The sequence below is a fragment of the Gasterosteus aculeatus genome, chromosome 5, assembly GCF_964276395.1.
Source record: "Gasterosteus aculeatus chromosome 5, fGasAcu3.hap1.1, whole genome shotgun sequence".
NCBI lineage: Eukaryota > Metazoa > Chordata > Actinopteri > Perciformes > Gasterosteidae > Gasterosteus > Gasterosteus aculeatus.
The window spans coordinates 11,556,974-11,671,983 of NC_135692.1; the positions used below are offsets into that span (position 1 = coordinate 11,556,974).

Sequence of the window (115,010 nt, forward strand, 5' to 3'; positions counted from 1 at the left end):
GCCTGCCTCCTGATTGAACATCCCAAATGGAAAATGAACTTCATTCTGTAATCACCGTGGCTAATTTTAAGCATCCTCTCGTTTGATGTCTGCGGTAAAATCCGGTCTTGGGAGTTTCGAGGTGGAAAAGGCTCTGATTATGTGAGCTCTGCTGGAGCTTTTATGGATCACCGGCTTATTCTGACAACAACACCAGCCAGCCTTCCTTCTCTCTGAGCCAGCATGCAATTATAGGAGGACCTTAAACTCACATCTCCTCCTCCAATGGTTATTGATCAGAGGATCACACACACACGTGTCATCACCTCAGAGCACTGGGGAGGTGGACATGTCAGAGCTTGTAGTTATCGCCATACTTTTTGCAGCTCTGCACTATAACCAGTGACTTGTAGATGTCCTATAGACGGGACAGTGTTTTAAATAATAGGTTTAATCCATAAGTGTGTGTGTGTGTGTGTGTGTGTGTGTGTGTGTCTCAACGGGGGATTAGTGTCTCCGCATTGCCACTGCAAAGGTTGATGTCTCAGACTTTCAACTGCTGCACCAATGATGACTTGATCTCCACGGGGGGGCTGTGAGAACCGAGTATTCAAAACAAGGCAATGTTTGGAAAACCGTAGAGCCGAAATACAAGAAACTGGCTTTGAGTACCAACACACCTGTGAGTTTCCGCTCTCAGATTTTGCACTCTTTTTAAAAATTCATTTTATCATGACGTAATGTGTATGTACCCTCTATGCAGAAACACGCTGCCATAGTTGTGCTTGAGGAATGATGACAAGGAATGATGTGAAACGTTTGAAAAGAGGATGGGTTTATCGTTAACATGAGGTGACGTTCATTAACTGTAAGAAATTGTAAGACAAATTTGGGACCAAACTTCTCCCATATGATCAAAACACAATCCCAGTGAGACACAGAGGGTGTGGATTGGGGGGGGGTCAATGTGCACGGCATGCAGCGTAACCGCTGTGATGGCGTGCACATGTGTGGGAAGACACAGGCCCCAGACGAGCTCGCCGTCCGTTAAAAGGCCAATCGCTCCTCCAGAAGTCGGTCCAGCCTTTGAAGCGTTGAGAGTGGCCAGCCTGGAAACCACAGCGAGTCGCCATGCGGCGTTTGGCAAACCAGCTCCTAATCTCTCTCCCCACCACAGATTAGCCTCTCTGCTGGCTCTGTGGACATCAAACAACCGGATCAGCAGCAGGGGGGGGGATTGAAGTTGAAAAGTTGTATACTTTACGAGATTTTGCGTCCATGCATTTGACAATTAAGCACAAAGTAGAAGCATTTCCTGGCAGTCCATCCAATAGTTGTCATTTCACTCAATGAATGCCGAATGGACTGAATTTAATCGCAATCCATCTAATTGTTGCGACTGATGTTTGATATTAAGACCGCACTGCTTCGGTGGCTGAGGAATAAAAACATTTTACATCAAGAATATTGGTGCCAGTGTTGGCTCTTCTTTAGGTGAAATTTAACTCAGCAATTCTGATAGAACTGATTGTAAAATGTGCGTTAATCTCTTTGGAATGCAGCACTGTCGCTTATACTGTAGTTGCCTCTGTGTTTCGCATCATCACACACAGAAACCACAGTAGCTGCCGGTAGCACGTTGACACTTATTGGTTGGGTCACTATAGACGGACACATGCGTGTTACTTTGAGCACGACCACGTGGATTTTTTTTTGTGAAATGTGACCCTGTAATACTCGCGGGATCTCGTGATATCGCGAGAATTGAGATGCCAGCAACAAAATTAGACCCAAAAAGAAACAGAATTCTGACTTAATATGTGTGAATAAAAAGTTTAGGAGAGTATCATGCAAATAATTAAAAGGACACTTGTTTTTAATTGGGGAAATTTTGCATTTCTCAAAATATTTGCTTGATCTGTGAACCGGTGAAAGTAAATGAAACAAAGCACTAATATCTCTTCAGGTTACAGGCAAGCAAATATTAGGATCCTTCACAGCTCATATTTTTTGCACCACTATTGGCAATAAAAATGCAGAAAATCCTTAATCCAGATATATTAAAAGCCTTCCACGCGCTCACACAGGGGTTTGAGCTTTGTGCTGATTGGCACTGTGCCCTAATCACAGGTGGTTAGAGTTTTCAACACTAATTAGATATCTGCGTAGATTTACCTAAAGCCAAAGGACCCTTTTTTTTGCTGCAAAACTACTGAAAATATGATGTCGCTCCCTGGCTGGTTTTCGAATCATTTCATTTTCATTTCATTTTTTACTTTTAGTATCTACTGTATCTGCTCTGAAAAAACACAAACTTAGCAAAAGAAAGTGATCACTCCAAAGCTAAGTGAATATAAATAAAAACCACAGTGAGGCGGGATCTGTAAAGTTAGCAGTGTGAGGAATGCATGCATTGGAAAGTGCTAGATGAACGTTATGCGCTAAAAAGACAGAAAAGAGATGAGAGGAGAGCTGTTGATGAACGGCTTCTGCTGCTTAAGCTCTTGGGTGTCAGGAAAAGTCAGGTCTGCAGCCCTGGAGAGAAGGAAGCGCGAGACACAGCAGACGAGATGGTTCCGTCTCAGCCGGGACGTACGATTTCTTCATTAGGTTCCACCTTGAACTCTTTCCCTCACATCTGCTGCGCACAGCATTGTGGGTCAGCATAGCCAGAGAAGCCTTGCTTTTCTTGCAAGGTGCAAATGCAACCCCCGTGCAGAAAGACCCCTTAAGACATCATTGTGATACGCTAAAAGAAGTCTGGCGTGCTCAAGCGTATGGTGGCGGGGTTATTTGAACGCAGAGCCTGTATTAGATTCAGAGCATCGCCATCACTACTAAATCTCCAAGAGCACAACTTTGAATTTCAAATGAAAAAATATCAGATTTCCTGAGCTTTTGGGTTCGTTAGGCTCCTTTTCGATTCCCGCCTTTTCCCTTTGAGCCGTGGTTCGCTTCTTGCTCGGGGGGAGGGGTGGGGGCAGTTGACAGAGCCGGTTGAGGCCAACCGTGATCGAGCCGTGTGTTACGGCCACAGTGCCACCACCCACCTGAAGATCGACACTGGCTCCTGGGGGGGCGCAGACGGGGGCCAACTCGGCCGGCCCGCTGATGTCGTTTCATTACCACTTGGACAACCTTTTGTTCTGTTTTTCTGCTGTATTTTGTTTTTTTGGATGAATCTATTAGGTGTCGTAGCTGTTGCTTCTGTGTTTTTTGAAATGTACTGAATGTACTCCATTGTATTTGGGTGAGACATTACTACAGTGAATATAACCAGCGTAATTTATCATGAGACCAAACACTGATTTGGTGGTTTGGGAAACTGGCTGCCTTCATTGTAAGATTTCCCTTTTACGTTCAGGCAATTCATTCTTTTTACTCAAGTTAAAACCATAATCTATGCTGTCAAAGCGTCACGTGTGATGTAGTTGCTGAACACAAACATAATCACTTTGATTTCGAGTTTGTTTCAAGTCATCCGTCTACCAGAACCCCAATTGAAAACCACATTGTCAAAATTCAATATTTCCATCACCACTATTAAAGCCAAATATCCTCACGTCATTATTCAAAGACGGGAAGCAGCAGTCTTCGTCATCATCAGCGCAGTCATGAACTGTTTGTCATCTCAGCCATCTGCAGCAGCATCAAGCCAGTGGTTTAATAAATTAGGATGTACATAACAAAACACTTGAGGCAGTCAACCCAGTTACCATAACTAAATGAGGTATATTACACTCAATTCACTGAGACCTATCCACAATAGTTCAAGCTTATTTTGCATGTGAAGAAGCACATTCTATAACACTCAAACCAATACAGTGCTGCATAAATTACCCACATATTATATTGTATCATATTATATTGTTTTATGTTTAGCTTGTTTTTCATCGAATAATCATCGTGTGAGAAAAATGACTAATCTACATCGGTGCAAAACATCAGCAAAAATTACAATGGAAAGCAGGATGAGGGCTGTGTGGCAATAAACAGAAGTGAGTAAGGCAATGATCGACCATATCTATACATATTCATATGCCGCTGTGAACGGCAACATTTAAAACCATCATATATTACAGAATTAAGGCGTCGGCCGTCTTGGAGTGTCACACAGTGCCGCGCAATGCATCGCGTGTCCAAGACAACCAGTTCTCCTCTGTGTTGTCATAGAACATACAAACACAAAGCAAAAAAGAATCAATTGTTCATTTCATAAATATTTGTATCTATCTTCTCTTATGTTTTCAGAAAAATGAACTGCAGCTACTAATATTTGGCTCACTGGGCGTCATTGATCACATTGTAATACATACAGTGTTCTTATTTTTCAGCGATCACGTACCATGTAAAGACATTGTGCATCCGGCATGATATAACGACGGCGTTAAAGCACCTCTATTCACAGCAGGTCACCTCAATAACAAGTGGAGCCCAGCCCTCTGATGCAGAGCTGCCTATCTTCTGATACAGAACACACAATGAATAAAATAGGTACAATAGATCACACGTTGTCAGTCAGGAGGCCTCTTGAAATTAGGTCTTCAAGAACACCTCGGACTACTTCACTTTACAAGCAACGGGACTAAATAAATATACATAATATCTATGTATTCAGATAGATATCTATCTTGCATCCTTTTATAGCGATCCATCTCATTAAAAATACATACACATATCTCCCAAACGTTATCAGTAAAACAGAAGTGACTATTTCCGTCATTGCTGTTACGTATCATGTGATGCCATTAGTCGTCATGTGATCCCTCTGCTAAGTGAAGGCCATATAACACGTTTTCTTCACTTTGGCCCCTGTAGCCAAAAGGTGTGAGAAAGCATAAAGGAGTCTCTGCAGGTTCCCCCTCTCCGTGAGCACAAACCCGGCAGTTAATCACGCCTCACTTGACCAAACAACCTGAGGGGCACACGTCATTCATTGTGACAGCGAAGGCAGCCGGTTTGAAGGCCTTTTTTTTCTTCAAAACAATGTGTTTACCCACGTGAAACAAAGAAACTCTTGCTTTTGTATCCTTCATTGGCCCAAACACTACAAAAGACAATACTACTACAAAAATAAAATTAGTTAAATTAGTATTGTATTTTACCCCATCAAGTCTGAAATAACCTGAGCCTAAATGCGCATCAGGTCTTGTTTTGGTTAGGCTAGTTTTCAGTGCTACATCAACATATCACTTGTCACCTACAAACACTTTGAGTGAACTAAAACAGACGTACGGCAATTTCCTTTTTTTTTAAAGATAATATGACTATATACCAGATTGTTGTCAAATGATGACAAAATATCTTACATCACACGGAAGAAATCCCATAACGAGGCTACAAACTTGTCCTTCTTCTCGGGTGAGCACGTCCGTCTCTCCAGGTGGATGTGAAGTCTGCCGTTGTCTCATTGTCCTCTCAAGCTCACTGCACTGATGTGCTGCTCTGGGAACTCAGTGTGCAGCCGCAGTGGTGTGCAAGGATTTCCCCTCGTCCGTGGTCACGTTTTTTATTTATTTTTTTACGCTTTTTAATTGATTTGGCTTGTCGGACTAAACTCAAGCAGACGTGGACGGGGAACAACCTTTTAGTTCTCTTCTTCGTCTAAAAGGTAAATCAGCCTTGTATTTTCCGGGCCGTCGCCCCGTACCCGTCACTCTGCAGCGGGTATGCTGTGTACCTGGGTCTCGTGGCCGGGCCCCGATGCGTTCATGGAGCTGCGCTTCAGCAGCCTGTTGATGATTTCGCTGCACGTCTTCCTGTACTGGTGTCGGAGGAGGGAGTACACAAAGGGGTCGCATGCCGCCTTGCTGTAGGTCAAGCACTTGGAGACAATTCCCCAGTGGGGGTTGATAGGCACCGCTGGAAATAACTCCACAATCCTGCAGGCAAGCATGAAGAGAGAGCGTTTGTCAGAGAGGGAGATCAGGAGGGAGGGTGAGGTCAACAAGCTTGAAAAGGCGCGCACGCCCTGAGCTTGTTATGTTTAACCAGAAATACATACACAACTATCTTTTCTCCTGCAGGTATGCAAAGATTCTGTCTTGAATTATTGTTAATGTCAAAATGTAGGCAGGAGTGACAGGGAAACTACACGCATATTCACCCTGCTTCGCTCATCCGTGTGTTTTACAACGTGAGGCTACTTTTCATCTGACCGGGTCTTTTGAAGCCCTCAGCATGAATTTCAGAAAAAGAGAAAGACCGAGCCATTGGAAGAATAAAGCAGAGCCGTCAGAGGCAGTGACAAGTATCTGGAAACCAGCCAATTAACTTTGTAAGATTGTTATTTAATACACTATTAGACTTAGGGCTAAGCAGAAAACCACCAAGAACCGACGACAGGGAGTTCTTCCAGCAGTCCTGCTGTCTGCATCACAAAATGAGCCATAAATACATCAAATGCGTGCTTCCACAAACATTTTTTCTCAAGCATAAAACCAGTTTACCGCACGTGGGGTCATAAAAGAAGAAGAAAAAAGGCTGATCCTCTTCTCTTGCACTCTGTGTGATTATTCTGCTCAAAATCAAGCTCTGTCAGCACATTAAAACTAGCCTTAGACGGGCCCGTAGCCATCGCTGGTATTTGCCAACACACTCCACAGCACCAGAGTGAACAGCAGGTTAAGTCAGCTGCCACAAGCAGGGCTTCTACTATTCACATCATTACCGTGACGACAAATCTGCAGCGTTTAGCCCAATATACGCACATTGTAATTAGTAAGCTGCCATTTGTAGAATGAGAGCATGCACGTTGCTGCCGTGGTCACGTATCACCCACAGTTCACTCAGAGTGCATGAAAAACTTGACTCATGGCAACTACGATGTTATTTATAGACGTTTGCAAGATAAAACTCTGCTGGATTAACTCATATCCTTGTGAGTCATCCAATCTCCATCTTTTTGCCATTTGGTTGAAATGATTACATAAAGAGTCAGAGACAGCCTTAATTACTAAACAAAACAATTGTGAGCCCGCCGTACTACAAGTATACTACAATCAGACAGCTTCAACTTCAGAGAGAATACTACTCTTGCACAGTGCCTTGCCCAAAGGAAATGGAGCTTCTCAGCGCTGTGAAATAATCCGAATGAATTGTGGATGTTTAACTCACAGTGATCTTCTGAAGTTGAGGTTTGATAAACATCTAAAGTTGCACATATTTGGTAATATCCTCTTAACACAAGGCAGTAAAATATATAAATCATTTGTGTGCTGGCCTGGTCGGGCGCAGCTGGAGAGGGGACGGAGTGGGGGGGGTGAGAGGCGTGTGTGGCCTCAGCTGTAATTGATTTGGACTAATTGTGTCCTTCCCCCATATATACGGAGGACTGACCGAGGACGGACAGTGGGGAGGACAGTGGGGAGGACCACGGCAGACGAGACACGCAGCCTTTATAGTCGGTGCACAGAAAATAAAACCCCTTTTGGACCAATCTGTAACGAGTGATTTCTCGTCTTCACGCTGGAAGAGAACCCAACGGGGAACAGGCACATGTTACAATTTGCTATAGTGGCTATTAGTTAGCAAGATATCAAAAGACCTAATTGTATTAGTAAAAATAAATGACACAATAATTGAAAACTATTTTCAATTTTCGAGTGCAGACTAATCTGGTTTTCTGGGTCAGCGTTTTGGGATACGCATACCTCTTTGAGATATCTGCCCCCACCCAAATTCAATGGAGGAGAATGCAATTTCTTTCACTGCTGCTGAGAATATTAAAAAGAAATGTTTTTCAATGGCAGCGTCGTCTAATAAAACTATCCCTGTTACTCTTGATAATCCCTGGAACTGATTGTTCTGCATAAAATAGAAGCGAGGGAAGAGAAGTGAGGGATTAGATATTACAATCTAGGTTATTTCTTTCCTCCCCTTGCAAGTATAATACATATTTACATATTTACATTCTTTGCATGATTCTAGAATTTTTTTTTCCCTCACATATTGAAACTAACATTCACATCCTCGGGGCCTCATGTGACCTCTTCTCTTTCCCAGATGATGTTTGTGTATTACCCCAAACAATCTCATGCACCCAAAGAGCTTGGGGAGAAAAGTGCTAATGCAGCTGCAACAGCAGAGCCGAGGCATATTACTTATCACAAGGTCAGCCAATCTCATCTTCCAACTCTGGGCGGTGTGGATAGTAAGCTTAGAGGAGGCAGAAATGAGGAGGAGGAGGAGGTGGTGGGGATGGGGGGGAGTAACAGCAGAGGAGGGAGGTTTTGGGGGGGAACCAGCAGAACAAAAGTGTCGTGCGCGCCGCAGTGTGCCGACGCGGTTTCCCTCTCCCGCCTGCACGGGTCTCGTTCTCACCTTGTAATCACATAGGGAGCGAAGCACAGCATGAAGGTGCCAATGAAGGTGCTGATCTTCCTTGAGGCTCTCTGTCGTCTCCTCTTCTGCTCCTCCAGGCAACGCTGCCGAACACTGGAAAGCACAGGCGGCATCACAAAAACGAAAAGAAAAAAATCCTAAAACAGCTATACAGCAGGCGCCCTTCTGTTATTATTTCGGTTTTGCAGGGATTAAATATGGAAGGCTGAGCGCCGGTGCGCTCATGCGACCCAATGTGTGAATCCCCACTTGTCACGAATGACAATTTCAACAATTTTTGTGGTGAGCAGAAGTGCAACGAAGCTGTAAAGTTATGACTAATTAATTAGAGTAAAATGGGGGTCAGCAGTATGAGTTAAGACAGGAGGATTTAGAGCACCAGCATGCACCATATATATATATATATGAGAGAGAGAGAGAATTATTGCTCCAACTTAGTTACACATACTGATCAGTGGAGACAATACTCCCTTTTTGGTTTAGAGGCGTTTTTTTCTAAGCTCACTTTAACCAAATTCTCTTATTCGCTGTCCAAAATGTGAGTACAGAGCAGGTTGGTTTAGGGTAGAATGCAGAAGCGATACAGATCAGGAGTCAAAAGCGCTCACCTGGGATGTATATCCACCAGCAACACCAAAGTTTGCATCGTAATAACGTCAATCCGCTTACAGTGAAACCTTGCCACCTTCAGCACTTTGAGGTATGTGACACACAGCACTATAAAAGACAGGAAGAACGTGAAGGCGTGGAAAAAGACGGTGAAGATAACAAACTGGGTCCGACTGCTCGCCCTCGGGTTGAACAGGGTGCAGGACGCGTAGAGCCGGTGGTAGCCCACCCAAGAGAAGCAGGTGGCCACCGTGGAGAAGGACACGGAGTGCGCCCACGTGTACCCGAGCACAAGAACCGCGTCCCTGTGGCGCATTTTGGAGTGGTACCTCAGGGGGAACACCACGGCGATCCACCTGTCGATGCTCAGCGCTGCCATGCTCAGCATCGAGTTGGTGGACAGGAAGGTGTCCAGGAAGCCCACGATGTGGCAGAAGCCGTCTCCCCCCGGCCGAGCCTCACTGACGAGCCCCACCAGCGTGAGCGGCATGTTGGACACGGTCAGCAACAAGTTGCAGAAGGTGAGGTTGAGGTTGAACAGACCGGGCACCTGCTTGCGGATCTCCGGGTTGTACAGAAAGCAGATCAGCACCACCACGTTGGACAGCAACGACACTATGATAATCACAACCACCAACACGGAGAGGATCACCTGCGCAGTGTCCATCCTGTGGGCCCCCCCGAAACTCACTTGTCCCCACTTTTTGTGAGCATATCCAGTCTTGTGTGGCGGCGGCGGAACGGCGTCGGATCACCCGTAACCGTGCCCATGCATCCCCAGATCCCTCCACCGGTGGAGTCCCCCCCCCCCACCCCCTTGTTTTTTCTCTCCGCTACATCCGTCTCTGCACGCGAAGCCAGCAAAGATGATGATCAGGAGGATTTCGGCATCATAGTAGAGAAGTGCACATTCGAATAGAGGATCTCCACCCGTTTTTGCCTTTTTTTTAAACTACAAGAAAGCAGCTTTCGTGCCACTCTGTTCTCGCTCTATTCTGCCACCGCGTCTTGCAAGGGGGGGGGGGGGGGGGGGGGGGGTGTCGTCCTATGATGCGCTCGGGAGGCATTACCCTTCCGCCCACACTGCACAGTGTGTGTGGGCTACTTGATCTCTTGAACATGCACATTTAGTTAAGTGTGTGTGTGTGTGTGTGTGTGTGGGGGGGGGGGGGGGGTTGCGGTGATTCCCCTTGGAGAGTCTCCTTTTCACAAAAAAAATGTAGAAAAACATGCAGGAAAAAAAGTCCCAATAACTTGATTTTGAAAAAATGCAAGTTTCCATCAATATTCTATAAATAATTCCTGCACATTTGCTCTTTTCAAGAGGACTTTCTTTCTTTATGGCATCCATTGGATTTATTTCCAAGGGAGACCTTGATGCTCACATTCACCTAAACCCACCCGCCACATAACATCCAGTTGAGCAGAACATGTTTAACTTAATAATAAAAACAATTGATGAAAAAAAAAAAATTTCATGTGATATTTATTTTTATTCCACTCTGGCTCATTTAATTAACTACATTCATGTCCAAATCAAACCTCATGCCTAGAGTAAATATCTACAACTCATTAAGTCTGTTTCCATCAGATTGATGAGGAGCACTTCCCCCGGAATGGGAAGCCGGATGACGCCCCCACACTCTCCCCCTCTAGACTCCAGTGGAGAATCTTTCCTCTGATGCGTGGTACCCAGCGGAGTGTGCTGGGAGCAGGGTGAGGTGCTGGATGTGGCACAGATAAGCAGAGAGGGGGGGTGGGGGGAGGATAGGGTGAGACCGCGTGGGCGGCAATAGTTACTGTTACTGCTACACGCGTGCACATTGCATCTGGCTGTGTGGAGATGCAGGCCACCGTGTTCTCTGCATTCTCTCAAAAGGTGAACGGGGGAGAGAAAAAACATTGTTATTTTCCTTGAAAAAAAAAAAAGCCTCATTAAAATGCATCCTGTAAGAGAGTCCGTGGAGTTTATGGGCTCATGTTTGCTCCTAATCAAAAGAGAAGGAGGCTTTGGGGGTGGGGGGGGTGGGGGGAGACAACTGTGCCGGCTATACTGGGTGTTATCGAGATGAAATGTAGCACCATCTCTGCTTTGGCTCTGATGGATACATTATCAGAATTACGCGAGCACATGCGACGTCGCCATCGGCCTTTGGAGACGTGCACGCTGTCATGCAACTGCTCTGCTGTCAGTTCATAGGCCGTATCAAGCACAAAGCCACCAGTTCAACTCAGGCCCTTTTTTATCGGCATCCTTTTCATTAATTATTCTTTTCAGAATCAAATGCAAACTCCACAGAGAATAATGTCTGTCAAAAAAAAAGTCATTTTAAAAAACACATTTGGGATTTGTGTGTGTGTGTGTGTGTGATGGATCCCTACAAAGAGTGTTTACGTTAGAGATGCAGCAATTAGAACAAAGCCAACACCCCCTTTAAGCACCGTGACACATAACACAGACGTGTATGGAAATAGAATTTTTATAAATATGTATGCTGTTTTCCCTCCGTCATTCAGGGGGGAGCATTATGTCTCCGCAGATGTCAATGAGGCCTGACCGGAGGTGGACACATGGGCTTTGACGCCTGGTTTCAGGTAATATCACATTGAATGGATGCAGCACAGCACGTCTTTTGTCTCTATGTTGGTCACGTACGTGCCTGTTTTTAGGGAGAAAACTTGATTCCAGGTAAACAACCCTTTTCTCAAACTGATTTCATTGTTGGTACATTACAAAACATTGAGTTACAAACTGATATTAAAGAGTTGAGACTAGATCTTTTAAAAATAGTTGAAGAGTATGAGGGTCTGATGGTGGTAGATTTCTTTGTTCTTATTTACAAGTTGACTTTAGGGCTGCGACTAAAAACTATTTTTAGTTGCTAGTTACACACCGGTAAAGTTTCAGTTGGATCCAATCTGCAACCTCAACCATCAGATGCCTCGAAGTCTTACAAACTAGACCTTCAATGGCGGCTCACCTGTGTTTGATCCAGGTGAAAGACTCCTCCTATCGATTGTCTTCTTAATTGTGTGAACATTTAAATATGGATTTTTGTATCACTGAAAATCAGAATTTTCCTTTTCAGGGAATCCGTGCTCAAATCTGCAGGTCTGCACTTTGAAGATAATACATCTTGTCAGAAGATTTAACAAGTGCAGGACTGACTGTGAGAGACGGCGAGGATGAAAGAAAGCCTGCAGCACACCTCCTTTCTGCTGTGAGGGGATTTGAATTCTCTGCCAGCTCCAATTCCACCCTAGACTTCCCTCGGACTGGCAGGCGGGCGTGCGTTTTGAACATGGATGTTTGCGTTAGCTAACGTTTTCATGACTCACCTTCGAGCATTGACTCGTCGTTCATATTTTGAAAAATATCTCAACTGACGCAAGATTTTCTATACCGAGTTGAGGGGAACTTACACTTTTCCATCCGATGTCCCTCTCAAATACAAGTGTAACTCCAGCTATAGTGAGAATACTGATAAAGACGTTGCTCACATGCCAAACTGTTTTATGTATCATAAAGCATGACCTAAAATCACTTAAACCTAAATCCACCTCGGCCAGCTACGTCAACATCCTGCAGTAACAATGTTCCAATCATGTAGCAACGTGTATTGTCAGATAATCCTTCCCGATGAGAGGCTTATGTCCATGTCCTTATTCCCCGCTGGGCATTTCACCATCAAAGCCTCTTGTACAATTTTAAGACCTTTCCCTTTTCCATTTCACATTATTAGTGATGTCGAGGATACACAGAAAACTGTTAACACAGGCACTGGGCGATGGAGTGCACGCTTATTTTCATTATGAAATTCATTTAAGGCAATGCAATAACAAGCAGACCACAGAAATTGTGTTTTACAGCACTGACGAGTTAGCCCCTTGCTAATAAGTGGACCACAAAGGCAATGGATTTTATCTTTAGATGGACAGTTTTCTGTAGATATGTTCCCCTCCTGTAGAATGGAGGCAGATATATATCACAGATTGATGTGTGATTATGTAAAACCCGTTGAACCTAACAGGAAAGAGACATATTTTGGTCAATGTTGACAAAAGAAAAATGGGCCACTGACTTTACGGAGGGATTTGCACGGCATTAGAAAATAAAAGATGTTTTTGCACATTCACCCTTGAAGGCGTCAATCCAGGTCATGTAGCAACTCAAATGTGAGGCTCTCTGTCTTTCATCCGTCTATTTCACAGATGAGTTCACGGTTTCATTATCAGCTGCTCTTTGGTGCCTGTGCTACACCAACCAGCTCAGACAAACATCACCTGTCGCGTATCGATCAATTCCTCCTCTATGCTGCAGTGGGGAATAAATTCATTCTACCTGACACCAGGTGGATCATTTTGTGATTCAAACACATTGTGTGGTGGATTTTCTGTTAAAGTTATACAGTAATACAAATTTTTAAAACAACGTGAATTGACTAGTTGGAGATAAATGCCCTGCCGTTGCTCAACTAAACATCATGAACCACAACATTGTGAAAATGTGTTCTTTGTTGGAGACAATGGTGAATGTTTCCTGAAGAAGACTAAATAAAAAATTTAAATAAAGCAATGAAAGATCATCATAATCATTAATCTTAAGTTGTATGTTTAAAGGAAAACAACATTGTTCTGGCACGCTCTGGTGCACTTAAGAAAAATTGTGATGCAGTCCGTCGTGCATCACTTTAATAACGATACAGAGTTTCTGTTTTTTTGTGAGAATGCCTGGAAAATATGGTGGTCGGGGGAAACCGCATCGCAGGAGAGCGCGTCACTCAGAAGATAAATCGATGTGCAGGAGCACCCGCGAGTAAAAGCCATGTGCACTGAGGGGCTAAGGGCACTTCTCTTGTCTTTCTGAGATGGGAAATATGATTAATATGAATAATACGACTCATGTTCTGGATCCTACACCCCCCCGCCCCTCCATGTAAATGTACCACATGTGGACGTATTTAGTTAAACAGGAGCTGTTTCCATCCGTCCTTGAAAATCAAGTGAGCTCAACAACCTGTGTGGCTTTGTTTTATACCAATCCTGCCTACTTATCCCCTGCTTTGTGTAGAAAAGTCCTTTTTCCTCATTCACTCATCTAATTCACTCCAAGGATTAATTTACTCTTCTAATTTGATTTCACAGTAATTGAATGAATCAGAGAAAATTTCCATTAACGTTCTATTCACCTTTGAGAGGAACCTTAATTACAAACGCTAATGCGCAATCATCTTTTTAATTCCGGCTTATCATAGCCAGCGTGAACAGAATGCAACAAGAAGATGACAGCAGATTTGGCTTCAGAAAATTAATTTCACATTAGCATGATTACACAAATGTTAGAGTGTAAATTGTTTGGCTCCCTGTTTGCAAGAATGCGCCCCGTCTACAGGAGCTTTCAGGAGGACGGGATTCATCTTTGGTGATGAAACAATCATAAAGGTTTGTGTCTGTATATCAGATCCCTTATAGATAAATGGTATTAAGTCTCTAAAGGAATGTGAGGCAGCCTGCTAGCAACAGAAAAAACAAACTTACTTGAAATTGACCAGCAGAGCAGGCTGAGTTCCCTCTAATTGGGACTCAGAAATCATGCTCAACTGCTCAGCAATCACTGTTGTCCAGATTGAAAAGCAAAAGCTGTGACTGTTGAAGTGTTTGGTTTATAGAAGCATTTATCTCAGACGTTTATTGCCACGAAACAAGCGCAATCATTAAACAATCCACTCCTGCCATCTTGTGAAATATTGCAGGAATAAATGCAGACCCACAGCCTTTGTTGGTCCCTGAAAGAAGGATGAATTTCCACTGCAGGAAAAGGAAAACAGTGGTTCCTCCTTGTGGCAAAGCACCGTCAGTACCACTTCAATCAAATCCCTGCTGTGTATAGTGCACACTTCCTTGAGTGGCATTTGTAAGGTGCACACGTGCTTGTTGGTATCAGAAACGTTATAATGTAATGTGACCAAAAGGTCAAAGACTGGACTGTAGGTCACCAGCAAAGAAGCTGTCTGACAAGCTAGAAGACTATTAGCAAGCTGTTCTTTTCTAGATTAAATAACAAGTTGCTGTTTTGTTTTTTTCCAGATATTTATACCACTTTGTAGAATATTGCGCTTCTGCAAAGCGATTTAAAATAGAAAAAAAATCCTGATCATACGGACAAAGTAATGATAAATAAAGGGGATTCCACTTTTAAACGTCACAGTTTAGAGTAAAAATGCCCAGGAGAACTGCATTTAATCTCTTCAGTGTTTTGGGAGCCATTGTCCTGCTCCTGCAGCTGGGAGGAAGCCACTTCACTCCTTGTTGAGATTACCGGCGGGCACACACGTCGGCCATTAATGTTGAAAAGCCACTGCCTCACCTCTTCCCCAGTGCTACCCCGGGAGCCACTAGCTCTATAATGGCCCTCGCTCTCTGAATTAATGGTCGCTCAGTGGCCAAATGAAAAAAACGGTATTTTAATTATAGGCCTCCATGTGAACGAGGGCGACGAGGGAAACCTTTTGTGCCTCCAAAGGCCGCGTGCAGACGAGACAATTCAGGCTCTCGTTGGATGCCGCTCACATGTCTCACTACCAGGGAAATAAAATAAATATAGGAAAACATTATACAGTTATTATATAAATTATACCCAAGATAAGATGCAGATTGTTTTCAGGTTATATGCGATGATCACGCTAGAAAATATAAAAACATTGTAGAAATGATGTCAGTATGAACAACATCTTATGAAAGCAAATGTATGTCTTTTCCCTCAGTAAAGTATAAAAAAGTAGACTTTGGAGTGCTTTAAAATACATTTTTCATCAAAATGAGAGTACCATTAAAAACATAATACGGACATGCATTATTTTTGCTTTTCTCTTTTAGCACTTGTCCGGCCTTGCAGCCCCTCGCAGGACCAACGGCGGCCTCAGGATGTCCGGCAGAATCCGCCCCTTCGATAAATGTCCATAATCCACTGTAAGCAGACGTTAAAGTGAATTTTTTGTGAAGTAGTTCTGTATCTTGTGCCGAGTTAACCTCGCGGGTCAGCAACAACAAGAAGAGAAACAAACCAGCGTTACTTATTTGTGTGCTGGATTAAACCCAGATAGACAAACAAAAGGGTTTTTAGGAGGCTCTTCTGCAGCATAATTCAGATAAAGCAGACGCATTAAAGGTAAACGTCCTGCAGAGAGCAGCGGGAGACAGCCGGTCCATTGAATATCCCTTTCACCTGAAACCCGAGGAGCACCTCTTAAAGAGAGTCACTTGCAATCAGAAAAGCCTCCATTTAATTACAACACACAGGAAATTACCCAGTGAATGGGTCAGGCGGTGATAAGAGGCTGGGCCCCGGGGATGACAGCTCCCGAAACCCGAGGAGACCCAATCTCAAAGCAGACTTATCACAAAAGCCAAGTCTACAATCTGATTGTACTGTCGTCCAGATTCATAATTAATATATTTATCAAATTAATTGCTGAAAAGAGCCCCGGCCTCCTGAACAGTGGGCAGATTATTTTGCTATTGGCTCAGCTTACCGCTAATGACAGTGTTGTCAGGGAAATAAGGCCAGAGTGGGTCGATGCCCCCGGACCTCATGACAGACAAATTGCTCATCTGTGTAGGGATGATATGGGGAGGGGAAAGAAAAAATGGCATTGTTTGGTGACAACCACAATTGCACCCTTGTTTCAGATTGTGAGTACTAAGTTGGAGCAACATGAAAGGGACGTTCTCTGTTTGCGGAGAGCTGGAAATACCTGTTGTTATACGTCTGCTTGTACAAATCGCTCATCGCAGGCTCTGTCCCCTGCCGTACGTCGTTCAAGTGAGGAGGAATGTTTATTTTAGCGTTTCATCACCCGAATGAAAATGAAACATTATACAACCTCGAGCTCTAACCGCAGTTATGTAAACAGAAAACGTGTACAACTCTGCTAAGCCTGCAAAAGCCACAGTTTATTATTTATAACTGAATAATGATATGGATACACATTGATACATACATTCAGGTAGAATTTGTACAGGTGCAGTAGTTCATGAGAATATGGTGGTGAAGTCGGAATTTGCTAAAATGAAAACACTCATCAGTCGAGTCAGACGGATCAAGTAAATGTTTCTAAAAATACTTTTTAGAACAAATGTCTGTCAGCAGAAAAAGACGGTCAATGGAAAGAGAAAGAAAGAAATCCAAACAAATGAAAAGATCTAAGTTTGTTATATCGAAATATTTTTTTTTTTAAATGTTGCTTTTAAATTGTGCTTAATTTATTGAACTTGTGGAAAACACATATTAAACATGTGAAACTACTCCTAAGTCTCCTAATTGCACCTCAACCACAGCCGCGCTGCCAAAAAAAAGGGGGGCGCTTTAAAAGATTGTACAACAAATGTGCAGCAAATGTCAACTCGAGTCCCACGGCCACATTAGAAGTCGCTCCCCGGGGGTCTAACGTGACCACATGACACATGTAAACCAGAGCAGCTTAACTATTCTCACAGAGACTGCTTTTCATTATCTCCAAGTTCACATGAAAAAGAAGAACTGTCTGTAAAAGCCCCAAATGATCTTAAGTCATGTGTTGTTATTGTTGTTGTTGTTATTGAGAACTGAGTGGCCTGTAATAGAGTGGACATTTTCTCTATCAAATACATTATATCACCCCTCTTTGTGTAATTACAAATTGGACACATGTGGTCCAATTTAGCACGCCATTGAGAAGCTTAACAAGCTGCTGGGTGAGAATGAAGGGGCCCCTTTTGTCCTCAGGATTCCCATCTGGGCCCTTGAGAAGCATGAAATGGACCGTAATCATTGGTCATCATCGGTCCACTGATTGTGGAGCTGTAACTACATGATAAATATATTATAGTTATGACATGCATCCAAAATAGACGCCATTTTTTCCCTGTTTAACAACTCCCTGTTTAGCCCAGAGTACATGCAGGCATATCTATAAAATGCAATTAATTTGGGACGTCATGAAAAATGCTCATTTATATGAGGTAGTTCCATTAAAACAAGCTTCTTTTTCTGCAACAAATGCTCAAGTAATCTCTAGTTTTTTTTCTTCATTTAACTATAACAATGTTGTTTAAACATGTTGTCCTCCTCAGCACTCGTACAGTTGGTGTTTATGCTGTCCGTCAGCAGCTAGTGGAGGTCCTCCTCCACCGCCATCACCGGCCCAGCCTGTTCAGCCCTGCAGGTTGATTGAACCGCCTCTTCACTGCCAGCGGCGGCACCCGGCGGGCAGCGGAGGCCTTACGGCGGCGCCGGCCTGCATCAATCAACTTAGTGAGAGGGCTCTTTGTGTAATTGCCTGGCTGTTACAACATGTGGAACGAGGGCTTCAACGCTATTTTGAAAGATGATGAAATGGCATCGAGGCCTCCTCTCGCGTCCGGTGATAATTGAACAATTAAACTTTAGCATAAAAATTACCTCTTCATATGGCACGGTTAATTACTGCGTCAGGCCAATCACAATGAAGGGGGGTCGATACCTAAACAGTATTTTATGCTTGACGCTGTTTCTACTACCTCAGCAAGATTATTAGTTACTCCGTTTTTGGGGTTATTTAAAAAAAAAGGATTATCTCAGTATTATTCTGAATATGTCTTTTCAGGACCCATGCGTTTTCAGGTGAAATGGTCGTAATTATAAAGGTTATTGAGACCTACCGTTTACTCCAGGTCGCCCATCTGCAACCCCTATTAAACACCTCGATCGGACAGGATTTAAATCACCTGGCTTGATTGGGGCAGTTAAGCTCTTCATACTCTTCAGTGTAAAATGCCAATTCTCTCCATAAAGGAATGGACAAGAATCCTCTGAGAGCACGTGGAGAATCTCTCACGTTAATAATTCAAAGGAAACGAGCAGAAATTAGTGAGCAGCGCGTCAGTCATGTCGTGTGGCCATTACCTCTGCAAATGAGATATTTGATTTGAAGGATTGAAAATGGAAATATCACTAGTGTAAGAAAAATGGCCGTTTTTTGATAGCGTTATGAATTTGCTTGTGCAAATTCATAACGCTATCATTCTTCAGATTATACTCACCCTTTTAAACTCATCAAACACACAAGGATGCGTTTCAGCACGTGACACTAAGCCTCCTGCAGCCGCGGCACACATAATGACACCAAATAAACAGCTCCTAATTCATCTGGGAAATACTTGATGCCTCAAATAACTGAACCTATAGCCGGTGTGTAAAGTTTGTATGAGACAAACAGGTATTCATGACCATGTTTGACACCATAACCTCCTCTTCGATGGACAGCCAGAGATGAGCCAGATTAGGAATTTCATATCAACTCCAAGCGAGAAGGCCAAACTGGGACCACGAGGCACATTTAATATCTAAACACGAAGTCATTTGCAAGTTTCAATACAAACTGATCATTTTGTTGATACGTGAAGGAAAGAGATGAAAATGATTGTGAACGTAACATGAAGCTGTGATTGTGGACAATATTAAACTGCACAAGGAAGCTTTTGTTCTCAAATTTCTGCAGCAGTTCAGCGAGTATTGCCTCTGCTTTAATTTAATATCTCGTTATTTTACTCCATTGTATGGGCTTTATTGAGGTTGCGCCTGCTTTTATCGCCCCGATCTCGACCAGAAGTGAAGGTCAGAGAAGGCAGAGTGCCTCTGTTTATTGGCTTCCATTGAGCGCATATGAGCTGATTTGGCTATCCGCTCTCGATATTAAGCTCTTTCATGGTATTTTGTGATATTCCGTGTGTATTTACTGCGGAATTAAACATTCTTCATCCCTTTTCTAATATCCTCTCAGCAGGCGCATGCAGGATGTGAGGATTCTGCAGGAAACATCGAAGAGATAAGTCTACTCTTCGTACTCCCATAGGTTACCTGTAAATAACAACGTTTTTCTTTTATTTCACCTACATTTTGCAAAGCTACAGCCTAAAATGAATTGTCTACCTTGGAGTTATTGAGTTATTCTTCAACTAGCTCAATGTCGATCCAACTTTACAGATTAGCTCTCAAAATAATTATTCTTTTGAGGCCAGACAGAGAAATATCTATTTGACTTTTCCATCTTTCAGAGTTTGTTGAGGCACAGATGACTCATGTTCTTTGATTGTAGAAACCTGTAATGCTGTGAAATGTTTGACATTTCTCCATTATTTTTATCAAACACAAAGCAACAACTGCTGACAAAACGGTTTTAAATAGTGTTGGAATTCTATTCGTTAATGTTTGGTGTTTGCTTGAATATGATACTACAGACTTTTATTCTAAGGGGATAGAAGTTTGAATCTGAGCATGTTTTGTTCTTATATCACAATCAATTCCTCCGTCCTCTTACCACGGCTAGTTCTAACTTTTAGAAACGTCTTTCAATATCTATGACCAACTGAATTATACTCAAAATGCACCAATTTTTGAGATGTATGATATATTATCAAAAGCTCAGGAACAGCTAATAAATGGACCTGGTCGTCGGACATATGTCATAATCATCAAGCATCACATTCAGAAGGGGACTTTTAATACCCGAGCACATTCACACACACACACACACACACACACACACACACACACACACACACTTTCAGTTGGGCCACGTGAAGGTTTTTTCCACTGCGGAGTTTTCTTCCACCACATCTTGTCAACAACAACTCGTCTCCTTTAAATGCGCTCAAAGTCAAAGTGACGCGCTCTGACGTCATGTCCCCCACACACGCGAAACATGACGCTGCAGGTGTCCCCACGTGGTGGGTTGTTTACGTCTTCCAGGAACATTGGAAGAGCTGCCGGCGAAGCAGGGGGGAGGCTGGAGGGGGGTCGTGACACGGCGTTCCTGGGTCGAGTTACGGTGCTCAGCAGTCGGAAAGACACGCGGAGACTTTAACGCTGCGGAAATGTCCAGCTGAATGTCCTCGTCTCCCTCCTCAAACGGCTCTTTAAGCAGCAAAAGACTCCAGCAGTACGTATTGTTTGTGTTTCAGAGATCTTCTTTTTTCATTTTTTCTTCTTCCCTACAGGCGCCTGTAATTCAAGTGACGTCATCAACGCTTTAAAGCCCGAACGTAGCAGTCGGCGTGCTTTAGAATAAGAATAAGAATTTAGAATAAGAGTTTGTTTTCAGTAGACACAAGTTTGATTTGCCTGGAGCAACATGTTGAGTAATGTCTAAACACCACGTGACACCATTTTGTTACTTATTGTTTTTTTCCTCCCAGATAAATTCAAGATGCCTCGGCTTGGAAGTCTGTTTACACAGTTCCACCTCAGCTCCAAAGCCCCAGAAGGTGGTCCAAGCCAAAGCCCACACGCGACCCCAACGCTACCTGACTTTGTACAACATGTCAGGTGAGCAGTGCGCCTGTGTAAAGTTGGATTGATACGTCCATCTGTACATCTCGCTGTGTACTTCCCACCAGGCTGCACGGCACCTGTCAGCTCATCGTTTGGGTTTTACAGACCCCTCTCACTGCTCCGCTCGGGTTTTCCCTGAAAGAAGACCTCCGTACACTGGAAGGCCCGACGGCAGGCAGACAATGTCAGCAACTTGCTGGATAACTCAGTGCAGCATTTAGCAGCTAACGCAGCTAGAGGACTGGGTGGAGACTAAAACCGAGCTAAAAGGAAGGGGAATACTGCACTAGCATCAGTGTAACGGATCGAAACACAACTCCGACTGAATGCTGATGTTGCTTCGTGTCTGTTGGACGTGCACAACACATTTTCTGTGGTAACTCTATAAAAAGTGAATATTTACGTAGTTTATTCCACGGCTCTTCAGGGGCCAAATCTATTAACGCAGGTTCAGGAGTGTTCTTTTTGCACAAAATACCTCTTATTGTCTTTTTATATTCTTGTCTTTTCCGTATGTACTTTACTCGTAGGAAACTCACCGGGATTAGAAAGGAAGACGTCTACAGCAATCTGCGTATCCGCGACCAGTTTCAGGCCGCCAAAAACGAGATCGACATGGTTATCCTCACGGGTTGGTATCCACAATAAAACGGCATTTCATGAAATATGTGTGCAGTAAATTGCAGAGTTACTGGAATGGCAGTGACACACTGAGTAGAGCCGTTATTAACTTGATAATTTATTCCTGTGTTTACCCGGCCGTGTCAAGTCACAATTGTAGCGGAGAAAAGGCTTTATTAAAGTGTTCCTGTAAGCCGTGACGGAATGAGCACCAACACGATTAAACTAAAGGCACCAAATGGAATCCAGTCGTCCGTATAGTTTTGTTACCCTTTGTGACGTGTCAAAACATCTTCATATTCACATTAAAGTTTCGTAATCCAATTATTTATATATCCAGAAGTAGTTAAGCAAATTAATTTCTATAAAATGTTTTATATCATAATACAAAGTGCTATCGTGATATCAAATGGACATTGATGGAGGATTTTACCCATTTTTCCTAAAGGTTTTGGCTACAGAAATAACAAGAGTTTCTATTGTATTCTACTCGTATTGTGTCTCAGTAACTCTTCCCATCGGGTTTTCTTCTCTTTACCAAAAGGCCAGGGGATCTTCTGCGTGGATGTAAAACCCTGGAGAGGCACAGTGTCTGCTCGCACCCACAACTGGCACGTGCAGGTGAAGGAGGAGGAGCAAAATCTTACCAATACTTGCATTGAGCAGATTGAAGATCCCCTCAAAGCTATCATGGTAAAAAAAAAAGAAAAAATACTGAAATAACATATTGAAAGCCTGAATGTCAAACGGTCTGGCCCTCTTGTGTCCAAGGTGCAATCAGTTGTCCAGGACATTGTTTTCAACCCAAACTTCAGCTGGGTGAAGAGATTCTGAGTCACCATAATTATAATTTATATGGAAATTTGAAACACCACAATGGGGCTTCCCAAACTTTCCGAGTGGCCGCTCTTCATTTGAAAGACCATAATTATGGTCAGAAAGGGGAGCGAAAGCGAGCAGGTGCCTAAACACAGCTGTCACCTTATGTGCGTGGGTCTGTCAGGAGTCGTTCATTTCCATCTCTATAGACGCTCCGTTTGGACTGATGGCAAACACACACACACACACACACACACCGCATTGTTCACATAGTTCCGCACGAGCATATTAACTTAATTATTCCATACAAAGCAGACACAGATTCTCCGTCTGTATGATGTCTTTCAGTGGGTCTTTTTTTTTTCCCCAAACTGAAAAGCATTTAATAAAATAAACTCCCAATGTTGAACTGGTAATCAGATTAATTGATTTGCCAATGATTAATTATCCATGTTAGTTGAATCTATTTATTTGAAGATCTAGAAGCCCCTTAAACACTGTGCATTTTGACACGTTATAGCAGGGGAAACATTGCAGGGGTGCAACTGTTAAATTAAATGATGATCCCATTCAATGTGATGTGTCAGTCTTTGAGTGCGCACAAAACCAGGGACATCATTTGTGTTATGAGTTACATCTGCGTTCTCCCCGCAATGACTTGTTCAAATGGCTGCTGTCAAAAGAGCCCTAAACAGCACTAACACATTTTGATTTGTTACAAAAAGTATCCATGTTCATTGTTTCCTTAATTCGTAAAGACGAAATGATAAAATCCGAAAACTAACATCATATTACTTATTATTTTTTTCCCCTCTAGACCAAGACCGCTAACCTGCGCGGCCATTTGAAGAGAAGTGGAGTGTCTGTGCGGCAAAGCCTCTTCTTCCCCAGGGTGATCTTCCTCTCTCCAGACTGCCAGCTAGACGAGGAGCTGAGGAAGAGGAGGGAGCTGATCTCTCACGGCCAGACGGACGACTTCCTCCGATCTTTCAGGGAGGGCTACATGGCCTGGATATCCGATGCACTGACTCCATCCTGGCTCTCCGGTGAGCGGTTGCATAAAACATTAACACTTGGGAGTATATTCAATTGATGCTCGACGAAAAGGAAGTGCAGTCTCCAAATCACTTGTTTGAAAATAAGATCAAATTACAATGGCGTGAGTAATAAAGGTTCAAGATGTTTTAGTTGGTAATCCCTCCTTTTTTTAAAACGTTTAATCATCCAGGTTGTTTCTATTGATTCTAGTTCAGTGGTCTGCCTTGTTCTCTCCTGAGTCTGACCTTTTGTTGGGCGTCATCCCTCATTTCCCATTTTCTCTTTCAAACCAGTAAAATGAACGCTCTAAAAGTACTTAAGATGGCATTATAATTTAAATGACTTTGCCAATGTTTAAACCGACCAAACGGGATTTTTACATTTTGAAAAACGCCTTACAGGAATGCAACCCGGTCGCCGTTCTGCTCAATGTTTCCTTTGCTCTTCTGTCCTGACAGGTCGTCTGTCGTACTCACAGATGGAGTCCGTGCGGGGGGTCCTGAGGAGGGTGGGCACATGGGATCTGGTGAGTCTGCACTGCGGCGAGCAGCTGAAGGGAGACTTCCAGGGCTGCCAGTACATCGCTCTCGACCGACAGGAGACGGAAACACTGGAGTTCTCCAGAGTCGGGGCCCTGTCGGCTGACTCGCTGTGGGCCCTGCTGGGTCACACCCCTCAGGTCAGTCCACCGTGATCAACCAGAAGTACGGGGTGTTTGAACGCCCCGCTCGAATGCCGGGTCAACGGCTCCAAATACAAATGCAAAGCGAGAAGGCCTGCGTGAATGTGAAGACCAGCAGGTGGCAGTAGTACTTTGTGATGGTTTGATTTGGGCTGGAGGTTAAAGAACATCACAGCGACAATTATATGAAAACTGTAAAAGGGTTCTAAAATAAAGGTCAAACTACTTCTGTATCAACACTCGATTCGAAATTCAAAATTGCGTGTTTATATATTAGAAGTAAAGTAATAAGACTGAGCGCAGAAAAATAAAATCTAAAAGAAGAGGTTTCACACTCGTACGCGCTGGCAGTTCATTTCCAATTAACACCCCTAGAGTTAATTACTGCCTTAACTCTTCAGTCTTTTTATTGCGGTAAGTGACTCTGCCGGCCTGCAAGGCAATTGAATGCGAATTAGCATCATTTGAGCGTACTCACATTCTCTGATCTGATTGGTTGATAATTATTGTTTATGCTATTGGAAGGCAATGATTTGGCTAATTGGTTACACGTTGGCCCTCCCAGTGGCATGAAATGGCATCTTAGTGGTCAATGTTGCATTGAATGTAAGCTTGATATTTACTCACTTTTTTTTAATTTATTTTTTTTTATACTTGAAATCACTCACAACCATTAAATTTTACGTTGTTGTGCGATGGTGCTTCAATACCACTTGTTAGAGAAATTCTCTGAATGAAGACAAAGGTCAGAGGTCTCTTAAGGTCCGGTGGGTACGGCTCCTGGTCAGCATCCATTACGGATTCCTCACCCACCCTGAGCACCAAAACACTCGTGGTTTTCCTTTCACACTCCACTCAGGCTTTAGTTCACCCCCCCAAACATCCAGACTGTATGTAGTCTCGCCTCCAGCTGCTGTGTATTTGATACATGACCCAACAATCATTAGACAGTCTCCAGTGGGCCCTTTTCTCGCCCAAGGGGACACACGCGGCGACAACAAAATATATTATTTTCAAAGATATATTTGTAAATGGAGGCGTAGCCGTGCCCCATACATCATCCAGAAACGAGACTATATGGTGAATATCCCATCACCATAACATGACATGTTCAATTACAGTAGACAGGTGCATATGTTTGTTTCCCTTTTTAAGATTCCAGGCATTGAGCCGCGATATCCACAAAGAAAGTTAGATTTTCACCCTAGATTTTGTACGAAACGTAACATTTGCTCTTTGAGGCTTTGATGACTGTCTCACCCACTCTTTTGAACCCCCCCCCCCTCCCTCGTATCTTCTCTCGTGTGCAGCAGCTGCGAGGGGAAGCTCGTGGGGGGGGGGGGGGGGGGGTGGCAAAGGAACTTGATAGCTCCCCCAGGCGTATTTTCAGAGCCCAGAAATAATGCATGCTTTTGATTTGTTACTTGTAAACACGCAGGATAGAAGATCTGCGATATGAGCCACGGTTTCACTCGGGCATCTGTTTGGTCGCGAGAAGCGGCACCAGATGCAGCCACCAAGCCACCGTGGAGGCACTAGGTGTGTTTTTCCTGTGGCCTCCGTCGATTACTCTGAGGAGAGCGGGACGTCTACATGTCCCCAAAGTGGAGAATGATTGAGTAGAGTGGCTGTAATTTATTAATTATGGTCTATATTCTTAGACCACGGGTCTGGCTTCATTCAATTTGTATGGATTGAGGGGTAATTACGTTGGGTGTGCGTGTTTGGGGGAGAGAGAGAGAGGGAGAAAGGGCTAAAGATCTATTCATGTCATAGTTTAAAGTGCAGACTACTTATGTTGGTCATCTTCATGTCATCTCCTCTTCTGAAATTGCGACTTCCTTCTACCAGTTCATATAATCCAGTTCCTCGAGGAGGAGGATAAACGGGAGTCCCGCGTTGAAAATAAATAAGTAAACTAATCCTCCTTCCTCTCGGCCCCCGCGTATGGAGTGTCCAGTAATTGCAGAGCTGAGAAAACAACAATTGAGTTCCTACGAGCGTAACTCGACTACCGCAACCACGTCAGCTGATTGATAGGAGAGAAGCCACCGGGCGATACAGGCTGACAGATTCACAGGCCGACATCTCGGCTGACCAATGATCCGACTGCCGGGTCGCCGTGGATACTCGCGCTCGTCTTTCCGACTGCCTTACAGATGCCGCACAGATGTGGCTTGTTCATTTTTCCGGCATTCCCCTCCGCGCGGCCGTCTCCCGGGCAGCACGCGCCACGGGCCTGTAACGAGGGGGTCTGTCGGGCAAGCGCCCCCCCCCCCCCCCGGTGCTCGGCACAGAAAAGGCAGAAAGGGGAGACATCAACTGCTTTGTGGTGGTAATGAATGGAGGCGCACAAAGGGCCAGGAGCCGGACGTTTACAAAGCCCTGCAAATTCTGCTGTCTAAATAGATAATGTTGGCAGCCGCTGCAGCTTTTTGCTTTCTTTTTATGTAGAGGGGGGGGATTATTTCCCCCTTGACAGAAAATATAGGTAGCCCCTATTTATATTTATAAAACATGCCATTCACCTGTATGTCAGAATCCTTTTATATGCTCTATAAAATGTGATTTTCTTAACAAATGACTGTACGAACGTGGCAGTGCCTGTAATTACTTTAAAAGCCTGTGTACTTGTGAGTGAATGCTGCTGACCACAAAAACAACACAGAAATGTGTATTTTCCGTTACCAAAGATATTTAAGTTGTTTCTCGCAGTAAGTGCACTTAAATCAGATTTCCAGTCCCTTAGAGTTCAGCGTTCATCGGGTTCATCAAGAACCCGACTGGTGAAAGAATGATTTTCTGTACTAAAGAAATAAAAGAAAATTGTGGGGAGATAAGCGGGATGTTCAGTTTTCTGTGATTGCAGCATTGCTCTCTTCGGAAAACTGGAATTGGAAATAATTTGCGGAGTGTGTGTGTGTGTGTGTGTGTGTGTGTGTGTGTGTGTGTGTGTGTGTGTGTGTGTGTGTGTGTGTGTGTGTGTGTGTGTGTGTGTGTGTGTGTGTGTGTGTGTGTGTGTGTGTGTGTGTGTGTGTGTGTGTGTGAAGCTACAGAGGAAAGCTAACCATGCAATTACACATGAGAAGGGTGCTGCAGTATCACAAGTGTCCGTAATGAACTAGTGAAGACACCAGCACTTACGCAGTGGAAGGCAATGATAAAAGCTGCCTTGTAATAGCGTGTGATTAAACTTGGTAAAAATCTATTTTTTCACTCAAGCACTAAGCCACAGTGAAGAGTCCCGTGGAGAGATTCTGCATCTGTCAAATTGAAGATGACTCGATGTGTTTCCTCCAAATTCCCACCCCAGCACGTAATACCAGGCGTGTTTGAGGGCTCTTCAAGCGCTCTTTTGTTAATTTAGTTAAACATCAACCAGTAGAGTTCATGTTTTACACATTCCTACTTAACACACGTGGAGATTGCGTTTCAGGAAATTTGAATACATGTTTAAAATAAAGGCCCAAGCCATTAATATGCTTTGAATGTGAAATGAGCTGCGGTTTTGCCAGACACCGGTAAATGTCTAACACCAATATATATCTTGTATGTTTGTAAGGTTTATTTCATCGTGGTGTACAGTACAATAATATAAAATTGTAAAATATACTATTTCATATTATTGCACTGTACTAATACAGTAATATGACAATAGAGTTTTTCACTAGTAGTTGGATAAAACAAGCGGTAAGATGACTTTGGGCTCCGGGAAACTGATTTCAGCATTTCTACACTATTCTATTGACAAAATGATTAATTAAGAAAATAACGGGCGGATTAACTGGTAATGAAATAATCGTTAGTTGCAACAGTGATATGATCATAGCCTACTAATATGGCTCCACGTGAGTTCAATAAAGGATCCTATTTCATTATTACCCAGACCTTTGCTCTGATATATTTAATAAGACCAAAAGCTGCATACAAGATTTTTCCTATTAATGATTCGCTGACCATCATCCAATTTAGCATCAAAAGCTAGATTTAGTATCTAATGGAGACTTTTCTTTGGTCACTGGCCAAGATGTTCATTTTAACTCGGGCAGCTCAGCTATTTGTTTTGGGGATTCAGGATATTACAGCGGTCCCCACAGTGTAGCTTGTAAGATATGATCAATGGGGAGTCATGAATAATGAAGAGGCCGAGTGGAGCAGAGACACTTAATTACAGCTTCAAAAGCCATTCTCGTTAATTGAGGAGAATAAAGGTGGTGAAGTGGACTGGCAAAAATTTTATCTCTGACTTTTTTTATTTTATTTTATCATTATTAAATAGAACCCCTCCCCCCGGTGATATCTGGAAAAAAAAAAAAATACGTCTTTTGGTAATGGTAAAAGTTCTCGCTGTTTTCTCATAATGACGCATGTTCGACATTTAACACGGTAGTTTATTTTGCCCGCCTAGTTCATTTCCTCTGACAGCAGACTATCGTTCTTTTAATGTGAAGGCTAATACGCTGCATATCCAGACAGTGTGTGGCCGCTGTGCGCGCAGCAGATACAGCATGTAATTGACAGCCTTGCCATCTGTTACAGTTACGTGAAATTATGGATAAGCTAGTTAACAGACACTTTGGCCCATTGTCTGTTGTTTTGATAATCACCCTTAATAACGGACGGCATCAATATGGTCTTTAAACCCGATTTGGGAGTTAATGGAGTCAGATGGGGGCAGTCACTGTATGCTCTGGGGGGTAATGCTGTTAGAGATGTTCGTAAAGAGCAAATTAAATCAGTCATAGATTGTGCCCCCCCTCAAGTCGGCCAGACAACCAGACCCATTGAGGGAAAAAAAGGAGGGGGATTCATATTTTAACCTCCCGCAGAAAATGCACTTATGTGGATGGAAATAAAGTCCGAGCCGGGTGAATGGATGTAAATGGTTGTTGCCGACAGCCTAATGGCTTCCTGTTAGCTGAGGCAGGTTGGTTGGAAGCAGAAGTAGCTATTCAGTACTTAACCAGCAATGTTTCTCGTTCATCGGTTTAGACAAATGTATTTGTTGACGTGGTCGGTCATGTCACACAGTTCCGGCGTCTTGATAAATGGGACACACCTGGAGCTCCATTTTGACGTTTGAGGATTTTGTTCAGGTGATTTGTTGGACAATAAGTTATTGGACTCATACTAATTAATTCCTCCTTTTTCGTGCTAAAGTGCATTTTTGATGAATAAAATGAATGAACCCATGAGGTTGTTTTTTTTGTTAAGATCTCACTGGTTGCAGACCCACAAACGCAGGGATTTCCTGCTTTTCGCTCCACATCTGGAGCTGCTGCTTTTGATCACATGGTTCATTTAAAACCAGCACTTTGAAGATCGCGATTGATTTACTTTCAGTTAATAAAAAATGAAAAAAAGAAAGCATCCAGAGCGATTGATACATCAGCCTCTTTGGCACCCATCTTCACTCTCTCAGCACGTTGTTAATTTAGTCCACACTAGTGTTTACCTAATTGCCTGTTTAAATGCGTCCCAAAACCGCCGCCCCTCTCGGCAGCTCCCATCCCATTTGGCGCGTCGTCACACAGGTGTGTTACCCGGTGTTCCTCCCCGTCTGTGTCTGGTGAGACACGGCCCGGAAACAAAGAGCGCGCCGTCTGAAGCCGGTGTGGCGTTACGCTCGCTCAGAGTTCAGCTGAAACACTGCACCCATTGCTCCAGGTGACGCCCCTCCACCCCCCGCTGACTGATACCCCGCTGGGGTTCTTTGGCCTTTATCAGCAGGGGAATCTGAACTTTATGAATGGCAATACACACACAGGTGTTGACACGTCCCGATACCCAATGACTGCGGTTCTCCGCGTTATTGGGGTTCGTCAGACCTCTGATCGCAAATTAATTGCTTTTATAATTAAATAATTAAGATGTGCGAAGTCACAGCGCAAAGACGTCCCTACAGGGAGACGACGGGCGAACCGGCGAGACCCGTGTGAGCCGGCAGGTGAGGAGACGTCAGAAGGAGCTGTGCTCTGGAGTTGAAGAGGGCAAAAGGTGAACGGTGAACCAGAGGCAGGATTCACGACTGTTAGCAGACGGTAAATAAGAAGACGGAGTTTGTCTGGCTGAAATGTGAGGAGTGATCTCATTCACCCCCCCGCCCCCGACACACACCGAAAGTGAGAGGCGGATCGGGGGTAGACTCCGTTAGGTGAGCTCTTAGCCCTTTGTGTGACACCCAACCTTCGCCCCAAGGGACCTGCCTTCCCCATTAGGTGTTACACACACATTCAGGCCTGTCTGTGCTTGTAATGGTAATGATTCTGGTACACTTGTGGACATTTCACTGTCAAAAGGGAGACATTATTTTCCCCAACTATTGATTTTTCTTTGTCTGGTTGATGGATGTGCAGATGTGGCTGCTGCCGTTAGCATGCAGTTTGCACAAAACAAATATATATATATATAATTTTAATGTAAGCTACTCCTTTTACACTTTATTCTGTTGTCATTTAGATACATTATTGTCTTTACCCTGAGACACTTGGCTCAAGTGACTGAGACTGAGAACGCGCAGTGACAGTTACTGTACCTGACACACACACACACACACACACACACACACACACACACGCGTGCTCTGCTCAACAACAGCTGCCGGGCGACCTCGACCACACAGAATTTGAGCTTCTGCCAAAGACGGCTGCACGCTTCCTTCCTGTGTGTGGCGCAACACGGCCGAGTCCAGCAGTTAATCACATCACTTCAGGTTCCCTTGATTTCAAAGGATACAATCATTTATGTTTTGGTTAAAACATCTGGGTTTAACTGTGTGGTTCACAGTGAATATGTTGGTATGTAATACATCATTTTAGCCCCAAACTGCAGGTTCCGTGGGAAACTCCCAATAATATTAATAATACTAATGATCTGATATTTATTATTTGATGTTCAATCTGATATTTATTTACACATCTGTGCAAACTAACTACATGTGTAGTTAGTAACTAATTACAATAAGATTCCATATGCACATATCAACTCTAAATGATTTAGCAATTTGATGGCATTCAGTCCTTCAGTCAATGCTACAAAAAAAATAGAATTCAATTCATCCACAATGAATCCTTGTACAAAAACATGACATCCTCCGACAGGAATTCGATGCTGTCCAAAGCAGATCAGGAGTTCACACATTTTTCTTTAATTCTTTAATCATGGAGGTAAATGCTTCATGATGCTTTCCCACGTAGGCAGCATGTGTGCTTCATAGCCTCTCCTGCTGCTCTGGCTATACGTGAATATTTTTTCTTCTGCCTGTCAGGTTTTTTTAATGTGATGCAAAAACAGTATTGTGTCTGTGCCACAAAGACGGACGCACTCAACTTTACTTACCATCAAATGAGTTAATTGCAGATTACTGCTATTAGGTTTGTGTGTGTGATTTGATAGAATAATCCCTTTGTGGTGTCTTTGTGTTGGTTTATGTGCCTCCCTGCCACCAGCTGTCATGACCACATTTTTTTCATGCATTCTAAATTAAAAGACACTCATTCTGAAGTGTCTGATGCTATTGTAACACAAGCCATGTGGCATTCGGCCATGGCTCCGTGGCTGCAATATAAGACACAATTGTTCCGGGGGGTTTCCTCGTTTTCTCCCTGTTTTAATGCGCAGTAATAAGTAAGTAAATGGTGGAAAGATGTGTCTGAAATGGCACCGGCCTTTGTTGCAGATAATTAGGTTAGCAGCGAGAGTGCGCAGGTGTTGAGGGTGTGCTGTGTGCTCGTGTTGTGTTATCGACTTCGCTCATATTCGTAGGCCGTCAGGGGTGTCGCACTTCCCATCAGCCCCAAAGCTCACCAACCTCTTCACTATTAAAATGATCACTTTCAATAGCAGACAAAGGAAAGAGGGAACATATCTAGTGCAGGGTATTCTCCCCACCTCTAATGCTTATCTGCCTTTTGATGTCGGTGTAATAAAAGGCCTATTGGGCTCCCACAATGACCTGCAAAATGGACAAGGGCCGATATACTGGGCTCTGACTGTCGCTACCATTAACTAAAAGGCCCAGACATTATGGAAAGCCGCGGATGAAAGAACATGGAAAAAAAATAATTGAAAAATTGCCTAATGCTAAAGTGAAAGAAAATGGAACTGTGAAAAGGCGCCGTACTATTCTGTTATGCCCTGTAAATGCAGCCAAACAAGAGATGCAGCGAGGCATTCTTTTTGAAATGGATGTGGTTCAATTACCTGCATGTCTAAATCTAGTTAAGGCTTCTATTGTCAGGCTCAAACATAGCAGGCGGTATTGGTGTAATGTTAAAGCGTATTATGGCCTACAACCTACAGAAAAATCAAGAGAGGTGTCTCCATTTGAGATATGGAGGGGAATTAAAAAAAGCTCAGAGTGAGAACGAGGTTAATTTAATATTTATTCTGTTTCAGAAAGTCGTTCCAAAATCCTTTCACAAAAATCCTGCAGGGTTGTGAAAAATATTCCTTTTTTTTAACTCTATTTCAGTGGATGACTAATTGGTTCCTAAGGAGGATCTTTGTTAAAGCGTTATCTTCCAATAAAAGGGAGAAGGCATTAGTTTTACTCTCTAATATATTTAGTAGAAAACTAGACACACGTTTAAAACTGTAACGGACCCTCAAATAAATAATAATCGATTAAGTTTGTCTAAGAAGAACATATTTACCTCAAATCAATATTAGTTCAAACTAGAGATTGACGGACGTTTTAATTTGATCCGCTCTCAGACCTCATGATCAGTGTTTATGTCGATCTTCAGCCGACAAACCCACAGACAAAGCAACAGCTCGTCCACGTAGAGGTCAAATGTGAAAGTCGTGAGCGCCTGCTTTGCTCCAGGCCGAGGTCCCGGGGGTCGCCTCCAAGAGCCTTGTTCTGTATCCAAGAACAGCACCCCTGCTTCTGTATGACGGTTCGCTTTACGATCTCAATGGTGACCCGATCTCTGTGCTACTCTGCAGGTGACCGTCAAAATGTACAAGCGTGGATCTCAGGGCTGGCTGGGTAAATCCCTGAACGCCTCCATCACCATCCCCTCCAACACCGCTGTGATCTTCAGAATCAGCGGGGAGGAAGAAGATGCCAAAATCCCAGCAAACACCATTCACAGCATCTTCCTCAGCAACTGACAGCGTGTGTGTGTGTGTGTGTGTGTGTGTGTGTGTGTGTGTGTGTGTGTGTGTGTGTGTGTGTGTGTGTGTGTGTGTGTGTGTGTGTGTGTGTGTGTGTGTGTGTGTGTGTGTGTGTGTGTGTGTCAGTCAACGAAATGGCAACCGAGGTGGCTCTCCGGGGAGAGGAAGCATTCTTAATTACAATTATTCAGATGCAAAAAAAAAAAAGGAAACTAATTTAGCTCAAACATACGTTTTCAGTGAGCATTTATTGAAAGATCCCCGATTCTGCAGTGGTAATATTATGTTAATACCAAATGGTTTCAATTAGGCTGATTAACTTTCTCTTGTTTTGAATTTCTAGGGCCGGCCCACACTTTACACCAGCCATTAACTAATCATTACGCCAGCTGATTGTGTCACATCGCTTCCCGAGTGAAGTGTTTCACGTGTTAATTGTGGCGGTTAAAAGCCGGTGGCCTCCACCTGTACGATTACCCGCCTGCGTGGGTTGAATGTGCAGTGATTTACGGTCTGTTTAGAAAGTGCAGCTCTGAGGTGCTTTATTAATATGCTCCGTCGCACAGGGAGACGATAACAAATTAAAGAGCGCACAGGCGCAGCCTCCCCGCTGCCATTGACTGTCGGAGCCACTTTCCCTCAGCTACCAGGCGCGCGGGGCCGCGCTAACAGCTAGCAATTGTATTTTCTTTGCCTGGCAGCGGCCGAAACGAAGTTATTTACATGGAGATATCGGTGCCTTTAGCTAATGCAATAGAAGGAGCTCTCTTGTGTTGATGGTATCTCTCTGCATGGCATCTTTCTACCTGAAACATCATTACACTGTACTCAAGCCCCTCGCGTTTTTCAAATGTCTGTTTACTGTTTTTACCTGAGGGAGAGACTGGACAAACGGCACCGTTGCGTTTGTAAGTGCACGTTTTCTACACCGGCTGTTTTCGGATATTGCTTGAATGTTCCGATTAATTTATTGCCTGCAAACATATTTGCAAAATCTGATTTCTAATGATGGTCCTCAGCTACTGTCTTCGCCACTACACTTATTTACAATATTGACAATTTTATAAAATCTGGCATAAGAGGCGTTGTGAGACATTACAATATGTAATTCTTTTTTTCAATTTTTTTACTTAAAGCACTTTCAAGCCAACTTTTACAGTTACAACCATACCCTTGAGTTGATTCATTAAAGCACGGTTGATGTGGCATCTACAAGTGATTTTTATGGTGTATAAATTGTATTTGTACACGTGTGTGAAATAAAAAAAAATCTGATGATTTAATGCTTGTTATTCATAGTCACTGAGCCCGGAGGTTTCTTCAAAGCATCCTTTGGAAGATGGAGTGCAGCCATCAACTGCCGGCTCTGCTCTCTGAAAGCATGCAGCTCGTCTCCCGTGCGGTAAAAGTCTGGATATTAGGAACGGATGACTGACCACGGGGACAAAGAGAACTCTTGTCGGGCAGCGCGCCGGCGAGAAGGAGGGGAAGCGGAGCGGAAATGGACATGGAGATCAGACCAGAACATTGTGCGACAAGGTAACAAGGTAAAGTGATCCCGGGCTGCAATTCCTCTGGAAACCAAATCAATGAGGGTTCTGTTAAAAGTGCTCCCGCAAATGGAGTTTAGGATGAATCTATTGCACAACACAATCAGTTGTAAATATGTTTTGGTTTGCAGTAAACATGTGCTTCATGTATTATCCAGAGGATCTCTAGGTTACATGTTTTGACGTACAGAAAGACGTGGAGAGTGATGAAGTACAAGTCTTGACCCTGCAACAAGACCCACTTTGACCTCTCGCCGTTCTGCACGGTCCACAGGGCTGCCGGGTCAGGGGACTGGTTTGACCTCCCCTTTGTACAGGACATGCAACTGTAGAGCAGCCGGGACATAAAGGACAGATCCCTCTCAAGTGACATATGCGAAAGAATGAGCCGCCGCTGCCTCAACCACAGTGCGGCATTCATACGGGTTCAGTACTCAAGGACATAACTGTTTATTCCCCTCTCTAAAAATGCTTCGAAACACTTTGAATGCTGATGCAGTCTGTTTAAAAACTGTTTGACCGTATTATGTGAGCCCCCATCTTGTGCAATTTTGCTTCTTCAGCGTGACTGGCTCAAAGGTTCTGATCAGACGGAGGTCAACGCACTCTTTTTAACTGTAATATTGTCTGAGATGGAAGCCCGTTTCATCTGTAAAGGGCCCTAGAAATGAGATTGTGTTGTACCAAGGGTCTGAGCTGTGTTTACTGTAAGTGGGGGAACTGTTAGCAGTGACTCTTGGCTCTGGTTGTGCCCTTACACAAACACAATGCGAACAGTCAAATTCACTGCAGCCTTGAGTGCATTAATATCCAGCATCACCTTGCTTCTCTTCTATCCAGTCAGCCCTGGTATCTAGACAGACATGCTCACAGTGACACTACTAACATGACAACAATTTCCAATTATTTCAATTATTACTGCAGGTAATTGGTCATGAAGCAAATGGACAAATTTACAATGTGTACGGCTACGGCTGTATAAACTGCTGAGAATCTGTGAAAATACAAATAAGCAGACAGACCTTTTGTTAGCACCATGTATTCTTATAAAGCTGGTGAATCAGAGGGTTAAGAGCGCCTATGAAGAAAAAAAGATGCTTTTTTTAAAAGCGTAATTGTGGTGAAAACATAACTACCAGCTACATTTTGCAGGCTTTCATACTACTTCTACAATGTGGAGATGAAAGGAGACAACGGCCACAACAAACCTGTAACTGAAAGCTGCAGGGTTCAGAGGAGATTAAATCTTCTTCTCTTGCAGAACATCAGAAGTATCATCAAGACTATTGAATGCAGAGTTATTAATACACTTTAACGCCCCCCCCCCCCAAAAAAAAATGAAAGCATGTTTTAGTCGCACATTCACAGGGGAATAAATAAATGGGTAGCAACAGGCAGCGGCGGTAGAAATCTTTAAACAACCCTCAAAAGCATCACAACCTGCGAGGCAACAAAAGACACACAGGAGTGAATGAAATGATGAAATGATGCTTCCTTGCCAATTACTGTGGCGAACGTGGCGGCCGGTGGAGCTTTTTGTGCTTCACAGTCTTTTCTCCCCTTGTCCCCCCGGCTATTGAGAGGGATACATTAGCCAGGCGGGGACGGATGGAGTGGAGAGCAGCAGAGCGCCGCTTTGGCGGCCATGCGGCTCACTTCACGCCGGGTGTTACAGACCTCTCGTGTGACTTCACTCACGGTGCTCGCGCAGGATGGGATTTCTTTTCGCAATGTCATTTTCTTACCTGCTTTTCTAAGAATTTTTTGCAGAGAAATTCAGTGCAAAATATGTGCTCATCTTTTGTCTTTCTTTGGATGGATTTCAGAGATGAGGTTCATGAGGTCTTTTTTATGGTGCCGAAATGAATTTCTTTTTAATACCCCAAACAATGTAGTTTTAGTTTAGGTTAAATAATGTTTCTCAGTGAAAATCTCCTTGTGCAGTTAAGACTGGCCTCACATGAAACGTGACAATTTAAATGCTATATAACCTTAATTATAACATCTTTTGACAACCCTGATATTATATATAATCTGCAAATGTTTGGTGCTTTATTTTCTTTTCTTTTTTCAAGCTCATGCCTCTGGACCACCTGAATGAAGGCTCTTTATTTGTATGGCATAACCATAACGCGTGTGTGTGTGTGCGCGCGTGCGTGCGTGCAAACATGCCGTCTGATACAACTATCAGCAAGGTTAATGTGGCGGATAACGACATCCATCATTCAGTGTCGTTAGCGTTGTCCTCTGACCTGTTCCACATAATGTTGTCAAATGTGTCAGGCGGGCAGATTATTGGGAGGTATGATGATCAATAGGATGAATAAGAGAGAGGGAGAGAGAGCATGTGCAGCGCTGCAGAATGAACCATCCAGCATTCTGCTGCCTTTTCACAAATCTGAAAAACAAATGGCCCAGCCCAAGGCAACGGCCATCAATAATAATATAATGTGCGGATGATGATGAATTAGGGCCAGACTTCTCAGTGCATTGCCGTTAACAACGCGGAGAAACATCACTCGATGAATGCATCGATCCCTGCATTCACATTAGTTTACTTAATCTGCATTTGAGTCGATGGAACAGCGCCGCGTTTTCACTTCACTGAATTCAGGAACAAAAAGTTAATAATGTCCAATAATCAAAAGCTGTTTATGAAAGCACCTCTCTCTGTGCGGCATTGATTGGACTCTGTAATGCACTGCAGTTGCTCGGACAGAATGCACTTAGGAAATGACAAATGTATTTTAAATTTCAATAACATTCTCTGTTTAAGTTGGAGTTTAAACCAACACGTCCGCATCAATAGCAGGCTAAGTATACATCAACTACTACTAATGTGGAACTCTCCCTTTCTTTGTTCTCATTGAACTCTATATCTACGTTGTTGGAGAAGGCTATAACCTGGGAATTGTGCAATTTCACACCTGAATCACAGCATGCTGTCTCAAAGGGTTATACTGTACATGAAGGGTGGTAGTTTCCATAGAATTGCTGCCATTTAACTGCATCGGGATGATGCACCACTGATCAGGAAACTTTAACAACATGCTGAAAGCTTTCCTTTTTGCTCTGCAATGCCAAAATATTAAGCGTTTAACTTCGCTTTAACTGAAGCTCCTTTTGGCATCCTCCTTTAACGTGCGATAGGCTTTAAGGTTTGAAATGATTGTTTTATTCCCGTTGCCAACGTAGCACAGGGACGTTTGGCAATTAAAATAAATGAACACAATCTGCGGCCTCCATATTTGCTATGGCTCTCTTAACAATACTCAACCTGCTGATCCACGGATTCCCAAATCAACTGCGTAATATCACGCGACGGCTCCGAGCTGCTTTGGTTCCGCAGTGGCGTCACTTAAGACCCACGGGACTTTATGTAGCAGGTCAGAGCCTTGTGCTAATATGCTTGTAGGTATATGGCTCGGAGCTGTAGTCTACATCAGAACACGTTACGCACAGGATGATCACTCTCCTCTGTTTTTTTTCCCCGAGGAGCAACAGTATGTCGCCGGCACTAAATTGGCTGATATTAGTTGCGCTGGAATTGGTGTTCAATTTTTCCATCAACGTTGTGTGAAGCGCGTCAAAATAGATACAAGGGAGCCGGTTAAATAGCGCCCGCAGTCACTCAAGGCCGCGTGGGTAACTCGAGCCTCAAAGAGGTGGTGCATCAGTTCTGCTAAGCTAACCGTGAATGCTAATTGAGGGAAGGACAAACTGTAACCGTCGCCCCGTGGTCATGAACTCATTAAACGGCACCGAGGGTTCCACGGACACGGGGAGTGTACAAAGAGGCCGCCCTGAAAGGGCCTGCAATCGGATTCCAGTTTAAGCGGCGATAACAAGTTTTACAAAGCCCCCCCCCCTCTCCTCCACGGGGTCTGCCCTCACCGTATCGCCTTTTGACAGTAGAAAGAAAACTGTCACTCCGAGGCTGACCGCAAATCACCCAAACAAAGAAACAAGCTCAGTTTTCGAGTGGAGTACGTTGCGTGGTCTGTCAGCGTGCCATCAGTTCGCACGGGGAGCCCGGCAGGTGGTTTGCTAAAGGAGGTGGATCCGTCTAGTTTAAGTACTTGTGCCCCCCCCCCCCCCCCCCCCCCCCCTCCTTGGAGGACATTAACAAACAATGGTTAACACCCTATATCTCACCTGTTTGGGGCTGAGCAGAAAAAGGGAGCGAAAGTCACGGGTTGAACTTCACTTTTCTGATTATTTTCACCTTTAATCTCTGCAGCTCTGGTGCCCCCTGGTCATGCATTTTTGAACCTGACCCCAGTGCACTGACTGCCCTCCACCTCTGTTTACATACATTCATCAGTTTGACAGGCGGCGTGAAAGTAGATTTTCCACAACATCCATTCAAGTGAGTGTTGACTGCTACATTTGGGCTTAAAGTTGAATGTACAGAAACAATTAGCTAAATTAAATGAGTCTCCTTTGCTACTTTCTGGTTCATGTTCATATCTGGTGTCATTTCTTCTTCCAAAAACACCAATCCAAACCTTTACTTTACCGAATGATTAATCTGCAGCACAAAGCCCGGGGAGCCAAAAAGCGACCTCATGCCCAAAATGGGTGACCCTCCCGTCGCGCCCGGAGATGTTTGATTAACAGCAGCCCGGCTCCCAGGTGAGAGCCCCCTTCACCAGGCAGCCACATGCTGTAACGAGACGGATGGCCACGGGTGTGAAACCCACCAGTGCTTTACATGGCCTTGAGCTCTACCGTCTAATTAGGCTCTAATGTAACTACAATGCTCTGGAGGAGATGTTGTGGTGCCCACCAAAGCTCTTTAAAAGCCCCCTTCAGGCGAGCCGGAGAGGGGGGGGGCTCTGAGGGAGGTGAAAACCTGGAGTTTTATTCCCCAGCCGGGATGCACTGCAAAAAAGACAAGACCAAGGCCTTCGTTCTAAGCCCAGGTCAGAAAGAAAAGAAACACTGAAGTTCAGAACCCAATGGCAATAAAACAATTTCAAATGTGTAAATACAGTCTGTTATATAATGAGGCAACCGTTTGATCTTCATTACTATGGAAGAGTCTGCATTATTGCATCGTGTCACTCAAATTTGTGATGCATCATGTGATTTCCCCATTTCCTGCACAATGGCATCATTAGCTTGATACAATATTAGAAAGCGGCTCTGACAGAGATAAGGTGTCTGGTTGAAGGTCATCTGTGCCCTCTTGAGTGAACATAAGAGCCTTTTGTGGTTGGGTTAAATGCACGTGACAGCCTGTTGGAGCACAATCACCCATTTTAATTGTCATGTAACGGTTTCATGTAGAGCCAAACTGTCTGCAACACTTCAGCGGTTTGAAACCAGAGCCTGGCCACACAACCACAGATGTGGTTAACTGGCGCTTTGCTGAAGAAAAAAAATGGAAGAGATGTGTGGATTTTGGCTTGGAGGAAAATGTAAAATTGATCTTATGAAATTTGTTCCATTACAGCCCTTAAACATCCTTTGGGTTATTAAACAAATAAATATTTACTGTCACCGAACTAAAAAAAAAATTTAAAAGAAAATGCTGCAATGCACCTGACAACCTGGCTGCTAAATGACCTTTTTCCAATTTAAAAGAAAAAAACAAAAGATGACCAATTCAGACAGGAAAGCCTTAACGGTTTTAATGCACCCTCACAGAACTCAATTTTCCAATTTAACGGAAGCCAAAGATGACAGGAAACAAGGTAATTTGCTGTGGCCCCAACAACAAACCCAAGGGCCGTTCTCCTCCTGCTTCACGGCTCGGAATTGTGTCCCAAAATGAATGCCATTTCATATTAAGCTGCAGTCATAATCTAACGTCAAAGATGGACTCATTATCGACAATCATGGGAATTAGTTACATCATTTAACCAATCCAGACTAATCATTTCCAGGATACCGCGGAGGCAGATAGAGCCATTAGAAAAAATTGGAGCTCTTAAATAGAATAATTGACATCTATATATTCTCTGCTGCTTTGGCTGAAGGGCTTCAGCAATTGCATTAGTTGCAATTGAAAATCTGAACTGAGGAGAAAAGACACCACTTAGACTTTTGCAGGGCACTGCTCTGCGTTTACTGTTCCCATTCACATAATGCTGGATACTGCTTTTAAAAAAAAGGTCTGTGTCACATCCAACTCTGTCACCAGTGTAACAATTTATAAAACAGCAGATGATAAATTCAGAGCGAAAAAAAAGAAGAAGTATAAACTCACTGGAAAAACGGTGCCATCACTCTTTATCTCCTATAATAATCATCTGTTGAATGGCTTTATGCATGACGGCATCTCTGTGTACATTTCTCAATAAATGAGTTTAAAATATAATCCCATTGCATGTGAAAGCTTTAGTCTGCCAGATGCAGCCGGGGCAGTTTGGTAGTTTTCGCCCTATTTTCCAGAATAGTAAAGCAGGATCTGGTTTAGGCCGCAGACCTCCGACGTCCATCAGTACAGGTCACTGTCTGGGGCCAAGTGGAGCCCCCGGCAATACAAGTGGATCATCGCTTTCTCTCAGCACACGATCGAGAGAACAGCCTCTTCGGGCCGACACATTCCAAGCATTTCTGGGGTTTTCTTTCACAGGTAGCTCATGTGACAAAACGTAAAGGTTCATTATAATTATTTTACACTGTCAAACTAAAATGGGTGTTATAAGACTGATCCAAAGAGAGCTGCAGTGTAGAGTGAACAAAACCTTTGATGTATATAAAAAAGACACAACTATTAACAAAAAAGAACAGTTTTTTTTTTTTTTTTTTAAATTAGGAAAATAAATTGCAGCAAAGAACTTTTGGTACACTGGACAAAACGCACATGTGGTAGTTTCACATGCAGAAGAGAACCAGTCTGAGGTGGATTTAGGTTCACCTGTAAACCAAAAACGGATTTGATCAACTCAAACACACACAGAGATCTGGCAAAAATATGTTTTATGAGTTTATTGCTTTAATCCAAAATCACCATTGTGTGATATAGGTGGGAGCATTTTGTTTCTGATATTACAAAACAATGAACACTGTGTCTTCACAAAACATTAAAACCTCCGTCAACAAACAAAATTGCTTCCCAGATAAAAAAAACAATATTTAAAAAAACTCATTGATTTATTCTCACAAAAAGTTGTAGATTACAGGGCTATTGTAAAGAATTACTGTACACTGCAGTAGCTGTTTGGTCAACAGGGTGTACGTTCACCACAGCACAGACACACAAACTGGTGGGGGGATTTTCAAGTTTGCATCTTTCAACTGTTGGATATTGAAACGTAGACGTACACCGATAGAGCATCAGCATAGGCTGCAGCCGGACGTGCTGCTTGGAAAGGCCGCTGCGTACTTGGATTCAGTGAGTATCGAAATGTCATACCAAGTACACAGGGGGGGAGGGGGGGACGGGGAGAGGAAGACTCACTTCGGCTTCGTCTCAGCATCTGTGACTTGGCGGATGAAGATGGCATCCCCTGGGTGGTTGATGTCACCCTTCTCGTGCATGTAGGAGGAGGCGATTGCAAGCATGGTGCCGTCGTTGTTGAAGGCCAGCGACGCGATGCTGGTCGGGTACCTGTGGAACTGACACAGGCGCTTCTTGTTGAAGGGGTCCCAGATGTTCACGAAGCCGTCCGAGCCACCTGGAAGAAGGAGAGGCTCAAGGTTAACCTCAAAAGATTTAGGCTGTGTTACTGCAGAGATACGGATCTCTAATAACATTGGACCCCTCGTGAAACCGTGGGCTCACAAGGCTAGAAAGGTCAAATTCAAAATGTATGGGACTTACCAAAAGACAAGAGAAACAAACTAAATGGAAAATAATAATATCTTTAACTTACCTGTGGCAAAGGTGTTATGAATACTGTGAAACGAGATTGCATTGACGGGGTAGACACACTCGATTCCTTCCTCCTTCAGCCTGTGGCATTTGAAGGCATACTTCTTCTTCTGAAACTCCTGGCTCGGGTCCAGGTACTCCACGGCTACGCGTCCTTCGATTGAACTCAAGACGTAGCCCTTGGAGGCAAGACAGGAAAGATGAAGTTACCCTCCAAGTTCTATTCATTAAATTAAAAAGAATCTGTGACAGAATGCGGTTTGGAATAAATACTCTGACAGTTTCTCAGTCTGTGTACCTGTTTGTTGGGGAAGGCTCTAATGCAGCGGGTCTGGTACTTGAGACTGGACTCTCTTCTTTGCTGCACGTAGCCCATGTTTCTCAAATCCCACACCAGTACTCGTCTTCCAGCTGTGCCGACAATCAGCCTATCGCCAGCCACAGAGAGGGTGTACACCTATCGCAAAGAAGAAAGACAAGATGGGACAAAAGAAATTCCAAAAGTCTTAATCAAAACGCAAAATCACATCCAGGCCAAAATCCAAAATAGTCATTGCATTTGCTTGGTGCATCAATGAAATATGCTTGTTTTTTTAAGTTATGTCCTTCTCAAACAGTTGCTTTTTAATACACAAAAACAAAAAGTCAAGTCAACAATACCATGTGGTGTCATATAAGCATAGATTGCTTTACTAATTCCTAAGTCGTTACAGTATCTACCTTTTCAGGCTGAGTAAAGGTGCCAGCATTGCAAGGCGTCCTTGGGTCCCACAGCCGAACTGATCTGTCCCAGCTACCCGTCACCATTACATTAACTTCTGGACAGTATTCCACACAACGAATGGGGGCATCATGTGTTCCAACCACAGTATCTATTAAGGATCAGATGGAAAAGCAACATAAATGAACACATACAGCAAAAACATGGCATAGTTATGAGATCCATAAAAGCTTTAGTAACTAAAACCTTTCGTTAGTGTTCAACACATTTGTGACGTACCTTGGTCTGTGTTCAAATCATGCGTTTTTAATTGTGCATCCAAGCCTCCACTCCAAGAATGTGTTGGGTCCTGCAAGTTAAAAAGAAAGTTATCTCTGTCTACCATACGTTGCAGCTTTGCCATAAAAATGAGGGATCGAAACAAATCCAAAAACCTGTAACCTACATAAAAAGCACAGTCGAGAACCGGAGCAGAGTGCTGATACTTCATCCGCATGGTGTTGGCTCCGACATCAAAGAGACGGACAGTGCAGTCCCAGGAGGAAACCAGCAGGAACTGAGCCGCGCTGGGGCTGAACTTGACAGCGGAGATGCTGTCCTCTGGTCCTTGGTCTAGCTTGTATTCGTTTGAGCCCGTCATCTGCAAACAGGAAACATCCCACAAAGCCTGAAAGTGAGACTAAAAATAATGCTCAAGTGTGACTTCAATGACAACTCATAGATGGATCAATGACTCTTTTCAAATCAAACAGTATTCAGGGTTGGACACAGGATTGATTGAATACTCTGGATTCAAACTCAACTACACGACAACCACCACAAACATGAGCTTCAAAAAAGGTCCATATATTTTGTTAATGACCTCAATATGATTGAAATACAAACATACATAATGTGCTTCGCAATACCAATAAGTGTTACACATAATGTTACACAACACAGTTGTATCATATGATCAATAACTAGAAGAGCTTGGACTAAACAACTGTTGCTGCTAGCCAGTGTCAAAACCATTTGATACATTACTTTTACTGTACATTCGATTACTTATTTGAGAGTATAAAAAGGTTAGCTTTGAGCTAACGCAAAGCTGAAGTCGGTGGATTTCAGTTTTGAAAAGAAAGTGGCTCCCTCCACTAGATCATATATGGCATAAGGGAATTAATAAAATGAGTTATACCGCTTGATCGGTCTGGAAAAGTAGGATCAATGAAGAATTTCTATAGCAACGTTAGCTAACGTATAGCTACTATCGTCAGTGGACGGCTTTCCCGGCTTGTTGTTAGCCTAGCTTAATGACAAGTGTTCGTGGATTTAGCTCACGTTAAGTAGCCCCTACTTGGAGTTCGAGTTCTTAGCTTGCTAGCATAACATAACACTATACGCTCAATTAGGTGATAATCTATTGATAGAGCTTGTAGAACAGTTGTTTTACTTGGTCTAGATCGCATTAGTTCGTGTTTCATACTGACCAAATGAACTGTTCGGTTGCATCCAGCAATTACACTTAGCCGGGAGCCGCATTCTGTTTCCACTAGTGTTTGCTAACGCTAGCTTACAATTGTAAAGACAACGTCGCTCAATCCCTGATGTTAGCAGTTTCTCTTTACTTACCGTCTCAGTTTGGTGTCCTTCACACACGACTGATTATTTGACGAACCTAATTATTACGCCTTGATATACGGTAAAATATTCAACGTGGAATTGCTACAAAGCAAATGTGGCTGTACGAAGCTAACTCCTGGACAAGCGCCGCCGGAGCCCTAGTGGATAGTGATTGGTTGAGACAAATGTTCAAAATCCCGCCAGCAATATGATTGGTGGATTAAACCACACTGACATATCCGTTGTTTCGGTGTAGGTCACATGACACAGGACTACTCTCTCTCTCTCTCTCTCTCTCTCTCTCTCTCTCTCTCTCTCTCTCTCTCTCTCTCTCTCTCTCTCTCTCTCTCTCTCTCTCCCTTGCACATATAACATATTCTGTTATAACATATTTGGCGTCATAACATTAGTTGGCATAACTATGTCTTTCATTTAAATATATACAAAGCGAAAAAAACACTTAAAAGCAATGCTGGCATACAATGTGTGCAGTGTAGCCTTACGGTAATCTTCCAATAGGAATACAAATACTGTTATACTGCTATTCATGAGGTCAACTATCGTGGAGGGAGTTATATTACAAACGTACACATGCTATTGGTAATGGCTATCCTTATTTTTTGTGTTTTCAGGAGATCGTTGCCCAAATAGCTCTAGCGTTGAATAACAGTATCTTAACCATTATCCGAACCTTAGGGAAAAATAAATAACATATAAACATTTGTATTTTTTTAAAATCTGTTAATTTTTGTTTTCTTAAATTAGTCAGAAAACAGCTGGACATCAAGCCGTTTGTGGTCAAAACAGCCTATCGGCCTAAAACCCAATGGTTCCTCAAATTATGTGTAAAATGACATTTTACATGTTTCTAATCATCGGATGAAAATGATAGCCTTCATTTATAAGACTATCTATTCAAATGTGAGTATTTTATTTTGGACACCCCGATCATCTCTACAGACATGTGTTTTTATGCCATATTTAAAAATGAGGACGAATGCGGGCGAATGTAGGTAAAAAAAAGACCCATCGGTGCTCACAAATGTTTACAAATCAGAATCTTAATCACACGACTTAATTGAACAATTCATTTTCCATGTACACCATCATTCTCTTATGGATAAAAATAAATTTTCTTTGGGAACGGAATTTTTACTCGCTGTGAGAACATATAATAGACACAATGTCAATAACCAGAGAAAAACAGACAAAAACAGAGGCTATTTTTTGGCTCTTTGCATGGCTTTCAATTTACCGGAGAAACACGTCATAAAAACAAATGCCAATCACCTGCAGTTTTTCGGGATTTTCTGGATCACATGATTGTCTGAACTGATACAAAGAGAAACATATTTGTATGTTTACAAAGGGTGGCAGCCTGTAATGCGCAGCCAACTTATTGCACAATATTGGAAAAAATAAAAATAATACATTTAACATGTTTTCCTACAAACACTGACACAAATGTCTTTAAAATACTTAAGGACAGTCAATCCTGTTTAAAAACAAGTCACATTAAATTATCTTACTGTGGCGCCTCCAACATTTTCACCAATAATAGTAATGCCACGTAATAATAATAATAAAAATGACAATAATAATAACTCTTATAACACCAATAGTAACTGCAATATGGACTTGCTCAACGACGCTTCAGCAGGATACATGATGATTAAATAGGAAATAATAATAATAATATTAATAATATGATGACCCTATTTTGTCCGTAGAATCTACAAAATCTACAAAATGCATTTTTTTTTCTCAAATGAAAGTCACCCTCATTTAAAAACATATGTACAGATGACGCAGTCCGTGTTAAACGTGCCTCAGCAGTGGGACCGGGTGGGAATAGTACATGTGGTGGGGGAAAGCCAGCAGTGACTGGCTCCCCGGCGGTGAGGTGGCCGCGGGGCCCCCGGCCGTTTCCGTGGCTCCGCTCTCATGGTAAAGTATGGGAACCCGCACAATCCTCTGCGCCGCCGCGTGGCTCAGGTTGGCCGCCTCCAGCTCCGCGGCCAGCTGCCGTTTCCACTTATTCCTCCGATTTTGAAACCAGATTTTCACCTGCGTCTCCGTCAGGTGCAGCGACGCGGCCAGGCCCGCTCTCTCCGAGCTGCTCAGGTAGCGCTTCACGTCGAAGGTGGACTCCAGCTGGAACACCTGGCTCCTGGAAAACACCGTGCGCGTCTTCTTCTTCCGGCAGGGCTTCCTGTCGGAAGGGTCCAGCTCGCCGGTTTTCCTCCTCCAGTCGTCCCCTTGGTCGGTTCCTTTCTTCGGTTCCTCCGAGTCACTTTCATCCAGCGCGATGTCGTCGTCGGCGCTTTCCTCTTTGCCGTCGTGGTCGCTTTTTGGGGGATCCGGGGAGCGCGGGTCCGGTGTCGGCGATGCTTCTCTCACGTTGACCTTCTCAGACCCTGCTGACACTAAAAAAAAAAACAATACAATGTTTTCAAATTAGACCCGCTGGGCCTTTTGTTGAAATCTTGCCAATAACCCATAAATCATATGTGATATGACACATTTGGTTGTAATAAATTCACATTTATTCATATTTGTATTTACTAAATTCAGATCACTTCAAACCAAAACACCACGTTTACGACAGTTAATCGTATTTACCTCCAGCCCTCAGGTGCGTGCCGAGCGTGTACGGGTACCACCAGGTGGACGCTCTCTCCAAATACTGCGCCGATAGTCCGATCCTCTGCGTGGGCAACTCAAATCGAGGGAAAGACAAGTCCCCGAGCCGGGAGATGAAGCTCCCTTCGAACGCTGCCTTGGACGAGCCGAGGAAGCCTTTGGGCTTCGTGGGCTTGTCTTCGATGTTCAGCAGGTTCTTTATGGAGAACGGCGAGTCTTTTGCATGCTGGCGAGTCTCTTGAGCGCCAGAGTCCGCCATCACCGTTCACTGTGCGATGTCCGGATCACCATGAAAACTTATCTAGGGCGACAGAAAACTCCTGAAGAAGATTATCGTTTTAGGTCCAGACTAAGCGAGAGAGAGAGGGAGGGAGGGAGAGAGGGGGGGAGAGACGATAGGAACGGTTCCGGAGGAGGATCAGAGGAAGAGCTCAGAGATCACTGCGTCAAACTTGCGCTGGATTGCAATGATGAAATAAAAAAGATGCCACCCGAGTTAAAATGCGCTCGGTCCCTGCTATTGGACAAGTGCAATAGCAAATGGGATTTGAGATGAAACCGCGAGGGGTTGTGACGAGAATAGACTCCAGAGAAATAGGCCGGGCTATCGAGTTTTTGGGCAGCGGGCTCATCAGTGCGTAGCCACTTATCATCCAATTAGATTAAAGAGGAGAATGTATCTGGGTATTTTGGGGGGTTCGCGAGCAGGAAATATTCGTCAGTAAATTTAATAAACGGCCTTGGGATTATCACACTTTTACAAGCAGCAGTTTGGCACAAATATTACGCACATAGCGCATATTTTACGCATTATTGTAAACCAACGACAACGTAAAAAAAGTTAAAAAAAAAGATTCCGATTAAAAACCTATGGTGACATATCATTATAGACGGTGATATCAAATCCATTCGCATGTTGAAGCTGTTGTTGACCTGCAGAGAATCAACCTCATTCCTCTGTTATTTCAAATATCCTCTGATTCACCTGCGTGCAACAGGGAAGCATTAGCTGCACTCCTCCTGTACGTGAGCCCATAGACTCCGATGTAATTGTATTAGTCAGGAAGTGCCACAGGCAGACATCAAATTGAATGCTTACCACTGTGATAATGGCTTTTCAAATCAGCTTTTTACAAAAGCCTGTAAACCCACAGGGGCAGCAGGTGATGTGATGCATGAGGATGACAGAACAAGTCTTGTTTCTGCAGATGCAGATGCAGTGAATTCTATTCATGCATAGAAATTCCCCAAAAAGTGTGATTAGATTAAATGGTATTGCAGAAGATAAAGAGATTGAGGAAACTGTCAGTTTGAGGCACCGAGGGAAACGACAAATCATGGACTCTTTAATCAAACAACTTGCCTCTATGCAGGGAACCTATTGCTTGAAAGGTCCCATAAAGCAAACGCACAAAAATGTACGTGTGTCACACAGCCTTTTGAACACATTTTTCAGATAATATTTGAATCAGATCCATCAGCAAATATGGACATAAAATAAGACTACAAATACAAACCGTGGGATGCATTTAAGCTTCATTATTAACACTTCAAGCGTTTGCAGAGAACTAATCAAACCAATTGAATTTGCTCAACCCACAAACACCCAGTCTGTCCTTTTAGCTCGCGGAGCGCTCTCCAGCTCTAAAGGACAACACTGTGTTTTGTGAAAAGCTACTTGAATCCCTGCATAATTAGAGGTCTCATGGCTGTGTTAAAGATGGGGGCGGAGAAAGAGGCTAGTTGAGCTGCATTTGCCAATGCAATGAGAAAAGCAGGTAGTGTTTCCATCGGATTATGCTCATTAAACAGGGGCTTGCACAACGGAGACAGCAAGTCACAATGGACCAGAGGGGGGAAACAAAGTCAATTAATCAATGATGCAAACGCAGGCCTGTGTTATAAATTTTGTCGGATTTGTGCTTTTGTACAAAAGATGGAGCTGTTATTTCATGTCTGTTCTTTTCATGTAATTTATTTGAACCCGTTGTGTTTAACGTCCAATACACCGGCCATAAAAGGCAGTCAGGTACACCTCACGCCTAAGTGATCATTTATATTTCTCTTAACAAACATCTGTGGTGTTTTGAGCTTGTATCAAGTAATATTAGTGAATAAAATCATATTGTGACAACAAAAAAATGAGGCTAGACATGTATATATTTTATAATTTCATTTTTTTATCCTTGTTGATAAATACAATTAAATCCTTGAGTTATAACTGTCTTTTTGTGAAACCACAAGATGAATTATTACCAGGGGTTGAACTGGCTATAAATATTCTGTATATAGACACCGCCTGCCTGTGTTGTGTAAAACAATAGACCTCATTTTGCAAATGCAAGCTGTGGATTTGTAATCACCTGAAAAATGATCAGTAAGTCGATTATGCACTTTTCATCTGAAGCACCAGCACAATTAACCGAATATCAAATGTCACCAGAGGTGACATGGTGCAAAACGACCTGGTCAGGGACTGTTCTGCTGCCTCAACTCAGAGGGCCGTTGTCACTTTGGAGAATGCTGCCATCTAGTGACAGTTCATATTAACGCACCTCAGTTACGCCAAAGAAAGATGGTCCACTGCACGACATCGTACTTAATCTTTATTGAAAGTTCATGATAAAGAGGAAAACGTTAGAATTCCCCTGTTTATACATATGTGATTGCGCTCAAACTCGGAAGGCACTGAAACATTCAAAGAAAAGCCAAATGAAAATCTTGCTAATAATCAAGATGCATCTAATAATGCATCATGATTCATCAATTGTCACCATATGTTAATAAGCAGAAGGAACAACAGTACGAACAAGAGGGAAGCGGCACAACGCAACAAACATCGAGTTGATTCAGGGGTTTTGGAAAGGTCTGAAATAAAAAAAAAAGAAAACGTTCCAGAGAAAATTTCAACCAATAGATTGCGAAATTTAACCACAACATCAGTAACATCAGAGACGCTACTTAACGTTTGTTTAGAGAAAACACTGGTGATATAGCGAACAAACATCTGTAAGTGCAACAAAACTCTCGAAACATGAATGCATATCTACAGCAATGCACTCCCAAAAGTCATTTGAGGGGAAGCACACGGAGTGTAACACAGGTTTGCAATCCGTCCGGCTCCAGTGGGCCGGTTTCAGCTATCATACTCTTTGTCAATTAACTTGGCCATTGTAGAAAGCTGGACGTTTGTCGTGCCCTCGTAAATGGTCCCTGCACATGGGAGACAAACCAAAGCATTAGAAACAATTCCTGCTTAACAAAACAAGGCCAGATTTGTCAAATTCCGCCCGCTCACTACGTGAATGAGGTGACCAGAGGCCTATTATCCAGCTAGAGGAATGAGGAGCCCAAACGCGGCGATAACCGGAAAGGGGACATTTTTCCCTGGCAGCTTCCTTGGCTGTGTTGGTTATAATGGCACCAGAGGGGAATTCCTGCAGAGTCCGATTACAGCCGCTGCTATGAGCCCTTCCCTCCGCCCCTCTCTGGTCCAATCACTAACAGCTACACCTGACCTTCCTGCAGCCCTCACGAGTTGTGTCCCTTTCCCCATTGTAGCCTCAGTCACTTGTGGTGCACCACATATGTCATGCTCACCAATTTTACAGTCTCTGTAGTATTTCTCTATGGGGTAGTCTTTCGTGAAGCCTACCCCTCCCATCCATTCGATGCATTTAGATGTGGTTAGGGTTGCAACCTGAGGAAAGTCAAATACAACAGACTCTTATCCAATCCAATAGACACTGCACCGTCTCCATATATGCATTACATTTTAGCACTATATCCTAGAAATAGAGAGAAATAATTCAAAAACTCTCAACAGCAGCACCACCCGTGTGTTGTGTGTAGCGAGTGAATCAGGGAGCTCACCTCTGCAGTGAAGTATTTGGCCATACAGGCCTCCTTGATGAAAGGTCTCCCCGCCTCTTTCAGACGAGCAGCGTTGTACGTCAGCAGCCGTCCGGCTTCAATCTGCGTGGCCACGTGCGCGATTTGATGCTGCATGCCCTGGAATGCAAGCGACACAAGACCCCGTCAATACGATGGTCCCTGGAATATTGGGAATAATCTCCAACATGTTATGTGGAGGAGTGGATTTTAACCTGGAAGTCGAAGAGGCGTTTTCCAAACTGCACTCTCTGTCTGGTGTAAGGAATTGTGTTATCAAAGCAACCCTGTGCAAGACCAACCATCTGAAACACACGCAGGGACAAAGTTAGCACATGCACCATCTCCCCTTCACACGTTGTGACCTTTAACAGAGCAAGTAGATCGTTTTAAATAAAGACCGCTTACCTGAGCCGCTATTCCAATTCTGCCCCCATTCAACATTCCAATAGCATACTTGTAACCCTGGCCGATCTGGCCCAAAATGTTTTTCTCTGGTACCTAAAACGAAAGGCAGGGGGTTAGTAACAGTCACAGTTAGTAACAGTCACAACGCGAGGTAAGTTACCTTGACATTGTCAAAGTTGAGCGGACAGGTGGACGACGCACGCAGGCCGAGCTTGTTCTCCTTCTTGCAAATCTCAAGCCCCTCCGTGTCCCGGTCCACTATGAAGCAGGTAATCCCTTTGTATCCCTGTTAATCGATGGGGAGTTTTACTTTATTACAGAGGCCCATTTTGTTATTCTGCTCGTGTCTCACTGCTGGTCACCGGAGTTGTCTACAAGATGCTTTATCAGCTGCCAACTCCAACAATAGCCATGTTTTGTTGATTATGTTCTTCATGATAATGTGCGGGAATTGGCTTCCTGAGGGAGATTTGGCAACTTCCCTGCAAAAAGTGGCATCTTTTGTAGGTAGTGATGGTGGCTACTTTAATGGGGTAAGAGTTGGCATCACTCGGCTGGGTTTTTAAATTGAAGGATTATTTTTAAATGTCCTCCCTCTGCCTTTAAACAGTTGCAGGATTGCATTTAAGAAAACAGCGAAAATCAGATGTTACTTTTAAATTAAGTTTATGACAAGGACGGCAGGGGGTACTCACAGAAGAGGGGTCGACATTTGCCATCACTAAGAAAACCCCTGCATGCTCTGCATTACTGATCCACAACTTGGATCCATTGATGATGTAATAGTCCTTGTGTTTATCAGCGCGCGTCTTCAGAGAGAAAGCATCACTCCCCGACTCTGCTTCGGAGAGGCAGAAGCTTCCGACCTGTTCTCAGGAAAGCATTACAGTAAAGACAGCACTGAATATACAGCGTATTGATAATATACGGTAGCATGCGCTTTGTCTTTGTCTCGTCTAGCTGCTTGGGATTTATGCCACTCCATTTTGCTATGAGACGGAATGTTAAATTGCTCACCATGTCAGTTGTCAGGCGGCTGAGGTACTGCTCCTTCTGCGCTGTTGTGCCCAGTTCGGCAAACAGAGTGTTGATCAGCGTGTTCTGGATGTCGCAGAGCACAGCCACAGAGGGGTCCACCTTCGCCAGCTCCTCAATCACCAGAATGGAGGCAAAGAATGTGGAGCCGGTGCCGTTGTACTCTGGGTCAATCTCGATGCCCATGAGCTGTAGAACAAGCCGATAAAAAGAAAAATCAGTCGTTGATTATGGAACTTAAACATTTGCATTGGCTTAAGTGAAATGATTCACTTACACCCTGCTCAAAAAGAGATTTGATCACTTCCTCGTCCATGGTAGAGTTTTCATCCATCTTTGACACGAACGGAGCAATGCGCTCTTGTGCATATTTTTTAACTGTCAAAGATGAAGACATACGTTTAGTCCTGTGAGTAACATCTGTCCCTCACTAGCCAGCAGAAGTAGAATCAACGATTCTGCCAAGTGTCCAACTCACCTGCTTCCCTCATCATGCTCTCCTCCTCTGAATAGGTTTGAAGCGGAGGAAATGAGACTCCACCAGCTGCCTGGTCTGAGGACACATCTGCAGCAGGATTGGTGGACCTGCTCCTCCATGCAGCCCGGGACGCGCCCCATGGTCGAGAGATCTGTCTGCACGACTAAAAACAAAGACAGGCAACAGTGAAGATGTCTTTTAGGGCGTAATGTGTTACCTTAAATGCACATTTTGAATCAGAGAGCCGCACGGCTACGATTCGGCACCAATGTCAGGTTTATAAATTGTTCCCGTTTTTCTGCGTTTGTGATATCATTTGCCAGCACTACTCAGAGGTTGGTTTGAGCCTTCATGCTAACGCTAGCTGTGTGTTAGCAGGTAACGTCAGCAACAGCAAGTTGGGGCTACACAAGCCATGGATAAATATTATTTACGGTAGGAAAATACCGGAAACACAGCAATTGCTAATAACTTTGACAGTGGTATTGAGTCTCACCTTTGAGAAAATCCTGACCAATGATGCTGCCATTATTAGTTACAAAATGTTTACGTGCGTGCCTATGTCATGTCCGGCGTCGGGGTTTAATGCTGCCTTCGGGTACCACTTGTGAAAATCCGCTACTGGAATTTAAAGCGTAAATTAGACAACAATTGAATAAGCACAATTTAAATCAAGATGCCACTCCTATTAATAGACATGTTCTATCATTAGAGTGAAAAAAATATCGGTATTGACAGGGTCAAAAAGAAATCTACCTGTTGGTCTAGGAGCGTTCTTGAGACTCGTTCGCCGGAGTAATTCTTTAACGACGGTTCACGAACGCAACAGTTGCGTTTAGAGGAGCACAAAACAAAGAAGTATCAGCAAACGGGGAAGCGTTCACCTGGCAACAGTCTGAGCCAAATATTTGAGCCACCGGGCCCAGTTTTCACAGTTGTCTCCTCTTAATGATAACGTTACTTAGACGCTGACATGTAAGCTATGACTGCTTTAAGGTTGGAGCTAGATAACAATAACGACATACTGCTTCACGGGCGACCTAGCGAGACAACGTTGCTATTGCTGTTAACAGCTGTGAGCTAACGCTAGCCTACAACATTTCCACAGGCGATACGTTAGCTAACTTACTGCAAGGTTGCAAGTGTCCGAACTGAGAGCCTCCGACTGTCTACTCGTTTCCTTTGGATCTTATATTAGGTCTCAACCAGGACTATGGAAACGATTAAGACCGAGCCTGTGGATTTTGTGAAGGAATTCCAAGAATACCTGACCCAGCAGACCCAGCATGTCAACATGATCTCAGGCTCTGTTGGTGGAGAAAGGGACCAAGGGGAGCCGTTTCTAGCCGGTGGGAAGAGAGTGCAGTAAATTCAATGTTTTGTCGATAATGTAAGAGTCATTTGATGAAGTCGTTGTGCGTTTGGTTTAAGTTGCCCCCAGGAGTGAGCAGAATGGTCTGGACCCTCCGTCTTTGGAGGTAAGCCTGCCAATGGAGGATGGTCCAGATGTGCAGATGGACGGCCTGGAGAGGACCTGCGATGGAAAGTACAAGTGCAGCTACTGCAGCTACGCCAACAAGGGCATGTCTCGTTTGATAGAGCACATCCGCATCCACACAGGTCAGAGTTCACACAGCATTCATTGAGACATTAGGAAACATTCCTTAGCAATTAAGGATGATCTATTTGAAGAATATCTTGTACTTCCATGGTATTTTTGTCGATATCACCATGCACATTTTGTATAATCTCACACAACACATTGTGCTGTCCACGCTTGCCCAGTCAGGTGTGCTTCGTAATATAAGTATAATATCTACAATTATTTCATGCCCCGATTGTCACCCAGGAGAAAAGCCTCATCGTTGCCAGCTGTGCCCATTTGCTTCAGCGTACGAGCGCCACTTGGAGGCCCACATGCGCTCACACACAGGAGAAAAACCGTACAAATGTGACATCTGCTCCTTCCGCTGCAGTGACCGCAGCAACCTGTCGCACCACCGCCGCCGCCGCCACAAGCTCTTGCCCACCAGGGCCGTCCGTTCTTCTTTCTCCAACAAAAGAATATTGAGCTCCCTGCAGAAGAGGACCGGCTCGCTGGGCTTCAGCAGGCGACTGCTCATCAACTACAACCCTCCCTCCACAGGGATGCCAAAGTCGGATTGTCTAAATGACTTGTCTTACAAGATCCACCATCATATGCATACCGGTGATCCCAAGAACTATCCCATGGTCGATGAGAATGACAGTTGCAAAAGAGATGCTAATGGTTTGACTTTTAATAACCCACTGGACCAGCTGTCTACACTTGCTGGTCAGTTAGCCAACCTCCATCCCGAGTCTCAGACCCCTGCATCCCCAGACAGGGAGTCATTCAAGGACGAGAAGCCCATTCTCATACAACAAGTCTCCAGTGAACACGTAGCCATGTGTTCAAATGAGGTGCAGACTTTACCACTTAAAAATGAGTCTCCCACCTCGGGCCACGGGAGTTGCAGTCCAGCTCCCGGCCTCGGCTTTGAGAACAGCGTGAACACTGTTACTGCGAGTGTCAGCAACAGCAGGACGAGCACACCCGCCCCGGCCCCGACCACAGCCGACCAACAGCTCTTAAATAAATGCCAGCACTGTGATATTCAATTTCTGGATAACATCCTCTACACCATTCACATGGGCTGTCATGGCTACGAACACCCATTCCAGTGCAACATCTGTGGTCACATGTGCATAGACAAATACAACTTTTCGTGCCATTTTGCCCGCGGACAACATAAAAAGTGATTACGAGCACCATACGGTGTGTTTGCTCCTTGTGTTTGCAGCATATTTTCTGCACAGCATCTTAACATGTTCAACCTGATTTTATATATTTAATCATTTTATTTTGTACAGTTTCCCTGTTTTATTTATAATGTGATGTGGCCCAAGTAGTATAATATACAGTATTAAATGTTTTGAATGATTAGCCTCGGAGTGATACATACGAACGGTGGAGAAAGCGACTCATCCATCTTGAATACTTCTAGGCTAATGTAGATGTTTGTGTTAAGAGACATGATCCCGGAGACATTATTTATTATATTTAGATAAAACGCTAACAGTATTTTAACACCACACGTTATGAACTTCACCAGATCAGTATTTATCTTGGGATTGTTAACATTTTTCCATCATCTGTACACAACCTGTGATTGAACACCAAAGTCTTAGTCTCAGTTAAATTGGCTGGACACATTTTGCTGTGAGAGATTTAAGTGAGATGTGTAATAACTGTTGGTTTGATTGGGTCATTTTCTTTTAAAGGTTTGTGTACAACCAAACTAATTATAATCCTGCAGTTGTGTACTGTACTTCTGTCACTCCATTAAACAATTGTACGTTTACAAACCAAGCAGTTTTGTAGTACCTGCTTCTTTTGACTGAAAAGGTAAGCTTGTTTGTATGTGATTCTCTTGTTATGGCCATGAAAGGATTATTTGAGGTCAACGTAGTAGTTTCTATACTGGCACCATATTAACATAAAACTTGACCCCGACCGTATCACAGTATCTTGAGTTTGAAAATGATTATTTTTGAAATGATTTATCTCATGCTTGGATAGTAAAAGTTGTCACCCAGCAGGAGGACGAGCCAGAGCAGCTCTGCCATTGTGGCAACTGGCCAGATAACTGTTCCTCTCAGTGAGAGGGGAGCGGGAGCACTCGCTTCACTAGGATATTTGCTGCAGAAATCGGGGTCCCATTCCTTCCTGTATTGATATTTCTCAAACATGAATATACATTAAAGCTTAGGTATAACTTCTTAGCATAGCAAAGTAAATGATACAGTAAAAAGTAGACATTTTATTTCTTTGACACAATTAACAGCAAAATGACATGTTATTTACATTAAATTAAAGAGTGACACACGGTTTAATGTAAAGATTCAAGTAATTCAGTCATTGTTTTTCACCTATGATTCTGAGCAAGATCTCCTTTTTCTCATGATCAAAAACATCCACGGCTCTTTTCACCACACGATCGATATCGACATCCTCGTCCTGAGTGAAAGATGCTTCATGAAACAGCTGTCTCCGAAGGGTTTCGAGAAACGTTGCCTTGGATGCGCTTAGCTGAGCGGCCAAAGACCTCATCTGCTCGGGAGCTACTTGATTCTCTAGGTTAAGGGGGAAAAAATGATTATGAAGTAGGGTTTTAAAAGACAAACTGCATACGAACGTCAAATGTGATGTATTAATGACTCACTACTGACCCCTGGCAGTCTTCATGGCTTCAGATATGTGCCGTCTACAGGCCTGGTCAGTCTGGTGAACCACACTAGTTGCACATTTCAGGCGATCTGCCTCCTGCACAGTACGAGACAACAGCACAAATGAATTCTGCATATCTAATTTCCTCCTATTAACAGATTTGAGAGGAGATAAATCGGCACACCTTTTGTTCAGTGTTGTCTACCGACGGGCTCAGTGGGTTGCAAAGTGAGGAAGAGATCAACTCAATCACCCTCTGGCTGAGGACAAGCCAGACAAGAAGAGAAGAGGCAACACATGACTACTCAATTTATGCCCGTGGGCGTCAGTAATACATGTTAATGACAACTTATTCTGCGGTCTTACATGTCACATGTGGACAAATTGCCTGTGGTGTTGATTGAAATGCTGTTTGTCTCCCATGAGTATTTCTGTGGATTTGGAGACTCCAAACGATTCACCATCTCCAATATCACGACAGAGGGGATTGGTTTGGACCTGGTCTGGTTTCTGCTGATGCAGGACTCCACATCACACTGTAGATACACCTGGCAGAAACCCAGTGAGTCTAAAAAAGACAAAAAGGAAAATGAATTAGTAATTAAAATGGTGAAGTGGTGTGGCTTGAGTTATCCCAAAGTTAACCCTAGTTATACACTACCACTATGTTCCGTTATACACTCAAGTGGCCTATGCTGTCGAGAGAAAGCGCTTACACTTCCTTGCAAGTTGGTACACTTCATATCTCATGCTTGGATAGTAGAAGTTGTCATCCAGCAGGAGGACGAGCGGCGCCTGGCCAGCCGCTGAGCGATCCACAGCTTCAGACTGCAGGAGAGCTTGAATGCACTGTTCCCACGCTGCCTTGTTGAGTGGACAGCCGTCCGGCAGCTGAGCCGAAGGTTGAGGATTCTCCAAGAACCGCTCGATGCAGCGCAAAACTGCCTGTCTGTGTAACCTCCATTCAGTGTGCTAGAAATAGAAGAGAATAATGACTCTGGTACCTTATAATGAAAACGTGTTGTTGTTACGGCTTGTTTTGTCTGACAAGCAGTACAAAGCCCAAAGATATACAGTACCGTTTTGGTTCAAATTCATACTTTACTGCTGCTACTGTGGCTGCAAATAGGTTATTCACACAATATATTAATTTGACCCTTCATAAAATATAACATTTATTGTTAACATTTACAATTAAATTGTTGGCTCCGGACGGAACAATTACATTGCTTGAGATCACACCATCGCCCTCCACCACTCTGGTGTGAAAAGCCTGCCCGAGGATCAGGTCATCATACGGCACCACACTCGCTCTCCACCCGCGATGTGCCGCGCCGCGGAGGAGCCGGAGGGCCAGCGAGGACTTCCCCGCAGCAGGTAGACCGCAGAGGACGCACAGACAGGCCGCAGCCCGGCCGACGCCTCCGGCTTCTTGCGCTGCCATGTGCTACCAGAGAGCCGCTTAAAAAAACGACATTTAAGCACATTTAGGCGACGGGTACGGTTGTTAGCGGAAAGCAAATAAAAAATAACTTCCGTGTTATGCTGAACAGAACACGTGACTTCCGTCAACATGCCTTTCAAAATAAAAAAATAAAAGGTTGGATAGCTTGAGAGACCTCTTGAAAACTGTACCAGTGCTTTTATTTTATCAATAAAATAATAAATGGTCGTTTTATTCAGGCTATTACAGGAGTTCTGAGAAACAAACATTCACAACGAAACAAGTTGAAATAAATTGTGTTATTTATTCGGTTTAAAGGCATGATATCAAAATCTTTAAAGTCTACGTACCATAAAATACAAAAAAGGGATAAAGAGATACTTCATGTGCATGAAGTTCAAATAGGTAAACAGATAAAACACATATTAAAGTCTTTACTTGTCTATAAGCCTCACCCACCAACACTCAGACCTTAAACTCAGAGTAGGGGTTTTGTTTTCAGAGCGTTTAAAACTTCTCTTCATACAGTGTTAATCTTTAATAACCATCTTCACAATATATTAAAAAATATGCTAAAGAACAAGATAATCAAGTAGGTATCCTCCTGGGAGGGATTGGTCTGGGTACTCCGGGGCCCTGCCTTGGAACTGGTGCTTGTGCAGGGGCCACATTTTCATCCGCGTTCCAATAATCCAGATCTCCGTACCTGAAACTGACAGGATGAGTGGGAAATTAAGTTACATGTGATCAGCTTGTGCATTGCAAGCTTATATTTCCTTGTGCGTTGGAGGACAATATGGATTTACTGAAATAAAAAAAAAAGTTCGTACCCAGGAATTGGAGTTACGGTAGCTGGTGGATATCCAGGCTTGAATTGGAAGAAAAACAAGTAACGTTTTGATTGATTTCCCTTTTTCTCTTGTCTGACAAGTTTCAGGTAATGAAAGACAGATCCTCCTACTGCGAAAATAAAAAAACACTGCAGTGATAATCCCTAAGAAGAGTAAACATATTTACCGCATTAGAAGGAGCCTGCAATGGAGGCTGAGTTGTGGCCCTTGTCTGAACAATGCCGTTTGGCTGCCCATTCGCATTTCCATTCGGAACATTACGCGACCTGTGAAATTCAAAACCATTTTAGAAGGAGTACTTTTTTTCCCATATAAATATAAAACACTACAGCCCATAAAGTATCTTGAGGTATATTTTTAACTTGAGCTGATGTTTACTTAAGGTGTCGTCCTTTGAGGCATGGGTCAAGGGTTTCTCTCCTGAAGAAGTACAGCAGCAGCAGAATGAGAACGATAAGAACAGGAACCACCAACAGGAAGAAGATCAACAATCCGTCCCTGAGGGAGTGGTCTGTGGTAGAAAAGATCATGTTTGAATCGCAAACATTACAGTACAACTTATATTTACTTGCATTAGTAGCCATTAAGCTCAATATTGTGCATCCAATTATCAAAGACTAAAACCGGTTTGTATCTGGGTGTGTCAACAACAGACGTAACTATTAACCACACATCCTTCGTCATATAAATAGAAGACAAAAAGTCACCTCTCGCCACAAAAACAGCATCTTACCGTCAGCATTTGGGCTAAAAAAAAAAGCCCTTGACCGCCGCTAACTCGGTTTCCCCCATCTTGCTCTACATTTAATATATAATACACTGGACACTTTATTCTTGTCTTTTGTACATGTTTGTCTATTATCCTGACAATAAAACTTCCTTCTATGTGCAACATACTTGGCCACGAATGGTTCTGATTCTAATATGAAGCAGAATAGAGGACTGATGACCGATCTATTGATGCACATTAACCACAACATTTTTATATAATATCCATATTGAGGTTTAAAAGTGTGCCATGTAAGTGGACTGTACGTAGTAGAGAGTGCATTTTATTTTGAAAAGTAAAAACATCAATTCAAACCCACCGATCTGAGCAGGGCCACTGTCTATGCTGCCACCGCGTCCCGCCCGGTCACAATTAGGTGGGGCCCACCCGTTTTCACAATGGCAGTTCCCTCTGTCATTACATACCTGAAGAAAACATTACAACAGCAAAGATACACTGGTAAATTTTGGCTGGTAACTAAGTAAAAGTTCAACAAAAGCAAATACAATGCAGACTAACCCCTTTGCTGTTACACGTTGCCCTGGCATCACAGTTCAGCTTGGGCAGCAGCGCAGAGGCGTTCACACATTTGAAGTCTATGCAGGTCTGAGGGAGAAGGTTTTTAAGATGACGCTGTCATAAGGAATCATAACTTACTTTACTTTCACAATGAGAGTATTGTCCTGGAAGACGTCATTAAAGTAGGTCCGCATTCCATTCCTTCGCTTAGGCATGTACACTTCTGAAATGGTTTGTCTGCCTACCTTTCCATTTTCACAAGGGCTGCCAGAGTTCACGTAACCCGGATCCAGCACATCTGTGCCGAGGTTGAAGTCTACATTTATACACTTTTCCTTCCCAAGTACTTCGACACTGATTTGGGCACCTGGAGGGGGGTTGTTGACGTCCACGTTTGTACACTGTAACTTCCCACACATGGAATTTCTGCAGTGCAGATTCAAGGGAGCACAGTTGTTAATGAGTTACATTTTTGAGAAATAGAACATTTTAGTTCATATGATTCAGTAATGAAAAACTACAGTACTTACGCTAAAGTACATCTGATAGGAACGCCGTTGGTACCAATTCCACAGTTCCCAAACGTGTTTCCCCTCATATTTGCATTCTGAAAACAAATATCCGCGGCCTTTGTTGCTGGACCTACAAATAAAAAGAAAAGAGAAAAAATAACCAACAAATAACACTAATAGCAGGAGACGTGTTTTAATATCTTTCCAGGTGACCACGGCCTCTTGTTACACTTTGGGTTGGGTAATAAGCGTTTTACACAAACAGATATAAGTATAAAAAAAAATAAAAAAAAAAGTCATGTCTGGCACAACGGGTATACATTAGAGACCGAAATAATGAACAGAAGTAAACACATCTCACAGTTTGAGGTTTAATTAGCTGCAACGGTCTCTTTTCACACATTATTAAATGTACCTGGTGCAAAGAGTTGTTTGCACTGGAAACCATACGTCTGGCATCGACCCTCATAGCAGTATGCAGCAGCTTGACTGTCTTGACAGGGCAGGCCGTCCATGACGTAGAAGTCGTTGGGACAAAACCCAGCCGTGCCGTTACAGTATTCAGGAAGATCACACGTGTTGGCAGACCCTCTGCATGGCGTTCCAGCAACTTTGATCTAAAATAAAAAGCGTTCGCGCAAAACATTGCTTTCATTCAATGAGTCATGAACTACATAACTCTGGAATCAACATAATGCTCACCTGACAGTTGGAGCAGCAGCCTCCCTGAGCGCAGGCCGAACCAGATGTCAATTTGCAGGTGGCAGCATCACAGCATTTATTGTTACACTCCTGTAGCAAATAGAAGCAGATGAATCATATACACACCACAGTAATAAAATAAAAAAAATAGCAAAGAATGTACTGAATATATATTAAAAGAAAATATATTTTCCACAACATATTTTCTGCGTGGTATAACTTTCTGTGGGTAAAAAAAAAAATCTCCAAACATCGAGTAACGGAACACCAGTAATGTGGAATGAGGTATCAAACAAATCCTTCTCCGATACAATAATCCTACTAAATAAAAAACATCCTGTGTGCATGTGTGTTTGTTTATCTGGGAAGCAGTACTCTACCCCGGGTTTGCCACAGTCACACTGCTCTCCTTCCTCCAGTCGGCCATTGCCACATTCAGCTACACCAACCACATCTGACGGGGAGGGCTGGTTTTTCAGACAAGTGCCTCCTCCACGTACAATCAGATTCTCAAAGTCTTGTCCACTGCAGCTGCTGAAAGTGGAGACACCCCTACAAGACGGCAGAATAAAAATGAATGGATATGTTCAATTGGACAGGCCAGAAAAATCCTGGACCTTTGAGCTGTGATTATTTTTCGTAATTTTTTATTTCTCTATTCCTACCTGATTGAAAAAGTGAAAACATGAAAAAGATCACATTGAATTCATAAATTGAGTGTATATGCAACTGCAGGTTTTCTTTACCCAACAGCTGCACCCATGATGCATCTACTGGTCCCATTGCAGCTGCATCCGTCACGGTCATGCATCATGCCAAGATTATGGCCCATCTCATGGGCCACCACAACGGAGGCCAAAAGCAGGTTGTTCGCACTGAACTGGGAAAAACACACATTCAGTACCAACAATCATCATTGTCAATATATCTAAATATACAACCCTGAAGTACAAGTGTAAGTCAATCAATACGTATATAAATATTCACAGTGAAAAAGAGCATTTCGTGTGATTGATTTTACGTTTCTAATGTACTGGCATGAATGAATCTTTCAAAAATGTGAAAAACGTTGGAAATAAATAAGAAAATGTGCCATGTTGGAAGGGAAAATGGCAACAAATGTTCAATCATTGACTCACACTGACCATCACAAGTTAAAGAATTGAAGTCTAACCTGTTTTACTTGTTACTCGGAGGGTGTGAGAATGAATTTGCACTTTTAGAACGCCCCATGAATAATGAAGATGGTATCGGCTTCCTAACAAAAGCTCATGCTACCAAAGCATGATGTGACAGATGGTGTTTAGTAATTACAGGGAGTTGAACTAACCACGTTGATTCCTCCGGCGGTCCCTACGTGGCAGACCGTTCCCACGAAGGCCATACCTAATATGTTGCCATTGTATGCATTAGGCTGACCACTGGGAACAAAGTTTACAGAGAGATGAGTAACAAGCTTGAATCTACATCCCTGAATTCCGAGTATGACGAAAGAACACACTCCTTACACAATGAGTTGAGCATCGTCATGTCTGATCCTTGGCAGCAAAACATCCCGCCTCCACCGGACAAAGTCGCCCAACACCTGTCCGGCGGAGCCGTCCACATTGAAGGGGTTACTGCCTTTAAAGATTTGGATGCCGACCAGCACCACACGGATATTCAGCTGCTTGTAATACTAGAAGAAACACAAGATTATAGCGCATAGCACAAGACGCAAACAACATTTAAATGATTACAAGTGAGTATAATTTCTTTCACAACAACTTGAAAATCTCACCCCATCCAGTAGATTGGCAATCTGCACAAGTTCTTCTCTTACAGCGGTCTCGTTTTGTTTCTTAAATTGATACTGAAAATACGGATTCAGACTGATAAGTCATGTGAGTTAAGTGCGAATATAAAAAAAAAAAACCTGTGGCAGCCAAGTCAATCGCACTCATCTACCACTGAGGTTCGTTAACAGATGTTCACGCTCACCCTGAGATTATCGGCCACCAGCACCAACTCCACATATCTGGTGTCTGGTAAATTGCGCTTCCGCTGTTTAATCAACAGAAAAAGAAAAAGCCGTCATGTCACTCTTCAAAACCAAGACACACGGCAAACCATGTGTTCACTTCGGGTGCACGTGTTGAGCATCCTGACCCGAAGCAGCGAAGTGAGAGACGTGCCAGGCTCAAAGGGTTCGTGGCTTTGCGTCGATGCCGCCTCATTGACGACCCCACAGGTTGCGGGCCCGGACTCGATGTCCTTCATTAGGTACAGAAGGTGCTCGTTGTTGGTGGACTGTGGCACAGGCTCAAGTCCATACGTCTCATTTCCAAGGAAGATAACGCCCCTAAAAATAAGCAGCGCATAGCAGATGCATCGTTAAATAAATGCCTTTGAACAAATCTGTGAACCACTAAATGAAAAACAATTCCTCATAATAAAATAAAGCAAATATCTGTGGTAAAAAATGTTCCACTAAATTCTACAAAGTTGATATTGAATCAGAGGAGCTGTAGAAACAGCGAGAGAGATGTTCAAACCTGAGGCCAGAGCATGTGCTGAGTGCCACCACTGAGTCTTCATGTCCCTCCACCTGTCCATGGTAATAGCAATGTACCTTGGATGAGAAAAAAATAAATAAAAAAGGGTTCAACGGTTGAAACTGAAAGCGTAATATAACAGAATTAGTAAATGTCAACTTACATGCGGTTTCGGATATGACGTATTGTGGTTACCAATGGCATCACTTGAGTACTGAACAAGGTTTGGGTGCAAAAAGTCTCTGAGGAGAAGAGAACAAATACCTGGTATTACATGCGATTTCTTCTGAAGCATTATGAAATAATCTCAGTAACATTAAGTTAGGACTTTGTGCATACCTGTTCTTTTTTAGATGAAGGAGGTGTTTTCTGTTGTTTATGTTAACTGAATAGGATATAGTCTCCTTTCCATATTTCTAAAATGGATAAAAACAAGAAAGCGTTCTCAAAGTTGTCATTTTAAAATTCGTGAAATATAATGTATAGGTTGTGTCCTACTTCTTCCGACTGTGTCGGTCTGTTGATGTTCCTTTTCAATCTGTCAACCACCTGAGGATTTACAATGGAGTACTTGGAGGCTTTTAATGTCAACCCATTGAAAATGTCTGCAAGGAAGGTGAATACGGAGAAACTGTAAATATTTAGGAGGCAAAAGGAAGACAATACATTCCTAAACCTGCACTTCTTTTAAAAGTAAAAAACAAATAATCAAGCATACAGATCCAGTTTATTTTAGACAGAAAGCAAGTTTAACCCCCACACAGAAGAGCGGCCAAAATCGTACAAACGAGTAGTGTGTACAAAAAAACACGAAAAACACGTTGTTTTTTGGCTCCATCGAAAGACGAAACAACATTACCTTTGCTGTCAATCCACGAAAAGCAAGATAGCAAAACAAAAGCAAATACGGTGTGTTTTCCGACCATGGTCCTGGTTAAAGTTTTAAGATGCTTTCTCTATTAGCCCGTGTGTATTTTGATTATTAATGACTGCATCGTTCATGCCGTTGCTTCCTTACTGCTGGCCAGGTGCGTCATCGAGGGCGTGGCTATAACGACAGGTGAGCGGAACAAAAAAGTGAGTGGAAAAAAAAGTGGAGTGACACTACTGTTAATCATTTGCAAAATAGTTAACGTGCAACCAATCAAACTTTATCTATTTCACTTGGCTGCCCTGTTGCGTTACGTATTAGCTGAGTCTGAAACAATTATTCGTTAATGTTAACTGTCCAGAGCGGTTGATATTTCTCAGTAACTCCAATAATATAATATATTGCTTTTTTTCGACGGTTAGCTGGATTAGAATTTCTCAACATCTAGTGTTACATCTATTTCGATGGTTGCTCTTCTAAACGTCGACGAGAACTGCCATCGAGTTATCGCGTTGTTTCAGTGGTGATTACGTCACTCAACCGCGGAAGTGTTTCGGTGTTCAGAAGCCGTCACAAGTACTATTGTGTGTTTACACACGGACACAAAACTAACAGCGTACGTTTAAGCTATTTTAAAGTGTTGGTTAGCAGGTGACCGTCAGCTAACACACGCTGTGATTTCGTTTAGTCAACCTACCGTCGGACAACGACTCACTACGACCGAAAGGAAACGTCTGAATAGTATAGAAATGCGAAACACCATTTTCCAGCACCGTTAAGAATCCAAGAAACAACAGTTTGTGTCATGCATGGCTGCATACTATTTTTTACGGTTTTCTCACCTATTGAAGAAAGGACTGCCTACGAAACAAGTCTGGACAAAATCAAATAACGCCTCAATCGTGGTGTCTGCTCAAGTTGTGTTGTGAGTATACACAGGCAGTGTCGTTTTGTGGTTGAACTGCCGGGAGACGCACATCTCCGATGTCTTCTGTGTCTTACTTTGTCCTTTTTGCAGAATGACTGCGCTGGTAGACTTTGAACCTTCAGCAAAGAGACTCAGGGTGGAAATCAGCGCCCAAACGTCTCCTTCATCTTCTCTCCGAGGTGATTTGTTTGTGATGCATAGAACATATTATATTAAATATAAATATGTTAAATTTGCTGCTGTCTTTGTAAAACGATATTGTTGTATTCTTCAGGGCCGTCCTCGTGTATTCGGAGCAAGGATGATGACACACTAGATCAAGAAAGGAGGCAAAACGGCACCAAGATGGACATTCGACCAAAGACTGGAGCAGACAGTTTGCGCGGTGTGAAGACAAAAGGTGATCGGCGGAGAATCGGCCCCAGTCCCCAACAGAAGTTCAAAAATACTCTTCACCACTGGCTGGTTAAGCCCCCACCAAACCCAAGTACACCGGAAGGGTGCAAAACGCCAGAGGATGTAGAGATGGCCGGAGACTGTAGCTTTCAAGGCACTTCAGCTCCTCTTCTGGATGGTGGGAATGCTGAAAATGTCCTCCTGTCCGATGCAGAGGAAAAGGACCAACCGGCGTCACCAGAATATCTGGCTGAAGACGAACCTGTATCACCAGCTTCCGAGGATTCTGAAGGAGGACGTGGACGAATGCAGACACAGTCTCACAGTTATGGTGGATGGGGAAAAAAAGAAGCAGATACCCGCTCAGAGGGCTCTGCCAAACACAAGACAAAAATAACAGACTTCTTTTCAGGGACGACATCACCAGATGTACCTGTGAGCAGGGGCGGGCCAGATGAGTCTCCAGAAGAACAAGATACAGACGGGGAAACTACGTTTGCTGCTGACGAGCTGGAGGTCAAGTGGCTGGGGACGCCAATCAAAGAACTGAAGAGAATGCCTGAATGTGGCAGCGTGCTTCCTCCGCTGAGGGACGTTCCTGGCGAGCACACTGTGATGATACGGGTTTGAGACTTTGTTCTGTTATACTAGTATTCACAGCATTTCAAGTGGTTGCATTACGGGAAACGTACATTAGTTTAATTGGTCAACCCAATATCATCTTTGCAGGTTTGGTAGTCAGCTTATTTAAGTAATAATTTGTACATTAGGAGGATATCTCATACAAATCAACATGACCATATATATATATATATATATATATATATATATATATATATATACACACACTAATGCCATTTATTTTCATTCAATCCCATTGACAGACAGACCTTCTTAGGAGAGGAAGAGTTCCTGTTCCGTATCCTGCTCAGTTTAAGGATACTTGGGATGATGTCCATGTCAAGATGCCTTGTTCCAGTTCGAACCTATTTCCTGTACTGGATGAGGTAACGGCCCAAGTGTTGAAACTCACTAAGAACAATTGCCAAAATGTAAAAAATAAATATGAATTACACATTCAAATATGTGCTAGGCTGCTTCTAATTGCACTGATTCTACATGAGTGGTTTAATATGGATCATGTAAACAGAACTATAACATTATATTGCTGGTTCAAGGCTGTCTATTACTCCTGCCAATAAGTATTATAGCACTGGAATACTCCATTTTATATGTATTGAAATATCACTGGACCTTTTAACTTGTCTTCAAGTTATGATGCCACGGGTCCACAGTTTCAAATCTGGGTCTTCAGGAATGAAAAAAATGTTACTTATTTATTAAATCGCATAAGCACAGCGTTGTTATTCTTTGCATATGAAAATCCAAACTAAAATCCTCTGCAGTGAGCCAACACTAATATGTTATTTCTTGCTTCCACAGGTAACACATGGACTTCAGAATAAGAGTCGGTGGGAGTTGATTAAGGAGACTTTAAACAAGACATTTTTAAGTCAACCCGAGTTGAAGGCAAGTTTCACATCTTTGTCTTTTTATAGGCGAGGTCTTCTGTATTTCAATTAATGAAACAAGTGTCACAGGTTGTCGTAAAGACATTGTCGTCGTCGTCGTTGTTGTTACTACGCCCAACCATAAGATGGAGCCATAAGCCCAGAAACGGAGAGTCTCATCATTTTGTGTTTTCGACTTGTTTGTCTGAAAATATCAATTAAACTTTTCAACTTTCTCTAATATTTGTTTGTTACAGGAGGCGATATTAAAATATAGTGCTTCGCAGGCCAAGAAATGGGACTTCACTGCATTACGTCTGTACTGCACCAAGGTAAACCGTAAACACGTTTGTTATGATAACGGATTGTTTTATGAATGAGTGATAGAATTCATTAACTGTAGTGCAAACGTGTAGAGAAGGATGGAAGACACATGTTGAAGATGTTAGAGGGGAAGCTGTAGAATAATTAATCATCATCTGTCCGGATACTTTATTGCCCCACAGAAGGCGTTGTAAACAAATGTTGGTGGTATACTTATAAAAAAATTAAAAAAAGAAGTAAATACAAGGCATTTTTTCCACGTTACGTAAAAAGAGCAACTTGACTTTATATAATGTGATTCAATTCCATGCAATTCATCTCCTTGTGTGGCCATTTGGCTGCTTGGAGTTCTACGGTTCAGATTGTTACGCTTTGGTTCAAAACAACTTCCCTACTGCACCGGGCCAACTCCTTTTATTCACTGGCGAAGGTTGGTTGTTACTCAGAGGTGTCTGTGTCTTCCCGCCTCGTTTGGCCATCACCCTTTGTCTCGATGCGCTCTGCGTCGTGTAGAGGATCAGAGGGCCGTCCTACTGGCTTGTGAAGGGGAAAGGAATTTTCCATTTGGAGAGATGGGCCGTGTCCCCCCCCCCCCCCCCTCTTATAGTAGGAATACATCAGCTACATGTTTTTATGATATTGCACATTTCAGGAAAGAAGTGCATGTAACTCTTTATTTTATGAATGCCAGTACGTCAAATGTGTTTTCTATCATTTCGTACAGTAATGGAGTTCTCACAGGAGAATGTTGCAGCACCCTCAGCGGCCAAGTGGGAGTCAGAAGAAATAATTGAATCTTTTGTAAAAAGGTCATGTTTAGTAACTTGTCAGATATGGAAATGGCTGACATTACATCCCAGAGAATGCTTTACTCTGCCTTATAATGTTAAAGGCAATTGTGTTCCATAAGCACGCCATAAATCATGTCCAGGTGGGAGAAAAGACATGAGGTTTCCACTACCATCAAAAATATAACAATCTAGTTGTATTTTGAAGTGAGGTGCCACACACACTCCTGCTTATTTGATCACTCACTGTTCCGTTGATTTGAAGTGAAGATGGTAATTCTGAATCAGTGCCGGTTGGTGGTTCAGGAAACACTGTAAATCTTTCTTATTTCGCCGTAGAATTGTGAAGGGAAAAGTGTCACTCATTTGTGTTTCATGTCAGAGGCTTCATGGAGCTGTTGAGAGCCACATGCTCTATACTGCACGTATGCCATTGTAGCTCACACATTTGCTTCAATTATTCCCCTTTTATTGCAAAGTTGTCGCATACTGTTCATTTCCACAAAGACTGTTTTATTGCTTCTGCCCCGTCCGACATAAATCTGTGTTTTAATAGTTGAATATGCTGAAACTACAGCAGCAATTAGGCTACACATCTTTAATACATAGATAGAAAGCGGCTCATATTCTGCTCTACAGAAGATATTGCTGTCGTTTCACATATTTCATTTTTAAAACCAATAACCAAGGATTTGATTGAGGTTTGATTTATTTCCGATGGACACTGAGGCAAAATGGGAATAGCGAGGAGCGCAATGTAACGTTTCCCAATTTTCACGTCGTTCCCTTTGCTGGCGAGATGCCAAATTGGAGACACTGGAGCCGACTTATTTTGAGTGTCAGAGGAAAGAAGACGTGGATGCCACGGAGTGACGGGCCAAGCACCCTCATTGAATATTCATCTCTGCACGCGCGTCTTATGAATAACTGAAAGCTCTTGACGGACAGCTTTTAAAATTTTTTTTTTTTATCAATTTCCCTTTCCCTGGCAAACCAGTGCCGTGTTTACGGCTATGAGCACGCAAGTGTTTTGTTTTTACGCGGCCACACGTCCGCAGACGCACTCAAGCAGATTGCTTTATTGCTCTGACCCCTGGGGAATAGGAACAGGGGCATCAGGAGTTGTGTTAAATCTGTTTGGCAGCTCTGGTTTCTCACGTGCCGGCACGCCTGCATCTTGCTTGATTACTTTGTCAGTTCGCTGTGATGTACGGACCTGTATCAAGTCATGCAGAGTGTCGGTTTAGTTGATTTGATGCACTGTCTTGCTGCTGATTTAAAGAGCCGGGCTCATGTTAGCTCAGCCACATCCTCCTCCTCCTCCTCCTCGCCCTGTCAACTGCTGCGCTTTATTACACCCACAGGAGGCGGTTTATGATATCAACCAGGTCATTACTTATGACAGTGTTTAGCCAGGCTTCTTTCGCCATAATATAAATGTCCTCAGCTAAATCACAAGTGGAGGCTTCTTGTCCGCGGTACAAACTGTCCTTTCCATTCCAAACGCCTGGTCATTTGCATCTCTTCCAGGAAGGCTATTTAATCAGCTGGAATGGTCGTGCAACCTCGATGAAATTGCTCTGTGATTGATCATTTTGACATTTTGCAGCCTTTATGGGTAAGATATATTATCCATCACTGCATTCAAGCAGTGTTGAGGAGTCATTGTTGATTGGTTTGTTACTTTAAAATTGGCTTCCGGTGATATTGTTGGGGACCAACTGTCCAGCTATAGCAGGATGTGTGTCTAAATGCTCAACATGAGGTAATAATGAGTTTTTCCGCTTTTCGTTTCCCACTAGCTGTTTTTACATTCGCTTGAACAGTGTTGCTTTTAGTAGTCCTTTAAATGAATATTTTTATGGATTTCATTGATTTGTTTCTTCGTAAAAACTAGAAATAATGTGTTGACGTTTTGATTTAGCTCCGAGCTGTTGATTTTATCCGTCCTGATCAACTCTGCTAATAATGTCACAGCTGAGTTTTGTGGCAAAGGAACAAACATAAACAGATCTCCTGCTCTCTCCAAGGTCCTGGAGCCTGATGCTGCTGAACATCTGTTTGACTCCCTGCTGCCAGATATGGTGCAATTAGCACTGAGAGCATCCGAGCTCTGTACCAAGGTAACCGCCATCACTAACCAACAGACACCGACGTCTGTGGCGTAGCCAATCACCGCAAAGGTCACGACACGAAAAATATCTTGTGAAATAAGTAAAAGGGTGATTTGATGGCCATTTGGTCATCTGGATATTCGGGTATTGCTGATGAAGAGCAGGCAAAATCATGTGTCATTAAAAACATTTTTTGGTAATTTAGCAGCTTGTAAAACAAATTGTTTGCAAAATTAAAAGCGCTAGTCTAAAATGGATTCTGTGGGCTACAAATTCAATTGATTCTGTGGACAACTGGTCTGTTTGAGGTGGAGAGATGAAGACACTGAATGTGTTCTTACGTGACTTCAACACAAAAAGTCCAAACAAAGTGTTTTTCTCCTGTCTGGATATAGTTTTAATGCAAGACGATTTCCCAGTTGTCATGACTGCATTGCTAATGCAAATGCAGTGTTTATTTGCCAACACACAGCCTTTACTCTTATGAGCACAGCTGGATGTTGATTGTGAATATAATGGCTTATTCACAAACCGCAGTCGTGGAAAATTGCCACATGTGTTCAACCTACTACAATCTGGTGTTTGGCAAATTGTCAAAACAAATGATTTTGACCTTCCTCATTGCTACCTTTGTTCCACCTCTAGCCAGTACCCCTCCTTAAGGGAGGCATGAACCACTCCATCACCATGTCACAGGAGCAGGTGGCATGTCTGCTCGCCAACGCCTTCTTCTGCACCTTCCCCCGCCGCAACTCCAGAAGGAATGAATACTGCAACTACCCAGACATCAACTTCTTCAGGTAAAGTATGGATGTGGTAGTTTTATACATGACCATTTAAAGTTACATAATGCTGTTACAGGCACTGCTGTATATGTTTATTTATTCATCATTTCATCTTCTGGCTGGGTTTAAAATCACAGCACGTAGATTTAATTACACACTGTCTTATGACAAACGGAGACTATGCTCCCCCTCAAGGATTTACACACCGATCTGAAAGATTTTCCATTTTAAAATATCTGGAAACAGATGCTTCTTTTAGGCTGCAATACTTACACAGAACTATACATTACTGGTGATTTTACCAGAACAATAACTACCTTTCTGTAGAGCCAAGCAATTTCCTTCAGGAGCTTTAAATATGACAAAAAGGAGGGCCGGAGGGTCGTATTTTGATCCCGCTGTGGCGATCATCTGAATGGTGTAATGTAAAAGCGGTCGGCGGCTCACTGCTCGGTCTTGTCCCCCGTCTCTGTTGGCATCACAGTGTAATTACCTAAATGGAGATGGAATTAGATCAAGTTTGACTCAGATGGCTGCGTTTGACAATGGAGAAGGCCATTGGCTGTTTGGCAGAAGGCTGTAGCAGAATTCAATGCATCAGTATTTCATTCACGTACAGGTTTTGATTTTCTGTTAAAAGGAGAACCACTGTCATCAGTTTAGCCGTATGCAAAACAGCAGTCTAGAATCACTCATTTTCACTTATTTAGTCATTGTTTTTTTTACTCTCGATAGAAACTTGACAGTTGCAAACTTTTTAATGTCCATTTGTTTGCCAGGATTAAGTTACATTTTCTTTTATCCAACATTTCTTACATTGAGATAAAGTGGACTATTATGCTATTTAGTTTTTATTAAGCAATTATTTTCTTTTCCTGATAAAACCCTCCCCAGCGATTCTACATACTGTAGTCACGTATCCTCTTCTCCTGTGTTACATCATAACCTTTTCATATCCAAGGATGGTATATTCATGTTATATAATTGTGTATAAATTCTCTTTCCCCAAAGACCGTATTGCAACTTGCTCCTAAAAGCCTGTTTTCCCTAGTGGCTCGCTTATGTCAAAGACGTTGCCCCTGAGGACCACGCAATTGTTTCTACAAAAAACTAGAAATGAATGCAGCAGCAGACTTTGTTGAATGCATTTCTCCGACTCCCTGAAGGGCTCTTAGTACATCAACCTTTTGTCATTAGCTTCATTTTAAAATTTCAATTCAGTTTCTTACTTACAGTTGTTGGACTTTGTGCTCAAAGGTCATTCAAACCCGCCCACTGCACCTCACTACGTTCTGTCTGTCTGTGTGTGTGTGTGTGTGTGTGTGTGTGTGTGTGTGTGTGCGCGCGCTTGTAAGATATAATTTTGGGGTGGATTGACCTTTTGCCTCCCGAGGACTATGTTGCTTAAAGGGGACACAGGACTTCTTAATGTACCCCCAAGGAGAGGCAGCTTCCCTTTTCAATCTTTTTTTTTTTTTTTTTTTTTTTGTGCGAGTGCTGTGAAGTGGCGCATGAGTGTGACTCTGTGATGGCAAGCCTGGGGCAACTGCGTTGTCGTAACAGCGTCGGAACTCCTGTATAATAGCTAGTGACTGAAAGGGAAGCTGAGTGAGAGATGAACCAATTTCTATCAAAAGTTAAGGCATGACTGCACTCACATGGCCAAAGTGGGGGTCGTGTGCTTCGGCGGCACAGAGTCCTTTTTTCCTTTTCTTTGCTCTAGTTATTTAACCTTTAGCGGACTCTGCTTAATACAAAGAATTTCAGATTTCATTCATAATCTCTTCTTGCCTGCAGGCTTTTCGAAGGTTCCTCTCAAATGAAGATTGAGAAACTGAAAACCCTAATGTGCTATTTCAAAAGTTTCACCGAACAAAGTAGGTGTTCAGATTTATTTTTTAAATAGTGCAGCAATATGTTGAAAACGAGGATGAATAGCGTGCAACATTTCATTCTTCCCATCTCGTTTTTTTTTTCTTCCAGAGCCTACCGGACTTGTAACATTCACACGGAAAAGCTTGGATAAACCTCTGAATTGGACAAGGTGTAGTGTAAAATATTTGAATATATTATTTTGCCTCTGTTCCGGCCGTTTGCTAAATCCAGTAAACTGTTTGCAAAGCAAACTGGGATCGTCTCAGTTCCAGTTGGCAACCGGAAAACCTAATTCATCTTTTGTGTTTCAGCTCACAGACTCAACTCACAAAGCTCCACATTACCTGTGAAGGCACCATTGAGGACGATGGTCATGGGATGCTTCAGGTGAGCTGCAGAGGATGGGAAGTGTGCTCATTCGCGGATGCGCAGCGTGATTCAGAGCGACTTTAATTTGCGGAATCACATTCCTTTCGCTTGACCGGGCGTGTGCTCGGTTCCCGTCCCCCTTTTGCCTCGGATGTAGTCAATCACCGAGCCACAACATTCCGCGGTCTTCCACCCAGAATGCCTACTACTGCTGAAAAGGCCCTTGGAGGGAGGCCGTGACGCGTCGGAGGGAGCGCGTGCTGGGGTCGGGGGTCGAGGCCTCTGAGCCTCCTCTGCTCTCTGTGTCGGCCGTGCGTCCTGCACGCTGTCAGTGTGTCCCGCTCTGCCTTTCACCTTTTGTCTGCCTCCAGTTGCCACAAGCTGACAGCTGATGTGCACACATGACCAGCTCCGGGGGCACGCCGCGGCCCGGATTGATGGATGCTCTGCAGGGTGGGAGGGTGGGGTGGGGGGGGGGGTTGCTGACAGCTTGTCAAAGCGGACTTTGGCGGATGGGTCGCTGTCCCAGAGTTGAGTGAGCAGTTTGGGGAGATCTACCCTGAGGATGCTGCTCACCCCTCTGCAGCCTTATGGGTCGCTCCGGACTGCCGAGGGGCCGATGAGCAACAGCCGTCCGTTTTTGAAATTAGGATTAAACGTTCCACACGCCTGCTTTCTAGACTAAAACAAAGACTGAGCTCAGACCATAAGATGCGTATTTTATTGTGAAGTAAATCTGTGTATCGGCCCTCTTGAAAGACCACAAGCAGCGAGTTATACATCACAGGCATCAGTCAGCAGTCAATTTAGCGACATGTTTGTGACTGGAGGGACGTGTTTACTTTGGACTGTGTGGCTGCTCTCTTGTTTTGAAATCTGCTTCTGGCAGCAGCACACCTAAGTGCAGCTCCCAGGGAGCGCTCGCTTCGGCACGGGGGACAAATGTCTGAGTGATGCACGCACCCCGGGCCACGTTTCCAATCCGCTTGTCAGGGATTCTGTCACAACTCAAAGAAAAAGGGCTCAGACCCTTTCATGTAATGTTTTCCTCATATACTAGTATACTAATATTCTTCCCAGTATGAAGAATATTTGAACACAGGACACTTTTGAATTAAAGTGTTTTGCTTTTTCCTTTTTCTCTTGATTGACAGGTGGATTTCGCCAATCAGTTTGTGGGAGGAGGAGTCACCGGCTCGGGTCTCGTCCAAGAGGAAATCCGTTTTCTAATCAACCCTGAGCTCATTATCTCTCGCCTCTTCACCGAAGCCCTGGATCCCAATGAATGTCTGATCATCAAAGGTCAGTGATCAAAACTCTCTCACGACTTTTGTGAACATGTGTCCACTGAGTCAATCTTACCATTCCTTCGTTGAATGGTAATTTATTTCCGGTGATCTAGATCTGATCAATAATACCCCCTGGGTTCATTTTGCTTTTCCTATAATTTGACAGACACACAGCATGAAGTAAACTCCTTCAATCTTCCCCACTCTGGCTCAGCAAGGGGCTAAAGGATGTTGGTGGCAATTGGCCTGTTTTCTGTATCCGTCCTTGTCACATGTTCCCTTTTTGATTGGCTACATAAGGGCGAGTCTCATCAGTCTGTCCTGATTGCTCTGTTGGTGTCTTTCTGTTGAGCAATTCTTACTGACTACACTTCAGCAGTGAGTGGTCGGGACAGGCCAGTAGACCCAGTAACAAGAGCTGGACTCAAGAGTCCCAGCAGGTGGCTGATGTCTGCTGACAGTTTCTTCTTCTTCTTCTTCTTCTTTTTTTTTTTATTTTTTTTTTTTATCCGTTGAATTCTGTTTGTCTAGACTGTGGCAGCAGTTTGATTACATTTGACTGGTTATAAAACATTAATATATAATGACTGAAGGAACTTCTACCATAGAAAAATATAGTTTAACAGTAACGTATGGATTTTACAATAGGGTTACAAAATACTTTTTTTTTTGATGAAAATAGATCAAATGGATGTATGTTAAAGCAAATTACACCTTTTTTCCATTTTAAGTATTCGAATATAATTAAGCCCATCCTCTTACGAGTGTTAAATTATGTTATGTCTTGCGACACTGCATCGGTCTGAAACACTACCAGTTTTTTAGTAATAATTTACGTAAATATTCTTGGCAGGGGGCTCAGATTACACAGAAAGTATTTGTGTTGGATGTTACAACGACTGTGCAAACATTCAGATTTTCTGCATATGGTGCTGTGCTCTTTATGCTAAGACACTTTTCCATAAATAGATAAACCGCCTCACTATGGCATCGCCGAGTGGGTTGGTTTAGAGACGGTGCCTCCGCCCTGCTGCTCAGCGATCAAACTCGCTGCGGCCGAGTCACCTTCAGACTTCTTCATCTGTCCCTCGGCTCCACTTGCGCCACTTAACGTTATTACCGGGTCCCAGAATTAATTACCGCTGGCGGACCTGCCCAAGACCTGTTCCGCTAATGGACTCTTCCATTCCATCATCTTTATTAAACTCTGCCCGTATCTCTTGCCCACCCACTTCCCCCCCGCTCTAAAAGCAGTGCACGCCCTCCGCCGCACTGAGGACGTAACTCGTTTTCCCCCTGCAGTACGTTTCTTGGCATACAGTAGGGAAGCTAATGGATCTTACTTCAGCTCAGAAATTTGCAAAAGTGCCCAAGCCTAATTGAATTCTCCATGATTGCTAGATACGTGGCTTCCATCAGGCCGGCCAAAACGGTATCAAGGGGGGGTCATATGACTCATTGGTGCCAGTACGAACCATAAAATGTGGTTGATTTCTGCTTGTTTTTTCTTCCTGACTGGAACAAAATCACGCTAAATGAAATGTAATGCTTCTCTCATTGCACAAAACTGTTTTATTTTTTTCTAGGTGTGAAACCGTTTTATTTGGATGTCTTCACAATCAGACCTCGACAGTTTTCCAGTAGTAAAACGTTCTCGTTTTCCCACTTTAGCCTCAACAGGGAAATGAGATGCGCTCCTGACCTTTATATAGTCTCTGATCCACCACAAATATGAGACACTTTGTTCTCTTGTATTTACACATGAAAGGAACTATATCTGCAGATTTTTATGTAACCTATTTGTTATCTAGAAATCATTTCTAATAACCCGACACGTCGTTCCCCGGCCAAGATTGATCTGCTTCTCACTGAAAATAATGCTTGAATGGCTACAATGTGCATACAAATATTGTAATCATAATTCATATTGTTCCTAAAGGTTGTTCATTTCAAAAGCAAATATTGTTGATCCAATAAATGAATACAGGAGACCAATAAAGGTCTCCTGTATTCATAGTTATTTTTTCCAGGTATGCTGTTGTCTGTCTGTGGTATTTTACAGTGAACTAAACATGCTTTACATTTCTATATCTAATTTCTAACAGTGCTTTAATATTTTACGGTATTCTTGAAGTAACTTTTTTTATAAACCAACTTTTACCATGTTGTTACAAATATGTTTCTGTAGCTGGTCAGGGATCTCGATTCATTTGCCAATTGACTCTCATAATGCATTTGTCACACTTTATAGCTGTCTGCAGAATATTTACCCACATTTATATACTATTTTGGTATTAAACCGCTTAAACCAGCAGGAGGTTGTTACCTTCTGAGTGAAGATATTTCACTGTGCTCTTACATACCGTTCATGCCAGTTCACTCTCCATAAGCAACCAGACGGCTACACAACTTTGAGTTCCCTTCCTTTTTCTTTTGTTAGTTTAAGTGATACCAATAATCAAAGCGATACCAATTTTGTTGTTTTTGGCCAGTATTTTGAGGATTTGGCTGAAAAAGGTAAATATTAAGTACGATGTTACATATCGCCCATTCTGCTTTGTGCTCATCAGCTTTGTTTTAAAGGTTGTGCTTGAAAAAAAAGGTCCGAGGCAGGCTGATTATCAGAGAAATGTCAAGTGGAATCCACTCTGGAGATTCCCTCCCCCCCCCTCGTGTAGCTGCTGACCAGGGCCCCGCCACTAATCACTTGGTTCATTCACTTTGCAGCATGGAGCATCCCAGCGAGTGCTCTCCACGGCCTGCTGCTAATGAGCGCTAATGAATGGGAGGGTAATTCGTGGCCTCAGTTTGACTGTGCTGTTGCCTCACTACCCTCCGTTCCCTTTTCTTACCGGTGCTGAGTGCTCCCCGATGGGCTTGGGGGGTGGGGGGGGGGGGTTTGGTCGCTGCTTCTCCCGTTGTTTCACGGGGGGTAATAACTTGACCTTCCTCTTGTCGGGAGACGGCTTCTCTCGTTTCATCCGATCACATGAGGCAGAATCACTGCACACTCTGAAAACCTCTTGTTTTTCACTGTTTATTTGTCTGATTGTTTGAAATGCAAACTGACGTGTTAATGCTTTGCAGTGACGTGTGACTAATGCCCCTGTTTGCTATTACCAGGTACCCAACAGTACAGTAAATACACTGGCTATTCTCACACCTACCAGTGGGGGGGCAGCCACCGGGACACAACTCCAAGGTACGTACTGCGCCTAGAAAGAACAACATGCAATGTTTAACCCCATCGAGTCATGTTTGGCTATGCTAATGAGGGGGCAGTACAGTTAGTCCATCACTTCATCAAGACTGTAACTATTTGGTACGAACATTCATGGTCCCCAGAAGAGGATTCCTGATGGCTTTTAGCTCCTAAAGATTCACCATACAAGTATGTTACAGACATTTACGTCTCCCTCAGGATGAATTGGAGCAGATTCTGTGATCTTATTTCTAGTTCCATAATGATAAATATCATCTTCATCATCATGTCATCTCTTTTGATGTTGCAAAGGATGTTTTCTGCCTGTTTTATTTACTTTCTTTTATGGAACGTGCTATTTCTGTGATAGATGGAGCTATAAGACAATGTTCTGAAACCATTTGTTTAATTTGCTTTGTTTTTCAGAGATGGCTGGCAGAGAAGATGCACTGAGATTGTGGCCATCGATGCGTTGCAGTTCAAGAACTTTCTTGAACAGTTTAATCCAGATAAACTAAACCGAGAACTAAACAAGGTATTTTATCTTTTTAATCTTTTCTTTCCACAGTTTTCTATCTAATTAAGTGTCTTCATTCTATATGTCACTAAGTAGTAATGCTGGGTTGTGCCCATAAATGTGTTATTAATCTACCAGTGCTCTTTGGTAAACTTTGATCTTCCACAGTCATTGATTTGGATTAATGTTTTAACTTTATTTGCTATTTCATGTTTGGTTTTCACCGCTTGAATGAGTATAAACCCTTTTCCAGTAAACAGTCAGATTATACTTAGGGGTATTTTATGTGAAATACAGATTGATATGTTATGTCCGTTTGTAATAGAAAATCAAGATGTTGATGTTGTCAAGTAAGCATCTAGGAGTTTGGCAGCTCTGACAGGGGTGTGAATAATGCACCAACATATCGATCAATCCCCCATTGAATAGTGTTCAGCTCTGTGATATCTGCCCTTCCACAGGAGGAATTTATGACTGATCAGAGGGAGACGGGGGGGTCCCCCAATTCATTTTCACTATTCACCTCATTCACAGTGTGAAAATGAATGCCCACAGCTCCTTCAGATCTTTCATTTGACATCTGCCTTTTAGAAATAATTTGCCATATGACATCTGGTCATGTCTAATGCCCTTGTTTGTGCGCATGGGGTTAGTCCACAGTGTTCAGTCGCTAATATCTTAAACCCGCGCCAAATGCACACCAATGGCAATCGGATTGATGGAATACGTGTGATGTGACACAACGTTAAAAAAAAGTATGTTCACCCGGGCCAGCCAGCCTTTTACGTTTTCAAGCCGTGAGCGGTGTGTCGAGCGTTCGCCTGCAGCCAAATGGAATTACTTTGCTCCTTTTTCGTAGGCCTGGTGCTTATAAAACATTGCAACAGTGATGTGGAGCAACATGGGGATCCCAGGACCTGAGGCCTGATACCGCCTTTGTGTACTAAATGACACGTCACTCCCAGCTTACCTGAACGGCACGGCCCTGTGTGGCTGATGTCTTGATCTAATGTCATCCAAAGAGAACTTGTTTCATTTATCATTTATGTGATGGAAGGGCGTTAATCCCCATGAGGCGAATGGCGTTTTTTTTTTACGCCATTCATTTGAGCCCTGAATGATCTTGTTTCCTGCTGCAGGACTTTTTACAATAATATAAAAATTGTTTTGGGCTCCGTGTTTTCCATCTCCCTTTCCTAACGTGTTGCTGTTGGTCTTCCTGCAGGCCTACTGTGGCTTTGCCCGACCCGAAGAACGAAGCCAAAACCTTGCGGCCGTGGCCACGGGGAACTGGGGCTGTGGGGTTTTTGGAGGTGATGCACGTCTGAAAGGTAAGCACGCTTCCCGCTACTAGATAATTTGGGCAAATGGGGCTCCAATCGTCCCCATTTGTCTTCCGGGAATGTGTTCACTTAGTTATGCCCGATTCGTTGCCTTCCTCCCATTGATCAAATGACAACGTTGATATGTTTCATTAATAGTGAAATTGATCGTCTTCTGCAGTCCATCAATCCGCTCCAGCGCTCTGTCTCAGCTTCGTCTCACTGTCACTGTGCAGGGAGCTTCAGGATATTTTATGCTAACCGTTTGCAGCACCTTTCTGTCTGTGGCCTCGGATAGCCTCGTATTTTTTAATTATCAGATCGTTCTTGGGGAAAAGCAGTTGAAACCGTGCAGGGGAGAGAAACTGCTGAAGTGTAGACATTCAGTTCAGCCCTCTCCTGAAAATTGTTGATTCAGTAATGCACTTCTACTGTCCCAACGTTCATTAGTCAGCAGACGTATTTCCAGACTCTTAAAATATTCACAGCTTCCCGGGGCCGGACCTGGCTTCCCTTTGTAACTAATCCAGAGTTCTCAGTGGGGGTGAGCCCTATTCCCAGATTACTTTTACTGAACATGCCACAGTGGCTGGTGCGACGCACTTTGATGGCAAAGTGACTTTAAAAAAAATATTATTTATATTTTTTATAATCATGAAGAACAATCCAACGTAAAAAAAAACGTATCTTTACTGTAATAAAGCAGATTTGTTGCCACTGTCAACGGAGGAGTCTCAACACCGGCTTCTTTCCCTCCAGCCCTGCTCCAGATGCTGGCAGCTGCCGAGGCGGGCCGAGATGTGGCATATTTCACTTTTGGTGACAGCCAGCTCATGACAGATGTCCACAAGATGCACTCTTTCCTTACGCAGAGAAAAGTCTGTGTAGGTAAGAAAAACAAGCATCCGGTCTGCTTCCTGTTTATAGGCAGCTGTGTTTATGCCTTTCTTTTTTTGCACTCCGATTTCCCTGGACTGGACAATAATTCAACATTAATGTGATTAATTAGGTCTTGTGTTGCAAATAACGTGGTCTGCGACACGAGGCCAGATCACATACACAATCTTCTTGTCTCCGTCACAGGGGAGGTGTATGATCTCCTGGGAAAGTACCACAGCTCAGTGTGCAAGAGCTGCCCCAGTCGGCGCCCTGACGTCAGCCTCTACTCCTTCATCTACCAACAGGTCGGCTCCTCCCCAGCGCCGGACGACTCGACCAGACATCACGTCCCTGGAGACGGCCTTTAAGGTCAGGTGGCTGATGAGTCACCTTGCCTTATTTACTAAAAGAAGAAAAAACACATTTAAACCTTCGTTTTTAATGACAAAGTTGATTAACAGTGGTGGATAAACCAAATGGGGTCTCCACCACTGGCAGTGGAAAAATAACAATGTAGCATGCAGATCTTCAAGAACGATGAGACTGCAGAGGGTGATTAGTTACGACCCCGACTGGCGCCATGTTCATTTTGCTGCTGCTGGTAATACACCAGTGGATTGAGCTTCGATATGACGCAATTGTGACTTTAATGGTGAAGCAAAGGTTGTTATCCATCTTCCGAGTTTGTCGTGTTGCCTTTTTTTTTTTTTTTTTTTTACACCCACACGTATCCAGCCTAATTGGATTGGCTGTCAGAAATCAAGTTAAAGGAAAGGAATAACAAGAAACAAGATTTGGAAAGTTTGGCTTGTTTTAAAGACCAGCAGGATTCTTTGTAAAAATCATCTTCTAACTTTTGCATTCACAGCAGAATTCTACTTGCAATCATAGGTCCACTCATACATTTTTTGGATTATTTGCTGTATGCGATGCTCATACTAAGAAACCCAGTTGCACTTAACGGATGAATTTCATCTGTTTGTTTCTCTATTCCACACCTCATTTCAATGTGTATTTCTTATTTAACAGATTTTGATTCTGAAACGGTCGAAATAAAATCAGTTTGAAGTCAATGCAATATTCCATTTTTTTTATATTGCCAACGTTTTATTCTGAAGCACCGCTTGAAGAAAGCCACAAATGTCAGCAATACATCTCGGAATGAGGGCCTCTTGTCCCATGAATGTTACGGGCACAATGACTTGCCATTTATCTTTCCCCAGCTATTGCTTCACTCTTTCACTCACAGTTTAATAAGGTCATAGCTTTTATCTAAACTTTACATGACACCTCATTAAGTAAAGAGTAGATCATAGAACATCCAGTCAATGGGGCTCCTGGGTGATTTCTCCCTTTGTCAGAGGAAACACTGCCTCATTTGCATGAAGGACAAACCGTTTAAAGTCTCACTGGTCAGACGTTTGGCAATTCGCGTTCTGGGTTCATTTTGGCCAAAATCCCAATTTGAGGAGTTCACATTATTGAAAACTTGATATATATATATTTAACACCCTGTTATGGATCAAATGCATCTTGAAGCTAGTTGATTATAGACACAATACTTTGAATTTCAGTCATGATACATGCCGCATATATTATATATATATATATATATATATATATATATATTATATATCATATATTAAGCTGTCATCTCTCTATTCACAGTTTAACCAGTCAACAGCAGTGTAGTGACCAATCACTTTTAGTTGAATATTAAATCAGTTTTATCCCCAGAACGTGTACGACGCTGAATGGAGTCCTGGAAATCACGAGTCTGAGGCTTTTTAGAGCTGTCTGCTGTCGTGGAATCAGGACTTTGGGTAGGTGGGTCCCTCTTTGTGGCTTGCTGAGTTCAAAAAGAGTTTGCTTTGGTGGCGTCTCTCCGAAGGGGTTCCATCATAGGCACACAGGGGTACCCGACCGAATTGATCCCCCTTCAGTGAGCCACATGTGAGTCTTTGACCTTTCGGCTATAATCTGTCATGAAGTCGCAAACAGTGTTTAGTCCTAAACATGACTCATGACTGTGCTGCACATCAGATAAATAATGCAGCTGGCAGATGAGACTTTGAACTACATGAGGTTGGGTTAATTGCAAAAAGAATATCACAGATGTACCTCTTTTCTGTTTTGATCATTTTAGTATAATCTTTTCACTTATTTTGCTTTAATGCTTTCATTATTTTTTGGTGCACAAGTGTGGAGAACATTTACCCAAATCGACGAAGAGCAATCTAGTTGGTATTTTAAAATGCATTTGTATCCAGATTATTGATTCTTGAACGTTTTGTTGAAGCATGTAAAAGAGCCGTTAACAGCTCAAATGGCTATTTGGGGGTTTGAGTAGTTTTGAATTTGAAATTAGGGGATCAAGCACGTGCGTCACGTATTGTAATTGAGCAATGCTACACGTACAGTAACTGCAGTTTTTCTTTATTTTATTGAATGCCAGAGAACAAGGAAATTGCATCAAACAGTTCCTAATTAGATCCTTTTGGAAAATGGCAGATGATCTTTCCAAATTGTCTTTGTTTCCATCCAAGAAGGTCAGCTGTGATAATGTAGGGTGCTCTATTATAAATGGGCGGCCTATGTTAATTATTTGCTATTTACTTCATACATCCTTATTATTTTGAATCATTAGTGGAAACTCCCTGCAGTGTTTGAGGGAGGGATGTGAGGATCTCTTGGCCGCAGATTAGAGGCATATTCAGCTGAATATTGATTTGTTTGACGGAACCATGGGAGCTGTGCCTTCTATTTGTCATGTGAGCGCATGACACAAAACTGACTCCTTGTCGCGGGCTGCCTTTTGGTAAACATTCATACTTTGTCCTTTCATGACAAACACATCTTGCTTGTGATGTATTACTATTTTACGATATTGGTAAAAATAATCTGTTCCAAATAAAAAAAAAAAACATGTTAAATATCAGATTAGTTTCACCAACTTTGCAGCCAGGCTTGTGTCCATGTTTTGACCGCTGGATTGTTACCACAGTATCACAGGAGTGATAATGTAATATATAAGTAGTAATAAGCTTAAGTTTAAGTTTGTTAGGTTTCTTTCGCATTATAAGCAATTCAATGGCGTGTTCCAAGGGATTTTATTTATTAAAAACATGTTTTTTATTTATTCGACGGACCCCTCGGGCGCACCGTGTCACCAGTTAGCTCGCTGAAATGGGACACAGTCAAACGAGCCGTAGCGGTGAATATGACGCCCGTTATTGTTCTTGGGAAAGTCAGTTGCAGGTTCCAGACTGCTTGAAGCTAATCACTGTTATTGCAACAAATTACAGCCCCGGAGATGAAAGCCAATATTCTGTTACACAAGCGTTTTTTTCTCCCAGCCGCTGAACCATAATGTTCCTTTGCAGACAGGATGTCCGCCTTGTCATGCTCACGTCCTTCTTCCAAATCAATTTTTGTAAAACGTCGTCAGGCCTCGCTGCCGTAACTGTTAGCATGTTTGAACTCGGCGTGACCTAGAACGTTTCATCACTTTCCCTCCGCGTCCCGCGTGGCGCCTCGGCAGTGTCATGGCCGCTCTGGTTTGATGGTAATCGTGTCTGTCCCGCGGCTCCGCTGGTGCTGAGGCGCTTCCTTCGTCCAAAGGCGGTTCCTTCGCTTCTGTGAAAAACCTGCTCGCGTTGTCTTTTTTTTTTTTTAAATTCCGTCTAAACAGCCCGCCGTGCAAAAAAAAAGAGACGGTGGCGGCGGCGTGTAAATCCCTAACAACAACAATTATTCATAAGTGACAGCTTTCTGTGGTCCCTTTTAGCTCAAATGTTTCCACTGCAATTGATCCCCGAGAAAAAAATCAATTTTTATGTGAAAGCCGTAGCTTTTAACCAAACCGACTGCTCGCTCCGAAAGGTCAAGGATTGAGTGAGTGAAGTTATTTCTGCTCATAGTGTTATTAGATTGCCTATCTATCACTGGAGCGTCGGTTGATTGATGCTGACTCGGCTGGAATGAAAGATGGAGCGAGGACATTGTTGCTCCCACACGAGAGACAACGCGGCAACGTGTGTAAGAAGCCCTTGAAGGATACAAAAATGCCGGCTAACCACTGGTTCTGCATCATTTCCCATTTTCTTTTGTTTTTCCTCATAAAACTTCAGTGAAAAAAAAAAGAACTGCTGAACAGGCGATTGTGGAAGGATGTTACCACAAAGTGTGCCCGCAAAGAATGGTCATTTAAGGACATCTACATATTGCTGACCACTTCAAATTCACTTCATTTTGTTAGCTTTCATGTTTGCCTGCTGGTGTCGTTTTACCATATATTAGGATTAATATCAGGATCCTGGATGTCAAATTTTAACCTCCAAAGGCACCAGGTAGGCTCTAATGATATTTCCGTACTCCTGAACTGGAATGTATCTGTTTTCAACTGAAGGCCTCCCTTCGGGCCTTTAATTGAACACTTGTTGCTTCTTCCACCCACGAGGTAGATAACACCATCTGCTCCGTGTCCGCACAAGAAGATTTAAAAAAGAGAAGAATCTATTCTGTTCTCTGGCGAAGCGTTGATGCAACTTTTTTAGGGGAAATGGAACACACATTTTATTCACTTTTTTTTGTTTTTGTTTGTTGCGTCGTGTAAATTTGATGTGAAGCATATATGGGCATATTAGGGTTATTTGTGTATGTTACCCATCTGACAGATGTCTCTCTCTCGCTCTCTCTGGGTTTTCAAAGGTGCAAGAAACAGATGCTTCCCCTACATTTCAAAGGAGACATTTTACTGGCTCTTGGCCTTGATCATTTGCAGGATTAGATCCCAACACATGGCAGCAGTCATTAAATGGGGGAAAAACAATGAGTTTGAGTAAATTTTACTTCACCTTAGACCCAAAAATGAATCAACAGTTCTAACAATTGTTTACATCATTTGACAAGGAAGATTTTGACGATTTCTTTCCTTCCTCCGCTTCGTTGCATTGTGAGGTTTATTATCTTTTGGCATTTGGACTGCTGGCCAAAGAGATTTGAAGACATCAGCTCGGGCATTAACTTGACACACGACTGGTCCCCCTAATCATCCGCAAAATGGATGAATCCCATCACACCTGAACTAAAGGCCTCTTGGTTAGTGTCAATACTTGACATTTCAAAGTTCCTGGCGTGTGTCGTTTGCTGCATGTACGTGAGGACGGGGGACAGCGGGGGGGGGGGGACAGCGGGACGGAGCGACTCAAGACAAAGACCCGTCAACGTCAAGCGCCGCAGGTCGCCTCTTTGTCCGATCGTCCTCAGTGAGACGGGAGCCGTCTGCCTTTTAGTGCTTCTAGAGGAGTGGACCTCTAGGCTCTGCCTGGGAACGGGCTTGTTATGGAGCTGTCACTGCCCCCCCCACCTCCCCCCCCCCACACACCCGCCTCATCGACGTTTGAACAGGATGTATGCAGAGTTTAAAGGAAAAGCACAAACAAATTAGTTCTGTTAACACCTCAGTTTACGTTTTCTTCACTGTTAGTTTTTTTTTTTTTCTGTGACAAAACAGTAATTACAGTGATTTGAAAGCACAGTGGATTTGCCATTAAGGCTGCACAGGGGGGAGGGGAGAGGGGGTGGCGGGGTTCCTGGTAAGAAAGTGAATCCCTGCTGGGCCTTTTCACTGAATGTTAATTGGATTTAATCAGTGAAAGCCCTCCAGACCTTTCAAAACATCCTTTTTAATCAAAACACAAATGGAGGAGACGTGATAAAAGTGATTGCAAGTGTCATAACTCGAGGCGATTTAGGACTTGTAATTGAAATAATTATTTTATCCTCTTACTCTGCTTAACATCTTATTCATGATCAAGTACTTCATTTGTGATTGGCTGATGTAGTAATAGTCGGGATAACACGGTAGGGGGAGGGCTGTGTGGAAAGGATATAACTGCTGTTGTTTTGTTTTTTTCTTCTCTCTTACTTAGGAACGATGGACTAAACTGACTTTACCGACGTTGCACCCCGGCACGTGCAGCGTAGATGATTCAATCTGCGAACAAATCTCATTGACAAACTACCGGCACTGAGAGCAAACCCAGAGAAACGCTAAAGAGAGAATACCAATATCTATTCACCAGCCATTTAGGGTTGGCTACACTTCCCTGAAGCGGAAAAGTGGATCAGACCTTTCTTTCCTCCTGCTGCTCAATTACCAAAGCGTCCATAAAAACCTGAAGTTCTGTCTCCAGAGTGAGATATTGTCGCGCCGCACGTGGCAATAAGAGCAGATTTAGGATGAGCCTCTCTCCGCGGTGACAGAGGCTCTGCACAGGCAGCCTCTCCGTCACCAGATATACACTGCCCCCCCTCGCCGCTGATTAAAGATGGACCCAATACACCACGGCTGGCTCCTCCCTGCTCCTCCTTCCTCCTTCGTGGCCCGGGCCTCCTGGAAGTTAATGGACGCAGACGAGCTCAATGCGCAGAAAGCACACACGCCGGCCGTAGAGTTTTACTGACTGCGCGGCCCATTACGTTCCTAATGCCTTCACCATTTTTCTCATAACACCTCTTAATGGTCGGGCTAAGTTTACTTCTGAGGGAGCTCCCCAGTGCACCGTTGGCTGGTCATAGTCTGTGCATGTGTTTGGATTTCAGCTGTGGTGTTTGACTTCACGAGGAGGGACAGTCACAGAAATCTTGTTTTCAAGCTTGTCGTCCGAATGTGTAGAACTGGGTGTACTTAAAAGTATTATTTCGGAACATTCAAAATAAGAATTTGAAGACTATGGGGGAAGGACGGGACGTCCTTTCACTCTCCTGTTGGGATTGTATGTTGTATGTTGTGAACGGCACAACTTTCATGGAATATCGTTGGACCTCAGAACAGAGGCAGCTGTAAACTGGAATGTATTTGGTCCAAGCTCAAATATTGGAGACTTTAAAAAGTCTTTATTTGTGTATAAAATCCCATTAGCTTGAAAATGGGCTTTGTCTCCTTTCGCCGAACAAGCGGATGAACACACACACACCTCCGTTGTCCCATCTGTTGGCGTGGCGTTGGCTCCTCTTAATGGGTCGCTGTAATTGGCTCGTTGGGGAAGCGGGGCGCCGCGTCTTGGTGTGCGCTTTGCTTTACCGGAGTCCTCAGAGCAAAGAGCTATTGGCAGCTGTGTGCCGCACCTCTGTTCACGTCCACCGGGCCCCGCGCACAGCTCTGCTCCACGGGGACGACGCTTCTAGGGCAAATGGCCACCTGGGAGCTGAGCGTTTAATGAAGCACAACATTTCATTTTTTTAAATTTTTTTTTTACACCTTTTCTCCTGAATAAGCCCCTTTTCCCAGCGCTTACAATCCCTCCATCTAACATCTGGCATGGCAGCAGCACAGATCTGTTTGCGGAACAGTGAGGGAATTGCCTTTTTTTGCAGTGTGTCTCACATGACCAGAGACACGGAGCCTACATGCACGCAAACCCATGCCTTTTTATTTGCCCTCGTGACAGTATAGCTATTAGCTGCCTGGTGGCGGGTTTTCACTTGTCATGCATTATGAGGTATCCTTCCAACTCATGGCCAGTTCACAAATTTCAACGCCATGCCGAGATGGGGTTTGTGAGGAGAGTGCAGTACTACTAATGAGCTCCTTCCATCTAACTTTCATCCCTCCTGTCGCCTTGTATCCATTCACATTTGGCTCTCATGCGACCGAGTGTCTCTCATGCTGAACCTGGAGGCCGCGCAGGCGGACAAATGGTTGTTACTCCGATGTCCGGGGCAGCATTTTTAGCGATTGTCTCTATGCCGTTGACATGATTGCACAACCGTTTTCCCTTCTCAACTCTCATCGAGTCATGAACTCTCACTTTCTCCCTTTGTTTGTTTCTGCTCAGATCCGGTGAGTCCACGTGTGCGCTCGAGAAGCGAGGCTTCCGCGCTGCGCCGCGCGCGCGCGACACTGTGCTTGTGACGATGATCGTGATTAGAAAGCTAATGATAAATGACCATTGAGACCCTTTCGTTTACTATCTCCATTATTGATTCAGAAAGCTCTTTCACTGAGGCCACTCAAATTAGCCAACCGCTAGGGGAGACGTCGCCGAGGCCGAGGTATGAATCATTCCCCTGAGCAGGAGCCGTGGCAGGCCTGCGACGCGCATTTCCACCACCTGAGATTTACGCGCAGCCCCCACGATCGGGATCCTCTCCACCTGGTCATCTTCAAAATTGGTTATTGATCTTCCAATCGCGAAAATGAATCATACCTTGCCAACGCTGTTTAGGCACCGCGTTCACAGCGTAGCTCGGTTCGTGTCGCGCGCCGACATGCAGCCGGAGGATGGAGTGCGTCGTTTTCCCCGCGAGAAAACGAATACCTGCGCGGAACGGGGGAGTAAATAGGAAAAAGAAATTAGGGGTCTACCATTAGATGAGGAAGTGTCATGTTGTCATCCAGCAGAGGCTCATTATAACACATCAAAACAGCCGGAGAAGCTTTTTGACAGTCGCTCAGGTGAGGAGCTTGAAGTCGGCCACTGTGGTGATGTGCAACAACGTGTGTTTATGTGGCTGTAGGGATTTTAATATTTTTATTTGAGAATAATTGCAGCGTCCTTGATATTAGTATACTACAGCTCTTCAGCAAACTAGAAGTCGTTCATGCTGTGTTTTAGGAATTTTTCTTTTATGTGACGGAAACAAAACCTCTTAATTCTGCCGCTGTTTAAAAAAAAGCCGTAATGGATACATCCCGTATGAAGCTGGAGTACACAGCAGTCTGTCATGGCAGTACATTTATGGACATCACACCTAAATGGGGAAGTACTGCTTTTCAGCTTTTGGCGTGTCTATATTTTGGCATATTATTTAATGGGGCTTCACTTCTTGCCCAATTAGGCTCCTAGACGGTGTGTAAATGGAGTGTCCGCTCTGTGAGCAGTTTCCCCATAAATGCCAGAACGGCCATTATCAGAATCCACTTCTGAGTGGAAACAGACAGCTATAATATGGACTTTTGCCTTAATTGAAAGATTGTGGGTTTGGCAATCTTTCAATTTCTTCCTTAAATGTCAATATCGGACACACAGACAATGGGACATTTTTGTTTCCTGTACCGTCTTTGGAAGAATATGTCAAGCTCAATTTAAATTCCAAGATGGCTGCTCCATTTCTCGTGACTTCTGTATTACCAATGACATATTGACCATGGGTGTAGGACATTTGGATGACTGGATCACTGTAACAAATTGGCCGTTGAATGTAGTCATATTATAATCTTGTAGCTGTGGACTTTGAGTCATTTGCAGTCATGTTCAGTTACAGGGGCTCATTAAGATGTCAGAGATTAGTGATTACGGCACATGATTTGTGAGAGCCGAGGCGCTCGCTTGTTGAGCATCTCCATTGGAGACTCATTTAACAAATTGATGCCTTTTCTTTGGTATTAACATGCAAATATTTGACGTTTCCATTTGTTTGAAACTCTAATTGTGGCCTTGAAACTACGTATGATTTCCTACCTTTTCCTGCCGAGTGTCTGATTGCACAGTGGTGGATTTTGTAACTCCTCCCTGTTGAGGAGGATGATTTTTTACGTAGGAGGGTTTTAACTTCAACAGACTTCCTCTGCTTTGCTTGTATTCTTCTTAGTAAAGGAAGAAATGCAGCCACACTGGCTTTTTTTTTTGTTTCACCCTGAACTCCGGCTGGCCTGTAAGAAGGGCGGAGGGAATCTGGATGGACAGACCCTCCTCCACCCTCCCCCTCTGCCTCCGTCCGCTGCGTGGCAAACACTTATTACTGGTAATCTACCCCCATCATCCATCTCCAGGTGGGCTTCCGTCATTGATCTCCACGCCGAAGCTTGTCACCGGCCAGATGAAAGCGCCGGTCGCCGCCAGCACTGACTTCAGATGACCGGGCTTAATGTTCTGTCGATGGACTCACATCTGGACAGCCGGTTTCAGAGCGGCGAGGGGACTTGCTCAGCAGTGTGAGATGTTTTCCTCACAATGCTCTTCAATACCAAATTCCAGCCTAAAAAACCCCCCCAAAATGCATCAGAGTTTAATGAGACTTGATATTGATCTTCTATGGCCTCTTTGGTTGCCATAGAAGCAACACAATGGGACATCATCCGCCACAGCCAATCAAATCCATTCCTTGTGTACTTTGTATTGTAAATGTTTCTATTTTAGGATCATCAACGAAATATAAAATAAGGGGGCTGTACATTTCCCCTGCCTGTCTTTAAATTATGAACCACAAGAAAATGGGGCCATTGCCCGAAAAGAAAAATGTGGAGGCTGGTGGCGCTCGAGGACTAATGGGAAGCCTGATCCGTATATATATGTGATATAGCAGCAGCATGGTCCTTTTGCCACTAACACACTGAACTGTTTTCACCCATGTGAGTCGGCAATATTCTTTTTCTTTTCTTTTTAGCAATTTTTATTCCAAATTTGGACCAGTTGCACCTTTTTGGGGGGTCCGCTTGATTGACCTTGTTCAGTGTTTTAACCATTGGATAACGATGTTCTAGTCAAGACCTTTCAGACGGCGATGGAAACGAGGCCATCTGTTGGGAGTGTGTCAGTGAAGTGGACAACAGGCTAATGGACGGACAATCCTGAACAAACGAGTCCAGTTGTCTCTTCAGCCGGAGTTGTACTTGCCATTGAGCTTAGTTCTAAAGCTGTGTTATCGCACCACGATGTTTGAAAACAAGAATTAAAGTGAGAAGATTCGCCCCTGTGTGTGATATCTGAATTAAGACTAAAATCGTGGAGCAATTTGGGAAGTTGTAAAAAAAAAAAAAATAGTCCAGTATTATTTGTGACAAACTAAATATAATGTAGAACCCAGAACGCTAACTGTGTGCCATCAAACCCAGATAAAGATTCATTCAGCAAATATGTCATCAATTTTAACAATAAAAAACGCACAATTAGATAGTTTAGAGTTTGTTTTATTTCTGGAACAGTCACTTTTTGCTACATAACAGTTTAATACAGTTTCATTTAGCGATGTCTTCTATCGGTAACATATGGTTGTAGCCTACAAAAATAAATCAGCTTTTTGTTTTGTTTGTCTTTGATCAACATGAGTTTTCACTGAGCATTCATTGAATGTTAAAACACTTCATGAAGCACAGTGTTCAGGATGTGTCACACATTAATTATAATTTAAAAATATATATGATAGATGAGTGCAACATTTATACTATGGGAAAACCCAATGAACAACACCAACACCAACACCAATGAACAACACGTGACAAATATTCCATCATCCATATCATTTCCATGTAACACTGATTAGATCACAAACAAATCCACTTTACTTTAGAGGTAAAACATTCAACATTTAGATAATATTACATCTGGCAGGAAAACATTTTACATCACTTTATTTTAAGGCATTGTTGTTACTATTTGTACATTACAGGTCATTTAGCAGACGCTTTTATCCAAAGCGACTTACATTACACTTTAAACCCTTGGCTTTTACATTTTGCCCAGGGAGCAATTAGGGGTTGGGTGTCTTGCTCAGGGACACTTTGACTTGAGACATGGGGCAGCTGGGACTTGAACCACCAACCTTGCAGTTCCCAGCACACCCTCTCTACCCCCTGCGCCACAATGACCCCACTTGTAGTTATATTTATCATTGTATAATCTTTTAATTTCAACATGAAAAAATACAGATAGTATAAAAGAATAAACATGCAACTTGTTTTGCTTATAGTCTTTTTGTGACATTGATTTTGAAATCATCTACATGGTTCACATTCACTTTGGCTGATGATTGAGGTTCACCTTGATTCAGAACGGCAAATATCTTCACATTTTCAACACTACAGCTCACTGATTCCATTTTTTGTTTAGATCAAGCATCACAGAATCAAATACAATAGACATTTGTAGAAGAATCTGGGTAAAAGTACATTTTGAATTGATATTTTTCCACCAAACAGCATGTACGACAAAGATTGCTGTAAATGAATTTGAACGTTAAATATAATGTCTGATATTTCTGATTATCAAATATAGTTTATATAATATTACACAAGCTCCATGCGTCTAAAGAGTTGATTTGGTAAATTGCACATGTACCCTCACTGCACTTGCTTTTGTTTTATTGCACTAAAGTAAATCCCTTATTCTACCTCTGAGTGCATTACAAAGCACTGAAATACACATAAATACAGTGGTTTGCCTCATTCTCCACCGGACTGTATTTTAATTACAAAGTAGCACAGTATTGTACTTAATTAACTAGTGCCAAGACATGGAACACGCACACACAAACATAGAGTACATCTAGCTGACCTTAAATGAACCACTGGAACCACATCGGTTTTCCCTGTACACACATGATTCATATCAACTTTTTATAAATATCTTAAAGTGCCTCTTCAGACTTCACATGTACACAGGCTCTTTGGAAACATTGTGGTCTCCATAGACTAAAAATATTAAATAAATAGCACATTAAAATGGATCCAGTGGAGGATATAATATAACCGATCCAGTTTGTTTGTTTTTTAGCTGATGGCACACAAAGTGAAATCACATTTACAGGATGTCATGGTTGTAGAATCTTAAATATATATCTTTTTTATACTTATAGTACTATACAGAATATTCTCAAATACATTACTACTCTACGTGTGTGAGATATACTTTGGGATCGGCCCAGCTAATTGGCTCTGGTGGGGGGAGTTGCCCCCCTCGTCAGTGCTACAAAGCGGCCATGGCTTCAGTTTCCTAAATGCAGCAGACCAGATAATCTCAGTCTGCCGCGTCAAATCACGTAGGTCATCACCATGACGTCTATTCATACCCACTTTTCATTCACATCACATATTTTAACATTTACATAGTATGCATGAACTTTAAGGCTTGGTTTTGCTGTTAAAGGAACACTATTGCACAGACAACAAATACACACAAATGCATCTAAACTACTGAGTGGAGTTGAGTGGAGCAGCCCGAGTGGGCCTCCTCTCCCAGCGTGGCTTACTTCCCTGATTCATGGCCGCAGGTCGGCTCCCTGGCCGCCATCGGCCCGTTTGGTGGCCGCGGCGCCGCTTCTATTGCACACGTCCCTGATTTCCTCCAGGCTCTCGTTGAGCGCTTTGACAAAAACGGCCGAGCTCGTCTGCGTGTTCTCCCAGAAACTCGACACGCAGAAGATGATGTGGTCCGACTGCGGGTTGTAACAGGCGCCGTAGCCGTTGGGCACCACGGGGCCGTAGCAGCAGAACATTTCCACTGTGGTTGGGACCTGATGCAAGAGCACACAGGGAGGGTTGGACCGGTTAAGGGAATGGGGGGGAAATGGATGTGTTATTGCTTTATCGGTTGACTCTTTCCTGGGATTAATCATTGAGCACGTACGTATTCAGGGAATCAACAGAACAATTCTCATCCAAAGCGATACATATTCTATTTTAAGTGCTGAAAAGCCAAAGCTTTGATCTAATTGAATACACTCATTGAAGAGGGCAACAGTGTTTGGCAGGGTCTCCAATTAAAATATTATAACAGCAAGTACAGAACCCTCTGTGAGGATCCCAAACACCAGCAGAAACTATATTTCATTTCCTCTTTTGCATCTCTTTTCGAGAGGCCATCTTGGTTCTCTTTACTGACTATACAGTGTTGAACACCGGGCTGTTTTTTCTCTCCCTGAACCAGCATTGGTGTTTTTGGTATCTTCATCCAGAAGAAATCATCTCAAGCTGGCGTTATGTTAGAATAGAGCGGGATCACGTGTTACCTGACTGGTTGAAAGGACAAACTGGTTACTGGCCAAATATGTGTCATCGCAGAAGATCTCCGGCTTCGCCACGTTGAGCTCCTTTGCGATCCTCAGAAGCCCGAGGAGATGATTGTCTATTGCCATTCCTGTAATAGCCTGAGAAATATTTTTATGCAGTGACGTCTGATGCTCAAAATATATTTTGAGACAAAGTCAAGCATTTAAATGCAGTCACAACGATGAGACTTACAAAGGCTGGTTTATTATACTTACTGCAATTGTATAATTTGTCTGGGCATTAATTGCATCAATCAATCGTCTGATTTTTTCTGAGTCCTGTTGATAAAAAAAGAAAGAAAAGTAGCACAAGGCACTTTTTACATTGAATGAAAAGGGAGCAGTGAAGCCGGTAAATTCATTTTTCATAGTCCCATTAAATCTGCAGGGAGATCATCTGTTTGGACGAGTACACCGGGATCGGCGAGGCGACTGGTCGCACCTGTTTCATCTAAGCAGGTGTGATAAACAGTAATGTGGGAGTAATTGGAGTCAAAGTGAGAAAAATGACTCACGGAGACATTGGCCCTCTCGTCTGTCATGGACATCACAAAGGCCAGGGCCTCGGGGGTGGCGGAGCGAATGTTGTCAACCCGACCTTGTTGGAAGCGGCGAATGGACGCACTCTCATAAGTGGTAACAAGCCTTCTGTTGCATCTACGTAATGAGACACAATCGGGACATCATCAGGGTATCCGGAAGGTCGCATTGGTGGCCAATTTTTGAAGCTGGAGATCCTGAAAGTGCTTTACTTGTAAAAGGCAAGTTGTAAGGCGACTTGTATGAATGCATCTGGACTCATCTTCTGTTTTTTTATGAATTCTTTCCCATAAACATTGAACTTGAACACATCCATGTCAAGATTATCCACCACCCTGGAGAACAAAACACGGACAACGTGAGACACGGTGTCAATGGATGGAACTATTTGTAGATCTGGTCAAGTGTCGGCTCGTTGGTGTTGGTCTTGCCTCTGCAGTCTGTCTCCAGAAGCTGTTAAGAGTCCTTGGATGTGCGCGTTGCATTTCCACGGCAGCCTTCTCGGAGCGGGGAGCTTTCTGATGCTGGACGATCTCGCCATCTTGGAGGCACCCGCTGCTCTGTTCAAGGCGACGACAGAAAGCGCGTCTCCCTTACTGTTTGGCCTCGGCGGCATTCATTGACGACGACGCTCCGTGTGCGTGACTTACATGTATTTCACCAGGTATTCAGAGCATTGCACCATGACTATTCCCTCAAACGCCGAATGCTCGCACACAACTCCGCATATCCCGTCCATTCCTACAACAAACTGAGGGGAGGGGGGATCAGCTAACGGGCGCAGACTCCACATTTATGGAGAATTCGAGTGACTTCAATGTTGCCCTACCTGCATTGACTTGTCATACCAGCGGTTCGCCCCGTTCTTCTCGCGGCCGCCGCCGTGCAGCATCATCAGGGCCCTGTTGGTGTCCCTGGGCTCCAGCCCGCCAGGCTCGTCCAGACACACCACACACAGACAGCTCTCGATCAGGGCCAGAGAGTCCCTGTTGGTTTGATCTGGATGAAAGAGGGGGGGGGGGGGGAGACTATTTGAGATTTGTTTACGGTTGTTAAAAACACAGAGAAGCGTTTGAGGGCGAGACCTTTGGTGAGTGCATCTCTGGCTTGTGCCCATTCTGTTCTCCCATCAGATGTCAGGATGCCAAAAGGAGGGAGCTTCTCATCCGCCTTCTCTGCCATTGTCATGATTTCCTCCAGTTGAGATAAGATCTCAGACTCGGTGAGCTGCTTGCTGTTTGCGACTACATCCAACACGAAAAACTAGTGAAAAGAAAAAGACAAAGAAATCCTGTGCACATGATACCACTTAGATGTCTCCCGGTCTGCTAATAATCAATCATATCTGAGTTTATTGTTAGAGCGGTACGGTACCTGAACAGCTGTCTACTGCGACCAGTTAAAGACACGACTCAAGGAAGCTCTGGCAGATTCAATCAACAGTAATTTAGTTAACCGACTGTATCTCCATAGGGACCGGCCCTTATGTGCCACAGATTGATAGTTCCCAGATCCATTTCCAGGTGGGAGCTCCTACTGAGCCTCTTTCTGAGGTTATTTAAAGGCACAATCACTGAGCTAAATTGAATCAGAATAGTAAAGTTTGACCTCAGACCTGCATGTTAGCGACACAAGGGTTGATGCATTTATGTGCATCTCTATAGAGAATTGTAACTGCAATTGTAGGCAGGCTGTCTCGTTACAGATACTGAAATCTGATGATGGGATAATTTATCTGCACTACAGGCCAGTATTGCTGCATGTAATATTAAATCCATCACAACTCAGGAGGTAAGGAAAAAGCAGGCGAACCAAGGCAAATTCACAAATCTGACATGATGTCCTCTCTCAACTTTCAGCATCAATCCCAAAAAACCCTCAAAATCATCTTTGCATTTAGTTATATTCTCTCTCAAATGGAAAGGACACTATTCGCAGTGTGATGAAGTGCAAAAAGTTTCCTCAGAGGCGGGTGCGCTGACCTGGTTCTTGCACGCCACAATAATGTGCCGCGGCGCTGAGGAGGCCGCGTCCATCTGGACCTCCAGCGTGTCCGTCTTTAACCCCGGGTAGCGATAGGACTTGAAGAGGCGGTAGTACTGCTCCATGCACAGAGGCGTCCCAGCTAGCTGGCCTCGAGCAAAATCCACTGGCAGCGCTCGCCTGGGAGACGATATTACACACATGGAATTATTACCTCCAGACCCTCACACTTTATTGTTATCAACTTATTTTACTTTCATCTTCAATTCCCCGTTGGGGTAACATAGCAGGTGTGGGCTGAAGGTGCACGGTGGCAGGTAATTCATTACCAGTGAACTTACGCATCAATGAGAGCAGCATACTCCAACACTCCGCCGATGAGACCGGCAGCAAATCTTAAAGGAGTGAGAAATTTAGAAAGGGGAATTTAAAAAGAACACGACACACTGAACATGCACGGCGAACCGGTGGCTGACCATGATTGGATCTGCTCTCATCTCTCACAGGCCCAACAGTAATGACATTATGGGGAATTACTGGGATGCGGTGGGCGGGCTGTGTTTGTGAGTGAGAGAGAGAGAGAGCCAGTCCGCCTGCGTTAGTGGGCGGTGTGGGCAAACAGGGAAAAACACAGAGCCCCGTCAGGTCTCATGTTGTATGTCGTTTGTCTTGCTGTTATTACTTTCAAAGCCGGATCAATACAAAAGGAGGCGGCCGCAGCGCAGCGCTCCCCTAAATGAAGCCCGACCGGCGGCCTCTGCGGTGAGCTCGGCCCCGTCACTCCCAGTCTAATAAGTGTCCGTGTGAGTAGATAGTAGTAGCTCGGGCCGCTCGGGAACTATTCAGTTAGTGCGGCGAGAGTTGGCAATGGCTGATGTTGAGTCACAGGCCCTTGGCGGACTGGTGTGATGTCTGGTGGATCATGGCTCATTTAATAACAGGCAGAGATGCAACAAAGAAATGATGGCAGTGATTTTCTCCATGTCCGCAATTCAGATCTTAATCTGAGTCTGTGCCTGCTGAGATGAACATAAAACCCCGTCAGGAAGCGGGTGATATGCTGCGTACTTTGTATTGTGGTTGGAAAAGTGGTTGTTAGAAGACGCTCAAGCAATCTTGAGTTATTATGGGATAAGGAGTTTTGGGTGGGGCTTTTTTTGGTGGATGTTGGTGTGATGTACTTTACTTACTGGCGTGTCTACTTTCACTTAAATGTGAGATTGCCTGCAGCTCTCAAAATCAGTGAAAATCTGCAGCAAAGTACAAAGACGGTTTCCAACAGAGCTGAGATGAATATTTCAGGGACAGAAGATTTATCTGCTACTCTTTTGCTAATCAGATAATCAATTATGATGCATCATCTGTCTGCTTCCTCAAGTGTGATGATTCTTAGTCCTCTATGAAAGTTGCTGATACATCGTTGAAATAATTTAAGAACATTTGAATGCTTTGTCAGAGTTGCTCATTTTGCATATTGTTTACATGTGGTCACCATACCCTGAAGTGACTTTAGGAGGTTCTCACTTGAATTGCTCATCTCATTAACCGGTTCAGTTAACAGCAGTCGTTACAGAGCCCACGGTAACTCTCTGGTTGGGCAATGGCGGCACCAAAAGTCCAACACATACCTGAGGGCGTCTTTATGGTCTCTGAACGTCTGCTTAGGAAACACCATGACAGGACTGGAGTTGACCGGTAGGGCCAACCGGTTGTTCAAGTACATGTCCTCCAGCCAGTAGTCGTACACCTGGATACAAACACAGGGACGCTTTCTGAGAAATGGGGTCTTTGTCGAGCTTCTTGAACTCAAGTTATTACTGTCAGAGTTGGGCAATGGAGTAAAAAAAGCATTACGGTGTATCACTGCCAGGTGTAGAGGAGAGTGGGAGAGAAGTGGGAGCGTGACAGATTCCACTGAGCTGGATGAGTTGTGAGCTGACCGACTCACCCGGTGAGTCTCCAATAAATACATTTTAAGGTGTTTCACATTCTTGAACTCTTTTATTTACACTCTTTCTTCGAGGAACCGGAGGTCGTCTTTCTTTCTTCTTTTTTTTACACAAAAAACTAAACGAGTCGAGGCCCATTACAAACACTATTGCATTATATCAAATTAAATGAATTAGACTATAATAATAGTGAATAATAAAAGTTATTATTGAAGAAAAATCATTAGAGAATTTTTTTTAATGACTGTATTGAGTTTTCCAAAGTAACGTTTGACGAAGGAGCAACACAACCAAAAACTATTAAGGAAAATTAAAACAAAGGCAAACGTAATTGACACAGCGGGACCAACGGAGGAAAGCAGCCGCGTTTTTATTTTGTCTTGCAAATAGGCAATAGGAGAGTTTACCCAGTTAGTAGTCTTGTCCCTCCTCTCTAAAAGCTTCTTCTGGAGAACCTCTCCAACACCTCCAGGAGCCCCAAACTTCTCCACGACGGCTTTTGTTTTCTTAAACTGCTCCTCCTTCACCAGGTGTTGAACACACTTTAAGTAAGTGTCGAGGGTCTGTTTGAGGGGGGGCACAGGGACCTTCGGCAACATCTGATGTCATAAAAAGAAACACAGGTTGGTATAAATGCTCATAATAAGTAATGAAAGGACAGCAGCTGTTTACAAAGGTTCAGTCTCTCCTCTGATTCAACAGGGGTTCATTAGTGAAAGTGTAATTCTCTCACATCATTTCTTCATGTTTCATTTCATCATTTTTTTATAAGAAGTTGTGTTAATAATTCAACTCAAATGCTTCTAGGCTTATTTGAGAATAAACTCTATGGCTCTTTTGGGACTTGAAACGCTCTTTTTCATTAAATAGGGAACGCACATTGATTATCTTTTCTGTCTGATGTTTGATATTTGCATAAGTGAACTATATATTCAGTTAAGAATGGGTTTCCTACGAATTCCTGGAATTAGATGTTTATTTTACTGTCACACTGTTTTATTCTGGAGAGGGTTACATTTAGAGCCAATCGAACCACAGTAAAACAATGAAAACTTAATTATTAAATGACACAAAATAATTGCAATGCCTGAAAGGCAAAAGCCCCGCTGTCTTTTCTGCCCCCAGCGGCCAGTTAGCGTAAGTGGCGCTGAAATTCAACATTATTACTTTGCCAACTTCAGCACCATGGACAATGCCGAGTGTTACAATACCATAAAAAGAGAATACGTACGTAAGAACTAAACATTTTCGCTGTGAAAGGGAATTGCATGTGTTCATACTTGGATTTTTTTGTCTCTGGCCGTCTGTTTCTCCATGATTGGCATCTTTGCATTCCAGTCCAGTTAGAGGGAAATGATGTAGAGAGCCTTTGGAGACAATCCGGAGTCCGTCTTCCCTTCATGCAGTATGTAAAGATATTTGAAAAGATATCAGACAAGTATAAAAAATAAAAGTAGGCCTTCTGAGAAAGGGAGTTATACAGTGCTGTCTGAAAGTGAACCATCAGGCTTCCATTCTTCATCGTTTTGCAGCTTAATGTAATTTGCTTCATGTCCTTGAATTCCAGCTGCGTCTCATCGCTCACCACCGCAAATAGATGTGCATCTAAAAAGCTCCTCGACGCCTCATTTTTTCCCAAAACAATTAAGTGAAAAGTCTGCCAATATATTGAGAAAATGTGTACTTAGCTGAACTTTGTAATTACATTTTAATGAAATGCTGCTATAATAAATATACAATTATAGATTATTCTGTATCGATGGATGCAAGGTTTAAATAAAAAAGTTAAAGGGTTAACAATTAGAACACTTTTCACAAGACTGAGGCTGACTGTAGAGTAAATGAGTTTTAAAGACACATAATCGTACACGCACCATCAGAGCTCATCCAGAGCATAGACTTTAAAGAGAAGAAAAGGTACCTTACCCGGTCGAGGTCAGATGAGCGAGCGGAAGTTCACATTTCCTCCCACGACCACGCTGTGAAATCCCATTTTAAGTGTACGGCTCCATCGAGGCGCTGGACTTCACTGCCTCGCCTCGCCATAAGGCTGCGACTCCACATTAAAGCGCGCCTTGGAAAAGATGCTGAAGGTGTTTGCGTCCAACCTGCCCCCTTGGGGCAATAAACTCCTCCCATTGAAATCTATTCGTAGAACATATTATCTGACAGCTTGTCCCCCCCCATGCTCCCCCTCCCCTCCCCCCATCCCCTCGATAAGAATTTTACTGTTGAAAAAAGTAGTGACTTTTTGTCCGTCATTCATTGAGAGGTCCTGGGTCGACAGAGACGACACATGTGGTGCGTTTACGGGTCCTACACGTTTTCGGGCAAAATTCTTTAGCCTGACTTTAATGACCGTGGGTTGCACCTGTCGAATATATATATATATATATTAATTTAATGCATCCGTGGCCTTATTTTTTAAACCAAACTAACCTTTTTATGTTTGTTATTTTTTATATTACGGCAAATGTGCCGCCGACCTGTGAGAGACCTGTAACTGGAAAGCATCAGGTGTTTTATGTTCAATAATCACATAATCACCCTGCATAATGACACTGCGATGAGATTTTCCTTTTTTCAACACAAAGTTAAATGGAGTCTGGATCACTTTTAGAAACTGAATTCATGATATTTCTAACGAAAAGGGTTCAAATTTAATTTATTTTTTATTCTTTTGAAGCTTGAAAGAACAATAAAATCACCAGTGTCACACAAGTCCAGACGGAGATTTATTAAAACGACAATTGATAAATGAATATACACGTGTTTACGATTTGACAAAATGTTTTAACCATACACGCGCGCGTACACACAAATAAACGCACACATACTTTGTAGAGGTCCACGTATTAACCATTTACACTGTGCACATATGTCCAAAATCCATTTAATATGATACATTTAATTCCAAACATCAGAAACATTTCAAACAGGCCCACTTGATTCAAAATCAAAATTCACGATTATTTTTAACGACATAAAAGGAAAATCCGGCCTTTGATGTGCAAGTAAAAAAAGTTTCTTCGGAGACTAAAAATATAGGCTATTTTTTTGTGTAGGGGGGGGGGGGGGGGGGGCTGTGCTGCATATAGTTGGTCCCATATAATATTGTGCGTACATTTATCTATTCATATCTTTTTACAATAGTAATACACACGAATTCAACGGTAGCTGATAGATCTCGCACAAAACTCCAGTTATACGTCCATGACAAACGCTACATAGACTTGTTTGACACAATAAAACCACAGTCAAAAAGAAGCAATAAAAGCGGATCACACCATGTTCTTGTTGACTGGGTGTTTATATTGCACATCGGTACTTACATAAAAGTTTAAATGACTTGACTAGAACCTGCCTCGTCTCCAAATCTCTCCCGGGGGAATGTTTCGGGGTTTCGGTGAGAGCGTGACCGGGTTAAATGTACTCTGGGCCGGACGACTCCTCTGACACGGACCGCTGTGCTGTGAATTGCTCAAACCCATTTTCATCCACCGCTAAGCAATTCCCCGCCGAACGGTATCCCTTCTTTTTAGCTCTCCTCTCCTCCATCTTGATAGTATCGTACAGCCCCTGCGGAGCCTCCTCTAGGAGGTTATCTCTCTCCGAGAAGGACGGCTTCATTTGGCACACGTTGCGCAGCAGCAACAGGGCTGGCGCGTAAAGCACATTGACGAGTCCCATACCCAAGTTGAGTTGTACAAACCCGTGATTGTGCACTATCTGACCGGCTACTATAGGACCCATAGCATACGCGACAGAATAGGAAATATCTGCTATGGCATAAATACTACCGTAGACTGAAACGTGACGCACGTCTACTAGAAATGCCAGTGTCGGCAGCAGCGCAGTGTCTACCAGCGCGATGCCGAAACAAATGCCGCACAAAGGCGCGATGAGCTGCCCGAAAGTTTTGCATGCAGGGACCGTGCAGGAGCTCGCCCCAATGATGACCATCCCCAAAGCTCCGTAGAACCACTGCAAATTTGGATGCTTAGCTGCCAGTTTCACTGTTATGTACACGCCGAGGACATGCGGGAAGAAGGCCGGGAGCCAGGTGAGCCCCATTTCCCACTGAGTGGAGTGCATGGTGGTCTCCATCCAGTTGGCTATGGTGGGCTCGAGAAAGGCCAGGGGGATGTTGCAGACCGTCAGCGCCCCGGCCACCACAGCTATGTACGGGTCGACCATGAGTTTGTATATGGGGGTGCCGACTGGCATGTTCTCTCTAGTCCTGTTGGAGAACGGCTTGATCACAGTCAGCAGCAGAATGCCGTCCACCAGGCAAATGCACGCGAGCACGATGAAGGGCACCTTCTTGCCCGCGAACTCGTAAAGGATGCCGCCGAAAGGAGGCGCCACCAGACTCCCGAAAGAGATGAACGCCAGAGCGATGCCCAGCGCCGTGCTTCTCTCGGACTCCTCCGTATATTTGTCGGCTATCATCGCGATTCCAGAGGTGTCCGCGAAAGCCGACCCCAGACCCTGCAAACTTCTGGCGACAAAGAGCGTCACGTAGTTCTCCCCGATCGCAAATATGCACGTGGACACGAACATGACACTCAATCCAATTAAAAGTGGAATGTCATATCCGACCCGGTCTATGAAAGTCCCCGACAGCGGGCTAACCAACAGCTGCAGGATCGCTTTGGAGGCGAAAAGTACTCCAATCTGAACATCTAAATTGTTTTTGTTGATTTTGTCTTGGCTTGTGCTGTTGGTTGAAGAGTTGGGGTGTATCACTACGTGGACGTGCTCTGACTGCTCACTCTCCAGCTCAGCAAGATAGTCCGGAATAATTGGCACGATCACCATGTAGAGCATGTTGTCCAGCAGGAGAGCGACGCAAACGATCACTAAGATGATCCGTCTTTGCTGGTGAGGATCCTTCATCGCGGTGCCTAACTCCTTGGTCCTTTCGCTTATCTCGGACAGTTTTAACGCGGCTGACTTGACCAGCCCGGAAGATCTTCCCTCTCCATCCATGATGTGCTTTTTATGACTTTCGATCAAAAAAAAAAGAAGATTTGTTGTGCTTCTTCTCCTCTGCTTTTAACACCTCGGATGACTCATTGGTGTTTTCTCTACATCGATGCGTTGCTCTCCATCCTCACCTCGCCTGTGCGTAAAGGGAGAGGCGAAGGGGAACCCGCTTGCCTCATCGGTGGAAATAGTTTCCCTCCGTTTTCTCAACGTGTCTTCGCTTCAGCCACCTCCGATGTTGTTTCATGATCTCCCGAGAAGTGATGTGGTGAAATCGTCGAATTTCTGCACCGCGCAGAGGTTTCGCTCGCTAATCTCACATGGCAAAGCTTGTTTGCAGAGAATTTGCTTACTTATTTGCGACACCTTAGGGCGCTAAAAGTCTTCTCGTCTCTGTGCTCATTCCTCCTATCACCTGTGGCACTTTTGTGCGCAGCTCTGAGACCACGAGTGACTCCGTGGTCATTGGTGCACATTAAACCCGCAGGTTCGACGCTATTTTAGTCCCCTTTTTGTCTCCTCTGTTCACCAAGAGCTATGACGCGTCGCCAGCTTGCCCCCAAGTGGATCCCTTCGCCACTTGCCTCCTTTATGTTAATTTCCATCCATGGCAGCAATCACTTCAACCAATAAGAGGCAATGAGCACAACATCACACGGCCCCTCTCCAAGAGCCTCGAAGAAAAAGAAGCTTTCTCATTCTCAATGTCCAGTGTGACTCTCGACTTTGGTGGGTTTCTTAGATCATTCTATAGAGCGTGACTGCATAGCGTGTGCAAGAACATTTAAAAATTACTTAATAAACACTAGTATTAAAGTATTAATAAAACAACTATAAACTGAGTTCTTGCCAACAAGTCACCACACATATCAAAAACCACATACAAATACATTCATTAACTGTAAAAGTACGTTTCTAGTTTAGTGTATCAGCTATGAACTCGTGGACGTCCTAATTCAGCACGAGCGCGAGATATTTCAGAACCACGAGTCTGTGGACAGCTCCGGTGGGACCAGACGACGATGAAAAGGCCCCCGAGGAGGTCGTCATTCACTTCATTAATGGAAAATAAAATCAAAAGGTTAAAAGGTGAATGTATACAAGGAACAAATCATGCCAATAAACACACTAACTATGCGGCCGTTAAGTACAGAAAATCGCGCCAACCACTACGGCGATGTGGGGACCCTTTGAAATATTTAACATAAGACAACGGCGACACCGTGTGGCGGAAATCCACTAGTGCACTCAACGTCATTAAGTTATGTTAAAAACATCCCATTTAAAAGCATCCCATATCCCAGTGTTGTTGTACATAAAGTAGTTACTTTATTATAAAACATTTAACCTAATGATACTTCTTTTACAGTTAAATCTGATGTTTCTAATGATTATTTTCATCATCAAATCAAATCAGCTAATTTCTATTTGGGTTCATTTGACATGCGTAAAAAACAACAACAAAAGTACACGTTTTTTAATACTTCAGAAAATTTGAAGTATTCAAGTCTTGCTTATTTAAAATCAACTATTATCTAAAAATACTAAACATTGACATTGTTTGTCAGTAGAGGGCAGTAAAGACTTGATGATAAGTGTGTGATTCATGATCCCATAAAATAGGACAGTACCTAAATAAAAAAAATAGACTATAACCTAAAACACTAGACCAAAAGCAAGTGATTTAAGTTAATGTCAGTCATCCAGTCTTTAAAAGCTAATAAATGATGTTACAAAATGCTATGTTGGTTTACAACAGTAATAGTTGTTGAAAGGTCAATTTAGCATGCCTATCTTTTACAACAATCAGACAAACTGTATCTTTTCACTTATATTTCTTTTAAGTTCAAACAATAATAATAATAGTAATAACAAGAAAACGTGTCCCACGTGCAATTATTTACTACTTTATGTGGTCTGCTTTTATTGTAGATGTTGCTATTGTACATTCAATATCAACACCTTTGATGATTACAGTTAAAGAGAATATTGAATGATGATCTCAGCAGACAGCGGAGGGGCGTTTCCAGCATGTTAAGTGGATTATTTGATGCAGAAAAAGCCACATTAATACAACAGGAGGATTAAAACATCACAGGAAATTACTGCCCAATTTCACTAATGAGAGAGGCTTTGCACAGCGGCAGCCGTCAGATAAACACGCTACAGTTCTTCTAAAACACTGATTTTATTCGGGTGATGTTGTTGCAGTAATGTTGTTGACTGTAATCTGGAGTTCAGAGGGACAACGCTGTCCTCTGGGTAGAGACATGGACAATGTAAAGACGCTGTGAGAGATCATGAGATCATGAAGCCAGCAGAAAAGATATCTGTGATATCTGTAATGACGCAAGTGTATTCTAATCCAGATTATACTCTCTAAAACAATGCTTTAAATGTTATTTAAAAACAAACAAACAGCAGGACTAGTCTCACATCTCTTTCCTGAGAAGTCACATTTGTTGCTGTATTCAAATTAGAATATCAGTTGGTGAAAGAAATTGTTTTGGTTTATTAACAGACACATGCAGTGTTACGTAAGGTCTATGTTTTTGTCATGTGACACGTCGACTCCTGTCATCTAATCTGACTTGATGACTGTAACATGAAATGTTTAAAGCAGGATTCTCTTTGACCTTTGCTTTTTTTCTAAATAGCCCTCAGTTAAATCATTATGTAACATAGACTATTGTGTTACGTGGGCCAATACAAGGTTAATAATTTACATGGGAATTTATGCAAACACTGTTTTCCTCAATCGACCTCTGTGCTTCACTTTTTTATTTTAACTTCATTGTAACATCATTTAATGTAAAATACAGTGCTCCTAAACCAAAATCCCCCTTCCAACAGTCCTTGTGCTTTTTGATTTTTGAAACAATCTAATTGTTAAACTGTATTCACCCCTTTTATTATGTTTTTTGTACTATTTGAATTTTTAAAATCCCAATTATTTTATTATAGCTCTTTAGGGTTGTAGTTTTCATACGGAGTGTCATGTTTTCATTATTGTGCAAGGTTTACTACCACATGATAGATGAAATGATCATTTGTAGTTTGGTTTACTGTGGTAACGTCGGTGGTGTCAATGAGAAGACGATATCAGAAGATTTCCTAGTGAGTTTGAGTCGCATCATGGCACAATTTTTCTAAATTGATGGCCAGAGTTGTGTCTTTCTGGAGCTCCTAAGGGCAACATCTGAGTCTGATTAAGTAAATCTCTGTGAGCATGTCACGTGTGATGGGCCATGTGCTTTGGGGCTGTTTTTTTTTTTTTTGTTGCTGCGTAAGGTTTTTTTTGGTCACTGTTCAAGTACAGACGGGAACAGCTTCAGCTCACCTTGTGGGTGGATGGTAATCTAAATCCTGACTCGACTAAATGGAAAATGGTTGTTGCCAGATTTAGCAACCTGCACAATGTGTCGTAGGAAAGCTCAAGGAGACTTTATCTCTCTCTCTCTCTCAGACAAGTTGTTCTTCCTGGGAGCTTGTTGCTATTTCTGTTGCTTCTGTCGACAGCTCGGACCGATTTAGATCGCCGGTCCTCAAACACTTGTCCCTTAATCAGAAGTCAATCAATGGGGGCGGCTATTCCCAAGAACCCGATGCTGATCTTTGTGGAGTCATTCCTGGGTTCAACCCCGTTCAGCCCAAATGAACGAGGACAAACACAGCTATTGAGGGAGCGCATGCGTGTGCATGACATGTGTAATACCTGCTAATGAAGGTAGCTTGTTTGGGGTCCTGCAAGGACACTAAGGCGCCATGAGTCACCTTATTGCTCCAGGAGTACTTTTTCTTTTGTAATATTTATATATATATATATATATATATATATATATATATATATATATATATATATATATATATAATATGCTAAGCAGGTTAAATGTTCTTTTTTGTTTAGATTAGACTGTTGCTAACTTGAAGTAACACCCAGTGTTGCTTTTGAAAGTCAGTGTTTTTGTCTCAGGCATTTGCTCATAAACTCAAGAGAAATAGAAACGCATGAATAATATGATTGTGCGTGCTACATTGCATTAGTTTGTGTGACATTTAACAATACACCCATTAAAGTCAGTCTGGACATCCTCACAAGTCAACCTCGGAGGGACCACAAACCAAACCACAAATAACACCCATTTAGACGGTGAAGACGTTTTGTCTTGTAGCCGCGTAAATGAATGCATTCATCCTTTGAAGTGCCTTTATTAGAAAATGTATCATGGACTGATAATCCAAGCCTAAGACACACGTGAGCCATAAATGTTTTTATTTTTCTAATTCAGGGAGACGACAGGAGACGCTGCTTGGCTCTGAACCTGCGTTGAGGTTCAGTGTTGCTCATTATGCCCGACTCCTCTTACGCGTGTAGGCCGCCTCTGACGGTGAGAGGATTTCACCCGCCGACACCTGTCCGGCAACGACGTCAGTCGGCTCTGAGCTCAGCGAGACAGAGGCGTGTTTCTATGGTGATTTCAGCACCTCTTTGATCGAGGTGCTTTTATTTTCATGTGCCCTCGCTGACACTTGCTTTTATAATGAGATAGATGGAATCCACGGAAATACGCACTAAAGAACCCAAACTTTTGAATGTTGGTATTAGCATTACAATTTGTCATTGTGCATGTGTTCATCAGATTAATTGAAATCTAGTCTCTTCACTTAACGGCGTAAAGTAATCATGTACATTGGCATCTTTATTCACGTGCAAAGTTTGTTACACCAGGAAGGGCTGCAAATTGAGTATTTTTTTCTGCACAATTTAAACTGCTTAATACAAACTAAAATTCAACGCCACACTGCGTACGGTAAGGCAATTTGGTATGTGTATAGGCAAATGTAGAGAATGTGATGAGTTCTCAGCTCAGGTCCACAATATATACCAACTGAACAGACATCTGAAGGGCTCATCGATGTCTACAACATCAACACAAAGGATGATCTGATGATAACATACTTAAGTTTCCTTTTATTTTGACTTCTTGACAACTGGATCAACCATCTTCTGCCCGGTGAGGAAGTGCCACACGCCGCCACGGTAGAACTCATTTCCGAATGAGTAGAGGAGGGCGTTGAAGATGGGATTTGTCTTTGCAACAACTGGAAGCACCTGCGAGCACCAACGAGGATTTTCATCATGTAAGTACTTGGTTCTAAGGGACAGTTTGAGGTGTCATATTGTTTTCAGGTAATTGATGGTAGAAGAACACATTGACATTGCTACAAGAAAAACATGAGCAGCAAAAGTTGTCATTTTAGCCAGATTTTAAACTGAGACTTACTTTCTTCCTTTTTCTTACCTTTGATTGTACTTTGTTACTCTTAGGTTGAATAGAACTAAATAAATGCTCACCATTCTGAGCTTTGGAGATACGACCTTCACGTTCTCAAAGCAGGCGTAGATACACATGAGGACGTAGGGGCCCCAGCACATCAGCAATACCCTCAGGGGCGTACTGGTGTTGAACTGGGAAACAGAGTTCACTGTGTTACGACAGATATTACACGTGGACCGCAGAGGATTTCCAGTCTTGTTGCTAAACTAAGTTTATTGGCTTCAGGCGTCAATATCTCTCCGCGAGAGGCAGAATTATTGAATTCTATTTCTATTCCTCTAACCTCAAGGTTTTTATTTTTTCATTTTTGCACATGTACCTTGTGGAGATGGATCTTCTTAAAGTGTTTGTGGATGGCGTCGTAACACGACCACATGGTGAGCGCTGGGAACATCAGATAGAGGAACACCAGAGTCAGCATGTAGGTCACATAGTCCCTGTTGAAAAGAGATTCATAGGAAAGTACGATTGCTTAATCCCTGTGCTTTTTGGTCTGAAAAAGTCATTATAGATCTTTTTAACTAAAGACACAGATGTGAACCGTGTATGTAAATAACATTCCAGCCTTCCTATAGTCATATGATTGTACCTGTCCCCTTTGGTGTAGTCCAGCGTGCAGCACGTCCTCATAGGCTCAAAGTCGTAGACGCCCCATCCCATGAGGGGAACAGCAGCCCAGAAGATGGAAAGGATCCAGATGATGGCGCTCATCGTCAAAGTAGTGCTCCAGAAGAGCTTCTGTCCTTCAGGAGTGAAGACAAATACTGGATTGAGAATTCACCTTTTAACATATTGTTTGTTTTAAATACAGGACATGCAAGATGAATTGCCACACGAATAGAGCCACGATGACGACATCAATAATTTCACGATTTGCTTCCACTAATTAGTTTTCACAAACACCTTCAATACATGTCACTTTTTTTCTTAGGTTAAGTTTCATATCAAACTGGTGCCAGTTCTTGTGGTGGGTTTCACTCACTGGTGCAGTACTGGTGATATCTGTCCCACGCGATGACACCCATGAAGCTGATGGACGCCAGTACCGCTATCATGCCCTGAAAAGCGTGAAAGGTGCATCCATCTTGACCAAATGGCCAATATCTAGAAAGAGACAGCAAAACCCGGGTCATATTCATTGCTGCTTAAACCTATTTTTCGCTGCATTTCAGCGCTGCGCCCTTCCCAGACGTCCCGGATGTGGATTATCAACCCGAAGGCTTATATATTTTGTGCAACCCACTTGGTTGACACCAAGTACTAGGCCTAAGCCTTTTTTCTTTTCTTTTTTTTCTTGCCATTATTAATGTTTAAAACCCCACCATGGTGCAAAATGGGCCTTCCGGGGAGGAACGGCCTCGGCGTTGGATACCTGAGGTAGCTGGCGTACGCAGCCGTGAGGCCGTTCACGTTCAAACAGATGTCGGCCACCGCCAGGTTGAACACAAAGAAGTTGCTGGGGTTCCACATCTCCTTCACCCTGAGGAAAGACGCGATGCTGATGGCGTTGAGGAAGAATCCAATCAGGCCTGAAAAGAAAGGAGAAATGCCCAGTTCATTTTTCTGTGACGGATCCGCACGGTTTTGACTTCACAAATCACACCACAACGACAAAAAAGCCAAAGGCATGCTTAGTTTTTCTTCGTGATTTTCAGCGGATGTTTTTGTTTTGCAGCAGTTTGAACTGTCTCTTTAAGCGCAGCAGGAAGACGTTGGTGCTCTCGGGTCCACTCACCGCCCACCAGCAGCGCAGAGCCGAACGTAAACATGTCAAACTCCGTGAATCCCTCCGGTAACGCAAACGCTGCCATGTTTGTTAAAAAAACACACACACACACACACACACAAACAACGCACAAACTTTTACGCGCTTTGCACACGACCGAGTCCTCCTCTCGTTGCGCAGCGCACAAAAAGGCCGCCTTATAAAGGCGCTTTGACGTGAAACGGCACAAAGACACTAATCTTTGGTAAAAAAAAAAAAAAACCTCCCCTTTTTTTTGAAATCCCCCAAAGAATGTCCTAACGAGGACAACTTCTCTCCAAGCCTCCTTCAACAGCGCCACTTCGCTGCAAAGTCCGCTATTTGCTCAGATTGTTGCTGCTGCAGCAAAGTCGAGGACCCCGTTAGGACACTTTGTGTCTTCTGACCCACTGCCGGGTTTTCTGATAAGGGACCACGTGGAGACATGGGAAATGTGGTTTTTCACCAAACGTCAATCGATTGGTTGTATTTGATAAATCTTAAGTCTCAAACACAAAGTGTTCACTGCTTATTATTATTATTTTATTTTTTTCTGAAATAAAAAGGTGATGGATTGATAACATTCACCGCTGCAATTTAAATGCATTTGTACACATAACTGTTTTATGTCCGTCACATTGTCAAATATGGGATTTCTAGCTTTGAATTGATAGAAAAATGAAGCAAATGGGACTTTGGGTTATGTTTCTCTTTTTTTTGAGGAATTCTTCTAATATTAATTGATACATAACTTCAAAATGCATTGCCTGAATGTACTGCATGTGTATACACGGAGATACACGTTCAGCTTTGTGTTATGTAGTGAAAAAATAATGGGTATAGTTGGGAATTGCAGAAGCAGGATGTGCAGAAGGTGGATAACCTTTTAGAACAGACAGACTTTTTTCCCCAGCATTGTGACATGGTTACACTCTTTTACAACTTTCTGCACATTAAAAACAAACCTTCCTTGGATCATGAAGTATGCATGTGAAGAAAAGGGCCGCTTTTCACCAGACCAACAAATGACTACATAATCTCCTTTTGTTCACTTGGACTCCACCTCCTAATGTTTCCTTTAGGAGCCACTATACGTGCGAAAGGTCAAATAAAGGTCTGTGAAATCATCACAACCGCATTCCTTTCCTCATAAATATCCTTAACAGAACAGGGCTGCAGCCTTAACATTTAAAAATGTTACATTTCTGACCGAATCTGATTGCACCACTAATCTGCCGACAGATTACCACAAACTCATTAACTATGAAGTAATGACGTGTCCCAATAGACTTATAATACCCTTTTCTCAAAGGGCCCATAATGTCCCTACTGAAAGCTCACTGCAGAAATCATCACTGAGAATGTGAGTGGATTTAACAACTGGTATGAATTGTAATCGCTGTTCGTTGTGTGTTTTTTAGGGACTCTACGCCACCAAATGCCGTAAAGTTCTAGTTCCAGCGTCAAACTATGAACTTGAAGCGCTCATTAGGAAAAAAGAAAGAATTAAAAATTGTTCATCAGCAACATTTGAAAGAAAACTGTGCAAAAAAAAAAGAATTAATAGACTATTCACCAAAGGCTCATTTACTTTAAAGAAAGTCAGCACCATGGAGCTCAATAAAAGAAATAAGGATCTATTATAACATCTTGTCTAATATCGACCTAGTGTGAGGCTAGCAACATATGAATATTGTGGGAATAAAACTCACAACTGAAACTGACCTCAATACTGAGTCTGTGATACATTCTGTTTTTACATAGCGCTTGCACCCTTGCAGTGTTGATGCATTAGCTAATACTTAATTACATAATCATAATCTTCTTGTTCTGCAATAAAACAAAGGTTTTTACTGTTCAAAACTTTGAAGATCAAGAACAAGATGAAAAAGTGAAATAAATGTTTATTCGTTCCTGTAAAAATACCAAGTGATAACCAATGACTTAATTTGTAGGTATGGAATACTTTTTTTTCCCTTTTTCCACTGCAACGGAGTTATTGTTCTTATTATGGTTGTTATTCTTCTGCCTGGAACAAGCTTTCTGACACAAAATGAGACCGAGAGATGACTGGATTAAAGGATTTTAAATCCCGTTGGACAGCCGTGTTTTTAAACCTTTTCACCTGTGAAAAAAAACACAGAGACTTTGACTCTCCTTCTGACCTCCACAAAGTGTGTCACACACAAAACGTGTTCTGCAGCACACTGAAAATGATAACAACCTAATA

At 43.1% G+C, this 115,010-nt stretch overlaps 12 protein-coding genes across 17 annotated transcripts; 3 read left to right on the forward strand and 9 right to left on the reverse strand.

Moving 5' to 3' along the window:
- Positions 1-5,484: 5,484 nt before the first annotated feature.
- Positions 5,485-9,969, reverse strand: LOC120819545 (G-protein coupled receptor 26). Its single transcript, XM_040177053.2, has 3 exons — positions 8,931-9,969; positions 8,302-8,415; positions 5,485-5,861 (listed from the first exon to the last, which is right to left on the reverse strand). The coding sequence occupies exons 1-3, from the start codon at positions 9,596-9,598 to the stop codon at positions 5,633-5,635; spliced, it is 1,011 nt and encodes a 336-aa protein (XP_040032987.1). The 5' UTR covers positions 9,599-9,969; the 3' UTR covers positions 5,485-5,632.
- Positions 9,970-20,638: 10,669 nt separating this feature from the next.
- LOC120819515 (uncharacterized) lies at positions 20,639-33,805 on the forward strand. 2 transcript variants are annotated; one of them, XM_078103398.1, is made up of 8 exons: positions 20,639-20,888; positions 21,145-21,274; positions 21,811-21,911; positions 22,446-22,594; positions 23,538-23,766; positions 24,217-24,437; positions 33,390-33,561; positions 33,668-33,805. In XM_078103398.1, the coding sequence occupies exons 2-7, from the start codon at positions 21,156-21,158 to the stop codon at positions 33,555-33,557; spliced, it is 987 nt and encodes a 328-aa protein (XP_077959524.1). In that variant the 5' UTR covers positions 20,639-20,888; positions 21,145-21,155; the 3' UTR covers positions 33,558-33,561; positions 33,668-33,805. The 2 variants fall into 2 exon arrangements, with proteins under 2 accessions (XP_077959524.1, XP_040032926.2); XM_040176992.2 differs by lacking the exon at positions 33,668-33,805 and having other exon boundaries at positions 33,390-33,632.
- Positions 33,806-42,034: 8,229 nt separating this feature from the next.
- Positions 42,035-45,565, reverse strand: bub3 (BUB3 mitotic checkpoint protein). The gene is made up of 7 exons (XM_040176994.2): positions 45,271-45,565; positions 44,102-44,296; positions 43,936-44,005; positions 43,656-43,807; positions 43,234-43,392; positions 42,937-43,114; positions 42,035-42,738 (listed from the first exon to the last, which is right to left on the reverse strand). Exons 2-7 carry the CDS (start codon positions 44,294-44,296, stop codon positions 42,518-42,520), a joined length of 975 nt encoding a protein of 324 aa, XP_040032928.1. The 5' UTR covers positions 45,271-45,565; the 3' UTR covers positions 42,035-42,517.
- Positions 45,566-46,302: 737 nt separating this feature from the next.
- On the reverse strand, positions 46,303-48,495 carry hmx3b (H6 family homeobox 3b). The gene is made up of 2 exons (XM_040177644.2): positions 47,884-48,495; positions 46,303-47,687 (listed from the first exon to the last, which is right to left on the reverse strand). The coding sequence occupies exons 1-2, from the start codon at positions 48,161-48,163 to the stop codon at positions 47,080-47,082; spliced, it is 888 nt and encodes a 295-aa protein (XP_040033578.2). The 5' UTR covers positions 48,164-48,495; the 3' UTR covers positions 46,303-47,079.
- A 2,002-nt stretch (positions 48,496-50,497) lies between these two features.
- Positions 50,498-54,603, reverse strand: acadsb (acyl-CoA dehydrogenase short/branched chain). The gene is made up of 12 exons (XM_040176372.2): positions 54,473-54,603; positions 54,213-54,337; positions 53,717-53,879; positions 53,516-53,616; positions 53,221-53,427; positions 52,899-53,069; positions 52,364-52,489; positions 52,204-52,296; positions 52,011-52,100; positions 51,778-51,915; positions 51,505-51,604; positions 50,498-51,117 (listed from the first exon to the last, which is right to left on the reverse strand). Exons 2-12 carry the CDS (start codon positions 54,243-54,245, stop codon positions 51,041-51,043), a joined length of 1,299 nt encoding a protein of 432 aa, XP_040032306.1. The 5' UTR covers positions 54,246-54,337; positions 54,473-54,603; the 3' UTR covers positions 50,498-51,040.
- Positions 54,544-57,107, forward strand: LOC120819196 (zinc finger protein Pegasus). The gene is made up of 3 exons (XM_040176373.2): positions 54,544-55,065; positions 55,148-55,336; positions 55,566-57,107. The coding sequence occupies exons 1-3, from the start codon at positions 54,930-54,932 to the stop codon at positions 56,495-56,497; spliced, it is 1,257 nt and encodes a 418-aa protein (XP_040032307.2). The 5' UTR covers positions 54,544-54,929; the 3' UTR covers positions 56,498-57,107.
- A 434-nt stretch (positions 57,108-57,541) lies between these two features.
- Positions 57,542-59,540, reverse strand: pstk (phosphoseryl-tRNA kinase). 4 transcript variants are annotated; one of them, XM_040176374.2, is made up of 6 exons: positions 59,158-59,540; positions 58,682-58,937; positions 58,332-58,533; positions 58,150-58,225; positions 57,968-58,061; positions 57,542-57,871 (listed from the first exon to the last, which is right to left on the reverse strand). In XM_040176374.2, exons 1-6 carry the CDS (start codon positions 59,407-59,409, stop codon positions 57,654-57,656), a joined length of 1,098 nt encoding a protein of 365 aa, XP_040032308.2. In that variant the 5' UTR covers positions 59,410-59,540; the 3' UTR covers positions 57,542-57,653. The 4 variants fall into 4 exon arrangements, with proteins under 4 accessions (XP_040032308.2, XP_040032309.2, XP_077959526.1 ...); XM_040176375.2 differs by having other exon boundaries at positions 59,191-59,532; XM_078103400.1 differs by having other exon boundaries at positions 57,961-58,061; positions 59,191-59,532.
- Positions 59,541-59,693: 153 nt separating this feature from the next.
- On the reverse strand, positions 59,694-66,689 carry adam9b (ADAM metallopeptidase domain 9b). The gene is made up of 22 exons (XM_040176369.2): positions 66,156-66,689; positions 65,795-65,901; positions 65,636-65,712; positions 65,460-65,538; positions 65,297-65,373; positions 64,911-65,103; positions 64,743-64,805; positions 64,543-64,614; positions 64,271-64,440; positions 64,093-64,183; positions 63,509-63,642; positions 63,143-63,314; positions 62,763-62,852; positions 62,476-62,677; positions 62,079-62,190; positions 61,794-61,974; positions 61,549-61,635; positions 61,349-61,454; positions 60,639-60,771; positions 60,427-60,526; positions 60,240-60,277; positions 59,694-60,121 (listed from the first exon to the last, which is right to left on the reverse strand). The coding sequence occupies exons 1-22, from the start codon at positions 66,220-66,222 to the stop codon at positions 59,998-60,000; spliced, it is 2,475 nt and encodes an 824-aa protein (XP_040032303.2). The 5' UTR covers positions 66,223-66,689; the 3' UTR covers positions 59,694-59,997.
- LOC120819194 (poly(ADP-ribose) glycohydrolase) lies at positions 66,689-83,539 on the forward strand. Its single transcript, XM_040176370.2, has 17 exons — positions 66,689-67,092; positions 67,186-67,274; positions 67,370-68,115; positions 68,376-68,498; positions 68,935-69,021; positions 69,260-69,334; positions 72,145-72,237; positions 72,874-73,028; positions 74,811-74,890; positions 74,997-75,057; positions 75,200-75,275; positions 76,412-76,559; positions 79,670-79,748; positions 80,175-80,283; positions 81,491-81,596; positions 82,347-82,475; positions 82,671-83,539. The coding sequence occupies exons 1-17, from the start codon at positions 66,977-66,979 to the stop codon at positions 82,832-82,834; spliced, it is 2,436 nt and encodes an 811-aa protein (XP_040032304.2). The 5' UTR covers positions 66,689-66,976; the 3' UTR covers positions 82,835-83,539.
- Positions 83,540-93,365: 9,826 nt separating this feature from the next.
- Positions 93,366-102,782, reverse strand: chatb (choline O-acetyltransferase b). Of its 2 annotated transcripts, none has more exons than XM_040177186.2 (15): positions 102,635-102,782; positions 101,989-102,104; positions 101,116-101,307; positions 100,388-100,506; positions 99,101-99,154; positions 98,759-98,939; positions 97,862-98,039; positions 97,606-97,775; positions 97,427-97,527; positions 97,208-97,336; positions 96,989-97,111; positions 96,752-96,893; positions 96,453-96,515; positions 96,198-96,335; positions 93,366-95,702 (listed from the first exon to the last, which is right to left on the reverse strand). In XM_040177186.2, exons 2-15 carry the CDS (start codon positions 102,031-102,033, stop codon positions 95,448-95,450), a joined length of 1,890 nt encoding a protein of 629 aa, XP_040033120.2. In that variant the 5' UTR covers positions 102,034-102,104; positions 102,635-102,782; the 3' UTR covers positions 93,366-95,447. The 2 variants fall into 2 exon arrangements, with proteins under 2 accessions (XP_040033120.2, XP_077959528.1); XM_078103402.1 differs by having other exon boundaries at positions 101,989-102,099; positions 102,635-102,739.
- A 648-nt stretch (positions 102,783-103,430) lies between these two features.
- slc18a3b (solute carrier family 18 member 3b) lies at positions 103,431-109,195 on the reverse strand. The gene has a single exon (XM_040177055.2). It carries the CDS (start codon positions 105,698-105,700, stop codon positions 104,132-104,134), a length of 1,569 nt encoding a protein of 522 aa, XP_040032989.1. The 5' UTR covers positions 105,701-109,195; the 3' UTR covers positions 103,431-104,131.
- A 695-nt stretch (positions 109,196-109,890) lies between these two features.
- On the reverse strand, positions 109,891-113,306 carry rgrb (retinal G protein coupled receptor b). The gene is made up of 7 exons (XM_040177056.2): positions 112,772-113,306; positions 112,409-112,565; positions 112,019-112,140; positions 111,626-111,779; positions 111,356-111,473; positions 111,054-111,167; positions 109,891-110,810 (listed from the first exon to the last, which is right to left on the reverse strand). The coding sequence occupies exons 1-7, from the start codon at positions 112,845-112,847 to the stop codon at positions 110,670-110,672; spliced, it is 882 nt and encodes a 293-aa protein (XP_040032990.1). The 5' UTR covers positions 112,848-113,306; the 3' UTR covers positions 109,891-110,669.
- Positions 113,307-115,010: the final 1,704 nt, after the last annotated feature.

Bases quoted from the DNA above. Each gene is read 5' to 3' on its own strand.
- rgrb (XM_040177056.2), bottom strand. From the start codon at position 112,847: ATGGCAGCGTTTGCGTTACCGGAGGGATTCACGGAGTTTGACATGTTT. The intron at 112,566-112,771 runs GTGAGTGGACCC...CTTTCTTTTCAG, and splicing joins CTCTGCGCTGCTGGTGGGCG to GCCTGATTGGATTCTTCCTC. The intron at 111,474-111,625 runs GTACAATCATAT...TCTTTTCAACAG, and splicing joins GACTACACCAAAGGGGACAG to GGACTATGTGACCTACATGC.
- bub3 (XM_040176994.2), bottom strand. From the start codon at position 44,296: ATGACGGGCTCAAACGAATACAAGCTAGACCAAGGACCAGAGGACAGC. The intron at 43,808-43,935 runs GTACGTCACAAA...GATCCTTAATAG, and splicing joins TGATTTGAACACAGACCAAG to ATACTGTGGTTGGAACACAT. The intron at 43,115-43,233 runs GTACACAGACTG...CTTGCCTCCAAG, and splicing joins GAGCCTTCCCCAACAAACAG to GGCTACGTCTTGAGTTCAAT.
- chatb (XM_040177186.2), bottom strand. From the start codon at position 102,033: ATGCCAATCATGGAGAAACAGACGGCCAGAGACAAAAAAATCCAA. The intron at 100,507-101,115 runs GTAAACTCTCCT...GTTTGTATCCAG, and splicing joins GGGACAAGACTACTAACTGG to GTGTACGACTACTGGCTGGA. The intron at 98,040-98,758 runs GTCAGCGCACCC...TCTTTTCACTAG, and splicing joins TTGTGGCGTGCAAGAACCAG to TTTTTCGTGTTGGATGTAGT.
- LOC120819515 (XM_078103398.1), top strand. From the start codon at position 21,156: ATGCCTCGGCTTGGAAGTCTGTTTACACAGTTCCACCTCAGCTCCAAA. The intron at 21,275-21,810 runs GTGAGCAGTGCG...CTTTACTCGTAG, and splicing joins GACTTTGTACAACATGTCAG to GAAACTCACCGGGATTAGAA. The intron at 21,912-22,445 runs GTTGGTATCCAC...CTTTACCAAAAG, and splicing joins CGACATGGTTATCCTCACGG to GCCAGGGGATCTTCTGCGTG.
- adam9b (XM_040176369.2), bottom strand. From the start codon at position 66,222: ATGGTCGGAAAACACACCGTATTTGCTTTTGTTTTGCTATCTTGCTTT. The intron at 65,104-65,296 runs GTTTGAACATCT...GCTTATTTTTAG, and splicing joins AGCACATGCTCTGGCCTCAG to GGGCGTTATCTTCCTTGGAA. The intron at 61,636-61,793 runs GTAGGCAGACAA...CTTCTCCCTCAG, and splicing joins GCCCTTGTGAAAATGGAAAG to ACCTGCATAGACTTCAAATG.
- LOC120819194 (XM_040176370.2), top strand. From the start codon at position 66,977: ATGGCTGCATACTATTTTTTACGGTTTTCTCACCTATTGAAGAAAGGA. The intron at 67,275-67,369 runs GTGATTTGTTTG...TGTATTCTTCAG, and splicing joins TCCTTCATCTTCTCTCCGAG to GGCCGTCCTCGTGTATTCGG. The intron at 74,891-74,996 runs GTAGGTGTTCAG...TTTTTCTTCCAG, and splicing joins CAAAAGTTTCACCGAACAAA to AGCCTACCGGACTTGTAACA.
- LOC120819545 (XM_040177053.2), bottom strand. From the start codon at position 9,598: ATGGACACTGCGCAGGTGATCCTCTCCGTGTTGGTGGTTGTGATTATC. The intron at 8,416-8,930 runs GTGAGCGCTTTT...TGTGCTTTCCAG, and splicing joins CTGGTGGATATACATCCCAG to TGTTCGGCAGCGTTGCCTGG. The intron at 5,862-8,301 runs GTGAGAACGAGA...GCTTGCCTGCAG, and splicing joins GCTCCCTATGTGATTACAAG to GATTGTGGAGTTATTTCCAG.
- pstk (XM_040176374.2), bottom strand. From the start codon at position 59,409: ATGGCAGCGCAAGAAGCCGGAGGCGTCGGCCGGGCTGCGGCCTGTCTG. The intron at 58,534-58,681 runs GTAAGCGCTTTC...TGTCTTTTTTAG, and splicing joins GTACCAACTTGCAAGGAAGT to ACTCACTGGGTTTCTGCCAG. The intron at 58,062-58,149 runs GTGTGCCGATTT...CGTACTGTGCAG, and splicing joins TAGACAACACTGAACAAAAG to GAGGCAGATCGCCTGAAATG.
- LOC120819196 (XM_040176373.2), top strand. From the start codon at position 54,930: ATGGAAACGATTAAGACCGAGCCTGTGGATTTTGTGAAGGAATTCCAA. The intron at 55,066-55,147 runs GTGGGAAGAGAG...GTTTGGTTTAAG, and splicing joins AGGGGAGCCGTTTCTAGCCG to TTGCCCCCAGGAGTGAGCAG. The intron at 55,337-55,565 runs GTCAGAGTTCAC...ATTGTCACCCAG, and splicing joins GCACATCCGCATCCACACAG to GAGAAAAGCCTCATCGTTGC.
- slc18a3b (XM_040177055.2), bottom strand. From the start codon at position 105,700: ATGGATGGAGAGGGAAGATCTTCCGGGCTGGTCAAGTCAGCCGCGTTA.
- hmx3b (XM_040177644.2), bottom strand. From the start codon at position 48,163: ATGGCGGACTCTGGCGCTCAAGAGACTCGCCAGCATGCAAAAGACTCG. The intron at 47,688-47,883 runs GTAAATACGATT...TTTTTTTTTTAG, and splicing joins CACGCACCTGAGGGCTGGAG to TGTCAGCAGGGTCTGAGAAG.
- acadsb (XM_040176372.2), bottom strand. From the start codon at position 54,245: ATGGCAGCATCATTGGTCAGGATTTTCTCAAAG. The intron at 53,880-54,212 runs GTGAGACTCAAT...CTTTGTTTTTAG, and splicing joins TGGTCAGGATTTTCTCAAAG to TCGTGCAGACAGATCTCTCG. The intron at 53,070-53,220 runs GTGAGCAATTTA...TCCTGAGAACAG, and splicing joins GCCGCCTGACAACTGACATG to GTCGGAAGCTTCTGCCTCTC.